At 43.4% G+C, this 144103-nt stretch overlaps 8 protein-coding genes across 12 annotated transcripts; 1 reads left to right on the top strand and 7 right to left on the bottom strand.

Moving 5' to 3' along the window:
• Positions 1-3789: 3789 nt before the first annotated feature.
• Positions 3790-7329, bottom strand: LOC124122977. Its single transcript, XM_046486199.2, has 7 exons — positions 7306-7329; positions 6693-6913; positions 6297-6348; positions 5343-5530; positions 5047-5237; positions 4704-4896; positions 3790-3917 (listed from the first exon to the last, which is right to left on the bottom strand). Exons 2-7 carry the CDS (start codon positions 6904-6906, stop codon positions 3832-3834), a joined length of 924 nt encoding a protein of 307 aa, XP_046342155.1. The 5' UTR covers positions 6907-6913; positions 7306-7329; the 3' UTR covers positions 3790-3831.
• A 19858-nt stretch (positions 7330-27187) lies between these two features.
• Positions 27188-30727, bottom strand: LOC124122988. Its single transcript, XM_046486211.2, has 7 exons — positions 30703-30727; positions 30071-30291; positions 29675-29726; positions 28733-28920; positions 28437-28627; positions 28094-28286; positions 27188-27315 (listed from the first exon to the last, which is right to left on the bottom strand). Exons 2-7 carry the CDS (start codon positions 30282-30284, stop codon positions 27230-27232), a joined length of 924 nt encoding a protein of 307 aa, XP_046342167.1. The 5' UTR covers positions 30285-30291; positions 30703-30727; the 3' UTR covers positions 27188-27229.
• A 6939-nt stretch (positions 30728-37666) lies between these two features.
• LOC124122986 lies at positions 37667-41471 on the bottom strand. Of its 2 annotated transcripts, none has more exons than XM_046486209.2 (7): positions 41370-41471; positions 40818-41038; positions 39726-39768; positions 39319-39506; positions 38773-38963; positions 38339-38531; positions 37667-37767 (listed from the first exon to the last, which is right to left on the bottom strand). In XM_046486209.2, the coding sequence occupies exons 1-7, from the start codon at positions 41414-41416 to the stop codon at positions 37700-37702; spliced, it is 951 nt and encodes a 316-aa protein (XP_046342165.1). In that variant the 5' UTR covers positions 41417-41471; the 3' UTR covers positions 37667-37699. The 2 variants fall into 2 exon arrangements, with proteins under 2 accessions (XP_046342165.1, XP_046342166.1); XM_046486210.2 differs by having other exon boundaries at positions 40818-41042; positions 41370-41469.
• A 3089-nt stretch (positions 41472-44560) lies between these two features.
• On the bottom strand, positions 44561-49128 carry LOC124122984. The gene is made up of 7 exons (XM_046486207.2): positions 49105-49128; positions 47529-47749; positions 46593-46644; positions 45852-46039; positions 45377-45567; positions 44952-45144; positions 44561-44706 (listed from the first exon to the last, which is right to left on the bottom strand). The coding sequence occupies exons 2-7, from the start codon at positions 47740-47742 to the stop codon at positions 44609-44611; spliced, it is 936 nt and encodes a 311-aa protein (XP_046342163.1). The 5' UTR covers positions 47743-47749; positions 49105-49128; the 3' UTR covers positions 44561-44608.
• A 9868-nt stretch (positions 49129-58996) lies between these two features.
• On the bottom strand, positions 58997-72192 carry LOC124122969 (metallo-beta-lactamase domain-containing protein 1-like). Of its 4 annotated transcripts, XM_046486188.2 has the most exons (7): positions 71861-72186; positions 70660-70789; positions 69833-69920; positions 68497-68595; positions 65000-65163; positions 61044-61158; positions 58997-60328 (listed from the first exon to the last, which is right to left on the bottom strand). In XM_046486188.2, the coding sequence occupies exons 3-7, from the start codon at positions 69882-69884 to the stop codon at positions 60057-60059; spliced, it is 702 nt and encodes a 233-aa protein (XP_046342144.2). In that variant the 5' UTR covers positions 69885-69920; positions 70660-70789; positions 71861-72186; the 3' UTR covers positions 58997-60056. The 4 variants fall into 4 exon arrangements, with proteins under 4 accessions (XP_046342144.2, XP_046342146.2, XP_046342145.2 ...); XM_046486190.2 differs by lacking the exons at positions 65000-65163; positions 70660-70789 and adding an exon at positions 67095-67258 and having other exon boundaries at positions 71861-72192; XM_046486189.2 differs by lacking the exon at positions 70660-70789 and having other exon boundaries at positions 71850-72186.
• A 9482-nt stretch (positions 72193-81674) lies between these two features.
• Positions 81675-93745, bottom strand: LOC124122976. The gene is made up of 12 exons (XM_048390452.1): positions 93575-93745; positions 89413-89599; positions 88560-88686; positions 87847-87986; positions 87277-87391; positions 86381-86718; positions 85921-86035; positions 84703-84825; positions 83761-83970; positions 82648-82747; positions 82257-82433; positions 81675-81733 (listed from the first exon to the last, which is right to left on the bottom strand). Exons 1-12 carry the CDS (start codon positions 93663-93665, stop codon positions 81675-81677), a joined length of 1782 nt encoding a protein of 593 aa, XP_048246409.1. The 5' UTR covers positions 93666-93745.
• A 4809-nt stretch (positions 93746-98554) lies between these two features.
• Positions 98555-118747, bottom strand: LOC124122974 (oxalate:formate antiporter-like). The gene is made up of 11 exons (XM_046486194.2): positions 118504-118747; positions 112763-112952; positions 108572-108698; positions 108123-108262; positions 104551-104671; positions 103631-103758; positions 103129-103243; positions 101909-102031; positions 100601-100810; positions 99882-99981; positions 98555-99519 (listed from the first exon to the last, which is right to left on the bottom strand). The coding sequence occupies exons 1-11, from the start codon at positions 118586-118588 to the stop codon at positions 99464-99466; spliced, it is 1395 nt and encodes a 464-aa protein (XP_046342150.1). The 5' UTR covers positions 118589-118747; the 3' UTR covers positions 98555-99463.
• An 11182-nt stretch (positions 118748-129929) lies between these two features.
• On the top strand, positions 129930-143699 carry LOC124149980. The gene is made up of 6 exons (XM_046521852.2): positions 129930-132050; positions 136818-136869; positions 140222-140320; positions 141832-141890; positions 143058-143208; positions 143427-143699. The coding sequence occupies exons 1-6, from the start codon at positions 132026-132028 to the stop codon at positions 143464-143466; spliced, it is 426 nt and encodes a 141-aa protein (XP_046377808.1). The 5' UTR covers positions 129930-132025; the 3' UTR covers positions 143467-143699.
• The last annotated feature ends 404 nt before the right edge of the window (positions 143700-144103 follow it).

Genomic DNA, 144103 nt, shown 5'->3' with positions numbered 1-144103 from the left:
CTGATAGCATACGTCAGTTCTGGGAAGAAGTGAGTGTCATGACCGAGGTGGTGTGAAAACTGCATTTAAGGTCCTAGTATGGCATAGCATTGTGGATCAGCTGACAGGCGATAAGTGATACATAACGCTGCCTGATAGTTTATACATGTGGATACACTTCATAAACAAAGACTCCCTGAGACATCTGACATCGGCCTGGTACTTCATAATAAACGTGTCCTGGTGCTGCACCTGCAGATATAGAAGTAACCAGTAGCAAGAAAGAATCATACACTACACTGTCAGACGTTTAGTGGTGCACATGCTATTTAGGTCACAGCTAGTTCACTTGACAGGACATCCTATACATGAACAAGAACAGATACTGCATATCAATGCCTTGTGTTATCATAACACGGACTCACGTAGGAGGGGAAGGTCATACAGGATTGATTGTTTCATGGTTGTGGTTATAACTTCAGAAACCGACCCTATGATATATAAAAGTTGTATCAAGTATCACAGACATCCTTATATTATCAGTTATTTCATATGCGGTATTACAAGCGGCTTCGTTCTTTGGGGTGACGCTGTGGAAATGTTATTTTTCTCACAAAAAACTGAACCATTATTCGACCACGAAACATACATCTGAGGAAAATGAGGCAAAGTATATCCAAATGATGGATTCTTGCGTTTTATGACCTGGCGCTTTTGCACTCAATATCAAATGACATTTTTTTTCTCACAGCACTCCTCGAAATAAGGATTTTTGCATTTTGTGTGTAGATGTTTCTTTACGATTATATAAAACTTCATTCACTATAAAAATCAGTCCTTAAAGCCAGCGTACGAAAACCAGACACAGAATGAGCTTCACACAAACTCGTAACCTAAACCTTGTGTTTCCAACTGCTATCTCTATTTTCGTGAGTTGATTACTTATGACCCATTTCATATCTTCTCAACGCCCTGTCACTCATATTTGTCACGGACTTACAGTATAGATGACATCGAAACAACTTAGCTTAACAGACAGTACTTTTAAAGGAAATATATAAAAAAAAAGTCCAACCAGCCATCGCATTTTATGAATAATTTTGATAACAAATCAGGTCATGTGCTGTGTTATCAGGAATGTTATCACTAAGCTTGTGATTGTCACTGCTCACCAACATGGCGGAGGTGTGTGTGAAGTTGTTGATATGCTCCAGCATCATGGTCTGGGCGCTAGGACAGACAATTCCCTCGGATGTAACAGACAGGATTAAAGCTGAAGTAGAGGCAAGGGTCGCCTCCCAAATGAAGAAATTCCGAGATGATCTTCTGAGCACAACTCTGCCTGATATCATCCACAGTCAAGTCGAAGCTTCCTTGACGCGAATACTCGCAGAGCGGTCCAAGGATGCTGCAGGTCCCACACACGTGATGTCACAGTTGCAGCATCTGAAGCAGGGCTTTCAACACATGAAACGACAGATGAAGTCACTGACCAGCCATAGGAAGACCGTCAACAAACAACGGCAACATGGTCCAGTGCGGCTTCAAGAGCAGAGTGAAGCCGAATTGTGTGTAACGGTCAATAAAACAGCTCGCCGTTTGGTAAGCTTAGCAGATAATGTGACCTCCATAAATGACCAATTTTCAGCTTTGAATCAACGATGCAATGCAGAATCTGTGGAACGACAACGACTGAAATCAACCTTCGATGGACTGCAAACGTCCATGAGGAGACATCGACAACAAATGTTCTCTCAAAACAATAAGATCAATGATATGCGAACTTATTTGAGAAGTATGAACAGAACTCACTCCCTTGACATGATCAGGACGTCACAAGCTCACAAAGAATTGAACACTAAGTTTGATGCATTGGATAACGATTGCATGTGTCTCTCTGCTTCATCGTCATCCACAGCAACAGCTGCAACAACATCATCAACTACAACGCCACTCACTACATCATCTCGCACTCTCAACTCGGATGAAAGGACGAGGATTCTAGTCGTCCATCACTTGTCGAAATCCCTGCAACGTCCACGTCAGATTAACATGCAAAGAAATGAGATGGAGGCGTATCCTTTTCTGAACATATCCTATGTATTGTCAGTAGCATACGAGCCTGTGTCACAAAGAGTGTTGTTTTCAAGGTCTAAACCAGAGGGTATTTTCTCTTCTGATCTGGACAAAGCAGGTATCACAAGACTCCGAGGTGCAATCAGAGCAAGAGGATTAACTGTGGATGCAGGTCGACAAACGCTCTTCTTTTCAACATCACGACCAATACATGCAATTGGACGGATGTCACCAAAGGGTGCAAACTTCAAGATCATAGTAACTTTGACAGCAACAGGTTTTTATTACCCTATAGGCATTGATGTAGATGACAAGCACAGAGTGATATACTTCTGTAAATACTATGAAGGTCTGTGGTCCGTCACGTATGATGGACGGAATCTACACCGCATAAAGAAGGGAAGGAATGTCAATGCTGTTACATTTGACACCACGAAGGATTTCCTGTATTTCAACATACGTGACAGGGTGATGCGGCGATCTCTCGTCACTAGCGTCACCACTGAGGTTATGCAGGTCGATCACGAGGTTGCTGGCATGGTGTATTACAACAATAGCTTGTACACGAGTAGCTATTATGGTGGAGCTATTGATGTCATACATTTAAACACTAATGAACGTGTGACTTTGAAAAAGACAAAGAATAGATCCAACGTGATATGCTTATTACCATGAATGCAGTAAAGGATTGACTGTGTATTTCTTTCGGTTCATTACAAAAGTTTGCACACCGTTTTTTTTCCGATTCATACCTCAATGAACCGAAATGAATACACAGTCAATGCTTATTATTAAATGTCAATGCTTATAATTACATTCAACAAAGAAAAAATGTTTTATCTACAATAGTTTAACCCAAAACAGTGTATATGTCAAAGCGGACAAAAATGACAAGATTGATAAACATTCCATGTGTAGGAATACATTATGTGGCGTGACATTAATCAGGTGATTGTTTAATTTATGCACATGAACTATGTTGGGATCCCCCGACATTCCGCAGTATTAAAAGAAGTGCGCCTCGGTGGGCGTTGCTTAATTTTTACATTCATTGGGAAATGAATGCAATAACACGTGACCAGTTCAGTTAATGAGAATGCAGGAATTTCCATGAACACAACGAAAGTCTATATTCACAGTTTAACAGATGCCCTGATTACACCTATACCACTGTCTGATTATATTGGGGAAGTGGGTTTGTCAAAGTAACCTCTCAAATGGTGTACATTGAATATAAATGTCCTCTCATGCATAAATTGTATGTTTAGCCATAGCTCAGAAATGTTTGATTGTACCTGATAACAATATAAATATCTGACCTATAAATCACAAATAGCTTCGTTGACTGGCATTATTCTGTATAATCCCATGACAAATACCTTCGCTGACTGGCATTATTCTGTATTATGCCATCACAAATGCGTCTGATTGTAGCTTTTGAGTATTGAGACTTCTGACAAGTTACGTATTACTTCGAATTGGAAAACACTTCATTTGGTTTAGTGAGGGCAAACCCTCTCATTAAAATCCTACTGAGACAATCTCACTGATAACACCCCAATGTGACCTTTTTTTAGTTTGGTGACGGCAAAAGTGAGTAGTACATTTGTCATGGGAAATAATCTCGGCAGGTTGAGTCTCACATTCCAGGAACATAGTAGCACCAGTATACCTACATGATACGTAATCCATGTAAACGTTGTGTAGTATCCGTATATAAGAAAAACACTTATATGAGAAAATATATTTATTTCCATACGCCTGTCGTCATACAGTTTAGTTGGACGTGAGGGTCTTGACGGCATCCTTGCCGGTGTCAATGATCTTCTGGAGGGAAGGCTTCATGTTGCTCATGGTCTGGGCTGGAACAATATTAGAACTCATTTAGCCGAATCCATGTCATGACAAGCGATCAGTGGGTTGGAAAACATGAGCAGAAATAGGTACCACAACGTGAAAGGGGAAAGTATTGTTTATGAGTTATGTTAATGTCATCAAATAGCAATTATTAATAGAGACAGTGGGATTCCATTCATAGCGGGGCGTGCTTTGAATACAATACATCATTCCCTGAGGCAAGGGAGTTAACTTAAGTCCAGTTTCTATCCTTGCTGAATTAGGCCGGAATTTCTTGGTTAGATCGTCGCGCCACCAGTGGCTATTACGAGTTATGTCCCTTCTATGTCCTCCTATTGACCAATCAGATCCCACCTCTCATATCACTTGCATTTGTTTAAAAAAAAATGGCGGCGCCCAGTCAAGCTGGTCCGATCGATAATCAAGATTTATATTGCAATGAAACGGGACTTACTTCGCGAAGTGCATGAAACCACGTGAGCACCTTGATTAAAAACAGTTTAAAAAATGGGAATATTTGTTGACGCTAAGTTGACAGTACATATGCTTTGCAAACCTTGCAGGCGACAGAAATGTGCACGCAGTTTACGAACCGGATGTTGATTTCGTGATTTTGAATGGACTATGCACAGACTCGTTAGTCCAGCTCCATAATTTCAGCCTAGTTCGGCAAGGGTGGAATCTGGATTTTTATAGTATGTCAACTCCATTGTCTCGGGAAGATGAATACAATAGTGTATCGAAGAACTTTGATTGAAAGTAATTGAAAATATAATCTGCACTCAGCCTACTCATGATGTCGCCAGCAGCAGCGGAGAGAGCCTTCAGGGCATTCTGTCCGTGTCCGAGCAGCTCGGCGGCGCTGTCCTTCAGGGCCTGGACATGTCCGGAGAGTTGTGTGCTCAGTTGGTCAAGGGTAGGCTTGACAGCTCCGAACAAAGCAGTGGCGGTGGAGGACAGGGTGGAGCCCAGGGTGGCGACGTGCTGGGAAATCAAAACAACGTCATCTTACACAGGATATCTATTGTCATATGTCCATCATATTGTCGAATCAAGTGTTTAAAGTGTGATAGTTCGTGTAGCTTTCCACATCTATCACCTTACCACTTTTTGCATTTAAGTGACAATCTGTACCTGTTTGACGGCATCAACAACTGGCTTGAAGAGGGAGGCGAACTGCTGTCCGACAGAGGACAGGGTGTCAGTGAGGGCGGATCTCTTGTGGCTAACTTTGCTGATGAGACCTTCGGCAGCCTTGATAAGGAACTGTCCTGGGTTCTTGATCAGGGTCTCCACAAGGGAGTTCTGGAAGAGGCTGTGGAGGTCTACAAGGACAATAAATAATATTGTGTCAACGTGCCACTTTGTACTGATTAGGGTCTAAATTAAAATGACGATTGCGTATCATTTTTAAAGCCATCTGTATGTACCAACAACGCTCTTGATCTCAGAGAGGATCTTGTCGAGGGGCTCCTTGAGGAAGTCCATGCTGGAGATTCTCTGTGCGATGTCGGTGAGGGAGGTCATGGCGGAGTGGTACAGGGAGCCGAGGGTCTCGGACAGCTTGGCGACCACAGACTTTCCCTCCTGGACGAACTTGGTGACTCCACTCAGGAGACTGCAGATTGATATATAGTGTTGATAAGGAAGGACGTTGGACATATGCTATAAAAATATTTATTCGGTGTTTCGGTGTGTATAGAAGACTCTGACTATCAATAAGATCAAGGGTCTTTAAAGTCGAAATTTAACTGCACACCACATACATGCTCATTACTGTGACATAGCTAAAACAGATTTCATAAATATTATACATATGTCAGCCTTTCCCTCCTGGACGAACTTGGTGACTCCACACAGGAGACTAAATGATTGATACACAATATTGATAAGGAAAGATCTGTTGTTGGTTGTTGGTTTGTTGTTTTACGCCGCCCTCAGCAATATTCCAGCTATATGACAGTGTTCTGCAAATAATCGAGTCTCGACCAGACAATCCAGTGATTAATATCATGAGCATCGATCCTCGCAAGTTGGATCGATGACATGCATCAACCAAGTCAGCGAGCCTGATCACCCGATCCCGTTAGTCGCCTCTTACGACAAGCATAATCGCCTTTTACAGCAAGCATGGGTTGCTGAAGACCTATTCTACCCCGGATCTTCACGGGTCTGATAAGGAAAGACATGGGATATATAATATAAAGACATTGTACCAATATATATGGACAATAAGATTGGCTGGTCTTAAATTCAACTGTTGCACCCCATACGTGCTCAAGGTGGACTGTGACATTAATCTTACATGCAGTGATGTGACCACAATACTGCTCAGCAGAAGGTATCCAGCTAACTATGTGGAGATAAGTAAATGAAACACTTACTCGGTATCTCTGGTGGCTGGGGCACCAATGTGAGAAAGGGATCCCAGGAGACCTGGAATCATTGAAACCTCAGCGTGAGTGATACGACAACAGAAACATACATATCAAAGTTTACGAGATTTCAAGATGTACATTTAAACAGAACACATCATTTTCGTGCAGACTGCTTTATAATATGCTCCAGGTATCCTAGTATTTTTCGACTATATGCAGTAGAGGTTGCGGAATAGCCTAGAGGGTGTGTGTTGGATCGTCACACCCATGTCAGCGTTCTATTCCCCACATGGGTACAATATGAGAAGCCAATTTCTGGCTCTAACATATGACAACAACTCATTCCCTTGCCAAAAAGAGCTTGTTCAAGTGATTGTGCTTGATGTACATATGTCTACATACTCTGGGCTCCCTTGGCCAACAGTTGTGACCCCGCAGTCTTCAGATTGTCGACGAGTGTGCCAGCAACGGACTGCAGAGGGGTCTTCAGATCCTTGAAGAGGTTGGTGAAAACATCTCCGACGCTGCTTGCAACACCCTTGAGGGTATCAACAAAGCCAGAAGCATTGGCGCCAGACAGCAGGCAGGCAATAGCGACGAAGACGAGGACCTTCATGTTGAATCTAGTTAAGGAAAGGGTAGGGTATAACATGTGACGAGACGTGATTCTGTATAACACATTTTCTCATAAACCTCAATGATCTTCGAGTGGAGACAATGCAAGTAACTAAGAATTCGACAAAATGACAAAATTGCACCCAGAAGATCTGTTAGCGCACATACATCAGTGAATTCAGACATGGCCTATTTCGTCATTATAATAGAACTGCGTTTGGGTTTGGCATCCACAGTAGGCCACTATCGGTATATCCACTGAACAAGCCATTTCACATGGGATTGTAATGCTTGTGCTTAACATACAAAATACAGGCGCACTTTCTTCAAAAACATTGGAATAAACCGACAAAAAAACCACAACTTTGCGCAATCATAAGAATGTTAAGAAGATGCTTACCTGATTGGAAAAAGTTCAGAATGGCTGACACTGGATAGGGGAGCCTCTTTTATACGCAAAAACAGGTGGGGAGAGTGCCACCTTTCCTGGTCTTAACCCTTATCTTTGACCTTTAAACTGTGGCCAGCTGTATGGGTGCCGTTACTTGTCCATCGCGCCTCTTCTTATCATATATTTCCCATGACGTAAAAGTTTGTTGGTTCAGCAATATTTCAGCTATCATATTCGAAACCACACAATCCAGCGACTGACATTCTGACTATCGATCTTCGCAACTGGGATGCAACCAAGTCAGGGAACCTGAGATCCCGATCCCGTTAGTCGCCTCTTACGACAGGCATGGTTTGCTGAAGACCAGTTCCTATTCACGAGGACAATGACGTGATGTACTCTAGTTATTTTGTACGTTCTATGCGGACGTTTCGTGATGGTTTTAATGTGGATGTCAAATGCCTACAGGCAGAACATTTCAATACATGAATGTGATTTTCTTTATGTGAATATAGAAGTTATCTTTTTATTCGTAATAGGATGCATGTGTGGTTCGTTGTGTTGCAGGGAACCTATTAAGGAACGTATTGGTGTATATTTTAAAGCTGACATTGTTGAACTTTAATAATTCCTTCTCATCTCTTCGTCTGTCAACATGACAACAATTTGAAGCACAATAGTATACCATTGACATATCAAACAAGATTCCAACAAAGTAGCCTTTCACAGGTAGAGCTTCTCATTGCGACACGCTTGTGTTTCATAGCATGCAATGTTGAATGCATATTTTAGTCGCACCAATGCTTAAACTAAATGATCTTGCTTACTTCTGTGGCCTGAGACATCCCTAGCTTCATTTGAAATACATGCGTATCAACTTGTTGCTTAGGACTATGTTATATCACCTTTGTAGCCCATGTCATGCATAAGATAACATCAAAAAAAGTATTTTTGTTGATATATTCGTACGGACTCCCATATATCTGGGTGACGCGCAAACTCAATACATTTTGTATCCAATAGGTTTTTGTACAATAATACATATGCACGATAATATTATACAAGTTTCATCAATGTTTCACTGTACATCATGCCCACACATGCTTTTTGATTACCTGTCGAAACAGAATACCACTGGTCTTAAAAGGCAAAATAGTGGTTAACACTATATGAATGATCAGTGATGAAAATCAATGATGTCACCAGGTGTTTGCAAAAAAGTCCTGTCCTAGCAACCCTCCACTCACACAACGGTGAACTGAATGATGGATATAGAAATGAATATGAATCACAAACACATGCAAAGGCAATGTGAGGTGGGTTTATAACGTCGCGTCCAAGATTATTGCACTTATATAGAGACGCGCATGCACGTGTGTGTGACTGCTTGTACTAGTCCGGACTTATGCCGATTTATAGTGCTAGCCCACTGAGATACCATGCTGCAGTTTAACATGAATACCCCACTCAGACACAGTATACTGACTCCGAGCCGACCAGTCCTTGTTTTAGCCCCTTAATGCCAAGCGCCAGACAGGGTAACAACAAGTACCATCTTTTAACGTCTTGGTATGACGTGGCCGGGGATCGAACCCAGGACCTTCCGTACTCCGGGCGAACGCTCTACCACTAGACCACGGAGGCGGTCACAAAGGCAAGGACATTGTTCGCTTGAAAATAATGGAATATATGTCAAAATAGGGAACTGCATTGTTGTAACTGATATGTTAAATTTGGAAATGTCATCCACGTGTCAATCATAAAAGATTTTGAAAGCTCCACTAAGGCTCTGACTTTTGAGCAAGAGTCGCATGATGCTCTTTGGAATCTTTGTAGAAAGAGCATCCTTGATTGTACCTCAAAACTTGTGAAACATACACGCCAAATGTTGCTGCTGCTTGAAAACTCCTCGACATTATGGAACAGTTTACTATTCCAAAGTTGAGGTCTTTCCTCTTGTCATACAGTCGTGTCCTTCTGCACGTGGATATCAGGGGTTGCTGACACAATACAACAGGGGGCGTCATACTATCTCATTTTAACAAATACAATGGAACAAAATAATGTCAGTATAACGGGACACATAAGAGAGGTTTTGATAATCACATTAAACTGTTGAAAAGTTGCAATCAAACATCACAGCCTCCAACAATATTGACAGAATCGAAACAATAACGATCCCAAATAATGCTGTAGAGTGCGTAAGTGAGTGAGTATGGTTTTACGCCGCTTTTAGCAATATTCCAGCAATTTCACGGCGGGGGACACCAGAAATGAGCTTCACACATTTACCCATATATGTCGGGAATCGCACCCGGGTCTTCTGCGTGACGTGCGAACGCTTTAACCACTAGGCTACCCGACCGCCCCTAATGCTGTAGGGCAGGAAAAGAAAAACTTCGGATATTTGTACGATAAAACAGCAGTTAGAGATCAAGACGTTTGGGCAAGAAGCAAGAAGTAGCAAGAAAAGAATGGACCAATATCCCTTTTTTGTATTTTGTATTGTTGTAAACTACCGTCTTTAGCTTGAAAGAAATGTTACACTTTATGGCTAAAATGTTCAAAGTGGTGACATTCCTTAATTGTTCAGATGATAGCTCTGTACGTATTCACTTTAAGCATTATTAAATCTACTCTCCTTGAACAGAACGATAGTAACATTAATGGATGGACAATAAGGACAGCTTTTAAACAGATAGGTGAAGTCCTTATAAAGTACCCTCACTGATCAGATTAAGAATAACAAGAAAAGTCTAAATACTAGAGATATCAACCACTGTGTGTCATGTCAATCACAGAGCAGCTGGCACGTGCTGACAATCGACATTTAGTTTAGGAGTGGCCAGATAATGATTGTAAAAATATCGAGGACTAATTGCCAAAATACAGCAGATTGTTGGTGCATGCTGGTCGTCGCCATATGACAAAATACAGCAGATTGTTAGGGCATGCTGGTCGTCGCCATATGACAAAATACTCGGATTGTTAGGGCATGCTGGTCGTCGCCATATGACAAAATACAGCAGATTGTTAGGGCATGCTTGTTGTCGCCATATGACAAAATACTCGGATTGTTAGGGCATGCTGGTCGTCGCCATATGACAAAATACAGCAGATTGTTTGGGCATGCTGGTCGTCGCCATATGACAAAATACAGCAGATTGTTAGGGCATGCTGGTCGTCGCCATATGACAAAATACTCGGATTGTTAGGGCATGCTGGTCGTCGCCATATGACAAAATACAGCAGATTGTTAGGGCATGCTTGTTGTCGCCATATGACAAAATACTCGGATTGTTAGGGCATGCTGGTCGTCGCCATATGACAAAATACAGCAGATTGTTTGGGCATGCTGGTCGTCGCCATATGACAAAATACAGCAGATTGTTTGGGCATGCTGGTCGTCGCCATATGACAAAATACAGCAGATTGTTAGGGCATGCTTTGCGGCGCCATATGACAAAATACAGCAGATTGTTAGGGCATGCTTTGCGGCGCCATATGACAAAATACTCGGATTGTTAGGGCATGCTGGTCGTCGCCATATGACAAAATACAGCAGATTGTTTGGGCATGCTGCCCGTCGCCATATGACAAAATACTCGGATTGTTAGGGCATGCTGGTCGTCGCCATATGATAAAATACAGCAGATTGTTGGGGCATGCTGGTCGTCGCCATATGACAAAATACAGCAGATTGTTAGGGCATGCTGGTCGTCGCCATATGACAAAATACAGCAGATTGTTGGGGCATGCTTGTTGTCGCCATATGACAAAATACAGCAGATTGTTTGGGCATGCTGGTCGTCGCCATATGACAAAACACAGCAGATTGTTAGGGCATGCTGGTCGTCGCCATGCGACAAAATACAGCAGATTGTTAGGGCATGCTGGTCGTCGCCATATGACAAAATACAGCAGATTGTTAGGGCATGCTGGTCGTCGCCATATGACAAAATACAGCAGATTGTTAGGGCATGCTGGTCGTCGCCATATGACAAAACACAGCAGATTGTTAGGGCATGCTGGTCGTCGCCATATGACAAAACACAGCAGATTGTTAGGGCATGCTAGTCGTCACCATATGATAAAATAATCGGATTGTTAGGGCATGCTGGTCGTCGCCATATGACAAAATACAGCAGATTGTTGGGACATGCTGGTCGTCGCCATATGACAAAATACAGCAGATTGTTAGGGCATGTTTGGCTGCGCCATATGACAAAATACAGCAGATTGTTTGGGCATGCTGGTCATCGCCATATGACAAAATACTCGGATTGTTAGGACATGCTGGTCGTCGCCATATGACAAAATACAGCAGATTGTTGGGGCATGCTGGTCGTCGCCATATGACAAAATACAGCAGATTGTTAGGGCATGCTGGTCGTCGCCATATGACAAAATACTCGGATTGTTAGGGCATGCTGGTCGTCGCCATATGACAAAATACAGCAGATTGTTAGGGCATGATGGTCGTCGCCATATGACAAAATACTCGGATTGTTAGGGCATGCTGGTCGTCGCCATATGACAAAATACAGCAGATTGTTAGGGCATGTTTGGCTGCGCCATATGATAAAATACAGCAAATTGTTAGGGCATGCTGGTCGTCGCCATATGACAAAATAATCGGACTCTTAGGGCATGCTGGTCGTCGCCATATGACAAAACACAGCAGATTGTTGGGGCATGCTGGTCGTCGCCATATGACAAAATACAGCAGATTGTTAAGGCATGCTGGTCGTCGCCATATGACAAAACACTCGGATTGTTAGGGCATGCTGGTCGTCGCCATATGACAAACTACAGCAGATTGTTAGGGCATGATGGTCGTCGCCATATGACAAAATACTCGGATTGTTAGGGCATGCTGGTCGTCGCCATATGACAAAATACTCGGATTGTTAGGGCATGCTGGTCGTCGCCATATGACAAAATACAGCAGATTGTTAGGGCATGCTGCCCGTCGCCATATGACAAAATACTCGGATTGTTAGGGCATGCTGGTCGTCGCCATATGACAAAATACAGCAGATTGTTAGGGCATGCTGGTCGTCGCCATATGACAAAATACAGCAGATTGTTTGGGCATGCTGGTCGTCGCCATATGACAAAATACAGCAGATTGTTAGGGCATGCTTTGCGGCGCCATATGACAAAATACAGCAGATTGTTAGGGCATGCTGGTCGTCGCCATATGACAAAATACTCGGATTGTTAGGGCATGCTGGTCGTCGCCATATGACAAAATACAGCAGATTGTTTGGGCATGCTGCCCGTCGCCATATGACAAAATACTCGGATTGTTATGGCATGCTGGTCGTCGCCATATGATAAAATACAGCAGATTGTTGGGGCATGCTGGTCGTCGCTATATGACAAAATACAGCAGATTGTTAGGGCATGCTGGTCATCGCCATATGACAAAATACAGCAGATTGTTGGGGCATGCTGGTCGTCGCCATATGACAAAATACAGCAGATTGTTTGGGCATGCTGGTCGTCGCCATATGACAAAACACAGCAGATTGTTAGGGCATGCTGGTCGTCGCCATGCGACAAAATACAGCATATTGTTAGGGCATGCTGGTCGTCGCCATATGACAAAATACAGCAGATTGTTAGGGCATGCTGGTCGTCGCCATATGACAAAATACTCGGATTGTTAGGGCATGCTGGTCGTCGCCATATGACAAAATAAAGCAGATTGTTAGGGCATGCTGGTCGTCGCCATATGACAAAACACAGCAGATTGTTAGGGCATGCTGGTCGTCGCCATATGACAAAATACTCGGATTGTTAGGGCATGCTGGTCGTCGCCATATGACAAAATAAAGCAGATTGTTAGGGCATGCTGGTCGTCGCCATATGACAAAACACAGCAGATTGTTAGGGCATGCTAGTCGTCGCCATATGATAAAATAATCGGATTGTTAGGGCATGCTGGTCGTCGCCATATGACAAAATACAGCAGATTGTTGGGACATGCTGGTCGTCGCCATATGATAAAATACAGCAGATTGTTAGGGCATGTTTGGCTGCGCCATATGACAAAATACAGCAGATTGTTTGGGCATGCTGGTCATCGCCATATGACAAAATACTCGGATTGTTAGGACATGCTGGTCGTCGCCATATGACAAAATACAGCAGATTGTTAGGGCATGCTGGTCGTCGCCATATGACAAAATACAGCAGATTGTTAGGGCATGCTGGTCGTCGCCATATGACAAAATACAGCAGATTGTTAGGGCATGCTGGTCGTCGCCATATGACAAAATAATCGGACTCTTAGGGCATGCTGGTCGTCGCCATATGACAAAATACAGCAGATTGTTGGGGCATGCTGGTCGTCGCCATATGACAAAATACAGCAGATTGTTAAGGCATGCTGGTCGTCGACATATGACAAAACACTCGGATTGTTAGGGCATGCTGGTCGTCGCCATATGACAAACTACAGCAGATTGTTAGGGCATGATGGTCGTCGCCATATGACAAAATACTCGGATTGTTAGGGCATGCTGGTCGTCGCCATATGACAAAACACAGCAGATTGTTAGGGCATGCTGGTCGTCGCCATGCGACAAAATACAGCATATTGTTAGGGCATGCTGGTCGTCGCCATATGACAAAATACAGCAGATTGTTAGGGCATGCTGGTCGTCGCCATATGACAAAATACTCGGATTGTTAGGGCATGCTGGTCGTCGCCATATGACAAAATAAAGCAGATTGTTAGGGCATGCTGGTCGTCGCCATATGACAAAACACAGCAGATTGTTAGGGCATGCTGGTCGTCGCCATATGACAAAATACAGCAGATTGTTAGGGCATGCTGGTCGTCGCCATATGACAAAATACTCGGATTGTTAGGGCATGCTGGTCGTCGCCATATGACAAAATAAAGCAGATTGTTAGGGCATGCTGGTCGTCGCCATATGACAAAACACAGCAGATTGTTAGGGCATGCTAGTCGTCGCCATATGATAAAATAATCGGATTGTTAGGGCATGCTGGTCGTCGCCATATGACAAAATACAGCAGATTGTTGGGACATGCTGGTCGTCGCCATATGATAAAATACAGCAGATTGTTAGGGCATGTTTGGCTGCGCCATATGACAAAATACAGCAGATTGTTTGGGCATGCTGGTCATCGCCATATGACAAAATACTCGGATTGTTAGGACATGCTGGTCGTCGCCATATGACAAAATACAGCAGATTGTTAGGGCATGCTGGTCGTCGCCATATGACAAAATACAGCAGATTGTTAGGGCATGCTGGTCGTCGCCATATGACAAAATACAGCAGATTGTTAGGGCATGCTGGTCGTCGCCATATGACAAAATAATCGGACTCTTAGGGCATGCTGGTCGTCGCCATATGACAAAATACAGCAGATTGTTGGGGCATGCTGGTCGTCGCCATATGACAAAATACAGCAGATTGTTAAGGCATGCTGGTCGTCGACATATGACAAAACACTCGGATTGTTAGGGCATGCTGGTCGTCGCCATATGACAAACTACAGCAGATTGTTAGGGCATGATGGTCGTCGCCATATGACAAAATACTCGGATTGTTAGGGCATGCTGGTCGTCGCCATATGACAAAATACTCGGATTGTTAGGGCATGCTGGTCGTCGCCATATGACAAAATACTCGGATTGTTAGGGCATGCTGGTCGTCGCCATATGACAAAATACTCGGATTGTTAGGGCATGCTGGTCGGCGCCATCCGACAAAATACAGCAGATTGTTTGGGCATGCTGATCGTCGCCATATGACAAAATACAGCAGATTGTTAGGGCATGCTTTGCGGCGCCATATGACAAAATACAGCAGATTGTTAGGGCATGTTTGGCTGCGCCATATGACAAAATACAGCAGATTGTTAGGGCATGTTTGGCTGCGCCATATGATAAAATACAGCAAATTGTTAGGGCATGCTGGTCGTCGCCATATGACAAAATAATCGGACTCTTAGGGCATGCTGGTCGTCGCCATATGACAAAATACAGCAGATTGTTGGGGCATGCTGGTCGTCGCCATATGACAAAATACAGCAGATTGTTAAGGCATGCTGGTCGTCGACATATGACAAAACACTCGGATTGTTAGGGCATGCTGGTCGTCGCCATATGACAAAATACTCGGATTGTTAGGGCATGCTGGTCGTCGCCATATGACAAAATACAGCAGATTGTTAGGGCATGCTGGTCGTCGCCATATGACAAAATACTCGGATTGTTAGGGCATGCTGGTCGTCGCCATATGACAAAATACAGCAGATTGTTAGGGCATGCTGCCCGTCGCCATATGACAAAATACTCGGATTGTTAGGGCATGCTGGTCGTCGCCATATGACAAAATAAAGCAGATTGGTAGGGCATGCTGGTCGTCGCCATATGACAAAATACAGCAGATTGTTAGGGCATGCTGGTCGTCGCCATATGACAGAATACAGCAGATTGTTAGGGCATGCTGGTCGTCGCCATATGACAAAATACTCGGATTGTTAGGGCATGCTGGTCGTCGCCATATGACAAAATACTCGGATTGTTAGGGCATGCTGGTCGTCGCCATATGACAAAATACTCGGATTGTTAGGGCATGCTGGTCGTCGCCATATGACAAAATACTCGGATTGTTAGGGCATGCTGGTCGTCGCCATATGACAAAATACTCGGATTGTTAGGGCATGCTGGTCGGCGCCATCCGACAAAATACAGCAGATTGTTTGGGCATGCTGGTCGTCGCCATATGACAAAATACAGCAGATTGTTAGGGCATGCTTTGCGGCGCCATATGACAAAATACAGCAGATTGTTAGGGCATGCTGGTCGTCGCCATATGACAAAATACTCGGATTGTTAGGGCATGCTGGTCGTCGCCATATGACAAAATACAGCAGATTGTTAGGGCATGCTGCCCGTCGCCATATGACAAAATACTCGGATTGTTAGGGCATGCTGGTCGTCGCCATATGACAAAATAAAGCAGATTGGTAGGGCATGCTGGTCGTCGCCATATGACAAAATACAGCAGATTGTTAGGGCATGCTGGTCGTCGCCATATGACAGAATACAGCAGATTGTTAGGGCATGCTGGTCGTCGCCATATGACAAAATACTCGGATTGTTTGGGCATGCTGGTCGTCGCCATATGACAAAATACAGCAGATTGTTAGGGCATGCTGGTCGTCGCCATGCGACAAAATACAGCAGATTGTTAGGGCATGCTGGTCGTCGCCATATGACAAAATACAGCAGATTGTTAGGGCATGCTGGTCGTCGCCATATGACAAAATACTCGGATTGTTAGGGCATGCTGGTCGTCGCCATATGACAAAATACAGCAGATTGTTAGGGCATGCTGCCCGTCGCCATATGACAAAATACTCGGATTGTTAGGGCATGCTGGTCGTCGCCATATGACAAAATACAGCAGATTGTTAGGGCATGCTGGCCGTCGCCATATGACAAAATACAGCAGATTGTTTGGGCATGCTGGTCGTCGCCATATGACAAAATACAGCAGATTGTTAGGGCATGCTTTGCGGCGCCACATGACAAAATACAGCAGATTGTTAGGGCATGCTGGTCGTCGCCATATGACAAAATACTCGGATTGTTAGGGCATGCTGGTCGTCGCCATATGACAAATTACAGCAGATTGTTAGGGCATGCTGCCCGTCGCCATATGACAAAATACTCGGATTGTTAGGGCATGCTGGTCGTCGCCATATGATAAAATACAGCAGATTGTTAGGGCATGCTGGTCGTCGCCATATGACAAAATACAGCAGATTGTTAGGGCATGCTGGTCGTCGCCATATGACAAAATACAGCAGATTGTTAGGGCATGCTTGTTGTCGCCATATGACAAAATACAGCAGATTGTTTGGGCATGCTGGTCGTCGCCATATGACAAAACACAGCAGATTGTTAGGGCATGCTGGTCGTCGCCATGCGACAAAATACAGCAGATTGTTAGGGCATGCTGGTCGTCGCCATATGACAAAATACAACAGATTGTTGGGACATGCTGGTCGTCGCCATATGACAAAATACAGCAGATTGTTAGGGCATGTTTGGCTGCGCCATATGACAAAATACAGCAGATTGTATGGGCATGCTGGTCATCGCCATATGACAAAATACTCGGATTGTTAGGACATGCTGGTCGTCGCCATATGACAAAATACAGCAGATTGTTGGGGCATGCTGGTCGTCGCCATATGACAAAATACAGCAGATTGTTAGGGCATGCTGGTCGTCGCCATATGACAAAATACTCGGATTGTTAGGGAATGCTGGTCGTCGCCATATGACAAAATACAGCAGATTGTTTGGGCATGATGGTCGTCGCCATATGACAAAATACTCGGATTGTTAGGGCATGCTGGTCGTCGCCATATGACAAAATACAGCAGATTGTTAGGGCATGTTTGGCTGCGCCATATGATAAAATACAGCAAATTGTTAGGGCATGCTGGTCGTCGCCACATGACAAAATAATCGGACTCTTAGGGCATGCTGGTCGTCGCCATATGACAAAATACAGCAGATTGTTGGGGCATGCTGGTCGTCGCCATATGACAAAATACAGCAGATTGTTAAGGCATGCTCGTCGTCGCCATATGACAAAACACTCGGATTGTTTGGGCATGCTGGTCGTCGCCATATGACAAACTACAGCACATTGTTAGGGCATGATGGTCGTCGCCATATGACAAAATACTCGGATTGTTAGGGAATGCTGGTCGTCGCCATATGACAAAATACTCGGATTGTTAGGGCATGCTGGTCGTCGCCATATGACAAAATACTCGGATTGTTAGGGCATGCTGGTCGTCGACATATGACAAAATACTCGGATTGTTAGGGCATGCTGGTCGGCGCCATCCGACAAAATACACGGATTGTTAGGGCATGCTGGTCGTCGCCATATGACAAAATACAGCAGATTGTTTGGGCATGCTGGTCGTCGCCATATGACAAAACACAGCAGATTGTTAGGGCATGTTTGGCTGCGCCATATGACAAAATACAGCAGATTGTTTGGGCATGCTGGTCGTCGCCATATGACAAAATACAGCAGATTGTTTGGGCATGCTGGTCGTCGCCATATGACAAAATACAGCAGATTGTTAGGGCATGCTGGTCGTCGCCATATGACAAAATACAGCAGATTGTTAGGGCATGCTGGTTGTCGCCTTATGACAAAATACAGCAGATTGTTAGGGCATGCTGGTCGTCGCCATATGACAAAACACAGCAGATTGTTAGGGCATGCTAGTCGTCGCCATATGCTAAAATAATCGGATTGTTAGGGCATGCTGGTCGTCGCCATATGACAAAATACAGCAGATTGTTGGGACATGCTGGTCGTCGCCATATGACAAAATACAGCAGATTGTTAGGGCATGTTTGGCTGCGCCATATGACAAAATACAGCAGATTTTATGGGCATGCTGGTCATCGCCATATGACAAAATACTCGGATTGTTAGGGCATGCTGGTCGTCGCCATATGACAAAATACAGCAGATTGATGGGGCATGCTGGTCGTCGCCATATGACAAAATACTCGGATTGTTAGGGCATGCTGGTCGTCGCCATATGACAAAATACAGCAGATTGTTAGGGCATGATGGTCGTCGCCATATGACAAAATACTCGGATTGTTAGGGCATGCTGGTCGTCGCCATATGACAAAATACAGCAGATTGTTAGGGCATGTTTGGCTGCGCCATATGATAAAATACAGCAAATTGTTAGGGCATGCTGGTCGTCGCCATATGACAAAATAATCGGATTGTTAGGGCATGCTGGTCGTCGCCATATGACAAAATACAGCAGATTGTTAGGGCATGCTGGTCGTCGCCATATGACAAAATACAGCAGATTGTTAGGGCATGCTGGTCGTCGCCATATGACAAAATACTCGGATTGTTAGGGCATGCTGGTCGTCGCCATATGACAAACTACAGCAGATTGTTAGGGCATGCTGGTCGTCGCCATATGACAAAATACTCGGATTGTTAGGGCATGCTGGTCGTCGCCATATGACAAAATACAGCAGATTGTTAGGGCATGTTTGGCTGCGCCATATGATAAAATACAGCAAATTGTTAGGGCATGCTGGTCGTCGCCATATGACAAAATAATCGGATTGTTAGGGCATGCTGGTCGTTGCCATATGACAAAATACAGCAGATTGTTGGGGCATGCTGGTCGTCGCCATATGACAAAATACAGCAGATTGTTGGGGCATGCTGGTCGTCGCCATATGACAAAATACTCGGATTGTTAGGGCATGCTGGTCGTCGCCATATGACAAACTACAGCAGATTGTTAGGGCATGCTGGTCGTCGCCATATGACAAAATACAGCAGATTGTTTGGGCATGCTGGTCGTCGCCATATGACAAAATACAGCAGATTGTTGGGGCATGCTGGTCGTCGCCATATGACAAAATACAGCAGATTGTTGGGGCATGCTGGTCGTCGCCATATGACAAAATACTCGGATTGTTAGGGCATGCTGGTCGTCGCCATATGACAAACTACAGCAGATTGTTAGGGCATGCTGGTCGTCGCCATATGACAAAATACAGCAGATTGTTTGGGCATGATGGTCGTCGCCATATGACAAAATACTCGGATTGTTAGGGCATGCTGGTCGTCGCCATATGACAAAATACAGCAGATTGTTAGGGCATGTTTGGCTGCGCCATATGATAAAATACAGCAAATTGTTAGGGCATGCTGGTCGTCGCCATATGACAAAATAATCGGACTCTTAGGGCATGCTGGTCGTCGCCATATGACAAAATACAGCAGATTGTTAGGGTATGCTGGTCGTCGCAATATGACAAAATACTCGGATTGTTGGGGCACGCTGGTCGTCGCCATATGTCAAAATACAGCAGATTGTTAGGGCATGCTGGTCGTCGCCATATGACAAAACACAGCAGATTGATGGGGCATGCTGGTCGTCGCCATATGACAAAATAATCGGACTCTTAGGGCATGCTGGTCGTCGCCATATGACAAAATACAGCAGATTGTTAGGGTATGCTGGTCGTCGCAATATGACAAAATACTCGGATTGTTGGGGCACGCTGGTCGTCGCCATATGTCAAAATACAGCAGATTGTTAGGGCATGCTGGTCGTCGCCATATGACAAAACACAGCAGATTGATGGGGCATGCTGGTCGTCGCCATATGACAAAATACAGCAGATTAATTTGGCATGCTTGGCGGCGCCATATGACAAAATACAGCAGATTGTTTGGGCATGCTTGTCGTCGCCATATGACAAAATACAACAGATTGTTAAGGCATGCTGGTCGTCGCCATATGATAAAATACAGCAGATTGTTTTGGCATGCTGGTCGTCGCCATATGACAAAATACAACATATTGTTGGGGCATGCTGGTCGTCGCCATATGACAAAATACAGCAGATTGTTGGGGCATACTGGTCGGAGCCATATGACAAAATACAGCAGATTGTTGGGGTATGCTGGTCGTCGCCATATGACAAAATACAGCAGATTTTTGGGGCATGCTCGTCGTCGCCATATGACAAAATACAGCAGATTGTTGGGGCATGCTGGTCGTCGCCATATGACAAAATAAAGCAGATTGTTGGGGTATGCTGGTCGTCGCCATATGACAAAATACAGCAGATTTTTGGGGCATGCTGGTCGTCGCCATATGATAAAATACAGCAGATTGTTTTGGCATGCTGGTCGTCGCCATATGACAAAATACAACATATTGTTGGGGCATGCTCGTCGTCGCCATATGACAAAATACAGCAGATTGTTGGGGCATACTGGTCGGAGCCATATGACAAAATACAGCAGATTGTTGGGGTATGCTGGTCGTCGCCATATGACAAAATACAACATATTGTTGGGGCATGCTCGTCGTCGCCATATGACAAAATACAGCAGATTGTTAGGGCATGCTGGTCGTCGCCATATGACAAAACACAGCAGATTGTTAGGGCATGCTAGTCGTCGCCATATGATAAAATAATCTGATTGTTAGGGCATGCTGGTCGTCGCCATATGACAAAATACAGCAGATTGTTGGGACATGCTGGTCGTCGCCATATGACAAAATACAGCAGATTGTTAGGGCATGTTTGGCTGCGCCATATGACAAAATACAGCAGATTGTATGGGCATGCTGGTCATCGCCATATGACAAAATACTCGGATTGTTAGGGCATGCTGGTCGTCGCCATATGACAAAATACAGCAGATTGATGGGGCATGCTGGTCGTCGCCATATGACAAAATACTCGGATTGTTTGGGCATGCTGGTCGTCGCCATATGACAAAATACAGCAGATTGTTAGGGCATGATGGTCGTCGCCATATGACAAAATACTCGGATTGTTAGGGCATGCTGGTCGTCGCCATATGACAAAATACAGCAGATTGTTAGGGCATGTTTGGCTGCGCCATATGATAAAATACAGCAAATTGTTAGGGCATGCTGGTCGTCGCCATATGACAAAATACAACAGATTGTTAGGGCATGCTGGTCGTCGCCATATGACAAAATACAGCAGATTGTTAGGGCATGCTGGTCGTCGCCATATGACAAAATAATCGGATTGTTAGGGCATGCTGGTCGTCGCCATATGACAAACTACAGCAGATTGTTAGGGCATGCTGGTCGTCGCCATATGACAAAATACTCGGATTGTTAGGGCATGCTGGTCGTCGCCATATGACAAAATACAGCAGATTGTTAGGGCATGCTGGTCGTCGCCATATGACAAAATAATCGGATTGTTAGGGCATGCTGGTCGTCGCCATATGACAAAATACAGCAGATTGTTAGGGCATGCTGGTCGTCGCCATATGACAAAATACAGCAGATTGTTAGGGCATGCTGGTCGTCGCCATATGACAAAATACTCGGATTGTTAGGGCATGCTGGTCGTCGCCATATGACAAACTACAGCAGATTGTTAGGGCATGCTGGTCGTCGCCATATGACAAAATACTCGGATTGTTAGGGCATGCTGGTCGTCGCCATATGATAAAATACAGCAGATTGTTAGGGCATGTTTGGCTGCGCCATATGATAAAATACAGCAAATTGTTAGGGCATGCTGGTCGTCGCCATATGACAAAATAATCGGATTGTTAGGGCATGCTGGTCGTTGCCATATGACAAAATACAGCAGATTGTTGGGGCATGCTGGTCGTCGCCATATGACAAAATACAGCAGATTGTTGGGGCATGCTGGTCGTCGCCATATGACAAAATACTCGGATTGTTAGGGCATGCTGGTCGTCGCCATATGACAAACTACAGCAGATTGTTAGGGCATGCTGGTCGTCGCCATATGACAAAATACAGCAGATTGTTTGGGCATGCTGGTCGTCGCCATATGACAAAATACAGCAGATTGTTGGGGCATGCTGGTCGTCGCCATATGACAAAATACAGCAGATTGTTGGGGCATGCTGGTCGTCGCCATATGACAAAATACTCGGATTGTTAGGGCATGCTGGTCGTCGCCATATGACAAACTACAGCAGATTGTTAGGGCATGCTGGTCGTCGCCATATGACAAAATACAGCAGATTGTTTGGGCATGATGGTCGTCGCCATATGACAAAATACTCGGATTGTTAGGGCATGCTGGTCGTCGCCATATGACAAAATACAGCAGATTGTTAGGGCATGTTTGGCTGCGCCATATGATAAAATACAGCAAATTGTTAGGGCATGCTGGTCGTCGCCATATGACAAAATAATCGGACTCTTAGGGCATGCTGGTCGTCGCCATATGACAAAATACAGCAGATTGTTAGGGTATGCTGGTCGTCGCAATATGACAAAATACTCGGATTGTTGGGGCACGCTGGTCGTCGCCATATGTCAAAATACAGCAGATTGTTAGGGCATGCTGGTCGTCGCCATATGACAAAACACAGCAGATTGATGGGGCATGCTGGTCGTCGCCATATGACAAAATAATCGGACTCTTAGGGCATGCTGGTCGTCGCCATATGACAAAATACAGCAGATTGTTAGGGTATGCTGGTCGTCGCAATATGACAAAATACTCGGATTGTTGGGGCACGCTGGTCGTCGCCATATGTCAAAATACAGCAGATTGTTAGGGCATGCTGGTCGTCGCCATATGACAAAACACAGCAGATTGATGGGGCATGCTGGTCGTCGCCATATGACAAAATACAGCAGATTAATTTGGCATGCTTGGCGGCGCCATATGACAAAATACAGCAGATTGTTTGGGCATGCTTGTCGTCGCCATATGACAAAATACAACAGATTGTTAAGGCATGCTGGTCGTCGCCATATGATAAAATACAGCAGATTGTTTTGGCATGCTGGTCGTCGCCATATGACAAAATACAACATATTGTTGGGGCATGCTGGTCGTCGCCATATGACAAAATACAGCAGATTGTTGGGGCATACTGGTCGGAGCCATATGACAAAATACAGCAGATTGTTGGGGTATGCTGGTCGTCGCCATATGACAAAATACATCAGATTTTTGGGGCATGCTCGTCGTCGCCATATGACAAAATACAGCAGATTGTTGGGGCATGCTGGTCGTCGCCATATGACAAAATAAAGCAGATTGTTGGGGTATGCTGGTCGTCGCCATATGACAAAATACAGCAGATTTTTGGGGCATGCTGGTCGTCGCCATATGATAAAATACAGCAGATTGTTTTGGCATGCTGGTCGTCGCCATATGACAAAATACAACATATTGTTGGGGCATGCTCGTCGTCGCCATATGACAAAATACAGCAGATTGTTGGGGCATACTGGTCGGAGCCATATGACAAAATACAGCAGATTGTTGGGGTATGCTGGTCGTCGCCATATGACAAAATACAACATATTGTTGGGGCATGCTCGTCGTCGCCATATGACAAAATACAGCAGATTGTTAGGGCATGCTGGTCGTCGCCATATGACAAAATAAAGCAGATTGTTGGGGTATGCTGGTCGTCGCCATATGACAAAATACAGCAGATTTTTGGGGCATGCTTGGCGGCGCCATTTGACAAAATACAGCAGATTGTTTGGGCATGCTTGTACCACAATGACTCACAGTGAATATTTCACCGTTGCTTGCTTCCACGATGACTCACAGTGACTATTCCACACGCTGCTTGTACCTCAATGACATACAGTGACTATTCCACAGGCTGATTGTACCACAATGACTCACAGTAATTATTCCACACAATGCTTGTACCACGATGACTCACAGTGACTATTTCACACGTTGCTTGTACCACGATGACTCACAGTAACTATTCCACACAATGCTTGTACCACGATGACTCACACTGACTATTTCACAGGCTACTTGTACCACGATGACTCACAGTGACTATTCCACACGCTGCTTGTACCACGATGACTCACAGTGACTATTTCACACGCTACTTGTACCACGATGACTCACAGTGACTATTCCACATGTTGCTTGTACCACGATGACTCACAGTGACTATTTCACACGCTACTTGTACCACGATAACTCACAGTGACTATTCCACAGGCTGCTTGTACCACGATGACTCACAGTGACTATTCCACACGTTGCTTGTACCACGATGACTCACAGTGACTATTTCACAGGCTGCTTGTACCACGATGACTCACAGTGACTATTTCACAGGCTGGTTGTACCACGATGACTCACAGTGACTATTCCACACGTTGCTTGTACCACGATGACTCACAGTGACTATTTCACACGCTACTTGTACCACGATAACTCAAAGTGACTATTCCACAGGCTGCTTGTACCACGATGACTCACAGTGACTATTCCACACGTTGCTTGTACCACGATGACTCACAGTGACTATTTCACAGGCTGCTTGTACCACGATGACGCACAGTGACTATTTCACAGGCTGCTTGTACCACGATGACTCACAGTGACTATTTCACAGGCTGGTTGTACCACGATGACTCACAGTGACTATTCCACACGTTGCTTGTACCACGATGACTCACAGTGACTATTTCACACGCTACTTGTACCACGATAACTCAAAGTGACTATTCCACAGGCTGCTTGTACCACGATGACTCACAGTGACTATTCCACACGTTGCTTGTACCACGATGACTCACAGTGACTATTTCACAGGCTGCTTGTACCACGATGACGCACAGTGACTATTTCACAGGCTGCTTGTACCACGATGACGCACAGTGACTATTTCACAGGCTGCTTGTACCACAGTGAGTCACAGTGACTATTCTACAAACTGCTCGCAATACATTGACTTTGTTCCAAGTGGATAAACACATGGCACGACAGGTTTCGTCTACCATCGTTGACACCTCTGAGATGTTTATAAGATCATCCACGACATCCCCATTAGCAGCAACGCCATCAACAACGGAGTTAATTAGATGACAGGGGGACAGAAAGTTCGACTTAATGAGAATGTGTGTGTACAGCCCAGTGTCATGCTCTACTGCTCATCACGGATCACATGACGAAATGAGTTCCGTGTGACTCCGTCCATTGTGCCCTGACATGACAAGGATGCAGTGTATCACTGTGTGGAACAAGGAAGTGGAACTGAGGCTTACTGTTTCAATTTCTTTAAGTTGTGACGGCAGAACTCTCGTCTTGATGCTTCGTGATTCGGCATCATATCGACATTCACTAGGACTCCTGTCACAAGGAACACCTTGTGCTACGAGTATTGTAATCATCATGTTTATACAGAGATCTACGATAGACGTATCGCTACGTTTTGGAGCCTATTTCATTATATGCATTGAACATTAATCAGTATTGGATACATAATATATCATTGTTACACTTACAGTATTCCGTATATAAGTGATTCATACCTCAATGAGCCGAAATGAATACACAGTCAATGCTTATTATTAAATGTCAATGGTTATAATTACATTCAACAAAGAAAAAATGTTTTATCTACAATAGTTTAATCCAAAACCGTGTATATGTCAAAGCGGACAAAAATGACAAGATTGATAAACATTCCATGTGTAGGAATACATTATGTGGCGTGACATTAATCAGGTGATTGTTTAATTTATGCACATGAACTATGTTGGGATCCCCCGACATTCCGCAGTATTAAAAGTAGTGCGCCTCGGTGGGCGTGGCTTAATTTTTACATTCATTGGGAAATGAATGCAATAACACGTGACCAATTTAATTATTCACAGTTTAACAGATGCCCTGAATACATCTAGAGCACTGTCTGACTATATTGGGGAAGTGGGTTTGTCAAAGTAACCTCTCAAATGGTGTACATTGAATATAAATGTCCTCTCATGTATGTATCAATTGTATGTTTAGCCATAGCTCAGAAATGTTTGATTGTACCTGATAACAATATAAATATCTGACCAATAAATCCCAAATAGCTTCGTTGGCAATATTCTGTATTATCCCATCAGAAATAGCTTCGTTGACTCGCATTATTCTGTATTACCCATGACAAATACCTTCGTTGACTGGCATTATTCTGTATTACCCATCACAAATGCGTCTGATTGTAGCTTTTGAGTATTGAGACTTCTGACAAGTTACGTATTACTTCGAATTAGAAAACACTTCCTTTGGTTTAGTGAGGGAAAACCCTCTCATTAAAATCCTACTGAGACAATCTCACTGATAACACCCTAATGTGACCTTTTTTTAGTTTGGTGACGGCAAAAGTTTGCCATGGGAAATAATCTCGGCAGGTTGAGTCTCACATTCCAGGAACATAGTAGCACCAGTATACCTACATGATACGTAATCCATGTAAACGTTGTGTAGTATCCGTATATAAGAATAACACTTATATGATAAAATATATTTATTTCCATACGCCTGTCGTCATACAGTTTAGTTGGACGTGAGGGTCTTGACTGCATCCTTGCCGGTGTCAATGATCTTCTGGAGGGAAGGCTTCATGTTGCTCATGGTCTGGGCTGGAACAATATTAGAACTCATTTAGCCGAATCCATGTCATGTCAAGCGATCAGTTTGTTGGAAAACATGAGCAGAAATAGGTACCACAACGTGAAAGGGGAAAATATTGTTTATGAGTTATGTTAATGTCATCAAATAGCAACTATTAATAGAGACAGTGGGATTCCATTCATAGCGGGGCGTGCTTAGAATACAACACGTCATTCCCTGAGGCAAGGGAGTTAACTTAAGTCCAGTTTCTATCCTTGCTGAATTAGGCCGGAATTTCCTGGTTAGATCGTCGCGCCACCAGTGGCTATTACAAGTTATGTCCCTTCTATGTCCTCCTATTGATCAATCAGATCCCACCTCTCATATCACTTGCATTTGTTTAAAAAAAAATGGCGGCGCCCAGTCAAGCTGGTCCGATCGATAATCAAGATTTATATTGTAATGAAACGGGTCTTACTTCGCGAAGTGCATGAAACCACGTGAGCACCTTGACAGTTAAAAAAATGGGAATATTTGTTGACGCTAAGTTGACAGTACATATGCTTTGCAAACCTTGCAGGCGACCGAAATATGCACGCAGTTTACGAACCGGATGTTGATTTCGTTTCGTGATTTTGAATGGACTATGCACAGACTCGTTAGTCCAGCTCCATAATTTCATCCTAGTTCGGCAAGGGTGGAATCTGGATTATTATAGAACTCCATTGTCTTGGGAAGATGAATACAATAGAGTATCGAAGAAAACTGATTGAAAGTAATTGAAAATATAATCTGCAGTCCGCCTACTCATGATGTCGCCAGCAGCAGCGGAGAGAGCCTTCAGGGCATTCTGTCCGTGTCCGAGCAGCTCGGCGGCGCTGTCCTTCAGGGCCTGGACATGTCCGGAGAGTTGTGTGCTCAGTTGGTCAAGGGTAGGCTTGACAGCTCCGAACAAAGCAGTGGCGGTGGAGGACAGGGTGGAGCCCAGGGTGGCGACGTGCTGGGAAATCAAAACAACGTCATCATACACAGGATATCTATTGTCATATGTCCATCATATTGTCAAGTTAAGTGTTTTAAGTGTGATAGTTCGTGTAGCTTTTTACAACTTTCACCTTACCACTTTTTGCATTTAAATGACAATATGTACCTGTTTGACGGCATCAACAACTGGTTTGAAGAGAGAGGCGAACTGCTGTCCCACAGAGGACAGGGTGTCGGTGAGGGCGGATCTCTTGTGGCTAACTTTGCTGATGAGACCTTCGGCAGCCTTGATAAGGAACTGTCCTGGGTTCTTGATCAGAGTCTCCACAAGGGAGTTCTGGAAGAGGCTGTGGAGGTCTACAAGGACAATGAATAATATTGTGTCAACGTGCCACTTTGTACTGATAAGTGTCTAAATTAAAATGACGATTGCGTATCATTTTTAAAGCCATCTGTACGTACCAACAACGCTCTTGATCTCAGAGAGGATCTTGTCGAGGGGCTCCTTGAGGAAGTCCATGCTGGAGATTCTCTGTGCGATGTCGGTGAGGGAGGTCATGGCGGAGTGGTACAGGGACCCGAGGGTCTCAGACAGCTTGGCGACCACAGACTTTCCCTCCTGGACGAACTTGGTGACTCCACTCAGGAGACTGGAGATTGATACATAGTGTTGATAAGGAAGGACGTTGGACTTATGATATAAAGATATTTATTCAGTGTTTCGGTGTATATAGAAGACTCTGACTATCAATTAGATCAAATGGTCTTTAAAGTCGAAATTTAACTGCACACCACATACGTGCTCATTACTGTGACATAGCTAAAACAGGTTTCATAAATATCAGAAATATGTCAGCCTTTCCCTCTTGGACGAACTTGGTGATTCCAAACAGTAAACCAAATGATTGATACAAAATATTGATAAGGAAAGATTTGTTGTTGGTTGTTGGTTTGTTGTTTTACGCCGCCCTCAGCACTATTCCAGCTATATGACGGTGGTCTGTAAAAAATCGAGTCTGGACCAGACAATTCAGTGATTAATATCATGAGCATCGATCAACGCAATTGGGATCGATGACATCCATCAACCAAGTCAGCGAGCCTGACCACCCGACCCGTTAGTCGCCTCTTACGACAAGTATAATCGCCTTATACAGCAAGCATGGGTTGCTGAAGACCTATTCTACCCCGGATCTTCACGGGTCTAATAAGATATGGGATATATAATATAAAGACATTGTACCAACATATATGGACAATAAGATTGGCTGGTCTTGAATTCAACTGTTGCACCCCATACGTGCTCAAGGTGGACTGTGACATTAATCTTACATGCTGTGATGTGACCACAATACTGCCCGGCAGAAGGTTAACCATGTGGAGATAAGTAAATGAAACACTTACTCGGTATCTCTGGTGGCTGGGGCACCAATGTGAGACAGGGATCCCAGGAGACCTGGAATCATTGAAACCTCAGCGTGAGTGATACGACAACAGAAACATACATATCAAATTTTACGAGATTTCAAGATGTACATTTAAACAGAACACATCATTTTCGTGCAGACTGCTTTATAATATGCTCGAGGTATGCTAGTATTTTTCGACTATATGCAGTAGAGGTTGCGGAATAGCCTAGAGGGTGTGTGTTGGATCGTCACACCCAAGACTGCGTTCTATTCCCTACATGGGTACAATATGAGAAGCCAATTTCTGGCTCTAACATATGAAAACAACTCATTCCCTCACCAAAAAGAGCCTGTTCAAGTGATTGTGCTTGATGTACATATGTCTACATACTCTGGGCTCCCTTGGCCAACAGTTGTGATCCCGCAGTCTTCAGATTGTCGACGAGTGTGCCAGCAACGGACTGCAGAGGAGTCTTAAGATCTTTGAAGAGGTTGGTGAAGACGTCACCGACGCTGCTTGCAACACCCTTGAGGGTATCAACAAAGCCAGTGGCATTGGCGCCGGACAGAAGGCAGGCAATAGCGACGAAGACGAGGACCTTCATGTTGAATCTAGTTCAGGAAAGGGTAGGGTATAACATGTGACGAGCATGATTCTGTGTAACACATTTTTTTCATACACGTTAACGATCTTCGAGTGGGGACAATGAAAGTAACTAAGAATTCGACCACGTGTTTCCGCCTTAAACAAAATGATAAAAATGAATTCAGCAGATCTGTTAGCGCACAGACATCAGTGAATTCAGGTATGGCCTATTTCTTATTATAATAGAACTGTGTTTGGGTTTGGCATCCACAGTAGGCAACATTCGGTATATCCACTGAACAAGCCATTTCACATGGGATTGTAATACTTATGTTTAACATACAGAATACAGGCGCACTTTCTTCAAAAACATTGGAATAAACCGACAAAAAAACCACAACTTTGCACAATCATAAGAATGTTAAGAAGATGCTTACCTGATTGGAAAAAGTTCAGAATGGCTGACACTGGATAGGGGAGCCTCTTTTATACGCAAAAACAGGTGGGGAGAGTGCCACCTTTCCTGGTCTTAACCCTTATCTTTGACCTTTAAACTGTGGCCAGCTGTATGGGTGCCGTTACTTGTCCATCGCGCCTCTTCTTATCATATATTTCCCATGACGTAAAAGTTTGTTTGTTCAGCAATATTCCAGCTACCATATTCGAAACCACACAATCCAGCGACTGACATCCTGAGTATCGATCTTCGCAACTGGGATGCAACCAAGTCAGCAAACCTGAGCTCCCGATCCCGTTAGTTGCATCTTACGACAGACATGGTTTGCTGAAGACCAGTTCCTATTCACGAGGACAAATACGTGATGTACTCTAGTTAGTTCGCACGTTCTATGCGGGCGTTTCGTGATGGTTTTAATGTGCATGTCAAATGCCTACAGGCAGAACATTTCAATACATGAATGTGATTTTCTTTATGTGAATATAGAAGTTATCTTTTTATTTGTAATAGGATGCATGTGTGGTTCGTTGTGTTGCAGGGAACCTATTCAGGAACGTATTGGTGTATATTTTAAAGCTGACAATGTTGAACTTTGATAATTCCTTCTCATCTCTTCGTCGTTCATCATGACAACAATTTGAAGCACAGTAGTATACCATTGACATATCAAACAAGACTTCAACAAAGTCACCTTTCATAGGTAGAGCTTCTCATTGCGACACGCTTGTTTGAACAGGATACACTCTTTCATAGCATGCACTGTTGAGTGCATATTTTAGTCGCATATATATATATATACATATATATATGACTCTCCAAGACACCCGTCACAAATACATGCAAAGGCAAGGACATTCTTCTCTTGAAGACAATGGAATATATGTCAAAATAGGGAATTGCATTGTTGTAACTGATGCGTTAAATGTGGAAATGTCAACCACGTGTCTATCATAAGAGATTTTGAAAACTCCACTAAGGCTCTGACTTTAGAGCAAGAGTCGTATGAGTCGATTGTATCTCAAAACTTGTGAAACATACACGCCAAATGTCGTTGCTGCTTGAAAACTGCTCGACATTAAGGAACAGTCTACTATTCTAAGGTTGAGATCTTTCTTCTTGTCGTACAGTCTTGTCCTACTGCACGTGGATATCAGCTGACACAATACAATAGTTCGTCATACTATCTCATTTTAACAAATACAATAGAACAAAATAGTGTCAGTATAACGGGACACATAAGAGAGGTTTTGAAAATTACATTAAACTGTTGAAAAGTTGCAATCAAACATCACAGCCTCCAACACTATTGACAGAATCGAAACTGAATTTGAGGGATTTCACCACTTACTCTATAACGATCCCAAATAATGCTGCAGGAAAAGAAAAACATCGGAGATTTGTACGATATAAACAGAGATCAAGACGTTTGGGCAAGAAGCAAGAAGTAGCAAGAAAAGAATGGACCAATATCTTTATATACTTTTTAATTTTGTACTTTTGTAAAGTACCTTCTTTAGCTTGACAGAAATGTTATACTTTATGGCTAAAATGTTCAAAGTGGTGACATTCCTTAATTGTTCAGATGATAGCTCTGTACGTATTCACTTTAAACATTAAAATCTATTAAATCTACGCTCCTTGAACTGAACGACAGTAACATAAATGGATGGACAATAAGGACAGCTTTTAAACAGATAGGTGAAGTCCTTATAAAGTACCCTCACTGATCAGATTAAGAATAACAAGTTAAAGTCTAAATACTAGAGATATCAACCACTGTGTGTCATGTCAATCACAGAGTAGCTGGCACGTGTTGACAAGGGACGTTTAGTTTAGGAGTGGCCAGATAATGATTGTAACAATGTCGAGGACTAATTGCCAAAATACAGCAGATTGTTGGGGCATGCTGGTCGACGCCATATGACAAAATACAGCAGATTGTTGGGGCATGCTGGTCGACGCAATATGACAAAATACAGCAGATTATTAGGGCATGCTGGTCGACGCAACATGAAAAAATACAGCAGATTGTTGGGGCATGTTGGTCCGCACAATATCACAAAATACAGCAGATTATTAGGGCATGCTGGTCGGTGCAATGTGAGAAAATACAGCAGATTGTTAGGGCATGAGATTCGTCGCAATATGACAAAATACAGCAGATTATTAGGGCATGCTGGTCGACGCAATATGACAAAATACAGCAGATTGTTGGGGCATGCTGATCGTCGCAATATGACAAAATACAGCAGATTGTTAGGGCATGCTGGTCGTCGCAATATGACAAAACACAGCATATAGTTGGGGCATGCTGATCGTCGCAATATCACAAAATACAGCAGATTGTTAGTGCATGATGGTCGGCGCAATATGACAAAATACAGCAGATTGTTAGGGCATGCTGGTCGACGCAATATGACAAAATACAGCAGATAGTTGGGGCATGCTGGTCGTCGCCATATGACAAAATACAGCAGATTGTTAGGGCATGCTGGTCGACGCAATATGACAAAATACAGCATATAGTTGGGGCATGCTGGTCGGCGCAATATGACAAAGTACAGCATATTGTTAGGGCATGCTGGTCGGTGCAATGTGACAAAATACAGCAGATTGTTAGGGCATGCTGGTCGACGCAATATCACAAAATACAGCAGATTGTTGGGGCATGCTGGTCGGCGCCATATGACAAAATACAGCAGATTATTAGGGCATGCTGGTCGGCGCAATATGGCAAAACACAGCAGATAGTTGGGGCATGCTGATCGTCGCCATATGACAAAATACAGCAGATTGTTAGGGCATGCTGTTCGGTGCAATGTGACAAAATACGGCAGATTGTTAGGGCATGCTGATCGTCGCAATATGACATAATACAGCAGATTGTTGGGGCATGATGGTCGGCGCCATATGACAAAATACAGCAGATTATTAGGGCACGCTGGTCGACGCAATATGACAAAATACAGCAGATAGTTGGGGCATGCTGGTCGGCGCAATATGGCAAAACACAGCAGATAGTTGGGGCATGCTGATCGTCGCCATATGACAAAATACAGCAGATTGTTAGGGCATGATTGTCGGCGCAATATGACAAAATACAGCAGATTATTAGGGCATGCTGGTCGACGCAGTATGACAAAATACAGCAGATAGTTGGAGCATGCTGGTCGGCGCAATATGGCAAAATACAGCAGATTGTTAGGGCATGCTGTTCGGTGCAATGAGACAAAATACAGCAGATTTTTGGGGCATGAGGGTCGACGCAATATCACAAAATACAGCAGATTGTTAGGGCATGCTGGTCGACGCAATATCACAAAATACAGCAGATTGTTAGGGAATGCTGGTCGACGCAATATCACAAAATACAGCAGATTGTTAGGCCATTCTGGTCGGCGCCATATGACACAATACAGCAGATTGATGGGGCATGCTGGTCGGCGCCATATGACACAATACAGCAGATTGATGGGGCATGCTGGTCGGCGCCATATGACACAATACAGCAGATTGATGGGGCATGCTGGTCGGCGCCATATGACACAATACAGCAGATTGTTAGGGCATGCTGGTCGGCGCCATATGACACAATACAGCAGATTGATGGGGCATGCTGGTCGGCGCCATATGACAAAATACAGCAGATTGTTAGGGCATGCTGGTCGTCGCAATATGACAAAATACAGCAGATTGTTAGGGCATGTTGGTCGGCGCAATATGACAAAATACAGCAGATTGTTAGGGCAAGCTGTTCGGTGCAATGTGACAAAATACAGCAGATTGTTAGGGCATGCTGGTCGTCGCCATATGACAAAATACAGCATATTGTTAGGGCATGCTGGTCGTCGCCATATGACAAAATACAGCAGATTGTTAGGGCAAGCTGGTCGTCGCCATATGACAAAATACAGCAGATTGTTAGGGCATGCTGGTCGTCGCCATATGACAAAATACAGCATATTGTTAGGGCATGCTGGTCGTCGCCATATGACAAAATACAGCATATTGTTAGGGCATGCTGGTCGTCGCAATATGACAAAATACAGCAGATTGTTAGGGCATGCTGGTCGTCGCAATATGACAAAATACAGCAGATTGTTAGGGCATACTGGTCGTCGCAATATGACAAAATACAGCAGATTGTTAGGGCATGCTGGTCGGCAATATGATAACCTGTCGCAGGTTTTTTTAAGGAGATTTTAAGATCAAAGGGAACTGCGTAGTAAGTGTAACGTTAGGCAATTCAAGAAACGCATTAAGTCATATATTAATAACACCGAGAGTGCCTCTAATTGATCTTTTGAAGGGCATTTTGATAATTCATCAAATCCAGAAGATATTCTCTCTTTGAATGAGGGGCGGTCGGGTAGCCTAGTGGTTAAAGCGTTCAGTCATGAACGAGATCAATGCTACAGGAGGTGAGGTGACGTGAGGTGAAATGGGGTTTGACGTCGCGTCCAAGATTATTGCACTTATATAGCCACGTGCATTCACACACACGTGTGTGTGTGGGGGGGGGGGGGGGGGGGGCTGTTTGTACTAGTCAGGACTAATGTCGATTTAATAGTGCTAGCCCACTGAAATACAATGTCACAGTTTAACATGAATACCTCACTCTGACTTTGGTATGACGCGGCCGGGGATATTGATCGAACCCGGACCTTCCGCTATCCGGGCGGACGCTCTACCACTAGACCACGGAGCGGTCCGATGCTGCGGGAGGTATTGAAGAATAAATACTGCACTAAAGTAAGGATATCATACCTGTTCTGGTTAAGAAACTTAGCCTCATAATTTAAACTGGATATGTTCCACCCGAACGGACAAAGAGAATAATTATATCAGTTCATTAAAAGATGGGACGTTTGTAGCTGACAACTAACCTTTAGCCTGCTGAATTGTTTTCACACTTCTTATCCCTGCCTGCTGGTTTAATTTTAGCATAAGGCGCTCTAAAGAGGGTGGGTGATTTCAAACAGTCGGTGCCTCATTAAACAAGGGCCAATTGAAGAAATATTTTGCACATTTATTCCTGATGGAAAACTACATTGTACTATATAAAAATATCACGATGTTTTCAATCATACCAAGGTTAAGACCAAAGCGACGCAAAATGTGTACATTTTCATGAACTTACCTGAATTGCGTTATTGAAGGTGGTTTGCGTTTCATGCTAGGAACCTTTTTATATCGTAACATTTGTGCAAATTGATTTCAATAATCATATCTCAGATATCTTAATTTTAATTGAGTAAAAATCCGGGGGGGGGTTTCATCGGCAAATAACAGCGCGATGGTAAATTATGAACCATGCATTTCAGTAATGTATTATCTAAACGTAAAACAGAAAAATAACTTAATATTCGAGGTCATCATGTCAGTTGCAGAAATACGAACATTCGGGTTAATCTGATGTGTCATGTTATACAATTTGCAGGAAACAATTAGTGACTTATAAATATTCACTAATCCTAATTTTAAGCGTTTTGGTTGAATTTTTACGATATACAAAAATAAAAAACCCGTGTCGTGATGCTAGCAGACGTCCTAAAATCAAACATGGCGCGCTTCGCCCGACCTCCGAATAAGTTTTTGCTATTTCAATATCAACAATGTTTGCATTGCCTTTATAAATAAGCCTTGGCGAAAGGTGGCGATCTTTTAAATCGAAGAATTCGTTCTATGCCGAGACGATGTCGTGCAGTCCTGAACGCCAGTGGTGGTCATACGAGGTACTCACTTCAGCGCCATCAAACGTCGATGTGTGATTCATAAACTGACTTCTTCCGATGTCCCATTCAACAGTGATACCTTGATATTTCCTGTGTAAAATTTCTGCGAATTCCATTTGTTACTAACTTGTTCACAGTGTATCAAAATAAAAATAAATCTGTAGTTAAAGTTATTATATGCGTTTCTTTTTTGAGAGAGTATATAAGCAATGAAATGCTTCATACATATTGTCGGTGTTGGTTTCACATTACATTTTGGATAGTTTTCCTTTCAGAATACATTCATAGATTCTAGCATGATTTTAGAACAATTTCACGAAGCATTTCTAAATTTATTCCAAAAATATAAAGAGCGCCATGATTGCGTATTGGTGATAGATTTGTAATTAGTTATTTATTTACAGCTGTTTAGAGGTTTTAAGATTTTAAGTTATACTTATATATTAAGTAGTTATTTTTTCCCACAATGATTGTGTGTATGGACACTAAATATTGGTCAATGCATCAGCACAGTGTTACTGATGAAACTTCAGTTATTATCTTTAGTTTAAAGATATTTTATTCTACAAATATTATCTTTCACCCTGAATATCAATTATGTATATAAGTAACTATCTGATGTCATCATTTAATTTTGGTACTCCATGAGTAATGGATACATTGATCAGATCCTTAACATATACATATTAAACTCATATGGACATTAATCTTGTGCATTAAGTGGTTTGTTTCCAAATTCTAAAATATATTTGTAATAGGCATATGATACAATAATTCCTTGTAACAATTCATGAAATTTGTGATTGTTTAAACACAAGACCCACGGTGGCACATAGGCTCGTGGTTAAAGCGTACGCTAGTCACGCCGAATATCCGGGTTCGATTCCCCACATGGGTGTAATATATGAAGCCCATTCGTGGTGTCCCCCGCCATGATATTGCTGGAATATTGCTACAAGCGGCGTTAACCAGCACTCACTCACTCACTCACTCACCCACTCAAGAACCGGTAACAGCTCAGCATGTTTCAGTCGAGCGTCATCATAGACGAATTGTTGTTGTTGTCCATGTAAGTGGACATTAACTAATCATAGATGATTGACCTACACAGGAAAAGCAAAAGTGATATTTCGCCACGAATAAACTGAGCACATTCAGATCCATGAGTTGAAGCAGGTGCGGGTATCCTTAAAGAAGATGAGATCAGTATTCGTCATGTATGTGTTTATTTGTCAAGATGAGTTAGTTTGACTCAAGCAAAGTCTCGAGCATCTTCAGCAGCGAGGGCTGCATGTCGGTCAAAGTCTGACCTGAAAACATAAACCATTCAAGAAGAGCGAAATCAACGAGAACAACATGGTTGTAAAGATTACGGATATCACGCACCATGCAAAAAACCCGACTGCTATGTTGTTATATAACATCCATGCCATCAATGAATTCTGTATAACGAATTAACAAATACAGCAAACTGCTTCTTCGCCAAAGGAGATATAAAGCCCGTTACGTTCTCGGCGAACTGATACTCTGTAAGTATCAGTCATAATTAGCAGTGAATCGTATAACATACACGTAACAACCCCAAGGCATCTACTGTATACCTTAAGATTAATAAACCTCAACTACCATCACTTAAAGTTTTGCACTGTTTTTTTCATGGATTATCCTTGCTAATTGTTGGTGGAAAACGTCAGATGCGCCATGAGTCAAACATCTCTGGTGATATGTCAGTAGGAACATATGAATTAGTTGGTTTGTATATATCACACATCAGGACGAGTTTCCGGCTTTTCCTCGTGGCATCACCAGAAGACCTGACGGAGATATGCGCACCATGAATAAATCATAATTATAATCATTTTTGACTGTCCGTGCACCTACCCATGATGTCACCAGTAGCAGCAGAGAGAGCCTTCAGTGCATCCTGTCCGTGTGTGAGAAGCTCGGTGGCGCTGTCCTTCAGGGCTTGGATATGTCCTCCAAGCTGTGCGCTCAGTTGGTCAAGGGTAGGCTTGACAGATGCATACAGCGCAGAGGCAGCGGCAGAAAGGTTCGCGCCCAGGTTGGCGACGTGCTGTATAATACAGTTGTGTGATTTGAATATATAAAACATATTTCATGGACATTTTCACATTGAAACGCTATCAAAGATTCATTTTGAAAAGTGAATTAATTTTATCCAATTAAACTTACATTCATATTGACGTACATATTTCTGGTGTTGAGAGATACTATGTGGCAATATCTGTATAATATAACACGAATACATAAATTGCTTGAACTCAAAGGGATTCACGATGCATTTGTGTCCTTACGTCCTTGACAGCCTTAACAACTGGCAGGAATAGGGAGGCGAACTTCTGTCCAATTGAAGCCAGGGTGTCGGTGAGGGCAGATCTCTTGTGACCAAGTTGACTGATGAGACCCTCAGCAGCCTTGATGAGGAACTGTCCCGGGTTCTTGGTGAGGGTCTCCACGAGGGAGTCCTGGAAGATGTTGTGGAGACCTGTACAAAATCATGAACAAATTATACTTAAAACGGGTAACTGATGATACGGTAACGATACATAAGTATGGTTGGAATCTGAAGCTAACAATTAAGGGTCGTCAAATCAATATGGGGATACTGGATATTTCCGAATATTTCCGAGACCCTTGTTAATATCGTAAAACAACACTGTATCCGTTGCAATAAGGAGTGTCAGCTTTGTACCACAATATGCACAGTGCAGTGTCTCCTTGAAGTACTTGGGTTAAAAAGTAGACATGCACCAATGTTTTCCACAAAGACTAGGGGTACGAGGGAGAACCACACACTGATATCTCTCTGAAAGATGCGGGTTTACAAGGCAAGCACTCACCAACGACATCGCCAATGTCTGACAGGATGGTGGACAGGTGCTCCTTGAGGAAGTCCATGCTGGTGATCTTCTGTGCGATGTTAGCAAGGGCTGTCATGGCGGAGTGATACAGGGAGCCGAGGGTCTCTGACAGCTGACCAATCACCTGCTTGCCTTCCTGGAGGAACTTGCTGACACCACTGACGACACTGTTGATGATGGGCATATTCCACAACAAAATGTTAGGGAGTGTTTTCGGTTATACCTTATAATCAAACTATTATTGTTAATAACATGTACGTTTCTCGTTATACAAGGGGTAAACGCACACCATGCTTACACGTGACACGTTTATATCAGACAGATGCACTGAGGTGAGACTTCAGTTATTGATGCATGGGATTATTGAAGCTCTGTCATATAGGTACCTGACGTCCCTTGTGCCAACTTTAGAGAGAGACCCCAAGAGACCTAAAGATGAGAATACAGCAATTAGGATATATATACAAATATACAAATACGGTTGAAATAAAAGATTGCAAAACGTTAGGACTGACCGGAGCTGTTCTACTGTTCTACAGCATCAAGGATTTGCTGTGGGACGAGGACCATCCTACATGGCCAAGGTCAGTTTACACGACAAAGGCCATTTAACAGGCCAAAGGTCATTCTGCAGGACAGGGATAATTTTTCAGTTCCCCGGCAAACTACAGGATTAGGGTCATTCTACAAAACGCTATCGTTGTTTCGATTTTCATTGAGAATTAGAATACACTTTTCAATCAAAACAGAGCAAAAGCACAGGTTCACACCTTCAAATTCGATATGGTTAATTAATGGTATCCATCTTGTATCATTCACTAGCAATTTGGAAACACTTCTAACAATTTAGCAATCCAATTTACAATTTTATTGAAAAGATATTGTCTCAGAAAATGTGTGAAAAAATTATTATGCTTCATATTGATGGAAAGAACCCGAAATTGTCTGCCACAATAATTACATTGTTGCAATATGTTCTGAAGAAATACATATTTTGGCTCATAGGTTTAATTAAAAGAATATTTATTTTAGCAGCTGTAGCTAAAAATATATCTTGTCTCGATCAATACCAAATCCAATGACATTGTTGCAAGGTGTTTCTCTTGGTTCATAGTTTTAATTTTGTTAAAAACATATCCAGTTTTGCAGCAATAACTGATAACATATCTAATCTCCAGACAAAAGCCAAGCCTCCCCCGACCCCACCCACTCTTCCCATCCTGAATATGAATATCCTTAAATGATAAGTATCTTCTGTGTTATGCGCCATAAGGATCTATTCTTAAAGATATGTACATCTATATATCTGGTGTCCACTTTGCCAAGATGGGTCCCAAGTGTCCAGTTATTATCGTGATGTTGGCCAATGATGATCGGGTAAATAATGACATCGTTGTCTAAAGGGCATGGTTCATTACTCATGCTGTCAGCTACCCGCGACATGGTAAAAAAAGCTTAAATGACACAGAAAGGCTTACTCTGAGCTCCAGTGGCCAACAGTTGTGTTCCCGCAGTCTTCAGACTGTCCACGAGTGTGCCTGCAACGGTCTGCAGTGGGTCCTTCAAATCTTGGAAGAGGTTGGTAAAGACGTCACCGATGCTGGATGCAACACCCTTGAGGGTGTCAACAAAGCCGGCAGCATTGGCCCCAGACAACAGGCAGGCAACAGCGACGAAGACGAGGACCTTCATGATGAATCTGGCTTAAAATAAGTATTTCAGTAGAGGTTTTTTTTATTTTTAAGGAAATGTCTTGTATTTCCTGTAAGGAAGATTCACAAACATACATGCTCCTGATGTACACATAATCCAAAATGTCAAGAAATGAACTAGTTTGCACAACGAGCTTTAGAAATCAGCAATAGACATGCAAACATACTCCAAACAAACTAACTTGTGAGGGACATTACAAATCATGCCACGAAACGTGACTTGAGGCACCTCTGTGAACCATTAATCCTCATCCAACAGCTTCTTGAGTACCAGGTATATCCAACACAACGATCGATCCTTATCAGAGCAAACCTTACCTGAGATCAGACTGATGAGCAGTGGACGAAAATGCAATTAACGTCATATATATGGCAAGCACATTATGTTAGTTCCCATGTCGTCATAACACACTGCACATTCAGTACAGGTTTTTTTGCAACCTGGAAAACACTCCCTGTTTCTCTTATCAGTGGTGATTGACACAAGCATGTTGCGCACGTCCAATAGAGGCTGCAAAGCTTTCAGGTCATCTTCTCCTGGAGATTGTTTGTGGAAAGTGTGACGAGCCAATGCTTTAACCACAGAATACCCATCATCCATCCTTGAATTTAAAGAATTTATGGATTAATGTCATCTTTGTTGGAAGTCGAGAATTTTCTTAGCTGACCTGAACAAAACAAAATATAGAGGAGAACCAAACACTGAGAATGCGACATGGGGGGATTCGCGTTAGAATGCTGAACATTGAGTCGTTCCGTCTGGGTAGACCACACAGCCAAGAAGAACTGTTGTTCTCTGTGCCTGTCTTAGTCTTAGCTTTATAAGAGCTGCTTGTTTTCACTGATATCGCATCAACGCAATGTTTGACACAAGCTGAACTGGACGAAGGTCACAGGCTGGTAAAACATAGCGATACCTAGACAAGGTATAAACTCGCTACCTGTGCACATTATGGTTATATATTGGAGGCTAGACCATCTATCCATACCCAAGCATTCATTACTTTTATTTTGGGAATAATGTTTGACAACTGACCAAGTCAATATATTATGTCCACTGTGTGTAGTTGCTGCATGATAGTAGAATAAGCAGGTAAAGTGGCACACACGCAGCTGGCAATATCTCAGCATGTATTTCTGATAAAATTTAAAGTGTCAAGTATGCTCTATTAAAACAGCCTCAGTTTAAACATTAGTTTTAGTCTTTGGTTAGCAAGGTTTGTTTGTTATGTGATCGGGAGGAATATAATTTGTTCTGAGGAGCTTACACTTCTACATGCATGTATGGTTTCTTATGCATGAAGATGTCTGTGTGTCAGTGGCGTGAGTAATGATAAACACAATACCAGAAAGATACATGCTATCATTCCATGGTGTTCCTATTTGGTTCCCGTAGCCAAGGCAGAAGGAATACAATGTTGACTGGAGGTGGGTATATTTTGCCGAAGGAATGCCTATTTTTGCCCAAAAAAAATTGATTCAAGCGGGAATCAGTACCGAAGGCTAATGACTGTATTTGTCTGCTGGCACAACATGGAAGAAAATTATGCAGAATTTGCAATAAAATAGTTACAAACATTTGCAAACAGCAAGACTACGAGTTAGTCGGTATTTGAATGGTGACATCACGTTCCACCCAGTGGCTTGTTATTTACATTGAAACTACGTGAGAGTTGGAAGCCTCTCTTTAAACGAGTGAGTGAGTGAGTATGGGTTTACGCCGCTTTTAGCAATATGGATTTGTAGTCGATTGTTTAAATTGTCAACTAGGATAGACACGTAAAAAGCACGTGCCTTAGAGAGAATAAAGAGCCTGGACAAACCAATGTGAACATTAAATAAAATCACACAGAAACGGAACATATATGATGATCCCCATTACTAACTGCTAATGGACTAAATTGCATAACATGTTGAACACAAGTGACTCAGTAATGATAATAATTAGCTTTATCGAGGTGGCCAAATTGAAATCTGATTAGACCATCTTGAATACAGTCATGTGTCCCTATTGATGGAAATGACCATGTGGATTTTCAGCTTTATTGGTCTGGTGGTTTCTGGATTTGATGCTTATGGTTCGAGGAATGCATATGGAGAGAATTTAGGATCGTGATTAAAGCGCAAATGTCTAATCAGGGTCAAAATGTACAATATCGTGAACGACAGCACAAATGTGTGGATCCTCACTACTTACTACACATAAGACCCGTGAAGATCCGGGGTAGAATAGGTCTTCACCAACCCAGGCTTGCCGTAAAAGGTGACTATGCTTGTCGTAAAAGGCGACTAACGGGATCGGGTGGTCAGGCTCGCTGACTTGGTTGATGCATGTCATCGGTCCCAGTTGCGTGGGTCGATGCTCATGATGTCAATCACTGGATTGTCTGGTCCAGACTCGACTATTTACAAACTGCCGTTATATAATTGGAATATTGCTGAAAGCGGCGTAAAACAACAAACAAACAAACAAATACTACACATAAACCAAATTTCACTACATTTTGAACAGAAATCGGTTTTCAAAACGTTGATTGAAACGGGTAACCACGTAAAGGCCGGATGCGTTCGCCCTTCCATGAAACTGTTACCGTTGATAATGATTAATAAACAAATGATTAATATGATGTCGGAATCGTATAAAAGACTTTCATCTAAGCAGATTATGGATTATGGAAAGGCTTTTGTTGTTTTAGATCACCTGCAACGTTGTTGTCTACTCGTTGAAATGGTTAGTTAAAAATAGTATAAATTGGAACGCAAACAGTGAGTTACATCACAGGTTTTGCTCTCAGCTTAATATCTTGTATAGTCTGAAGGTTGATACAAGTATCATAGTTACAAGGATATTAAACAGATGCACGCTGTTATGTAAATATATGCATTTCACTTAGTTGGGATCCAACGACCGTATGTACTCCTCAGACCTGTCGAAGTTATCAATGCCCAAGTTCAGACTCAGAGGTTAGTGCCACTGTGCTCCATGAACACCGACAAATACCCTTTGACAAATACCCTTTGACAAGTGCCCTTTGACAACTACCCTTTGACAAGTTCCCTTTGACAAGTGCCCTTTGACAAGTGCCCTTTGACAACTACCCTTTGACAAGTGCCCTTTGACAACTACCATTTGACAAGTTCCCTTTGACAAGTGCCCTTTGACAAGTGCCCTTTGACAAATACCCTTTGACAAGTGCCCTTTGACGTTGATGGTATTGGTGCCATCATGGCCTGGCAAATGAAAGTATACACTTTTGAAAACTGAACTGACCAACAAACTACAGTTACCAGACTTAAAACAGTCATCGAAAAACTGCAAACGTGTGGTTCAAAACACAACTATGATACCCTTCTCAGATACATCTCCATCAAATAACCGTTTCTTGTTTGTTTCATGTTTAGTCACCATCAAAACAGGTGTTTTCTTTCCTTTGCCCAGCACTATATGTTTATATTCGAATAAATGCAATTTCAGTATTTACTGATTGAAATTGACAATAAAACACGGATTTTGTTCTTTGTTGTTTAATTTGGTTTGAATTGTACAGGGGAACTATTTAGTTGGAGTTGAGGGTGTGGGCAACAGTCTGGACGGCATCCTTGCCGGTGTCGAGGATCTTCTGCAGGGAGGGCTTCATGTTGGTCAAGGTTTGTCCTACATGGAGACAAGTACACAAGTTATGCCATAGCCACACTGTAAAGACTTGCATATTTACTCTTGACTACAGGCCATGGACTTGAAATAGTTTGTACAACAGTACATTGGATTATGAATCACAACATTGTATCTGTTCAAATTTCAACATCAGGACGAATACGTTATAACTGCTATAAAAGCACTTGTCATTGCGAAAAAGGAAAAACTTGCACTGAAATACTATGACAAATAGGTAAGCCTACCCATGATGTCGCCAGCAGCAGCGGAGAGAGCCTTCAGGGCATTCTGTCCGTGTCCGAGCAGCTCGGCGGCGCTGTCCTTCAGGGCCTGGACATGTCCGGAGAGTTGTGTGCTCAGTTGGTCAAGGGTAGGCTTGACAGCTCCGAACAAAGCAGTGGCGGTGGAGGACAGGGTAGAGCCGAGGGTGGCGACGTGCTGGGAAATTTAAATTTAAAGTGCAATATTATGTTCCTGATTGAGACATTGACAGTGTGAGAAATGGTGTATTCATCGTTTGTTGCCATCATGTACGGTATGTATTTTATCATATGACCATTATATATGAAATATTGTGGTATAACTGTCATACTTCATCTGCGCAATGCTTGCTTACCTAGAAACAATCCTTGAATCTATGGTACATTCTGTGAAACAATGCATTTCCTACCTCTTTGACGGCATCAACAACTGGCTTGAAGAGGGAGGCGAACTGCTGTCCGACAGAGGACAGGGTGTCGGTGAGGGCGGATCTCTTGTGGCTAACTTTGCTGATGAGACCTTCGGCAGCCTTGATAAGGAACTGTCCTGGGTTCTTGATCAGGGTCTCCACAAGGGAGTTCTGGAAGAGGCTGTGGAGGTCTACAATGACAATAATTAATATTGTGTCAACGTGCCACATTGTACTGATAAGTTTCTAAATTAAAATGACGATTGTGTATCATTTTTTAAGCCAATCTTATAATGTATGATAGATTATTATACCGCACATGAAGACACATGGGTTAATTAACTTCATCAGATTAAATGGAACCTATGACCAAAGTACTGATCTGGTATATATGTATATATCTAGTATACTCGACGTAGGGCCAAGTATTTCGCATTTCATTAGGACGTTACAGTTTAGAGTTCCGCGTACGCACCAACAACGCTCTTGATCTCAGAGAGGATCTTGTCGAGGGGCTCCTTGAGGAAGTCCATGCTGGAGATTCTCTGTGCGATGTCGGTGAGGGAGGTCATGGCGGAGTGGTACAGGGAGCCGAGGGTCTCGGACAGCTTGGCGACCACAGACTTTCCCTCCTGGACGAACTTGGTGACTCCACTCAGGAGACTGCAGATTGATACATAGTGTTCCAGCTATATTACCACAGTTTCTAACTAATCAGATCTAGATCAGTCAATCTAGTGATTGAAGCCACAAACACCTATCAACGCAATACGGACAGAATGACAGGAAATGAACCAAGTCACCTGGCCTAACCATCCGATCCATTTGTTCGCCTATTACGACAAGCATAGGTTGCTGGGGACATATATTCTTATCCCGACGTAGCTGGATGATAGGGATGATGTTGGATATATGTAATAATGACAATGATATATATATATAGATATGTCTATGCATGGATCGCACTACATGGCTGAAAAAGGGCAGATTGAAGATTAACCCATAGATAGGCAACATGTGCAACCAGGCAGGCCAAACCACAAGCCTCAAACCCGACTATGATTGCCTGTCAGAACCATGGCTATGAGTTGAACAAAGGACATGTCCCGACATAATCTGGCACACACAGATTGAAAATGCTGCCCAACGAAGCGTCACACTCAACTCACGTTCCATCTAACTAATAAATGTTGATATGAAGTGAAGTGTAACCTACTCGGTATCTCTGGTGGCGGGGGCACCAACGTGAGACAGGGATCCCAGGAGACCTGAAATCATTGAAGTCATACAGTGGGGTGCCACACAAACGTAAGGGAGATGGCATAGCTTAGGAGATTCCGGAGTGTACATCGAAACAGAAAACATCATTTACGTCAAGGCTGCCTTATAACATGCTCCTTATGTGACCAACCATGAGGTGAGGGACCTTATGGGTGAAAAATAACATTTTGACTTCTTATTATATTTTTAAAATACAGCATCTTAGGAACAGAGGAACACAATGCAGAGGCTTCAATTCTTATCTATTAAAGAGACACTTGGCATCAAACACTTGGACTAAGTTTCTGCAAAATCCCTCAGACTTGCAATAATAACCTGTAATAATCTAGATGTAGTGACTGTTTAATCGAAAGTAGACATGTATGCTAAAATGTTTTAATATAATGATTTTATTACAATGCGTCTTCACAAGAAAAAATAAGATATTTTTGTACAATCCGCAAGGATCTAAATGGCGAGCTTTACGTAAGTTGGTTGACGTCAAACATCTTGCTATATGACGTCACAGCACAATTGTATTCTAGCCTATCCCCATAATGTCCTTTTTTTCCTAGCGGGGCACACATATTGATCAAGAGTACTCAGCGTCATTAATGAAGGCCAGCTAGATATGTAAGGTGTCAAACATGAACAGATTCCAACAAGCACCATTAGGTCTCAGTATGCAGTATGTGATGAACAGTTTAAGATCATGTTGTTTATGGGTATGTCACACTGATTGGATCCTTTGTACTCAGCCCTGTCCGATGCCTCCTCCAACACCCCCGCCCTGTGATAACGCTGGAGGTTTGATAAACTCGTCCTAAAAGACTACTCATTTCCTCGCTATAAACAACAAGTGATTGTGTTTTAAGTCAATCTCTCTACATACTCTGAGCTCCAGTGGCCAACAGTTGTGTTCCCGCAGTCTTCAGGTTGTCCACGAGTGTGCCAGCAACGGTCTGCAGTGGGGCCTTCAAATCTTTGAATAGGTTGGTGAAGACGTCACCGACGCTGCTTGCAACACCCTTGAGGGTATCGACAAAGCCAGAAGCGTTGGCTCCAGACAGCAGGCAGGCAATAGCGACGAAGACGAGGACCTTCATGTTGAATCTGTCACCGATGGTAAAAATGATTTCTTCATCACGTGTGTCAATGCTAAGCTATTCAGAATCTACATCTACATGTGGGGCGATGATATATATTCTTTGAGAGGCATTTAAACGTTGGAGTACTAAGTAAGGATAAGAAATATGAATTTTAAAACAGAGGCTCTTCATCCATATATCTTATCCTTACGATGATATATCGTTACTACTGATATCCTTACGGCCATGCTAATAGGGTCGCATGCCTTGTATAGGAGTCCCAGCAATATCCAGCTTTTTTATATAGTGTGAAGTAAGACAGTGACGCTGTTTGGACAATAACATTGCGAAATTTGCAATTCACTGCATAATTGTTAGGAATTTATTAGGAAAGATTATTATCATTTTTTTACGAAAAAGGGTGCAGAAAGATTAATGACAAAACAACCGTGACCCAACATAAAACGCTCACCACATGTATTCATCTTATTTTTATATTTATTTCCAAAACGATTAATTCTTAACCGGACCTAAAAGACAATATTTGTCACACCACGAACATGATGTTTTCATTCCTCAACATAAAAGTGTTGTGAGTTTGTCACGTGTTCCTGATGCGGCTTCATTCACTCACTCATCCCAGGTCGTTACGGTTAGATGTCAGAATGTGTTGTACATTTCTTTAAGAATAGCCTGCTATTGGAGTTTACTGCTGCAGCAGAATGAGAAAGTTTACTTTCTATCATATGCCTGATATTCTAGAAAATCTACATCATCTGTGTTGGTGGTTTGTCTGGCTCATCCTTTCCAGTAACAAAGAGAGACCTTCGAGAGTGGATATTGTCACGGGTGGAGATGAGTTCAAACATATTCCATTGGGTGTAAAAGGTAAAAGAGCGGGGAAATCTAGGAATCATAGAAAATCAGTGATTGCACGGTGTTCGCGAAAAGCAATGTTCTATTTATAACATATTGTTGTTTAGTACATTATTGTTCAGTGGTCACTGAAGACTTAAGGTGTTATTTCATCCATTGAAATGATCATATCTTTTCCCGATCAATAGTGTATTTTAGCTTAACCTTGATGATCATTTAGTCCTTTACAACAAAATAAGAACTTGCACATCATAGTCCTGCCATTACACCAGTGGACAAGAGTCATTCCGTGTATGCTTTGTGTGGGGGTTATGAAAGAACTGAAATAGGCATCTATTACAAGGAAGAATCAAAATCCTTCATGCAGGGGAAGCCTGCAAGATGAGTGAGTGAGTGAGTTTGGGTTTAACGCCGCTTTTAACATTATTCCAGTTACATCGCGGCGTGTCAGCTTAATGTGGGAGGAAAGCCCGAAGTGATGGCCTGCAAGATGAGATGACTTACCTGATTATGGGTAGCACCGTAATGGCTCCTTCACACCTTTTATAGCCATTCGGTCGGGGTTTTATCACTTTTTAACACACACTTTTGTTTGCCATTGGCTGCAATTTGAATGGGAACAAAAACACTCCCAACATGACCTATTTAAAGGTCACTGAGATTAATACGTAATCGTTCAAAGAACAACCTATGGACCCAGTTGTCACATGACGGCAGCTGTGACGTCGTCATTCAGTTCGGAGTTCCTTCAGACATAGCGTATGGCATGGCGAAATAATTGAGATAAATATTGAGTAAAGGAAACGGCGAGGTTTACAGTGCTCTTCATCTTAAAGCAATATATAAGATGACAACGAGATTGGTCATTTTCCAATGTTGGGAATCTTCGACGTGGATAAATTACCACACATATTTCCGTATGATTGTAGTTAACTTACTGTTGTAAGTACAACATTGATATTGAGCAGTCATAGAATGTTTTCGTTTCATAGAATGGTAGTACCAGTCCTCACCTATGGCTCAGATATATGGGGATGACAGTACACTGAGATAATTGAGACAATGCAGCTTTTCCTTGTAAACAGGTACTGGGAGTTGGAAGTAAAACAATCACTGAAGCTATACAGGAAGATGACCTCTAGAAGTTTACTATATGAAGTGATGTATATCATACTTGTTAAAACTAATACATATAACAGAAGATAGATACCGGGGAAAATGTTGCAGTATGCTTATCAACCTTGATAATGCGTGCAGAAGGACTTGGGCGGGCAACATAAGGCAGTTATTATTCTCACTGGGATTTGAATATGGATGGATGACTCAATCTGTAGGATGTGCAGATATATTTCTTCAAACCCTCACTCAACGTCTTGAAGATGTTTATCTTCAGACGCGGGAATCAAGATTAAAGGAAACATTAAACAAGAACTTATCCAGCAGCTTAAATCTGTGTCAGAACCGTAAAAGTATCTGCCGAAGGTCTTCATTTCAGGAGAGCTCTTACAAAGTTGAGATGCGGAAACCATAACTTACATATTGAAAAAGGAAGATGAGAACATATTCCAAGAGAAGAATTCCAAGAATTATGTACATATTGTTTTTATACATTAAACATAGGCACTGTGGAACAAATTTTTTTGTTTACCTGTCTGTTATATCACAACAACAGGGATACATATCTTCAAGGAGTTAAAGACCATCTATGTTTAAATGCCATTCTTTATATATAAGTAACAGGGAAGTTGAAGCTCGGACTGACTGAGTGAGTGAGTGAGTGAGTGAGTGAGTGAGTGATTGACATAATAGAGAACATACGGGTTCTATAGAAATGAAAGTCATAACGTAATCACTGATTTCTGTGGTCCATTCATACAATCTGTTATTTTTACTTTTTTGCCTTTTCACTGTTATTGTCTGGCGTTGACGTTTTACATTCATATACAGATTAGCCAATGTACTGGACATAATATTCTCATTTCATGTCATGTTAATATCAACAATTCGTGTCTTTTCTACATTATGATCGTATTCGCCAACGTTTGCTTCACCAGTTCAAAGTTAACTATAAATGTGGGAGAACATACAACCACAAGCTGAAATAGGCAAGAGGAACTGGGGTAGTGACAGCTTTTTCAACACTACAAATCACTCATTTTACAAATCAAATATTATATTTATCTCTTACTAAAAATCGACATTTCACTCAAGTGAAAAACACCTTATGCCGGAAATATTTTTCGTCTACCCCAAGAGTACGATCATGAAAATCATGTAAGAAAACGCATTATAAACAGAACGTTTTTCTTTTTCATGCCAATCACAGGATTATCTTATTGCTACGCCACTCAATACCATGTGCACAGGTCACCCGCGCAGATGATAAATTATTTGACAAGGAAAGACAAGCGTCATCATTCTGTGTATTTTTATAACAAGAAATAATAAGAACACCTAGTGTCATCACTATTTGATAGTAAGTCAGAAACACATTCTTATGATATAGACGTAACCGTACATGGATACAAGGACATTTGTAAAGTGAGTGAATGAGTGAGTATTGCTTTACGCCGCTTTTAGAACACAAGAGATGGGCTTCACACATTGTATCCATGTGGGGAATCGAACCCGGGTGTTCGACGTGTTGAGCGAACGATTTAACCACTGTGCTATCCCACCGTCCCAGATTTCTTAAGACATTATGGAAAGGTTTTTGTCGCTTAATTTTTATTGCAAAAGAAATACAACCGACTGTCCATCGCAGTGACGATAGCAAGTAACCAATCAAATCTCTCGTTTGTTTTTCAGACGTGAGGTCAACTAGGTATGTTCAACAAAGATAACCACACATACTAAAACACATAACCCCTCTCTCAACCTCTATCTGAAAACATTCCTCAGTCCAAGACTGACCGTGTTCTTAGAGCGATTAGAGCATGTTAGCGAAGTGACAACGGTCCTGACAGTGGCAAGCTGTTCTATATCCGTCACAGGAGCGCCTGTTCTTGGTACCAGCAGAATGTCGACCATGGGACGGCAGCGGCTGTCAATCTCATGACAGATAAAACATACTGACATAACCGTCACCTGACCACTTGTCGTTGTTTTTTGTAATTACTGTCACGTTTTCTTGTTGCAAACTCAGTGACGTGACTGTCAAGTGACATGAAGGTGACGTTGCTTTGAGGAAGAATTGTGTGTAAGTCGTATGCCTTGTCGTATTGTTACCCACGCATTAGGTAACCGTAGAGACACAACAAACTAGTTCTTATAGTCATTTAATAAATTACAATGTGTCACCTGTGCTCTTATATGAAACCTTGTAAAGGGGTGTCGTTTAAAACCAGGTGAGACTTCAAACCGTGAGAGTAGTTTATGTTGCAATCAGTTTCTGTATTGTTCGACCTTGACGTGACCTCTCAGATTGGATGCACTCAAAACTCCAATAACAGAGTGTGAACATCCAATGAGGCTAGCTCGTGCTTATCATCAAATGACGCCTCCTGTACGATGGGTTGCCAGTCAATTAAGTTTCCTTGCTTTAAGTCGAGCAATATTCAGCAGCACGGACTTTTCGCTTTTTCTACGAAGGTTTCAGAAGTTTTATAAGACTCTTGCTAGAAAGATGTTTGATCAGGGTTTGAACATTCAAAGCCTGAGTACAGCATTCAAAATGTTAAGGTAAACACGTGGAGGCTACTTCCACTTTTAACACAACAGAGACCAGAATGATTCTAACTTGTACATCATGTTTCCCGTGGTTTTTTTTATATAGATGAACAATTGACAAGCCTTTTCATGTGTTTGTGACGGTTGTCATAGTTGGGACGGTATACGCTCACCTTTTCGCGAACACCTGGTATCATCACAAATCGATAGTGATTGGTCAACACATGTTAATGATATAGTCGGAATCGTAAGATGTATTCTACGTCTAGCAGAGATGTCTTATGATTATGGGAAGGGTTTCGTCGTCTTTATTCAATGTTTGACTTGGTGTGTAAGGCTGAATCTCTCAGATTCTAGACGTGCTTGGATTCGTGTGTACGTGTAGTTCTTTGTTTGTCAGCACCATGAATTGAATAACGAGTTGAATAAGGTAGCCAGTTACGTGTTTACAAAAAATCATAAAAGAATTAAAATATGGTTTCATTTTTGTCATTTAAGACCCCTAAAATTAGTTCATTGTTTCCATTAGCCATTAATGTAAGCCTTTTATTTTTAGCATAGGCTACCTTGATAAGAGCACGAATTGACAAGCTGATTCTACCGCAGATAATTTAGCCAGGGTAAAATAGCTATAGTTGACATATTAATGCTTCAATTCCTTTGTTTGACAAATTACTAATCCCATTTAGACCTTATCACTCGCTTGTTAAATTTTGCTGAGTACAACAAAATTATTAATCTTCTTGAGTGTTCTACATTCAGAAATAACTTCACACACAATCAACGTGAATGGAAAGTTAGGTGTGACATTCTTCAAAACGCAATGACATTACGTTGTTGGACTCTGACCAGCGTGTTGACCATGTGAGGTCAGGGTGTCCTGGTCGTGCTGGCCACACTGGACAGGTCATTCGTGTAAAGACCTGTCGAGGACCAGAGATAAGGTTGGTAACACCAGTCGTTTCTCTGACCTTCTGGAACACAAAAGTTAGCTCAGAAATAATTAGAGCGAACTATTCCACTACTATGACAACGAAACCAACATGAACAAAATAGCCTACATAAAGCTACAAAACCGTTTCAATAAATAAAAATGGCTATAACATGTCTATTTTAATTATAAACATGTTTATTAACGACAGTTCAACAGTTAAATACAGGTTCTGTGTGGACCATCAAGGTCTGTATGAAAGAATCCAAACAATGATAGCTTGCTCCTCTACGAGGTCCTGTGGTCAGATATGACCAGTTCGCGACGGTGGCCTTGTTCCTGTGTTTCCGTTTATCAGCACAGGGTGTGCCAGCTGCGTCACACTATCAGTGAGGTGATCAACACTGTGGGGCCGACTGTCTTTCACTGTAATACAAGCGACACAAACCTTTCCGTAATTCATAAGTCCATTGCACCACAATTCCAACTGTATCATGAACTGTCAAATGTGTTGATACCAGGTGTTTGGGAAAGGTGAGTATATGCTGCACCGCTGGTGGCACATGTCACAAACACATGCGAAGGCATGTCCAATGCTCGCCTGAACGAATACGGGAAAAAAGCTGAACGTTAAAATATAGAACTAGTTTTGTTACTGATCAATTAAATGTTTGAAATGTCCCCCACATGTCTACCATACACCTTTGGAAACTTTACTGAAGATCATGATTCATTGGTTTGAATGAAGAATAATTCTGGATCTGCCAACTATAAGTCGTCTTCTTCTCTCTGTGATACACACCAGTTACATCGTTACCTGGGGTATTGACAATAACAGTAAACAAGATTCACGTATGATAACCTCGACATACGACAAGCAATGACAAAGTATAATATCGTATGTTCAAGAAAGGTGTATCACACACATTGTCAAGACGATAGGCAGAGCAACCTGTCTTATCTACAGAAACTCATTGCAAGGAATGTGTGTGAAATAGATGAGAATCTAGTATCGGAGTACTGGCTTGCAATACACATATTTGTCGGGACTGAAGTGCTATTGTCTAATCTAATGTCATTTCTATAGACATGAACCAACATGTTCATAAAATCTTCACTGCTATTTTGTCTTCACGCCCTATTGAATCTTTCGTCGGGTTATCGAGATCGGTTATTCTCTGGCCTTGACGTCTTATGTTCACGTGGATAAGACAGCAAGCTTTGCCAACAAAACCTGTTAGTTGTCACATATGACAGAAGGGTCGAACGGTAATGTTGCCACCCCAATAGGAGGCAACTGTCCCAGCAAATTGTATTCAAGTCATTCCATTCTGTGTTGTGTACATCAATCCAGTTACAACATACACTACAGACACTATGTCTCAGACTGACATGTTACCAATGACGTCAAGCCCAAGACCGGGGATGAGGTGAGGTGAAATCAGGTTTACACTTATGTATCGAGGTGCATGCACGTGTGTTTTTTGTTGGCTGCCTGTACTGGTCCGGGCTAGTGCCGAGTTAATAGTGCTAGCCCATTGAGATACCAGTTCAACATGAATATCCCACTTAGACACAGTGTACAGACTCCGAGCCGACCAGTCCTTGCCCTAGTCCCGTAATGCCGAGCGCCAGGCAGGATAACAACAAGTACCATCTCTTAACGTCTTTGGTATAACGCGGCCGGGGCGGACTCTCTACCAATAGACCACAGAGGCGTCCCCAAGAACGTACTAGGGTACCAGATAGAAAAGGAACCAGCCCGTTAAACTTCGCACGTGTAGGCTCTCTAGTCCTTGTTTCCATCTTGAAATCGCCTGTGCCGCGTCTTAAATATACAGATTACGTCACCTTTCTTGAACTAAATTCTTGAGCAAATTGTGTTTGGCGGGTACTATCGGTAGGGTAGGACATAATTCTTTTGGGTGGGCGTGGTTGGTGTAACTGCCTTTTGGTCAGTATTTCAGTTATTTCACAGAGTGGCAGCCTTATGTTGGAGGGAATTATTCAGGTCTCAGATTTACCTCGTTGAAGCCTAATAAGCACGAGACGTGGCGGACACACGTAAAATCCTAATCAGGACGAATATGGGATTCGAACCCTCCATAGTACGTTTCTGGCAATTGTGTGGATTGCAAGTGTAGCCACAGTATCTGTATGTGTGGGTCATACTGTTTTACATGACAAGATACCACGAGTCTTCCGTCTAGCCACACTATTCGCATGTTTGCGTACGCCCAACGCTCGCTGACTTGGTTGATGCATGTCATCGTATCCCAATTGCGTGGGTCGATGCTCATGATGTCAATTACTGGATTGTCTGGTCCAGACTCGATTATTTACAGACCACCGTCATATAGCTGGAATATTGCTGAGTGCGGCGTTAAACAACAAACAAACAAACAAAGCATACGTGGAAGTATGTGGACATAGCTTGTTGGCGATCATTAAGTCTTCACATGTCCATGATCGAACAGCATCGTTGAATAACATAACAGTTTATTCATAATTTCAATACAACATTCACAATCACAAGGCAGTTGTAGTTTTGAGCAAGCAGCGCAAACAGTGTTATCACAAGCATACACAGACAACACATCCATACACGAGACTTCTTAAGTATTAGGTAAAACCAAAGTTAAGTTGACACATGGCCATATTGCAGGTTCTTGAAATCAACGAAGTTATCACATGTAAAAACATTTTCCCATGTGGCACTGCAGTTGCCCTTCAGGTCAACAATTGATGTCAGCAGCAAGACAAGAGAGAGAGAATTGATGTCAGCAGCAAGACAAGAGAGAGGGAATTGATGTCAGCAGCAAGACAAGAGAGAGGGAATTGATGTCAGCAGCAAGACAAGAGAGAGAATTGATGTCTCAAGAGAGGGAGACACAGTGATGAGGTCATGGGTGTTCCATCCTGTATCATAAACTTCAGTAACACTGCAGTAACAGAAGGTTCTTCTGAATGTTGATCAACTCCCAAGGTAGGCAATATGAACAATGTCGAGGCCTTCCTGTGTAATGCCTGGGGTGTTCAGGGCGAATCCCCGGGACCTGATAAATACATTTCAGTTGTAATACCCAGGTTTTACAATTAAAGTTTTATAAACTTGATGAGAACACAATTGTGTTTGATGATTGGTTACAAAGTCACAATTTTTTTTAACATGAAAATTCCATGACGTGAATAGGACCTGCAACCTCAGTTTTGTAAGCTAATGTTTTCCCACTGAGCTAACGGGGCAGGTGATGAGAAGCACTTAAGTTTATCATGTCATGTCATGACTCCAGCATGTCCATGCTTGCACATGTTTTTTCTCTCACATGCTTTGAGCGAATTACTTTCATACCGAGATACACAGTATTGTTTCACTATAAGACATGCTTTCTTATTTCTTCTGGTATTGCTTGCATTTAGTAGGTTCATAAGTTGGATAAAACACGCCTCCTCAGTTTTGGTTAAAAATGTTAAACCTTGACCTCGCTCACCAAAACCTTGGAGTTGTGGTTTATACTTTAGGTAGGCCCCTGCTGGGTCTTGTTCAAATGAATCCCCGAAAATAATGATGTAGGGATATCAACATCATATTGATGACTAGTTCATATGGGTTGCACATATACTAGTAGTTAATAAGACACTATTTTTGCTGGAACATCTGACGTTGTGGTCCAGGAGAAATCATAATTGTCCGTTCGGTGTGTAAACAAACACACACACAGCAATGTTCCAGCTACATGACAGCAGCCTGCAAGTCTTCAACCAATAGGTTAGCCATGTCTTCTTCGAGTTGCAAAAGATGTACCTGATTGCAAACCTTTCATTCTTTTTCAGTTTGACATGATGAAGTGTGGTGTCATCTATACTGACAGACACGGGTGAGTCATGGGGAATCGGGTCGAACGTGTCACCAGCACCCTGTTGAAAGTCATAATGAGGGCACTAAATGGATCAAGTGGTCAGGTTCTTGGACTTGGTTGATGCTGTGCCCATGTAGACAATGTGAATTGTCCATAATGTCAAGCACTGGATTGTCTTGTCCAGACTCGATTATTTACAGGCTGCTGTCAAAAACAGAGATGTTGCCTTTTACGGCATCAAAAAGTAACAATAAATTAAAATCAGTTTGAAAGGATGGTACACAGTAATATTGCCCAGTGCTAGATATATTGGATATTAAATGTGTAGACTGCTCTCCAGTTTAACTACTTTCTGTTAAATGTCAAGTGTTATCCCTGTCCTATGCACAGGTTCAAATAAGAACCATCCCTTTATTTAAAGATGCCCATCTGTTTATATTTACATATGTATTCAGCAAAACCTTCAACTAGGATAATGTGATGCAACAGCAAGAACATTAGCTGAATATTACAGAATCACAGAATATTCACCGTTAAATAGAAAGAAGGTCCATGTTCGTTGTTAAACATCATGCAGTTAGTGCTGAACAGTTTAAATATCAAAACATCAAAACATCAACACAAACAAAATACAACTAAACTTAAAACAACATGTATTTCTTTAACAACAGAAACAATGAATATTAATGTACATCATAAATATACTGATAGAATTGAATAAGGGAACATTTAGTTTCAGACACAGTAGAATGATATGCTATCATGGGTTCCCAGCCTCTCTACCAAATACACATTGGAAACAATGCACACAAACACATCTCAACATTTGATTCTGACGTGTGGAATAAAGCTTATTTCACTATATTTTTCATTGTTCCCTTATTTGTTTCAAACAGTATATAGTAAAGAACTCATGTCAATCAGAAGAGCACCATGTGCTGAACGTTTCAAAAATTACCAGACAGGACTGTCAAAACTATTCCCTGTTGTCATGTGATCAGGCTTCAGTTCAGTGATGTAAAATAATTTATGTGAGCCAACAATGATCCACATGGAGGGTAAAAGTTATAAATGCAATATTTTTGGTTCAGCAATATAATGATAGCCACCAGAATGTCATTACAGGATTTTTATTATAACAATCAGACACTCGGTGCACACTGCAACATGTGTGTCTGTAGTGCGTACGCCAGCGTATGTATTGATAAGTATAGACATGACTGAACAACGGATAGAAAGTGTGACTGTGATGGCAGGCATGTTAACATACAGTCTGTATATCGTGTGCACAATCAGTTGGGTTGACCTACAGAGGAAAAGATAAAAGATACAGCTGTGGAAGACAATGATGGTGGAGCAAGGCATATATGTCAGTGTGCTCATCCTCAATATTTCCGATGTCTACAGTTTATATACATATTTCAATACATTTCACATTACACATCAACGAGAGTGAGTGAGTGAGTGAGTTGGGTTTAACGCCGCTTTTAACACTATTCCAGTCATATCACGGCGTGTCAGCTTAATGTGGGAGGTAAGCCCGAAGTGATGCAGGTCTCAGACGTTGACCACTTCGGTGAAACCCACGAGCACGGGTATGGTGCTGACAAACCTAGAAACATAATCAGGGCGAACCAGGATTCGAACCCACAATCATAGGTTTCTGGTGTGCCCATGGGACGCAACTCTGCACAGTGAATCACAGCGCCTTAGACGACTGGGCCACCCGTTCCCCCACGTCAACATGAGGGGATCAGACTTGTTTTGGCTCAAGATATGTGTACACACAGTTTACCCTCTCCCGAGACGTCTGTATTAGGAGACATCATCAGCACAACCTACTCTCTTGAACTCGCAGTGAGTATCGGCAATATTGCTTATGTGGCATTATGCTGTGCTCTCTCACTCTTTCTTGATTACAATGAACCACATTGAGAGTCTCTCAATGAACCACATGTGCCACAGAGAGTGTCTCTCAATGAACCACATGTGCCACAGAGAGTGTCTCTCAATGAACCACATGTGCCACAGAGAGCGTCTCTCAATGAACCACATGTGCCACAGAGTGTCTCTCAATGAACCACATGTGCCACAGAGAGTGTCTCTCAATGAACCACATATGCCACAGAGAGCATCTCTCAATGAACCACATGTGCCACAGAGCGTCTCTCAATGAACCACATGTGCCACAGAGAGTGTCTCTCAATGAACCACATGTGCCACAGAGTGTCTCTCAATGAACCACATGTGCCACAGAGAGTGTCTCTCAATGAACCACATGTGCCACAGAGAGTGTCTCTCAATGAACCACATGTGCCACAGAGAGTGTCTCTCAATGAACCACATGTGCCACAGAGAGAGTCTCTCAGGGCATGTATCCACTTTATATTCTTCTACTTTGAACAAACACAGGTTCAGGTACGAGGTACCACCCTGTTAAGCCAGATACCTTTTCTAGTGAAATCATCCTAATTAACAGATTTTGGAAATATATTTGTATATATATACACAACTGTTGCCAACAGTCATTGTTCAAAGGGCAGTGTTTCCAGACCAACAATAACTTGACAAAGATATACAGCACCCTACCGATGTAGGGCTGATACTGTTTATACAGACTTTGAAAGTACTTCTGGTACACGTACCTAGGCAGGACCAAGGTTTCAAACGAAGGACCAAGATATCAAACAATGGACGAAGGAAACATATGGACAAGTAATACAGATGGCAAGAGATGGTTCTTGAAGACTATAATGAATAATGTCTGAATTTTCAATTCTTGTAGTAAAACAGGTAATTTTCTGTTCAAAGGTTCTATAGCTTGTAACCATCTCTATAGCTATAACCAATTTCTTGATTTACATGTCAACCACATCTTTCCACCTGGACAGATTGATGTGTGAAGCTAGTGGACAATGTGTCGTGGCATAATCAGTCATCAAGTGAAGTTCATCTCACAAATAACCCTGTCTGTAAAGGATGTTGTTGCCAGGTGTTTAGTCCTCCTCCTCCTCCCACACACTGTAGTCCTGGGACACAAGGTTGCCCACAAACATGTCCGCCTCCATGTGCTCCTCACACACCATCACCACCCTCAGCTGCTTCTTGCAGTACTCCGGCACCTGGAACATTGGTCCATGGCCGGGCACGATGTAGTCGGCTCGGCGGAGCACAGCGATCCGGCTCTGTTCTTGTTGTTCTGGCTGCTCGCTGTTGTCCTGCCACAGGTGGGGCTGGTCAAGGTCCTCGAACCTCTCAAACAGATCTCCTGCCAACACACAGGGCTAGTCTATCAGCGGCTGCATTCATGTGTTTGTTTGCTCCAGCGAACTCACCAAGGAGTCAGTTGGGAGAAGTATGTTAATGAGAAATACAAACAGAAATTAAACAAACAAAAGCCATCTCTAAAGACATATTTACTTTTAATTCTTACCAACTAGAAATTGTTTTTCTTTCAACCATTATCTTTTCTTCTGATAGTTCACCACGAGTTATCAATGCTCCCACAAAATATAGCTGAGTGCTAGTATCAATCATGATTGTATTTTGACATTTTCTCAAAGTTTGACTTAGTAGATTTGTTTGTTTTGTTCGTTGTTTAACGCTGCACTCGGCAATATTCAAGCTATATGACGCAGGTCTGTAAATAATCGAGTCTGAACCAAGTAAATCCATTGATTAACATCATGAGCATCGATCAACCCAATTGGGATACGATAACATGCATCAAAGAAGCCAGAGAGCCTGACCCCCTGATCCCATTAGTCACCTCTTACAACAAGAATGGGTGGCTGAAGACCAGTTCTAACCCAGATCTTCACGGGTCTTCACTAAGTAAGCGTCATTCTTATATCTTAAGGGGAATTATGTAAATGAAAGGGACTGCAGCCAGAGTGAATCAGCAATGTACATTACCATACCACAAGTTTCAGCTTGTTTCGTGCTGTGGTCTATACGGTACACAATATCTTTCAATGACTCACCTGTCACTGCCACCGTCCCTAGAGCTGTGTTCTTCACGATGACTGACACATCAGAGCCTGTGTGGCCCGGGGTCGGGACGACCTCCACATGCTCATCTATTTCATAGGGAATCCCCTGAAACAAGCCACTCACTCTCTCAACATCAAAACTTCTTAATTCTACAAGGGTCAACAAAGTTTGATTTAAAACATGAAACAGTTTCAACATCAGGAATTGTGAAAAATAAAATGATACAGCTTCATATGCCATTGAAAAGAAAGGAGTCGTAAATTTCCATGTCATTATACTGAACTGTCTTTCATTAAATCAAGACATTGTAAGACTAAAACAAAATAATAGTCTTGGTTCTCAGGCACTGCCCGCATCATCATTAAGTTTGCCCCACGTTTTGTTTTTATTTCCATTTAAAAAAATAAACCAAACAATTCATTAATAATTTCAAGTCCATCAGTAGCCAAATACTGTATGCCAGTATTTTAATCATCAAGGAATACATTTATGTAGGGAGACATAAGGCCCTTTCCCAGTTTATACAACTGTTTATTTGGTTACACAACTGTTTGTTCGGTTACATATCAGCAAAAAAAGACACCGCCCGCCCACACTATATTTTTAAAAACCATTGCCTGAGAACCAATTCTCTTATTTTTTAAAGCCTAACGTAAAATTCTTTAAATATTTCCTCATTTAACATGCTTGATACATACACTATTCAAACAACAGCTACTGATGTTAACATGGTAGCCTTCCTTCGTTTATCATGTCAATAGGTGACAGCTTATAGGTAAACACGTTGAACCTGGACTGAATCCCCCAAACCATGCAACAAAAAACCCTTTGAAGGAAAAATAATTACTTGCCAAAATGAAACAATTCATGAACACATCAAGTCAAACATTTCCATCAACCAGTGATTAAACATATCATGCAACAAATTAACGTTCCTGGATTATCCAGTGCATACATTCTCCATTCTATCATGACCTTGGACCAATCGGCCACCATCACATCCTGTGTGAGTACACAGAGGGCTGGTGATACATTGCAATATGATTTATGTGCACATCTGCCAACCTTGATAGAATTTAGATATGATACACTGGACGATGAAGGATCTGTGGGAGGTGTACAAGTGTACAAGTGGGAGGTGAACAGGTGGGAGGTGTACAAATGTACAAGTGGGAGGTGTACAATTTGGCGGTGTACAAGTGGGAGGAGTACAAGTTGGTGGTGTACAAGTGGGAGGTGTACAAGTGGGAGGTGTACAAGTTGGCGTTGTACAAGTTGGCAGTGTACAAGTGAAAGGATTACAAGTTGGCGTTGTAAAAGTGTGCGGTTTACAAGTGGGAGGTGTACAAGTGGGAGGTGTACAAGTTGGCGGTGTACAAGTTGGCAGTGTACAAGTGAAAGGATTACAAGTTGGCGTTGTAAAAGTGTGCGGTTTACAAGTGGGAGGTGTACAAGTGGGAGGTGTACAAGGTGGTGGTGTACAAGTGGGAGGAGTACAAGTGGGAGGTGTACAAGTGGGAGGAGTACAAATTGGGGGTGTACAAATGGGAGGTGTACAAGTTGGAGGAGTACAAGTTGGCAGTGTACAAGTGGGAGGTGTACAAGTGTGCGGTTAAAAAGTGGGAGGTGTACAAGTGGGTGGTGTACAAGTGGGTGGTGTACAAGTGGGTGGTGTACAAGTTGGAGGAGTACCAGTTGGCAGTGTACAAGTGAAAGGAGTACAAGTTGGTGGTGTACAAGTGCGGGTGTACAAGTGTGCGGTTAAAAAGTGTGCGGTGTTCAAGTGGGAGGTGTACAAGTTGCGGTGTACAAGTGGGAGGTGTACAAGTTGGCGGTGTATAAGTGGGAGGTTAACAAGTGTGCGGTGTACAAGTGTGCGGTGTACAAGTGTGCGGTGTACAAGTGTGCGGTGTACAAGTGGGAGGTGTACAAGTTGGCGGTGTACAAAAGGCTGGTGTACAAGTGGGAGGTGTACAAGTGTACATGTGGGAGGTGTACAAGTGTACAAGTGGGAGTTGTACAAGGGGGAGGTGTATAAGTGGGGGGTGTACAAGTGGGAGGTGTACAAGTGTACAAGTGGGTTGTGTACAAGTGTACAAGTGGGAGGTGTATAATTGGGAGGTGTACAAGTGGGAGGTGTACAAGTGTACAAGTGGGAGGTGTACAAGTGTACAAGTGGGTTGTGTACAAGTGTACAAGGGGGAGGTGTACAAGTGGGTGGTGTACAAGTGTACAAGTGGGAGGTGTACAAGTGTACAAGTGGGAGGTGTACAAGTGGGTTGTGTACAAGTGTACAAGGGGGAGGTGTACAAGTGGGTGGTGTACAAGTGGGAGGTGTACAAGTGTACAAGTGGGTTGTGTTCAAGTGTACAAGAGGGAGGTGTACAAGTGTACAAGTGGGTTGTGTACAAGTGTACAAGTGGGAGGTGTATAATTGGGAGGTGTACAAGTGGGAGGTGTACAAGTGTACAAGTGGGAGGTGTACAAGTGTGTTGTGTACAAGTGTACAAGGGGGAGGTGTACAAGTGGGTGGTGTACAAGTGTACAAGTGGGAGGTGTACAAGTGTACAAGTGTGAGGTGTACAAGTGGGTTGTGTACAAGTGTACAAGGGGGAGGTGTACAAGTGGGTGGTGTACAAGTGTACAAGTGGGAGGTGTACAAGTGTACAAGTGGGTTGTGTTCAAGTGTACAAGAGGGAGGTGTACAAGTGTACAAGTGGGTGGTGTACAAGTGTACAAGTGGGTGGTGTACAAGTGTACAAGTGGGAGGTGTACAAGTGTACAAGTGGGTTGTGTTCAAGTGTACAAGTGGGTGGTGTACAAGTGTACAAGTGGGTGGTGTACAAGTGTACAAGTGGGTGGTGTACAAGTGTACAAGTGGGTGGTGTACAAGTGTACAAGTGGGAGGTGTACAAGTGTACAAGTGGGTTGTGTACAAGTGTACAAGTGGGTGGTGTACAAGTGTACAAGTGGGAGGTGTACAAGTGTACAAGTGGGTTGTGTTCAAGTGTACAAGTGGGTGGTGTACAAGTGTACAAGTGGGTGGTGTACAAGTGTACAAGTGGGAGGTGTACAAGTGTACAAGTAGGTGGTGTACAAGTGTACAAGTGGGTGGTGTACAAGTGTACAAGTGGGTGGTGTACAAGTGTACAAGTGGGTGGTGTACAAGTGTACAAGTGGGAGGTGTACAAGTGTACAAGTGGGTGGTGTACAAGTGTACAAGTGGGTGGTGTACAAGTGTACAAGTGGGTGGTGTACAAGTGTACAAGTGGGAGGTGTACAAGTGTACAAGTGGGTGGTGTACAAGTGTTCAAGTGGGTGGTGTACAAGTGTACAAGTGGGAGGTGTACAAGTGTACAAGTGGGTTGTGTTCAAGTGTACAAGTGGGTGGTGTACAAGTGTACAAGTGGGTGGTGTACAAGTGTACAAGTGGGTGGTGTACAAGTGTACAAGTGGGTGGTGTACAAGTGTACAAGTGGGAGGTGTACAAGTGTACAAGTGGGTTGTGTACAAGTGTACAAGTGGGAGGTGTACAAGTGTACAAGTGGGAGGTGTACAAGTGTACAAGTGGGTTGTGTTCAAGTGTACAAGTGGGTGGTGTACAAGTGTACAAGTGGGTGGTGTACAAGTGTACAAGTGGGAGGTGTACAAGTGTACAAGTAGGTGGTGTACAAGTGTACAAGTGGGTGGTGTACAAGTGTACAAGTGGGTGGTGTACAAGTGTACAAGTGGGTGGTGTACAAGTGTACAAGTGGGAGGTGTACAAGTGTACAAGTGGGTGGTGTACAAGTGTACAAGTGGGTGGTGTACAAGTGTACAAGTGGGTGGTGTACAAGTGTACAAGTGGGAGGTGTACAAGTGTACAAGTGGGTTGTGTACAAGTGTACAAGTGGGTGGTGTACAAGTGTACAAGTGGGAGGTGTACAAGTGTACAAGTGGGCAGTACCTGCTGAAAGTCATGCATGATGTACTGGTCCCCGACACACACGTCGTACGACACTATGTGTATTGCAGTGGTGAAGAGATTCAAGTTCCCCACGTGATCCGAGTGTCCGTGGGTACACACACAATATTCAATCTTGTCTGGAGTTAAACCGTTCTTATGCAAGCCTGAAACCAACATGCAGGGAGTTAGTACAGCTGAACAAATGACAAGCACTCACATCACTGGACCAACATGTAACATCACTGGGATGACAACGACATGTAACATGCAAGCAGAATTTAAAGATCTTCGCCTAAACCAGAATCTGCAACCTCAGCACAAGAGCAGTAAAGTTTGTCTGGTGATCCCTGCTGAGAAAGTCCATATATTAACAGTCAGCATGGCCTCTTGGAAAAGTAGATTGTTAATTCCAACTACACTACCCCCTTTTATGTATACTTGGGAAGACTGACGTGCACATTAGATATAAGCATGCCCTCTGTACTGGTGTCACTGTGGGAATTGTGCTGACATTTATTTCAAAATGAAATCAAACATTACCATGAATTTTAATAAATATTTATATCTTTCTTGAGGTCAGTTTTCATGTCTTTGATAACAAAAAGCAGAAAATGTTTAAAACCAGGTGTGAAGTGCTGCAACTGAATGCCATCACAGAGTTATGGAGCTGACTGATAAACACTGAAATCTACTAGTGAGTCACCGAATTGGTTTAACACCGCTTTAGCAACAGTTCTGTGATATCACAGCGTGTCAGCTTGATGTGGGCGGAAAGCCCGAAGTGATGCAGGTCTTAGATAATTACTACTTTGGTGAAACCCACAAGCATGGATGTAGTGCTGACAAACCTAGAAACATGATCGGGGCAAACCAGGATTTGAACCCACAATTATAGGTTTCTGTCCTGCTCAAGGCAAGTAACTCTGCATGAATTCTACTAAATAATGAGGCAAGAGATTATCTCAGAAGATTTTGGCAAAGAGTGTTAAAAGATAACAATTCAGCAAGTGCCCATAGTCTGAAGATTCAAATACTAACAGATAAACTCAAGGGTCCCAGGAACCTAGTCAAATACTGGCACAGGTAAATGATAAACAGCTTCAAGCTGTCTTGTCGTCTTGTGGTCAGCAATCAAAGAATTCTCACTTGAAGACTGTGGTAGGATGATTATCACCTGTCTTGTCATAAGCATGTTTTCCTAAGTTAATAGTATGTACTAAAAGGAATATTTGCAACAGTTGTTTATGATTATAAAGGTTTTGTTTCTGTGGATGAGAGCCTGTCTTGACAAGATGACACACTGTCAGACAGGTCGTATGCTGTGACAGCTCTCTGTGGATGAAAGCCTGTCTTGACAAGATGACACACTGTCGGACAGGTCGTATACTGTGACAGCTCTCTGTGGATGAGAGTCTGTCTTGACATGATGACACACTGTCAGACAGGTCGTATACTGTGACAGCTCTCTGTGGATGAGAGTCTGTCTTGACATGATGACACACTGTCAGACAGGTCGTATACTGTGACAGCTCTCTGTGGAGGAGAGCCCCGTCTTGACATGATGACACACTGTCAGACAGGTCGTATACTGTGTGCCAGTAACGAATACCAGTTGTTCTGTATGTATTTACAATATCTAATCAAAATGAGGTACATATTTTCAAGTATATCATGTCAGCTAAAAATTCATTCAACTTAATTCTCTCTGATCATGCTCTTATTCTTTTTTGCCAAATTTTTAATGACCCATTTGAGAATTATCCCACAAACACGCAAGTCCCTGGTGCAATTGTAAAGCATACCTGCTCGTGAAGAATACTCAATTGTGAATCATGTCCATTTGGGAAACATGTCTACTGATGAAGCATCCCTGCTCATGAAGCATGTCTACTGATGAAGCAAACTTCCTCATGAAGCACCTGCCCACTCCTGCATCCTGCCCCCCCCCCCCCCGAACCTCCGACTTTATATCAATCCAAATGACATACCAAAGGAGTTCACATTAAAATGAAACAGTTCACAGAAAATGTTAGTAGACAGGACAAGAAATCTTTAACAATGCTTTAGGATGCTGTTAGGTCTTGAACAAGTTTACCTCTCCAAACTTATGCAGGAGGAAACAGTCCCTGACGGACACGTCGAACGACACGATGTGGAGCGCCTGTGGGAACAGGTTGAGGTTGCCTACTTTGTCCGTGTGGCCGTTGGTACACACGACATACTCAATGTGCTCTGGCAACAAGCTGTGCTCGTGTAGCCCTGGCATAACAAACCAACGCATTAACTAGGTCAGCCAGCATTAGAAACTTACATATCTAGTCCACTAGTCTTTATAATGATAACTAAAAGCAAAACCCTTAAAAATGGCAAATTTCTACTCGTCCTTATGATAACTTAACTACCAAGCAGTTTGGCCAGGACTAGTGTCAATTTCTACCACTGGACAGGGAATTCACCAGACACGTTGTATCTTACAGTCCCTGACTACATAAATATTTATGTTTTGTTTGTGTTGTTTCATGCCGCAACCAGCAATATTCCAGCTATGACGGCGGGCTGTAAATAAACGAATCTGAACCAGACAATCCAGTGATTGATATTGTGAGAAACAATCCACACAGTTGGGTATGATGATACGCAATCAATGACTTTGACCACCTGATCCACTTGGTCGCCCGTCACAACCAGCATGGGTTGCTGGGGCCTGTTCTAACCCGGATTGGGTCGCCATGTTAGGTAATAATTCCATAATGAGAATCAAAACTGTTACATACTATGTTCATATTTTTAAATGTGAGAGGTCTGATTACCAGTATGAAAACTGTTAGTGATAGCCAGTGCTAGTCAGTTCCAAGTCTTCGTATGGGCTTCTGTTACAGCTCCAGTACATCAGGGGAGGTAACTCACTGAATCGGGGGTTGGGGGTTTGTTTTAATCATCACACCATGTGAGACTAATGTCAGGGGAAAGCTCCAAGTGATGCAGTTTTAGACAGTTAGCACTTTGGTGATACCCAATATGATGCTGATAAACAGGGAATGAAGGATTCAGTCACACACACAGAGACACACACACACAGACACAGACACACAGACACACACACACACACACAGACACACACACACACACACACAAACTCCCAAGGTCTGGAGGTACATCAGATACCACCATATGTAGCCTGCATCAAGATTCAGCTGTAAAATCCAAGTGCCAACATAGAGGGTCAGTTTTAGCTGCTGAAGCTTCTGGGTTTTGATTGCTTCCCTCACCAAGCTCACGTGTCTATGTTTCCAGCATGGTGGCGACTTTCACTTATTTCAAGGAGAAAGTTACGTTTACCTACTAATGTCTTGTCTTAAAATACTAATAGATAAGTGTAATGCTTGAGTAATTGGTTATCTCCCTTTAAGATATGGAAATTATCTCCCTTTGATATATGACACATCCATCGCCAATAACACACAGGATATCAGTAGTTTGTCATCATCTCATCTCACCTTCAACAATGAGGTCTTTATCCCAGGGATTCCCTGTATCGACGAGGATGGTGTGTTCACCCCGCAGCAGCGTGATACTGCCACAGGCCTTCTGGTGGCCTAGCAACAAAACATAGCTTGTGACAGACGCGAAACAACAACATGAAATATCTCATTATTTCAAACATTCATTATTTTAAAAAATCAGGTCTTTAATAATTTGTCATATATCAAAAGCAATAACATATTCAGTCCCTCCTCTATTCCATGGCAAAAAATATATAGTGAGTGAGTGAGTGAGTGAGTATGGTTTTACGCCGCTTTTAGCAATATTCCAGCAATATCACGGCGGGGGACATCAGAAATGGGCTTCACACATTGTGCCCATGTCGGGAATCGAACCCGAGTCTTCGGCATGACGAACTAACGCTTTAACCACTAGGCTACCCGACCGCCCCCCGAAAATATATAGAAATTTGGGGGTAAAATTTTGTAAATTCTGCAATCATATGTTGATAATTCTGCACACAATTCTGCAAACCTTTTAGCTCAGTTTTCGTGAGTTTTGTAGTTGTTCCCCTGTTTGACTTGTGGCAGGCATTTTTACGATAAACTTATTCCCGGCTAGAACAGCTAGTGTTAAGACTTGTATTCTGATTTAAGATATGAGTATTGTAAATATATTTTGAATATTGATCCACTATTTATACAGCTTCTACCAGTTGACCAGTTTATTTATTTCATGCAAATTTGTGATAGTTATTCATGTAAAATCCTAGCATCTACTATATAAAATGTTTCAGCGTCGTAAATTCTGTGTTAACATTTATATTTAATAAGCAGTTTTAAAATGTTAAATATGTTATCGATTATTTAACTACATGCACTTTGTGCATTTTTATAGTTATTTTAGTGACACGAGTGTCTCTCTGGCCGGATGTTGTATGTTTTTTAATATGAAGAAAAATATAATTTATCTGCTTATGTACAACATGTGACACTTTAATTAAATATCATTCTTCTTCTTCTTCTATAAGAGGTGGAGGATTAACAGTAACTGCAATCTCTCTTGTACGCAATTGTTGTTTCTGCAATTGTTGTTACTGTTTATCCTCCACCCACTATATATATTCTGTACCGTGTTCATCATTCAGTGTTGCTTGACAACTGTATAAGAATCTATACCAAAACATTGTCTTTACAGTAATTAAAGAAGTTGATATCCAAAAATTGAGTCTACTTTATCATCTGTCAACTTCTAAGTAATGCCGATCAAACAATAAACTTCCCAACTACCCAGAGACAACAGACTGCAGACTAACTTCAGACAAATACTAATAATAGTCCTTGAACTGACCTGGCCCATCTGTGATGCTGTAACCTTCCTTGAGAACAATCACCTCATACATCGTTAGGTGCAGTTGTCATAGCAACCAGCGGACAAACTGAAACACAGGGCAAGCACAACACCACATAAATACACACACAGTATACATTGTATACACATGATCAATGATGAGATGGATATCTTGTACATGTACGTAACTTTCAAATCAATTTAGTATTGATGTTAGGCTAAAATAGAACCATTTCTGGTATAAACTAAACAAGGAAAATGACATGATTTGTGATTCTTTGATATTTATTTAACTTTTTCCTACTTTTAGGATACATACTAGGATGGTCTGCTAGATAATTGGCTCAAACCATCCTGTGATTTTTCAACAAGTTCAGTGAGTGGTCAGCAATATCATGTCAGGGGACACCAGAAATAGGCTTCACACTAGGGCTGTGTATTGACCTCGATTCTGTATTGCTATATATTGCCAGTTTACATTTTGTATCCCAGCAACGATCAAGGGAGATAATACGGTCACATGGAGCGCAAGCTCCTTCCCAGCACGTGACACCTTGGTATACTCTCGGTATAGAGAGATCCGCAGACTGGCTATCGCTGTGAGGAGCTCCATAGTCGCGATGTGTTCACGCTAATTGATAAGATATTCAGAGGCAAGTTGTATTAGAAAGATACTATTTTCCATCTCCATATCGATTAGGAACACATAAATACACTTATTATATTTGCACCAATATATTGCTACACTTTCAAATGTAAGGCAATATGTATTGCAGAAGATTTGCACCAGAATATGCCGGTATACCGGTAACACCGCACACCCTTACTTCACACATTGTACCCATGCTGGGAATCGATCTCAGGTCTTCGGTGGGACAAGCGAACACTTCAACCTCCAGGCTACCTCACTACCCTTAACATGTTCCAGCTGGTCTCTGTTGATTGATGACAGGAAGCCTGTACAATACAGTACAGTTGTGCAATATAACTGGTATACCAACATACTGCAATACAGACGTCAGCAATAAGCGTATCACAAAACAACCCTTGCGGATTGATATTTTCCAATACACTCAGCGAAGTATTAAAATATAATCATATCAGCAATTATATCTACTATCTTAAGGTGTTTGGAGGGACAGGATTCCTTTCTAAACCATGTTTACATTGACATTGCATATTGATGACATAATAGGTAGTCTCGTTTATCCATACTACCCATCTCAAAAGCTGAAGTCTTGATTATGAAATGAAGAAGTACCATTTGAACAGTACAAATGTTATTTTGCTCTGAATACATGTTGTGATATGTATCAAAATACAGCTCTCCATATTGCGATATATTGCAATACGATTTATGTGCCAATTTACTGTAAAGAGCACTGTAGTCTCATACAGACTTCCGGGACAGCACACAATTCAGTCTGTGAGATTTATTGATGCTATTGGCAATATAAATAATAATACAATGCCAGCTAAGTTACAGACATAATTATGTTATTGATCCATCAACACCAATGTGTGTGTGTGTCACAGCATCCACTGAACTGTTAATATTATATCTGCAGCATTTTATATGTACAGGGACTTTGCAATAGACAATAGCATTTGGATATCAAAAATATGAAATCAGAAACATCCTAATTTGGATGGATCACGGAATCCCACATGGAAGACTTCCTTCCCCCCTACCCCCCTACCCCACCTCCAAAGATCTCTTTATACATACATACATGTTGCGTGTTTATTCCAACAATATACATTTTTAGGGGGGGGGGGGCTAGCGTCCGGGACGAAGTCTTACCAATCCTTGGTTCCAAATTAAAACAAGTCTTATCTACATCAAATTTTAAAACAGTAGACTTATCTCCTTGGTGGCTGACAGAGCATGTTGACATTCATTCACATTGGTCAGTCTTGATTTGAAATTTATCTGGAAATTTGACAACACAAGAAAACTGATGACACGCAGCAGATGGGCCGACGACGACACTGATGCGTACTCAAATCTCATTACCTAACACTTACATGTCTGAAGTTCTCAACAACTTTTTCTCGATTTCACTTCGCGAATCTTCGAGAGCGGTGAAAATAGAGTTACCCGCCCTTGATTTGTAGACTCCTTACAGCAACAGTGAGGCGAGGTCATACTTAGAGCAAAAGTAACATTAGGATTCGAAGTCCACGCTGGTTTATATCGTGAAAAAGGGTAGCCTAGAAACTTAGAAACATTAGAAAGTTCGGAAAAGACAAAAGTGACTCGGACAGCCGCAGGTTGATATAGACAGTGACTGTTGAGCAACGCAATGTTAAATCAGGTTATTAATACCTTCTTTGATGGGCATTTAGAAGTTGGAGTACTAAGTAAGGATAATAATTTATATAATGGATGAACAACTTCTTTATTACAATTAAGAGCGACGTTTCGGTGTAGGTTCTAATAACGGTGTTAGAACCTACACCGAAACGTCGCTCTTAATTGTAATAGCGAGTATGATTTTACGCCGCTTTTAGCAATATTCCAGCAATATCACGGCGGGGACACCAGAAATGGGCTTCACACATTGTACCAATGTCGGGAATCGAACCCGGGTCTTCGGCGTGACGAGCCAACGCTTTAACCACTAGGCTACCCGACCGCCCCTTAATTGTAATAAGACCGCCTCCGTGGTCTAATGTTAGAGCGATCCCCGGCCGCGTCATACCAAAAGACGTTAAAGATGGTACTTGTTGTTACCCTGTCTGGCGCTCGGCATTAAGGGGCTAAAACAAGGACTGGTCGGCTCGGAGTCAGTATACTGTGTCTGAGTGGGGTATTCATGTTAAACTGCGGCATGGTATCTCAGTGAGCTAGCACTTTAAATCGGCATCAGTCCGGACTAGTACAAACAGCCACACACACACATACACGTGCATGCACGTCGCTATTTAAGTGCAATAATCTTGGACGCGACGTTAAACCCCATTTCACCTCAACCTCAACTAATTAATTGTAATAAAGAAATTTTGCATCCATAAATTCTTATCCTTACTCAGGTTATTTAGAATTGAACGTCAGTTTGGATGGGTTCATTGAAGTGTGAACGATTTAAAAGCGTTGGTTAAACTGCATGTGTGAACCTCCGACCTTTATATTTTTGTTCACCTTCCTGTAACCCATTTTTAAGATTTGATTTATCCCGAATATTGTTTGTAAATTTGTTCAGAGAATGAAATTATGTTGACATATTTCTAGATTATGTTGTATATATTCAAAGAACTATTTTTCTTTGCGTAACTGAGTATGAGTGGTGAAACGTATGTGACCGAGAGCCGGCAAATACCGACAAAATAACATTGTTGTAATGTTCTTCACCGAAACCAGAGGACTTCAAATTTAAGCAAACATTGTAACGATATTATTCGGCAAGACCAGTAAACTACAACGTATGAAATTATAAGAAAGGACGTCAGTTTGGATGGGTTCATTGAAGTGTGAACGATTTAAAAGCGCTGGTTAAACTGTGTGCACCTCCGAGCTTGCGAGTTTAACAAGAGTTTACAATTTACAACCCAGTAGGCACGCAACGTTGGATCAACGTTTTAAATTGGTTGCGTTTAGGTTGTGACGTTGATCAACCAAAATGCAACGTTGTATCAACGTTAAATCTTAAACGTTGAGCTATGGTTGTGATATTCACGTCACAACAACGTTGAATTTAAGACCTACGTACAACAGTTAATTTGACGTACGCCTAATGGAAAATCGACAAATCACCCTACTTTTCCACTCCGTTTAACCTTTTTTTAACACTGCATTGAAACCCAAGCATGATCAGTTTGTCTGCAAATCTATATTTGAACAAAGTATATTAAATTATATGTATATTTTCGTTTAGTGACTATTATAGATTATATAGCGGCTCCTAATATTCTTCATACAAAAACGTCGAGTGAAAAGGATGAACTGGTTTTGTGTCGAATATTTTGGCTACTGGAAACTGTCCTGGAACATTCACACAAATACAAATACTTACCGTATTGTTTATTTAAAATGTTAATCACAAAAGAACCTCGGGGTAGAATAGGTCTTCAGCAACCCATACTTGCCGTAAAAGGCGGCTATGCTTGTCGTAAAGGGCGACTAACGGGATCGGGTGGTCAGGCTCGCTGACTTGGTGGTTGATACATCCCATCGATCCCAAATGCGGGGATCGATGCTCATGATATTAATCACTGGATTGTCTGGTCCAGACTAGATTATTTACAGACCGCCGTCATATAGCTGGAATATTGGCGAGTGCGGCGTTAAACAACAAACCAACCAACCAACAAAAGAACCTGTAAAAGAAAACACTCAGAAACATGAACGAAACTTGCAACCAATGAAAAAGTGTCTATCATATAGACAGTGACAAAAACAAGTGTATAAAAACAAATGTTGTTGAAGTTAATGAAAGACACCTCATTCCGCTAATTTGTAATAATATTCATACTATTAATATATTATCATTCAATGCCAATAAAACAATATGTCTATGAATTCACTCCTTGCTTTTATGTCATATTTTCATAAGTATGCCTGTAAGATGTCAAACATGTACCAATAAACAGGTTGGACTTCACGGAAGGTGAAGAAAAGTGCGTGCACCTCTCCCTTACATCGCTGTCACGGGCTGAAATAACCAGATAGTCTACAACGACATTATACAGAACGTCCTGGAAGAACCAACTGTTAATCTACGCCGCCTAGAAGCCATTTTAATATTTTAGAAAGAAAACCACTATATTTGTAACTGTCCTGTACTTTGACATCCTTTTATGCTAGGGTGCACGGGTGGCCCAGTCGTCTAAGGCGCCGCGATTCGCTGTGCAGAGTTGCGTCCCTTGGACACGCCAGAAACCTATGATTGTGGGTTCGAATCCGGTTCGCCCCGATTATCTTTCTAGGTTTGTCAGCACCATACCCGTGCTCGTAGGTTTCACCGAAGTGGTAAACGTCAGGGACCTGCATCACTTCGGGCTTTCCTCCTACATTAAGCTGACACGCCGTGATATGACTGGATTAAACCCAACTCACTCACTCACTCACTCATTTTATGCTAAGGATAATTATCATAGCCTGTGGCAATTAACACGTGATCAATCGACATGACAGACGACTGAATGGGTGGAACGGTAGGGCTCAGTGACTTGGTTGATTGTCATCATTTGTGCCCTGGCAGAGTGGATTGTTGCTCATGATATCAATCACTGGATTGTACACTCTGTATAATGTACAGGTCACAGTCATATTGCTGAGAGCGGCATGAAACAACAAAGAAAACAAAGAAAACACTACGATCACTCAGACCAGTACGGAAAACAACACTGATGCTAATATGTCTCAGCTTTCTTTATTTTAAGGGGATAGAATCTGAGAAGATCCGGGCTAGAATAGGTCTTCAGCAACACATGCTTGTCGTAACAGGCGACTGTGCTTGTTGTAAGAGGCGACTAACGGGATCGGGTGGTCAGGCTCGCTGACTTGGATGATGCATGTCATCGTATCCCAATTGCGTAGATCGATACTCATAATGTCAATCACTGGGTTGTCTGGTCCAGACTCGATTATTCACAGACCGCCCGTCATATAGTTGGAATATTGCTAAATGCTATATGACGGGAGACAAACAAACAAACAAAAACATCCAGCGGTCGAATTTCGCTTGCAGAGTTACGTCCTTAATTAGCGGTGCCAGTTATATATCAACTTCCCGGGGCAAGGGAGGTAACTGACTGTAAAAGTCCAGTTTCAAACTTTGCTGAGCTGGGCTGGAATTTCTGGGCTCGATCGAAGCGCCACCAGGCCTTTTGATGTCCCTCCTATTGACCAATCAGATTCCAACTCTCATAGCAATTGCATTTGCTCTAAACAAAATGGCGGCGCCCAGTGAAGACGATCTAATCGATAATCAAGATCGGTTCTTCGCAAAGTGCATCAAATCACGTTAGCACCTTGATTAAAAAAATTAAGAGATTTTGAAAATATCTGTTCACGCTGAGTTGGTAGTACACATGCTTTGCAAATCCTGCAATCAACCGAAATCTGCACGCCGGTTTAAGAACCGGATGTTGATTAAATTTCGTTACGCGATTTTGATTGGACTATACATAGACACGTTAGTCCAGTCAAAATATAACTCCATAATTCAGCCAAGTTCGGCAAGGGTGGAAACTGGACTTTTATAGTCATGCAGTTAACTCCCTTGCCCTGGGAAGATATGCCAATATCGTATGGTCGTTTCGCTTTCACTTTCGCCCTTATTGGTGACCTTGTGGTCTGCCAAAGCGCTGTATCCGTCGTTCTGAATTTTCACCTGAAGTTATAAACACCTACACGACCTGTCTGGTGACATGAAGCTGGCACGACATAGTTCACATAAGTATACTGCTGTCATTATACCACTGTTGTAAGTGAAGCTCCGGTCCGCACCAGAATACACACAGCGTGTTAAAACAATTGACATGGTTTCCGGGTTATTGTGGGATAGGCTGATAGAGGTTGCGGCCCCTTTGAATGGATCCGTGTTAAGGAAGGAAAACCCATTGTATATATATATATATAGAACAGGTTAGGCATCCTGCCAGCCTCTTCCTTCTTACGGATTTGTGATGAAACTTGGATGTGCCAATGGCACATGTCTTTGTGACGCATGCTTGGCTACAGTGGTGTAGGTCCTTCACACACACACTCTCCCATGCTAGGCTACAGTTGTTGAGGTGTAGGTCCTTCACACACACACTCTCCCATGCTAGGCTACAGTTGATGAGGTGTAGGTCCTTCACACACACACTCTCCCATGCTAGGCTACAGTTGTTGAGGTGTAGGTCCTTCACACACACACTCTCCCATGCTAGGCTACAGTTGTTGAGGTGTAGGTCCTTCACACACACACTCTCCCATGCTAGGCTACAGTTGTTGAGGTGTAGGTCCTTCACACACACACTCTCCCATGCTAGGCTACAGTGGTGTAGGTCCTTCACACACACACTCTCCCATGCTAGGCTACAGTTGATGAGGTGTAGGTCCTTCACACACACACTCTCCCATGCTAGGCTACAGTTGTTGAGGTGTAGGTCCTTCACACACACACTCTCCCATGCTAGGCTACAGTTGATGAGGTGTAGGTCCTTTACACACACACTCTCCCATGCTAGGCTACAGTTGTTGAGGTGTAGGTCCTTCACACACACACTCTCCCATGCTAGGCTACAGTTGTTGAGGTGTAGGTCCTTCACACACACACTCTCCCATGCTAGGCTACAGTGGTGTAGGTCCTTCACACACACACACTCCCATGCTAGGCTACAGTTGATGAGGTGTAGGTCCTTCACACACACACTCTCCCATGCTAGGCTACAGTGGTGTAGGTCCTTCACACACACACTCTCCCATGCTAGGCTACAGTGGTGTAGGTCCTTCACACACACACTCTCCCATGCTAGGCTACAGTTGTTGAGGTGTAGGTCCTTCACACACACACTCTCCCATGCTAGGCTACAGTGGTGTAGGTCCTTCACACACACACTCTCCCATGCTAGGCTACAGTTGATGAGGTGTAGGTCCTTCACACACACACTCTCCCATGCTAGGCTACAGTTGTTGAGGTGTAGGTCCTTCACACACACACTCTCCCATGCTAGGCTACAGTTGTTGAGGTGTAGGTCCTTCACACACACACTCTCCCATGCTAGGCTACAGTTGTTGAGGTGTAGGTCCTTCACACACACACTCTCCCATGCTAGGCTACAGTGGTGTAGGTCCTTCACACACACACTCTCCCATGCTAGGCTACAGTTGTTGAGGTGTAGGTCCTTCACACACACACTCTCCCATGCTAGGCTACAGCTGTTGAGGTGTAGGTCCTTCACACACACACTCTCCCATGCTAGGCTACAGTGGTGTAGGTCCTTCACACACACACTCTCCCATGCTAGGCTACAGTTGTTGAGGTGTAGGTCCTTCACACACACACTCTCCCATGCTAGGCTACAGTGGTGTAGGTCCTTCACACACACACTCTCCCATGCTAGGCTACAGTTGTTGAGGTGTAGGTCCTTCACACACACACTCTCCCATGCTAGGCTACAGTTGTTGAGGTGTAGGTCCTTCACACACACACTCTCCCATGCTAGGCTACAGTGGTGTAGGTCCTTCACACACACACTCTCCCATGCTAGGCTACAGTGGTGTAGGTCCTTCACACACACACTCTCCCATGCTAGGCTACAGTTGTTGAGGTGTAGGTCCTTCACACACACACTCTCCCATGCTAGGCTACAGTGGTGTAGGTCCTTCACACACACACTCTCCCATGCTAGGCTACAGTTGATGAGGTGTAGGTCCTTCACACACACACTCTCCCATGCTAGGCTACAGTTGTTGAGGTGTAGGTCCTTCACACACACACTCTCCCATGCTAGGCTACAGTTGTTGAGGTGTAGGTCCTTCACACACACACTCTCCCATGCTAGGCTACAGTTGTTGAGGTGTAGGTCCTTCACACACACACTCTCCCATGCTAGGCTACAGTGGTGTAGGTCCTTCACACACACACTCTCCCATGCTAGGCTACAGTTGTTGAGGTGTAGGTCCTTCACACACACACTCTCCCATGCTAGGCTACAGCTGTTGAGGTGTAGGTCCTTCACACACACACTCTCCCATGCTAGGCTACAGTGGTGTAGGTCCTTCACACACACACTCTCCCATGCTAGGCTACAGTTGTTGAGGTGTAGGTCCTTCACACACACACTCTCCCATGCTAGGCTACAGTGGTGTAGGTCCTTCACACACACACTCTCCCATGCTAGGCTACAGTTGTTGAGGTGTAGGTCCTTCACACACACACTCTCCCATGCTAGGCTACAGTTGTTGAGGTGTAGGTCCTTCACACACACACTCTCCCATGCTAGGCTACAGTGGTGTAGGTCCTTCACACACACACTCTCCCATGCTAGGCTACAGTGGTGTAGGTCCTTCACACACACACTCTCCCATGCTAGGCTACAGTTGTTGAGGTGTAGGTCCTTCACACACACACTCTCCCATGCTAGGCTACAGTTGTTGAGGTGTAGGTCCTTCACACACACACTCTCCCATGCTAGGCTACAGTTGTTGAGGTGTAGGTCCTTCACACACACACTCTCCCATGCTAGGCTACAGTTGTTGAGGTGTAGGTCCTTCACACACACACTCTCCCATGCTAGGCTACAGTGGTGTAGGTCCTTCACACACACACTCTCCCATGCTAGGCTACAGTTGTTGAGGTGTAGGTCCTTCACACATACACTCTCCCATGCTAGGCTACAGTGGTGTAGGTCCTTCACACACACACTCTCCCATGCTAGGCTACAGTTGTTGAGGTGTAGGTCCTTCACACACACACTCTCCCATGCTAGGCTACAGTGGTGTAGGTCCTTCACACACACACTCTCCCATGCTAGGCTACAGTTGTTGAGGTGTAGGTCCTTCACACACACACTCTCCCATGCTAGGCTACAGTTGTTGAGGTGTAGGTCCTTCACACACACACTCTCCCATGCTAGGCTACAGTTGTTGAGGTGTAGGTCCTTCACACACACACTCTCCCATGCTAGGCTACAGTTGTTGAGGTGTAGGTCCTTCACACACACACTCTCCCATGCTAGGCTACAGTTGTTGAGGTGTAGGTCCTTCACACACACTCTCCCATGCTTGGCTACAGTGGTGTAGGTCCTTCACACACACACTCTCCCATGCTAGGCTACAGTTGTTGAGGTGTAGGTCCTTCACACACACACTCTCCCATGCTAGGCTACAGTTGTTGAGGTGTAGGTCCTTCACACACACACTCTCCCATGCTAGGCTACAGTTGTTGAGGTGTAGGTCCTTCACACACACACTCTCCCATGCTAGGCTACAGTGGTGTAGGTCCTTCACACACACACTCTCCCATGCTAGGCTACAGTTGTTGAGGTGTAGGTCCTTCACACACACACTCTCCCATGCTAGGCTACAGTTGTTGAGGTGTAGGTCCTTCACACACACACTCTCCCATGCTAGGCTACAGTTGTTGAGGTGTAGGTCCTTCACACACACACTCTCCCATGCTAGGCTACAGTTGTTGAGGCGTAGGTCCTTCACACACACACTCTCCCATGCTAGGCTACAGTTGTTGAGGTGTAGGTCCTTCACACACACACTCTCCCATGCTAGGCTACAGTGGTGTAGGTCCTTCACACACACACTCTCCCATGCTAGGCTACAGTTGTTGAGGTGTAGGTCCTTCACACACACACTCTCCCATGCTAGGCTACAGTGGTGTAGGTCCTTCACACACATACTCTCCCATGCTAGGCTACAGTTGTTGAGGTGTAGGTCCTTCACACACACACTCTCCCATGCTAGGCTACAGTGGTGTAGGTCCTTCACACACACACTCTCCCATGCTAGGCTACAGTTGTTGAGGTGTAGGTCCTTCACACACACACTCTCCCATGCTAGGCTACAGTTGTTGAGGTGTAGGTCCTTCACACACACACTCTCCCATGCTAGGCTACAGTTGTTGAGGTGTAGGTCCTTCACACACACACTCTCCCATGCTAGGCTACAGTTGTTGAGGTGTAGGTCCTTCACACACACACTCTCCCATGCTAGGCTACAGTTGTTGAGGTGTAGGTCCTCCACACACACACTCTCCCATGCTAGGCTACAGTTGTTGAGGTGTAGGTCCTTCACACACACACTCTCCCATGCTAGGCTACAGTTGTTGAGGTGTAGGTCCTTCACACACACTCTCCCATGCTTGGCTACAGTGGTGTAGGTCCTTCACACACACACTCTCCCATGCTAGGCTACAGTTGTTGAGGTGTAGGTCCTTCACACACACACTCTCCCATGCTAGGCTACAGTTGTTGAGGTGTAGGTCCTTCACACACACACTCTCCCATGCTAGGCTACAGTTGTTGAGGTGTAGGTCCTCCACACACACACTCTCCCATGCTAGGCTACAGTGGTGTAGGTCCTTCACACACACACTCTCCCATGCTAGGCTACAGTTGTTGAGGTGTAGGTCCTTCACACACACACTCTCCCATGCTAGGCTACAGTTGTTGAGGTGTAGGTCCTTCACACACACACTCTCCCATGCTAGGCTACAGTTGTTGAGGTGTAGGTCCTTCACACACACACTCTCCCATGCTAGGCTACAGTTGTTGAGGTGTAGGTCCTTCACACACACACTCTCCCATGCTTGGCTACAGTGGTGTAGGTCCTTCACACACACACTCTCCCATGCTAGGCTACAGTTGTTGAGGTGTAGGTCCTTCACACACACACTCTCCCATGCTAGGCTACAGTTGTTGAGGTGTAGGTCCTTCACACACACACTCTCCCATGCTAGGCTACAGTTGTTGAGGTGTAGGTCCTTCACACACACTCTCCCATGCTAGGCTACAGTTTTTGAGGTGTAGGTCCTTCACACACACACTCTCCCATGCTAGGCTACAGTTGTTGAGGTGTAGGTCCTTCACACACACTCTCCCATGCTAGGCTACAGTTGTTAAGGTGTAGGTCCTTCACACACACTCTCCCCTCGTATTCTTGACTTTGAAGATCATTGTGAGAAGGAAACCTGCATGAACAAAGTGAGTGAGTGAGTTGGGTTTGATGCCGCTTTTGCATAAAGAAGAACAAACTATATTTATTAGCAGTTTCATTATGAGTTTCATATGAATCGCAAACACATTTCGGAAAAGGGTGCTGCAGCACTACAATGACAGTGTATTTGTATCCATGTGTTTGCTGAGTTTTTGATGTGGCGAGCTAACGTTTTATGATTTAACCGCAACGTGTCCATTCCTTCTCGGCCCTGGTGGGACAGTGGTGTTTGTCAGGATCTATCGGTGGAATCCGAGATTCATCTCGTATACGATCATCAGTTGGCCCGACCACGTGCAAAGTTGAAACGTATTCGAACTGTCTCATTGCATTTGCCACCCTTACTTAAACTGACACGATGTGATATCATGGACACATTGGTGCTCAGTTCATTCCTTCCTGACACAGGTGAGGTGAAATTGGGTTTAACGTCGCGTCCAAGATTATTGCACTTATATAGCGACGTGCATGCATTTGTGTGTGTGTCTGCTTGTACTAGAACGGACTGATGCCGATTTTATAGTGCTAGCCCACTGAGATACCATGCCGCAGTTTAACATGAATACCCCACTCAGACACAGTATACTGACTCCGAGCCGACCAGTCCTTGCTTTAACCCCTTAATGCCGAGCGCCAGACAGGGTAACAACAAGTACCATCTTTTAGCGTCTTTTGGTATGACGCGGCCGGGGATCAAACCCCGGACCTTCCGCTCTCCGGGCGGACGCTCTACCACTAGACCACGGAGGCGGTTTTCCTGACACAGGACCACCAGTAACAGGATGTCGTGGCCACGACCGTCAACTGTCCGGGGAGCGCTAGGCGGAGAGTCCGCTTCATCCCTTACCAAGCAGTACACCGAGTGGTGCTTCGTACTTGGGGACCGACCATTATATATTCTGGGGGTGGGTGGGCAGAAGAGATATTGTTCAGGTATAGCTGCAAAAGGAGACATGTTTTTTTAAATATTATTTTCGCTCTGAAAACAAACCTTGCAACAATGTCATTTTTTTTCAACCAGTATATGCATAATTGTTCAAGCATTTTCGGGGATAACTTGATATGTTGAAAAAGTCCAGGCCCGAACCACTCACCCCCCAACTATACCGTGGTCGGCCCCTTCCAATGGCATACAGGTAAATACCGTACTTACTGATGAAGGAGCACGCTGCCATCATGCTGAACATCCCAAACCAGCCAATCAGCGTCTTCAGATGAGACGCCAAGATGGCGCCCAGTGGTGCCGAAATAGCCTGCAGAGAGATGTCATTGAATCTAGGCATGCCTTGCAGTGTGTCATCAGACAGTGTAAACTGTATTCTGGGGTCACATACAGAACATACCACGTGTAGTATTGATTTAATGTAAATGTTGATGGAAAGCATAGTCATTGTTGACGTAATACTCGCGTCATTGTTGACGTAATGTTTAGTTTAGTCACAAGGGATCAATGTTGACCCTGTAACTTGCCGACAACTATTTCTGTACAAAAGACACCACGTCACCACAACCATGATACAGCTGATAAGAACAAGGTGCCATTACAATCGTGTGAGTATCTTACACATTTTACGAAACCCGTATCAGAAATCATATATTTCTCACCCTCCCATTGCTAACATTCTGTAACCCCTACGACAGGCATGCTATTGTTATAATATGTATGTAGTGTCATAGTGTCATTGTTTACATCTGCAACATAAAGATTGAACATGTATATTTAAGGAGTAAACGACCATGACTCGTTTATTTCTTATGAGATATCAGCATTATGTACAGCCTCTTTAAAAATAAACATAAAATGTACAAGCTTAAAAAATATTTATCCGTATTTTAATAATGACTCCCTCAATAGAATCCGACTTCGGAGATTTCGGACAAGTCCATTTTATGCAGGGGTGTGTATTTCCCGCATATTCTTACAATCCTCACGTCAATTACCTGTACCTTTTCTCCCAATGCGGATTGTCACATCTCTCCCGCTCTTGGATGCGATCGTTCGGTCATCGCGTTTATCTGCGTTGCCCAGCTACATCTAAAGGGACCAATTCTAAAGACACTCCCCTCTATTAAAGCTTTATAGGAGTGTATATATATATAGTAGTTTCCTAGGTTCTATTCTTTACGTACCTTTTCATATACCCATGTGCAGTGTAACTATTGCCTTTCGTTCAGTAGGGGTTTCACAGCGTTCAATTCTCTGAATTTTTCCGTCGACTGAGAAGTTGCAAATTTTATTTTTTTTAGATTCTCTTTGGGTACCTACCTGCGATGTAAACACAAAGCCGTAGTTGATGGGGTAGTGTGTCTGGCCAAATGCCGTGGTAACCGCGAGGGAGAACAGGGCGAAGTTGCCGGCCAGTGTGCCGAACATCAGACACACGTAGATGAAGTAGAGGGGCTTCCCTCCCAGGCTGGTGGCGTGGAACGTGATGAGGATGCCGGTGGTGAGGCTGCACAGACAGGCAGTGGCGGTCTGCAGTGACACAGAGATACGTCATGTCTCGAATACGGGTGATACACAGTGAACATCATGTTTAGAACACAGGTGACACACCTTCTACGTCATGTTTTGAATACAGGTGAATCACAATGTACGTCATGCTTAGAATACAGGTAAAACAGTGTACGTCATGTTTAGAACACAGGTGGTGCATATTGAACAAAATGTTTAGAATACAGGTGAAACAGTCTGCGTCATGTTTAGAATAAAATAATACACACTGTACGTCATGTTTAGAATACAGGTGATTCACAGTGTACGTCATTTGTTGAACATGGATGAAACAATGTACGTCAGGTTTAGAATGAGGGTGATACACATTGTACGTCATGGTTACAATATAGGCGATACACAGTGTATACGTCATGTTAAGAACACGGATGAAACACTGTACGTCATGTTTAGAATGCAGGTGATACTTATTGTACGTCATGGTTAGAAAACAGGTGATAGGCATGTATCACAGACACAATTTGTACGTCAAACACTTCGGTTATGGACTGTAAAGGACATTGTGACAATCAGCGAACATCATCATACCATTTTTCACAAGGAAGGTTCGCGTTATGCATAATGTGGCTGTTTGACAAACCCACGCATTCTGCCATCAGAGTCCGTGATGTGGAAACAGCAACACTTTTTAACACAACCCACGCGCGATATGTTCACTTTTGTTACACGTTTTGAAATACAAATTTCACTCACATTGTAAGAAAACCGATCTCCAATAAAACCCCAAAACAGTCTCCCTAAACAGTTGAGAAGGGCAGCAAAGGCTCCGGTGACTGCCAGGAAGATGTCGTCTTGGATGAACGTCTGGCCGTAGTCCTGCAAGAACAGAGAAGTCACGTGACACTATGTTCAACACACCTGGACGTGGCGGACATACACTGGCGTCTGAGAACTGTTCATCAACCAAGTCAGCAGCCTGACCACCCGATCCCATTAGTCGCCTCCTACAACAAGCGTAGTCGCCTTTTACCGCAAAGCATGGATTGCTGAAGACGTATTCTCTACCCAGATCATGAAACCGAATACCAAACGATAGCCACATGGAGATATTTTATTACTTGTTTGAGGTTTAAAGAAAATACTAAGTTGGTCTATTTTATTAAAAGAGGACACACTATGACCTTCACAACGTGCATGTTTCATAATGTTTATATTCATATGTTCCCCAAAGAGAAAATGCAGCTATGTTAGTCGAAAAAGGCTATGTTGGAGGTCGGGTGCGGTGACGAAGCAAAAAACGTAAATTGGTTGACTGCGCGGATCGTTGTCCATATTAATCACTGGGTTCTCTTGTTTACACTTGATTGGTTAACAGGTCGCTGTTATGTAACTGGAATATTGTTAACCTCGGTGATAAACAACAACCAAAAAACAACCTTTATAGGTGAGGTGAGGTGAAATGGGGTTTAACGTCGCGTCCAAGATTATTGCACGTGTATGTGTGTGTGTGGCTGCTTGTACTAGTCCGGACTGATGCCGATTTATAGTGCTAGCACTCTGAGATACCATGCCACAGTTTAACATGAGTACCCCACTCAGACACAGTATACTGACTCCGAGCCGACCAGTTCTTCTTTTAGCCCTTAATGCCGAGCCCCAGACAGGGTAACAACATGTACCATCTTTTAACGTCTTTTGGTATGACGCAGCAGGGGATCGAACCCCGGACCTTCCGCTCTCCGGGCGGACGCTCTACCATTAGACCACGGATGCGGTCCCCTTTTTTTATAAATGCTGAGTGACTGTGAATGGATATGTGATGCGGAGATACAGTTGACCTGTTGTGTGAGTAATGCACGCAGTCATGATCATCGGTTGACCGCAACATTATTCCTTGTATACCACAGTTATATATCCCACTAAAACACGAAAGGGATATTAATATGAAGAATTGTTGTGGGGCAGTTTAACCTTGTATAGTGTTAAGATAAACACCACTCCTTGGCCGTTAAGCAGGAAACACATCCAGATGATGTAGAAATGTCGGGTCTGCAGCACTTGGACAGGGGTCACGTCGACGGATGACCTACAACAGTAACGGCGGAGCCTGAAAGCTAATCATACACTCGTCAGTATATTGCGATGAGTGTTCAGAAGGTATATCACATAACGGAAACTATTAAGGGACCGACCTTTTGGTGTTGGTGGGCGTAATGAAGACAAGAAGAATATCTAGACGAACCGTGAGGTTTTATTTTTTTGTAAAACCCATGTAAAATGATCTGTTCATGATATCGTCGGCCCTGTATAGGACTTGGTGAAGTGATGTTGTTAGCAATGATCACTAATTAATACATTATGCCTAGGATAACCAACATCAGTTTGATCAGTACTTATTACACGTAGATGGCCATGGTGCGAGTTTACCTACATATCAACATCGTTGATGTTTTCATTCGTCTCTGTGGTTGCCATGTTATTGGCCCCAGGGACAAGACCGGTGTCATCTTTCAGTTGCGTGTTTGCAGTGTGACTGGCCCCAGAGACAAGACCGGTGTCATCATTCAGTTGCGTGTTTGCCATGTGATTGGCCCCAGAGACTAGACCGGTGTCATCATTTAGTTGCATGGTTGCCGTGTGACTGGCCCCAGAGACAAGACCGGTGTCATCATTCAGTTGCGTGGTTGCCGTGTGATTGGCCCCAGAGACAAGACTGGCACTAGCCTCAGTGACAGGGGAAACGGACTTAAGAGTGTTTTCTGTTGAAACCTGCAACATTAAAGCTGTTACTTTGCATAGTGCGTTACAGTTCGTATAATGAGTACTATAACCTTCATACAATGTAGATCTCTTGCAACTATTGGACATGATATCATCACATGATGTTTAAGGCGAGTTTATTGTCCGTGTTACGATTCTACTGAATGAATGACACCAAAGTTAAATTCGATATATTACCACTGGGTCATGTACAATAGCAATACATCGATAATTCAGTTCAATTCAGTTCATATTGATGTATTCATGGCCATTGGCCTCCATACAATGATGTCTTCAGTTCTCTTTCATAATAAATATTGATACATAGTTTATTTGCTTGTTGTTTTACGCCGCAGTCAGCAATATGCCAGCTACGTGACGGCAATCATTCAATAATCGAGTCTGGACCAGACAATCCAGTGATTGATATCATGAGCGCGCAAGTGGGATACGATAACATGCATCAACCAGGTCAGCGAGCCTGACCACTCGATCCTGTTGGTCGCCCCTTACGACAAGCATAGGTTGCTGAAGAGTTATTTTCACGGGTGAATAAACTGGCTATACCTGTGGGGGCTCGCTTATCAACAGGACACCCACCAACTGTATGGCGGCGTACAGCCCCCCAGTCAGTACAAACACCCACGGCACTCTCTCCAAGACTTCCGGCTGGGTGAAGTATCTGAAGATCAGAAGACGTTGATTATTACATAAGACAAAATGTCAACGAAAGAAATAGTTCAACTAAATAACACAAGATCTGTAACACTCTAATATACATAACGTATTTGCGATAGTATCAATAATTTAGTCACATACGAATTTTGGCCTGTGTTTGCGGAAGCAGGCAGGTCTGTCTTGTGGGACAGTCATAAGTGAGTGAGTTTGGTTTTACACCGATGTGACAAGTATTACAGTAAGTGAGAAAGTGTGTTGGATTTAAGGTTATATCAGTTACAATAATAGTTAAATCGGATCTTAATGCACGTAGGTGTGCCTTTCAGAGAAGGCTTTGTAAGGAAACTTCAATCTTGTTCTACACATAAAATATGTCGCTCGTCACTGACATAATGAAACGGCTGGCTACATTTACTCCTTCAATGTATCATCTGAACGACTTGCATATATTTTACTCACTTTTCGTCATTGACAGTCAGATCCGTGGGCAGGTTGCCGGGGTTGATGAAGGCTGTCTGGACCAGGTTAAAGATGAACCCTCCTCCCCCGAACCCCGCCACCACTAGACCCCCTGCCAGACCCTTCCGTTCTGGCAGCCACTGTCAGCACACAACAACGTGAGGTGAGTTAAAACAAGGAGATAGTTTTGCAATTTGTTTGTAAGGCATCCCTTGGCACTTCAAACAACTTCAGTTGGATTTTTAACTGTTCATTGCATTATTATTTAAGGTGAGTGGGTAGACTACTTTCTGGTCCACTTTTACTCCAAAGGATCAATATCATATCGGATATGGGATTCGAACCAGCAAATTTAAGTTAATGCTGTACTGAGCCAAAAGCAAGAGGTCATACGCACTCATGGTTCTTTGCTTGTTTGTTTAACGTCGCACTCAGCGGTATTCCAGAATTTAACGTCGGCCTGGAAATAATCGAGTCTGGAGCAGACAAACCAGTGATTATTAGCAATGATGCATGCCAATAAGGTGCAGTGACACACAATCAACCAAATCACCAATCCTGACCACACGATCCATCACGTCGTCTCGGACGACAAGCATGGACTGCTAGGGATTGTACCATGTGCTAACCAGGAACCCCAAGTGGCCACCTCAGTGCTCAGCCTACCTGATATATAACGTGTACATGCATACGGGTGGTCACATGTAGCGTACCTTCATCGCGCAGGCCATAGGCAATGAGTAGGCGACACCTACACCAAAACCGTTCACGATGCCGTACGTCATGATGACGCCGAGGAATGAATGTTGCACCGTGAAGAACGTCAACATGACACCTGCACTGAAATCAAACCAACATGTTCAACAGCATCTGACATGAAGAGCATATTTATAAAAACAGGGGCTTTTGAGGCGATAACGGTGGCAATACAGTGTAGTCCCAATGCTCATGACCAACAGACACCACACCACAGTGGTTGTTTGGTTTATAGCTTATGTCAATAATGAAATCATTATTACGGCCCACAGTTTTATTATTGGTTGATAACAATTCATCGGGTAGGTTGCCTTCCTGTGATGCAAATAAATACATTTTAACGGAAACTTACTCATTTGCTCTTAACTGTTCTTGTATTCAGGATACTAGATAATACAGTGTGCGAAGATGAACCCTTTTATTCCAGTCACCGATTACCACCGTTGTCCTTGGCATAGTACAACCAAATACCGACCACATATATCACACTCAGTATCTCAGTGGGCTAGCACTATAACATCGACCTTAGCCCGGAAGGTTCAAGCAGACACGCACATACGTGCATGCAAGTCGCAATGTAAGTGAAATAATATTGGACGCGACCTTAAGCCCCATTTCACCTCAATTCACCACTGTTCAGTGTTCTTGATGTTCTAAGCCTACGTAACTTTGACATTTTATGTAAATTCGTATACAGTGGCACAGTTAGTACGTTTGCTTTTTCAATTTGTGGAATATATCTACTCGCTAAGGTTCCACCAACAGTGACAGTCTATAAGTATGCTCACGATTCGCTCTTGGTGTGCTCACCTCATCAGCCAAGAACCCAGCAAGACTGTAGGTCGTAGTCCCAGCTGTCGGTAGATGACGCCCCCTAGGAACATAGACAGGCCGTGACCTATCAGGTTGCAGGCGTAGATCCACACGCTGTCACTGTAGGTGATGTTGTCACGTGTGCTGTGACGTAGATATGACGTCAGATATGGCGACAAGTTACCTGCATGGATACGAGACAACTTCACGTTCAAAAGTATGTGATATGGACAGTAACACGGTTTTGGTGGACATTTGAAATACACATTCTCACAGCTGCCCTTTATATGTAAACAAAAGCGACAAAATTCGGTCTGCAGCGTTGCGTCCTAGACACGCCAGAAATAAATTTTTTTCAGCTTTGTCAGCACCATTCCCGTGCTCGTGTGTTTCATCGAAGTGTTAATCGTCTGAGACCTGCATCACTTCCGACTTTCTGACGTAGTATAACTGGAATACTGTTAAAAATTAGCGTTATTCCCAACTCATTCATCAATAAAATACTGACGATACCAGGTGCCCACATATAGGTAAGCGCATCTTGCTTTACCGATGGCACCCCTCACAAACACATGCTAGGGCAAGTCAAACTCAAACTAGTTGCACGACGGGGCACAGGGTTCGTTGGTATTTTTATCTTGTCGCTGGTCCGCCAGCCCCATGGAAGTGCTCATGGCTTTCACTTAAGTGGTAAATGTCTGCAGCTTTGTGTTGACACATGAAGTATTGTTCAAAGCATGTCCCCACTCAATGACTCCTAAGGGGGGTAGCTATTTACATTAGAGATACAGTGTGTCCCAAAAATATGGGCTTCTTTTCGTTGGCCTAGAAGCGATATGGTACATGTTAAATGTTATTTAATTGGTACTGTTTATCATGCAGATAAGAGTGAAGCGTAATGGGAACTAATTGATAAAAAAAGAATATATTTGCAAATGTTGCATGGAAATACACAAATTATTAGAGAACCTACTAGGATCACCCAACATTCTAGTACGATCCAGTTTGAAGTGACAGCTGTCCGATATGTGTAACCATAAAAGAAATAATCCTTAAATATCATTCCTTGAAACGTAAAGTGTATTATTATTATTCCTTTGCACATGGTTTAAACACGGACTTGTTTAATATTGATAGTGATATATTAATCTCATCGGGAAGTTTGTGATAAACATATTCCTAATAAAGTTGCTACCATACGATCAAAGGATCCGCAGTGGATCAATAATATATTACGCTCCTTATTAGGAAAAGAATATCTTAAACTTGAAGCAGCTAGACACAATTTTTCCCCAACTGCATTTCGGAATAGGTTGAATGATATTTACATGGATATTGCCAATATTCTCAATACATCTTTGTGGACCAATCCGGCATATATTATCCTGACATGCACCTTCCAACCTTAGAATTCAAATCGGCTACGAAACATGTAGCACAAACGCAAACTCAGCTGAAAAGCATGTTCTGATGGCAAAGGTTGTCCTTAATGCAGCAATCATGCAATTGATCATGTAAACCATGCTATATAAGCACACGTGTTGTAGGGATTCGGTATGCATTGTTTCTGCTTGTCTTAGAACCTGCAACACGGAAAAACATCAAATTCCAATCATTATTTGAAGTTTTGAGATGCCTAGCCTATCTGAAAATGACCGCTTGGGAGCTATTGGAATGCTCCAGTCAGAAACATCGCAGCTTGAAGTTGCTAGGCGATTGAACGTGCACAGAAACGCCGTTTGGACGTTATAGAAGCTCCGGCAGTTCAACAAACACAGTCAGAGACCGACAAAGGAGCGGAAAACCCCTAGTTACGAGCGTCCGTCAAGATCGTTGTATTCGAACCACCCATTTGCGAAATCGGTTCCAGCCTGCAACAATCACTGCGAGAGCCATCCCTGGCCTTTGTCGAATATCGGCACAGACTGTACGTCGCCATCTTAGACGTTACGAGATTGTTGCGAGGAGACCAGCCAGACGCCAAATACTGACCAACAGTCACCGCCTCTTGCGTCTGCAGTGTTCGTGAAGACAGCGAGTTGCGTTGGACAGCAATTTAGTGGAGACAAGATCTGTTCACCGACGAGTCTCGCTTTAACCTCATCAATGATGTCCGAGTATACCGCGGTCGCGATGAACATTAAGTTGAGAACTGTGTTGGGAAGGAAGGCACATCATCTGATATGGGGAGGAATCACCGAAAGACAGAGAACTCGTTTGCAAGTGATCAATGGCAATTTGAACGGGAAGCGTTACCGTGACGGGGTAATCTAGCCAATCGTTGTGCCGTTTTGGAATCAACATGGACCTGGCATGATGTTTCTGCACGACAACGCCCGACCCCATGTAAGCCCGGATTGTTCAGCCTGCACTTTGACAGAACGTCAATGTGATGCCATGGCCTGCTCGCTCTCCAGACCTTTCCACAATTGAACACATGTGGGATGAAATAAACCCACGTTTACCACGTGCTCCGACTACAGAACAGAAACTGAGCGGAGATGTGGGATGTCATCCCACAATACTGTGTTAGACGTTTGATCCGTTGCTTTGCATCCAAGCGAGAGGGGTGCACACACGCTACTGACGTGTGAATTGACAATGCTGTTCTTGCATCTTTCTCTTGTCATAAAGCCATTTCTGTGCTAGACATATGTCATTTAAACGTGTGAACTTGTTTTACTGGTTCATTGTCTGAAAATATGAATTCTTTTAGATGCCTGTTTCTACTTTGATCAGGTTCTTATTTCATATCATGTCACAGGAACTTTTGTTGCTGGGTATATAATTTTGCTTGAAGATGAAGTTAGGGATATACCACTATCCATGGACACCACGAAGGCAACTGGCCCTGATGGTAGTGGAAATGAATTACATAAAAATACAGTTTACAGTTTGGCCCCAATCCTTACTTAACTATTGAATTTCCCTTTTAAAAGGCAATTTTCCAAAAACTATGGAAAGAAGGTCTTATCATTCCTATTTATAAGAAAAATGGCGTAAATGAATGCACAAATTACAGACTTTTTTACAGACATTTTTTCAGCAAAGGAATGCAGAAAAATTAGTATTCAAAGACGTGTATAACTACTTAAGGAATAATACTGTGCTCACTAACCTACAACCTCAATTTACCAGGGTGAGGCCACCTCAAATTACTTGACGTATTTACATGTATATGACTTTATTGCAAGGGCTTAAAATGAAGGTAAGGAAGTCAGAGCTGTATGTGACATAAGTAAAGCTTTTGATAAAGTTTGGTACAAAGGAATACTTTATAAACTACAACATTATGGTATCTGTGGAATGTTATTGAGATGGTTTGATGGTTACTATCGACATCAAAAGGAAGATATGAATGGCTATAGCTCTGTGTGGTTTATTCCTCACAGTTAGTGTGGCCAACCATCCAAGTACTGTATATGTTTCACTGTCAGTGTGGCCAACCATCTAAGTACTGTATATGTTTCACTGTCAGTGTGGCCAACCATCTAAGTACTGTATATGTTTCACTGTCAGTGTGGCCAACCATCCAAGTACTGTATATGTTTCACTGTCAGTGTGGCCAACCATCTAAGTACTGTATATGTTTCACTGTCAGTGTGGCCAACCATCTAAGTACTGTATATGTTTCACTGTCAGTGTGGCCAACCATCTAAGTACTGTATATGTTCTACTGTCAGTGTGGCCAACCATCTAAGTACTGTATATGTTTCACTGTCAGTGTGGCCAACCATCTAAGTACTGTATATGTTTCACTGTCAGTGTGGCCAACCATCCAAGTACTGTATATGTTTCACTGTCAGTGTGGCCAACCATCTAAGTACTGTATATGTTTCACTGTCAGTGTGGCCAACCATCTAAGTACTGTATATGTTTCACTGTCAGTGTGGCCAACCATCTAAGTACTGTATATGTTCTACTGTCAGTGTGGCCATATATGCAAGGCAAATACTGTTCAATACTAACAATAAGTCTTTGCAGCTGTAAAATGCATCCTTCTTTAGGAAGTGATCACGACAAGAGGTTCTTATTTTAATTACATTGCTTACTTTTTATGTGCAATGCAACTGACGACACTGAACATGTCTGTATCTTCTAAGGCTCATATTGCGCACATAGCCATGGCAAAGAGACATAAACGTGGAAAAGGACATACCAAATGTGTAGACTGTGCCGAGTGTTATATGAACCATCACACCTCCCAAAGTCACTCTACAGACACGACCAGACAGCATGATGGCATCCATGCAGTGATCCTCAGATCTAGGAGTGTCAAGGTAACAGCAGGCAGGTTAGAGTAATGCATGGATAATTGAATATAGGTGGCGTGGAACAATAATTTATTCCGCCAGGGGAGCAGTCAGGCGTGCTTGACACCTATGGGTAATCAGCTTAACAGATGTGCTCGTAGGTTTCACCACAGTGTTAAATGTGTTCTTTTTCTCTCATGAAACTGATACTGCTTGAAATAATCTTCAAACCGGCGTTACACTCTACTCACCAAACCGGCGTTACCCTCTACTCACCAAACCGGTGTTACGCTCTACTCATCAAACCGGCATTACTCTCTTCTCATCAAACCGGCATTACACTCTACTCACCAAACCGGCGTTACGCTCTACTCACCAAACCGGCGTTACACTCTACTCACCAAACCGGCATTACTCTCTACTCACCAAACCGGCGTTACTCTCCACTCACCAAACCGGCGTTACGCTCTACTCACCAAACCGGCGTTACGCTCTACTCACCGAACTGGTGTTACGCTCTACTCACCAAACCGGCGTTACACTCTACTCACCGAACCGGTGTTACACTCTACTCACCAAACCGGTGTTACTCTCTACTCACCAAACCGGCGTTACACTCTACTCACCAAACCGGTGTTACACTCCAATCACCAAATGGGCATTACGCTCTACTCACCAAACCGGCGTTACGCTCTACTCACCAAACCGGCGTTCCACTCTACTCACCGAACCGGCGTTACACTCTACTCACCAAACCGGTGTTACACTCCAATCACCAAATGGGCATTACGCTCTACTCACCAAACCGGCGTTACGCTCTACTCACCAAACCGGCGTTCCGCTCTACTCACCGAACCGGTGTTACACTCTACTCACCAAACCGGCGTTACACTCTACTCACCAAACCGGCGTTACACTCTACTCACCAAACCGGCGTTACACTCTACTCACCAAACCGGCATTACTCTCTACTCACCAAACCGGCGTTACTCTCCACTCACCAAACCGGCGTTACGCTCTACTCACCAAACCGGCGTTACGCTCTACTCACCGAACTGGTGTTACGCTCTACTCACCAAACCGGCGTTACACTCTACTCACCGAACCGGTGTTACACTCTACTCACCAAACCGGTGTTACTCTCTACTCACCAAACCGGCGTTACACTCTACTCACCAAACCGGTGTTACACTCCAATCACCAAATGGGCATTACGCTCTACTCACCAAACCGGCGTTCCGCTCTACTCACCGAACCGGTCTTACACTCTACTCACCAAACCGGTGTTACACTCTACTCACCAAACCAGCATTACACTCTACTCAACAAACAGGCATTACTCTCTACTCACCAAACCAGCATTACTCTCTACTCACCAAACCGGCGTTACACTCTACTCACCAAACTGGCATTACTCTCTACTCACCAAACCGGCATTACTCTCTACTCACCAAACCGGCATTACTCTCTACTCACCAAACTGGCGTTACGCTCTACTCACCAAACCGGAGTTACTCTCTACTCATCAAACTGGCGTTACGCTCTACTCACCAAACCGGCGTTACACTCTACTCACCAAACCGGCGTTACTCTCTACTCACCAAACCGGTGTTACGCTCTACTCACCAAACCGGCGTTAGTCTCTACTTACCAAACCGGCGTTACTCTCTACTCACCAAACCGGCGTTACTCTCTACTCACCAAACCCGCGTTACACTCTACTCACCAAACCGGTGTTACACTCTACTCACCAAACCGGCGTTACACTCTACTCACCAAACCGGCGTTACACTCTACTCACCAAACCCGCGTTACGCTCTACTCACCAAACCGGCATTACTCTCTACTCACCAAACCGGCGATACTCTCTACTCCCCAAACCGGCGTTACGCTTTACTCACCAAACCGGCGTTACTCTCTACTCATCAAACCGGCGTTACGCTCTACTCACCAAACCGGCTTTACTCTCTACTCATCAAACCGGCATTACTCTCTACTCACCAAACCGGCGTTACACTCTACTTACCTAACCGGTGTTACACTCTACTCACCGAACCGGCGTTACACTCTACTCACCAAACAGGCGTTACGCTCTTCTCACCAAACGGGCGTTACGCTTTACTCACCAAACCGGTGTTACACTCTACTCACCAAACCGGTGTTACGCTCTACTCACCAAACCGGAGTTCCCCTCTGCTCACCAAACCGGTGTAACACTCTACTCACCAAACCGGTGTTACACTCTACTCACCAAACTGGTGTTAACTCTACTCACCAAACCGGCGTTATGTTCTGCTCACCAAACCGGTGTAACACTCTACTCACCAAACCGGTGTTACTCTCTACTCACCAAACCGGTGTTACACACTACTCACCAAACCGGTGTTACTCTCTACTCACCAAACCGGTGTTACACACTACTCACAAAACGGGCGTTACACTCTACTCACCAAACTGGTGTTAACTCTACTCACCAAACTGGTGTTATGTTCTGCTCACCAAACCGGTGTTACACTCTACTCACCAAACCGGTGTTACTCTCTACTCACCAAACCGGTGTTACACTCTACTCACAAAACGGGCGTTACACTCTACTCACCAAACTGGTGTTAACTCTACTCACCAAACCGGCGTTATGTTCTGCTTACCAAACCGGTGTAACACTCTACTCACCAAACCGGTGTTACACACTACTCACAAAACGGGCGTTACACTCTACTCACCAAACCGGTGTTACACTCTACTCACAAAACGGGCGTTACACTCTACTCACCAAACTGGTGTTAACTCTACTCACCAAACCGGCGTTATGTTCTGCTTACCAAACCGGTGTAACACTCTACTCACCAAACCGGTGTTACACACTACTCACAAAACGGGCGTTACACTCTACTCACCAAACTGGTGTTACACTCTACTCACCAAACCGGTGTTACACTCTACTCACCAAACCGGTGTTACACACTACTCACAAAACCGGCGTTACGCTCTACCCACCAAGTCAACCTATGTTCAAGTTAATTATAGTACACTACATTTGACTGGCGTTACTACTTGTGTATGTGCTTATGCTGAATGAAAAAGACATGACATGTGACACAGTTGTCAAACTCTTGACTTGTCCCATACATCAGTGCAAGCTGTGGCAGTTCAGGATATGCAAGGTATATATATCATCAGCTGTAGTGATCGTAGTCTGATCGCAGGAACTTTTTTTTCTGTGTCCACATTGTCAAGAAGAAATGAGCCCCGATAAAAGTAGCAGTATATCCATACTACCCATTACTGTAAAATAAATCTTGCAAATATTAAATGAATACTGCAGAAAAATGCAGAAAGATATTGTTTATGAATATTGAACCTTTTACCGAAAGACCTATGCACCAGTTTACTATAATTATGTTGAACCATGGTGGAGTTTGAGGACAGACTTGCCAAATTCCTTGAGGGACAAAATACTCCAGAATAGGTTGTTTTACAGGTTTGTTAATAACGGAAAACGGAAAAAATGAAAATGAGTGTTATTGTGTGACTGGGATTCTTGTTCACCCCTTGATTGCCTGGTTTGTTCACTGTCTGCTGTCGCATGGCAGGAGGGATTGCTGTGTGCTGTCAGGCAATAAACACATTCTTTTCATGCAAATGGTGTGAATGGTGGTTGCTACAGTTGAGGCAGGACATGCTCACCCTTTTCGCAAATACTTCGTGCCATTACTGATTTTGAGTGACCCATTCATAAATAAAGGGGGGAAAGGTATGCCAAGTTTTTGTTTTTAAGTAATTGGAAACTGAGTGAGTGAGTTGTGTTTAACGCCGCTTTTAACAGTATTCCAGTTATATCACGGTGTGTCAGCTTAATGTGGGAGGAAAGCCCGAAGTGATGCAGGTCTCAGACGTTTACCACTTCGGTGAAACCCACGTACACGGGTCTGGTGCTGACAAACCTAGAAACATAATTGGGGCGAACCGGGATTCGAATCCACAATCATAGGTTTCCGGAGTCCCCAAGGGACACAACTCTGTACAGCGAATCGCGGCGCCTTAGACGACTTGGTCACCCGTGCCCTCCAATTGGAAATTGAAATAACTGTTGTTAAATTTGATTCTGTCTATTTAACCATCACTCATCCTTGTTTGTAAAACATAGTTAGTGGCTGGGTAATTTTGTGTAAAAATATATATTGGTTCAATGAAGCTTAGGGTAAGAAATGACTCTTCAACCACATCATCATGACCCCTAGCATGACAGACATGTTGTACATTTGTCCAGAAATAAGCGAATGTATTGATTTTCAGGGGAAAGATGTCTCCAATATCCATCAGCTCTTGTTCATTACGTGAACATCAGGGGAAGAATAGGTCTTCAGCAACCCATGCTTGTCGTAAGAGGCGACTAACGGGATCGGGTGGTCAGGCTCGCTGACTTGGTTGATGCATGTCATCCTATCCCGAATGCGTGGATCGATGCTCATGATCTCAATCAATGGATTGTCTGGTCCAGCCTCGATTATTACAGACCGCCGTCACATAGCTGGAATATTGCTGAGTGCAACAACAAATTTCCAATGCTATTTTTACTTTTACACCGTATGTTTAGTCGAGACTGGTTATTCTCTGGCATTGACGTTTCATTTTTATATTCACCGAAACGTATCGCTGAGGTATTAATCGTTGCGGTCGAACTCCAACGGGACTTGGGACTTCTACGAGGAATGTGTTGTATCATCGTAATCCGTTCTCCATTTTGATTTAAGGTGGTAATCGCATAACGGGATCGGGTGGTCAGGCTCGATTATTTACAGACTGCCGTCATATAGCTGGACTATTGCTGAGTGCAGCGTTAAACAACAAGCAAAACAAAAACAAAACAAAACAAACAAACAAAACTCACGGAATACCTGTATATCAAAACGATGGAACTCTTAGACATTTGAATGACATTTTGATATGACTATCAAATTAACTTATGTCACACGACAAACACGCTTCTCGTCTCGATGTACAATACCTTCGGCGTAGCAGGCTACAGAAGTGTGACTAATACTATAACACGTTCACGCAACGCTGATGATTTACCAAGTCTTGCAGCAGCAGCCTTGTAGAACAGTATGGTATGACAAAATACTATCGATATTTCACTTCAGTGGTAACATGTGTTGCTATAACTATTGTTATTCCTTTACAGTTACTACAGTTATGTTTTCAGACTAAGATCAATGACAAAAATATTATTAACAAAACACGTTTTTGCCTTGTCAAATATACTGTTGATCGCAATTCGTGGCCAGCGCCGAAAATATAAATTGTATCAGGTCAATTGATGAGATAATAATGTGTCTTGTTTACAGGAAAATACAAATATCTTCCACACTGGACAGGCTTTACTTTCCGCCGTCCATGTAACCGCTTGTTAGTCATTGTATAATCAGCTCTCATAAAACTCCTCTATAAAAACATGCATCAGTGTTTAACATTTTTGTTTATACATTTATGACTGTTCCTACATAAAAATGAAATAAACATGTCAATATACTGACAAGCCAAACATGTGTTTTACATGTCATGAATCATAAACGTCAAACGCCATTTCATAGTCCAGCTGGTGTACTAGACATCTCGGTTCACCACACCTGTCATTATTGTCCATCATACTACCGAGGGACCCAGTGGTACTGAAGAGATAGACATCAAGTTGAGCACGTGCGCATGACCAGAGATTGACATGTCCAAGGAATATGGTAGGATCGGGTATGGTTACAAATAAGAAGACTGTTCGAGAGCTACATCGCGGATGTTTATATCGGTCGTCCTTTACTGTTCTTGACATTGAAGGTTGTGATGAGAAGCAAACCTGTCAATTCAAATAAGAAGATAAGTAATAAAGTAAGTACATGCACGTGAAATAACAGTTGTATATAAGTTGTATAAAATATGTCAATACAATCACAACCACAGAAAATACGACATTAAGTTAACAGGGGCGTGAGACAACGCAAGTTAACAAAGGCATATACGAGTTCTATATCCGACATTCTATTCGAGTTCTTCTGCTTCAGTGATGTGAATCTTCAAATTAGAAAAAATAAGGAAGATAAATACTTTACAAATACGTTAAGGCAATGTAATGATTAAAAAGTAAGATCGAATCCTTTTGCATTCATGTAGTATACACGTGTAATTCGTAGGTAGGCCATAACCTGTCTTGATACTTACTTAGGAAGGAAAACCCGGCAATCAAGCTGAACATGCCAAACCAGCCAATCTGTGCCTTGAGCTGAGACGCCAAGATGGCCCCCAGTGGTGCTGTGATTGTCTGTAGTGAAACCAGTTTGTTTGTTCAAAGTGAGTGAGTGACATGTGTTTAACGCCGCTTTTAATAGTATTCCATTTATATCACGGCGTGTCAGCTCAATGTGGGAGGAAATCCCGAAGTCATGAGGTCTTAGACGTTTACCACTTCGGTGAAACCAACGAGCACGGAAGTGCTTCTGACAAACCTAGAAACATAATCGGGGCGAACCGGATTTGAACCCACAATCATAGGTTTCGGGCGTGCCCAAGGGACGCAACTCTGCACAGTTGGGCCATCCGTGCCCCCTGTTTGTTCACAAGAAAAGAGACATTGCACATTGCAACATCATACAGAAGAACGTTATATTACAGTAAGCGGAGCTCAATCATACTCCAGATTCATAAATATACTGATTGGATATTGCTCTCGTGATAATATAAACAATATTCCCTATGCTACACCCAAGGTTCAATACTGTTTTAAGTTTGTAATGATAATTAATTTATTTTTTTTTCGCTATAGTCAGCAATATTCCAGCTGCATTACGACAGCCTGTATATAGTGTGTACCATCGACGACTTTACAAATACTGGCTCATGCTATTCTGAACTGCCTGTATTAGTGCCATTTCCCGTCTTACCTGGGAAGTAAAAATGAGACCAAAGTTGATTGGGTAATACTTCTCCCCGAACGACCTCGCGGCAGCCACAGAAAACAGGGAGTAGTTCCCCGCTAGGGTGCCGAACAGAAGACACACGTATATGAAGTAGAGAGCCTCCCCTCCTAAGGGCGTGACGTTGAATGTGATCATCAGACAGGAGAAGGAGGTACACATACACATCATGGCTGTCTGGGGACAACATAGTGAACGCTATAAAGACACGTCTTATAACATTGATACAACATAACGTGATTATTAATTCGTATTTAATATAAACTTTCAAGACCTGATGTAGTTTTCATGTTGTGTATGATATGGTATTAACATTATTTGCAATGGCAGTCATGTACATGTGTATTAGAAACAGTTTAATTCATACCATCTTTGTTAAGAGTTACGTATCTTGCCTGTGTGTCTATATCAAAGGCAGTTATGTTTTGGAATCATTCGTGACCAACTCGTGTTATTCCGGGACAGGGGCGGTCGGGTAGCCCAGTGGTTAAAGCGTTCGCTCGTCACGCCGAAGACCCGGGTTCGATTCCCGACATGGGTACAATGTGTGAAGCCCATTTCTGGTGTCCCCCGCCGTGATATTGCTGGAATATTGCTAAAAGCGGCGTAAAACCATACTCACTCACTCACTATTCCGGGACAAACCGAATAGCGACTCGTGCCCCTCTCATGGCCATTTGTGCGAACGGGCATACCTAAAACAATTGTCAACTCGTTGCGTAATGGTTCACATACATTTCCCCATTATTACATAAATTTCATATGCAATTTAAAGCACATCTGAATATGTGGAATTGTACCCTCATCAGTATGACTGAACACATTTAACTGAGTTTGGGGTAATGTTTTAGATGCAAGACATATGTAAAATCAAAAATTATTTCTGAGGGATTCTTTGATGAACAACTTGAAATCAAACGCGCATTCTGATTGGTTTGTCGTATTTTCGCACATAATATTCATCGATAGGAGGACGAGTCTTCTTGCAGGTTACGGAAAGGGGCGATTGGTGACGCATGGTTTTGGAATATGTCCAAAAGCGATTCAGAAATGGCGGCCATTTTGAAATGCAGGATGGACCCACAAATGTTCATGGCAACACTGGCAACGTCCCTTTTCTTCGATGAAAGACTTTAATGGCTTTTTACGTCGACCCCAAAATAAAGTTTTCTTACAATAACTCATATAAAAGATGTCAAACAGCTTGACTAGCTTTTTCAAGTATAATGCACAGTGGATGTTTTGACGAAGCACATTCACCTATGCAAATCTGACCTTAAATGAAAACCGGTCTGCGATGAAACCCCAGAACATCCTTCCTGAGAAGTTAAAGGCAGATGCGAAGGCCCCAGACACTGCCAGGAACACGTCATTAGTGATGAATGTCTGCCCGTAATCCTGGAAAATAGACAGCCAGGGTCAGACATAACAGGATAAAATACTTAGGGAATAACCAACAAGCTACGCAGAACTGCTTGTTACCTGCTATTGGATCACTAACGGACCTCCATATTTCCAAGTTTCGAGAAACGTGTATTCAGGCTTGGTACGATGTACTTGTACATTCTTCATGCCTCGTGCTACTCTTGATTGAACTGCATCAGTCGAAGCAATACAACATGAGCATAAGAAAGATAGATGGGCTGATATGCAAATTTACAAGGCCTAATTAGTGTCAGCGTCTTGTGTGCGTTGCAATAATTAAGTCAAAGCCACTGGTCAGAGATGCAAGGTATGTCTTTGAACTCGACTGATTTACCCAGATAAACCAGAAATGAAAGCGAATCTATCTCATCGTGACAAAACCCTTTCCACAAAACTGTGTGAAAAAAAGGATTTCAAGTTTCCAAAAGTTAACTTTTCATTTACGTTCACCAATATTCCAGCAGCTTCACTCCTTGGTGTCAACAGTTCGCAGCTTTTGAGGTACAATCGGGCATTCTCTATAAACGACGATTTCAAATAGCGCCATGCGACTCTTGCTCAAACGTTATTTGAGATGGTCCGAGTGAAGCTTTCAAAACGTTTTATTATTGATGAACATTTCCAAATGTGACGCATCAGTAACAAAAATCGTATCCGATGCAATTCCTATTTTTACTTGTGTAATATGTTCCGGTCTTTATTCAAATGAACAATTGCCTTGCCCTTGCATGTGTTTGTAGGGTGGGATAACACATGGTATCATACTCTATTTGATATTGATTCATGAACACACGCTCACGATACAATCGGGATCGTACCCTGGACACTATAAGTATGGAACCGTGCCGTGTATTTGATAAGGGAACGACAATGTAATATTAAGTTTGAGGCCCTGGGATTTAGTTTTGTTTTGTCAGCGCTTCAAGTCATGCATATGAGAAAGAAAAAGCCAAGCAATTCATTTTGACCACACCACATTTATTCCCAGAACATTTCCAGTGAGCGATAACATTTCTCACGTGAACGGATAAAATATTTTTTCATTTGTTCTTCAAAAATCCCATGCCCACCTTATAGAGTGATGACAGGAAGACCACGCCCTGCCCGTTGAACAGGAAACACAACCACAGAGTGTAGAACGCCCGGGTCTTCAGGACCTGCAGGGGACGCAGACTCTCCACCACACTGGCAATAAACAAGGTTGAATACGTTTGTTTTGTCTGTTTGTTGTTTAAAGCCGCATTCAGCAATATTCTGTAAATAATCACGTCTGGACCAGACAATCCAGTGATCGACACCATGAGCATCGATTTACTCAATTGGGATGCGATGACATGCATCCACCAAGTTAGCGAGCCTGACCAACCGATCACGTTAGCCGCCTGTTATGGCAAGTATGGGTTGCTGAAGACCTTTTCTACCACGGAACTTCACGGGTCCAATGTTAGATTCGACCATTAAGCACATTATCTTAATAGGACAATAAAGCATGTCCGTACGTAGGAATAATATAAAGTCATATATAATGATAACCTGACACATATCTTAATAACTTAATTCAGATGTGCCTACCTTATTGTTTCTTTGGGATTCACAGGCGAGACATTTCTATCATTACTATCACTGTTGACTGTGATGTTGGTCATGACGATGTTGTTGCTGCTGTCCAGCTCAGATTCAGATACATTGTTAACAGATGTCTGCAACACGAATATGAGGAGATAGTTTATGAATGATGATAATAATACAGAAATGAACAATGGGGAAAGAATATCCGTGAATTAGTTGGGCTGAGCACGCGTCCAAAAGTATGTCAGTTATATAACGGCCTTGGTGACTGGTCACCCGTGCCCACTGAAGAATAGACCAGTAGCAAACAGTGTTACATCGTCACATGTGTCGCACTATGGGTATATACATCTGTATTGCTAGCTTCGTGAACCCAGCTGTACAAGTTGGAGGCAGGTGTAAGTTTATTTTGCCCCCTCACTGCGGAGGACACGGGATGCCGGTGGGGGCGTGTGTAACATAGTGAAGAAGACCTTGGTCCGCTTCTTCATATCGCGAAATGTCGTAAAGCCCATTTTCACACTGCTGCGTACAGCGTACAACATAACAATATTTTAACAATTGTCACTTGGCTATATTTATTGCTTCGATGTGTTCAAACAAAGGAGGGGGCGGTCGGGTAGCCTAGTGGTTAAAGCGTTTGCTCGTCACGCCGAAGACCCGGGTTTGATTCCCGACATGGGTACAATGTGATATTGCTGGAATACTGCTAAAAGCGGCGTAAATCCAAAACTCGCTCACTCACTCAAACAAAGGAAGATAAGAGTTTGCTTGAGGATGATAATGATGGTGTACGTGATGACGATAATGATTACTTGTGGTGATTGTGATGGCGATAGTGATGACAATGGTTTAATCGTGACGGTGGAATGGGGGGATATAATGCTTTGATGAGGATTGGGATGGTGTACCCCATGACTTACCGCCTGTGTCGGGGGGTCAGATAGGAGGAGGACGCCCACCAGCTGCATGGCGGCGTATATCCCCCCTGTCAGCACGAACACCCAGGGTACCCTCTGTAGCAGCTCCGGCTGACTGAAGTAGCTGCAGACATGATAAGACACGGTGAACATTGGTCTCCGCAACCAATTCTTGTCGTAAGACGCAACTACGATTGTCGCAAGAGACGACTAACGGGATGGGTGGTCAGACTTGCTCACTTGGTTGATGCGTATCATCCTATCCCAATTGCGAAGATCGATGCTCATGATATAAATCACTTGATTGTATAGTACAGACTCGATTATTTAGCTGAGATGAGCTTCAACAACAAACAAACATGATGAGACACACTAGAACGGGGTTAATGAACCTCCTGCCAAAATGAACTCATCCCAACATGTCTAAATCGATTCATCATCACGTGGTATTGTAACACAGCCTGTCAGCACAGCAGGACTTTTAGCCTTCTCGGGCAAATTACACATGATTTACACCAATATGTCACATATGTCCTCTCAATCCAAACCAGAAAACCTTAAGCTTTCACGGCATCAATCGTTTTGTCCAGTCTAAAATGTTCCATCTAATCACGCCAAATGCTCATGACCCTGTTTGCCTGGTTTCTGGGTATCGTCCATTCACACAGATTTTGAAACCTAAACGCCATCGACAATAGCCAGTGTATTGAGCTCTAATCAAGCTTTTCGCATTCGATGGTTATTTACTAGACATTTGGCCAGCCTGACACCAATCCTGCATGAGTTGCACATTCTTAAGTGAAAAAATGTCTTCCTTAGTGCATCCGCCACAACAGTTTCTTGTGCTGTATTGTTTTGTGCTGTATTGTTTTGTGCTGTATTGTAGTTTTGTGCTGTATTGTTTTGTGCTGTATTGTTTTGTGCTGTATTGTGTTGTGCTGTATTGTGTTGTGCTGTATTTAAGTTACCGACGCTACACGCCTTCTTGCACCAAGCTCTCCTTTTGGCCCTTTCAGTTTCATCAGCTAGGATAGCGGGTTATGGTCACTGATAGCGGAAAACTTGTTCCCTTCTAGGTCCATGGATAATTTGTCAAGTGCCAATACAATTGCTGAATAGTTCCTTTTCCCAGGAGTCAATGCTATTGACACATACACAATAATTCACCCCTTCTGTCCCCAACCTGTAGTTTCTGGCATCTGTTTCTACTACACATTTCTCCTAGAAATCTGGATGGACTAGGACTTGAGCAGTATTCAGTCTCTCCGGTAGTATTGTGAAGGCCGGTTCACTTTGTTCGGTCCATATGAATAGAATATTCTTCTTAGTCAGGTGATTCAGTGGTCTTGCAAAATCGGCAAAATCCTTCACACATCGGCAATTATATGATGCCAGCTCTATTAATCTTCTGACCTCAGTCGCATTCTCCGGCTGAGGAAATTGTTTATTGATATTTGTTTGGGTCTGGCCGTACCTCTGTTTTTGCAAACACACATTTTTGTGCATTCAACTTCAATCACATCAATGTGTCACTAATTCCTGGGATCGAAAAAATGTCTCCAACCGTCTTGTCATTTAATCATGTAAAATCGATACAATATCTTGTGGATGAGTTTTTCTAATCCAAACAATATTACTTGCCCAAGGACTGTTGCGTGGCCTGATGAGATCTTTGTCTAGATTTTCGTGAACAAACTGTTCAATACCCAAACAGGCTGTCATGAGGTACCCGACCTGGTCTCTGAGCCACTGGCGTAGCGTCTGCAGTGGGGATTGAATGTTCAATTACATCAGTTCGTCTATAGTTCACTATGGACTGAGAATACATTTGACCTCTTCCTAATTATATACATGTTGTATATCTGCCGATATATCTGATTTGTTAGACAACAATTGACATTTTATCAACTGTATCTGCCATTTCATGTGATATCTAGGCTGCTCTACCAGGAATGCTTGCTATCACAGCACAATCTACAACATTGTTGGAAATGTTCTTATTACAGTTCCAGCAGTAACGTAAGTTGTTATGAGGATTTGTCATGTGTAACAGTTACATCGCTTTGCCTCTCGTTTGAGAACTTAAAATATATTTCCAGATTTGATTGTTTTATGTTCAAATTTCCCACATTTGTAACACTGACCTTTGAAATTCCTGAAACAATCCCCAGCAAAGTGACCCTACCAGCAACGGGAATAACAGTTTTGGACTCTTTCCTGCTGTTGTAAGAGTTCATTATTGCCAAAACTGTTTCCGACAATGGTTGCTGAGCCAGTGTGAGTTCCTTCAAGTTAGCAACACTATCCTTCCTTTCTATCATATATATCCATTATCTTGTCCAGATACCATCCCAACAGCCTGAGAATATGTTTCCCAAAATATTTGATTTGCTCTTTTGACTACTTTATCTAAAACAGCTTCTTCCCTTACTTACGATGCTAGTTTGTTTGTGACATTCCCATTTAATGCCTTCCGAGCCTGGGCTAGTAGGACTGACGCTTGGTGCTTTGTTTCTTAATGTCACGATGTTTCTTCTGCAAATCGTAATGCGAATAGGGTCTCACCGTGTCTCTGCATTCTATTTGCTGAATCCAATCGAAATTTGTGCACAGATTGTTCCTCCCCAAACCTTCTTATCACTGTTTGACGTCATCTTTCCTTCGTGGATTTCCTCCACGAGGATCGGGTAGACTGTAAAAGACTTCCCCAGCGTAGCAAATTTCCTGTTTTCCGTTTTCTCTTTGACGATGCAAAATGCCTCTAACTGCTTCAAATGACTTCTTATTCCGCTATTATCTCCACTGTCCCATTGTTTCGTCCTGTTCTTAACCGCTGGCACCAGTGAAAGATAGTAACACAGCTCGTACCGCACGACTTGTCTATACAAGGTGAGATGAAGTGGAATGGGGTTTAGCTTCGACCTCCGTTACATCCCCACAACCTTAATAGATGTCCTAGCACCATCTTCCAAACATTCGATCACGTACCATTACTTTCCAGTTAATTAGCAACACTAGAATCTCCCCAAACGCACTAACTGTGTTTATGCAGAGTTATCACCTTTTGACCGTAAGCGCATTTCGCTGAACGTATAATTACTCCAATGCCTTCTTTCAGTTAAACATTTTTGTAATCAATGAGGACTGTATCGACACGAGTAGATAATACATTCACACCTTTTAAAAACAATATGTTTCTGTCCTAGTCTTGAGGCTATTTTATTATCCAAAACTGGCCTCCACAGAAGATATTGCTCGGGTGAGATCAATCTGCCTCCAAAGAGATATCGCTGCATTGGATTTACATCACAATACGGACCATTGTGATGTCATCGTACCATGACGTCACTATCAAATGACATCACTAATCTGTATTTTTTTAAGCCAAGACGCTGATACTTCACAAAAAGTAAAAAAGTGGGAAGAATGATGTTGGATGTCAAATAGAATCTTACGGTCGGCATGGCTCGTATTGATATATTTAATATAAACAGGCACGAAGGGGAAATTATCCATATGTTTTATATTTTGTCACATAAATGCTAACAATATCTATAGGTGGCTGTACAACTCACTGTTCTCCATTGACCTTCAAATCCGGTGACAGATTGTCTGGGTTGATGAAGGCCGTTTGGACCAGGTTAAAGATGAACGCTCCTCCCCCGAACCCCGCCACCACTAGACCACCTGCCAGACCCTTCCGTTCTGGCAGCCACTGGCAATCATACAGTTACACACTATTAGTGAGTGAGTGTTTTAACTATAACATGGAGAGTTTGATTCTTAAAGGTTTACAACAATGATGACACCCATGAGCATGGGGCAGACAAACCTAGAAACATTTAGGCCAAATTTGTCATCGAAAGATCATAGGTTTTAACACGATTTTGGGACGCAGCTCTTGTCAAAATGGCACAAGTGTCCTCCACACAATAATATTGTGTGACCATTTTGTCACAGTTAACAGGGTGATTTTTATAATCCCAAGTTCAATCTTTCAGTAATTAATAAACATCGATTTCACCTTCATGGCGCATCCCATGGGTAGTGGGTAGGCGACCCCGCACCCAAGTCCGTTCATGACGCCGTACGTAAAGATGACGCCTATGTAGGAATGCCGCACCGTAATGAACGTCAGCATGACGCCAGCACTGAAACCAAACATTGAAAGACAGAGAGAGTAGTGTAAACCTTTGTATGTCAGGTGGTACCTTAACGACAGAGAGAGAAGTGTAACGCGTTGTTTGACAGGTGGTAGCTTAACGACAGAGAGAGAAGTGTAAAGTTTTGTGTGTCAGGTGGTAGCTTAACGACAGAGAGAGAAGTGTAAACCTTTCTGTGTCAGGTGGTAGCTTCACGACAGAGAGAGAAGTGTAAAGCTTTGTGTGTCAGGTGGTACCTTAACGACAGAGAGAGAAGTGTAAAGCTTTGTGTGTCAGGTGGTAGCTTCACGACAGAGAGAGAAGTGTAAACCTTTGTGTGTCAGGTGGTACCTTAACGACAGAGAGAGAAGTGTAACGCGTTGTTTGACAGGTGGTAGCTTAACGACAGAGAGAGAAGTGTAAAGTTTTGTGTGTCAGGTGGCAGCTTAACGACAGAGAGAGAAGTGTAAACCTTTCTGTGTCAGGTGGTAGCTTCACGACAGAGAGAGAAGTGTAAAGCTTTGTGTGTCAGGTGGTAGCTTAACGACAGAGAGAGAAGTGTAAACCTTTGTGTGTCAGGAGGTAGCTTAACGACAGAGAGAGAAGTGTAACGCGTTGTTTGACAGGTGGTAGCTTAACGACAGAGAGAGAAGTGTAACGCATTGTTTGTCAGGTGGTAGCTTAACGACAGAGAGAGAAGTGTAAACCTTTGTGTGTCAGGTGTTAGCTTAACGACAGAGAGAGAAGTGTAACGCGTTGTTTGACAGGTGGTAGCTTAACGACAGAGAGAGAAGTGTAAAGCTTTGTCTGTCAGGTGGTAGCTTAACGACAGAGAGAGAAGTGTAACGCGTTGTGTGTCAGGTGGTAGCTTAACGACAGAGAGAGAAGTGTAACGCGTTGTGTGTCAGGTGGTACCTTAACGACAGAGAGAGAAGTGTAAAGCTTTGTCTGTCAGGTGGTAGCTTAATGACAGAGAGAGAAGTGTAACGCGTTGTGTGTCAGGTGGTAGCTTAACGACAGAGAGAGAAGTGTAACGCGTTGTGTGTCAGGTGGTAGCTTAACGACAGTGATAGTAGTGTAAACCTTTGTGTGTCAGGTGGTAGCTTAACGACAGAGAGAGAAGTGTAAAGCTTTGTGTGTCAGGTGGTACCTTAACGACAGAGAGAGAAGTGTAAAGCTTTGTCTGTCAGGTGGTAGCTTAACGACAGAGAGAGAAGTGTAACGCGCTGTGTGTCAGGTTGTAGCTTAACGACAGAGATAGTAGTGTAAACCTTTGTGTGTCAGGTGGTACCTTAACGACAGAGAGAGAAGTGTAACGCGTTGTGTGTCAGGTGTTAGCTTAACGACAGAGATAGTAGTGTAAACCTTTGTGTGTCAGGTGGTAGCTTGACGACAGAGAGAGAAGTGTAAAGCTTTGTGTGTCAGGTGGTAGCTTAACGACAGAGAGAGAAGTGTAAAGCTTTGTGTGTCAGGAGGTAGCTTAACGACAGAGGGAGTAGTGTAAACCTTTGTGTGTCAGGTGGTACCTTAACGACAGAGAGAGAAGTGTAACGCGTTGTGTGTCAGGTGTTAGCTTAACGACAGAGATAGTAGTGTAAACCTTTGTGTGTCAGGTGGTAGCTTAACGACAGAGAGAGAAGTGTAAAGCTTTGTGTGTCAGGTGGTAGCTTCACGACAGAGAGAGAAGTGCAAAGCTTTGTGTGTCAGGTGGTAGCTTAACGACAGAGGGAGTAGTGTAAACCTTTGTGTGTCAGGTGGTAGCTTAACGACAGAGGGAGTAGTGTAAGCCTTTGTGTGTCAGGTGGTAGCTTAACGACAGAGAGAGAAGTGTAAAGCTTTGTGTGTCAGGTGGTAGCTTAACGACAGAGAGAGAAGTGCAAAGCTTTGTGTGTCAGGTGGTAGCTCAACGACAGAGAGAGAAGTGTAAAGCTTTGTGTGTCAGGTGGTAGCTTAACGACACAGGGAGTAGTGTAAACCTTTGTCTGTCAGGTGGTAGCGTAACGACAGAGAGAGAAGTGTAAAGCTTTGTGTGTCTGGTGGTAGATTAACGACAGAGGGAGTAGTGTAAACCTTTGTGTGTCAGGTGGTAGCTTAACGACAGAGGTAGTGTAAAACTTTGTGTGTCAGGTGGTAGCTTAACGACAGAGGGAGTTGTGTAAACCTTTTTGTGTCAGGTGGTAGCTTAACGACAGAGGGAGTAGTGTAAACCTTTGTGTGTCAGGTGTTAGGTTAACGACAGAGATAGTGTAAACCTTTTGTGTGTCAGGTGTTAGCTTAACGACAGAGAGAGAAGTGTAAAGCTTTGTGTGTCAGGTGGTAGCTTAATGACAGAGGGAGTAGTGTAAACCTTTGTGTGTCAGGTGGTAGCTTAACGACAGAGATAGTGTAAACCTTTGTGTGTCAGGTGGTAGCTTAACGACAGAGAGAGAAGTGTAAAGCTGTGTGTGTCTGGTGGTAGCTTAACGACAGAGAGAGAAGTGTAAACCTTTGTGTGTCAGGTGGTAGCTTAACGACAGAGGGAGTAGTGTAAACCTTTGAGTGTCAGGTGTTAGCTTAACGACAGAGATAGTGTAAATCTTTGTGTGTCAGGTGGTAGCTTAACGACAGAGATAGTGTAAACTTTTGTGTGTCAGGTGGTAGCTTAACGACAGAGATAGTGTAAACCTTTGTGTGTCAGGTGGTAGCTTAACGACAGAGGGAGTAGTGTAAACCTTTGTGTGTCAGGTGGTAGCTTGACGACAGAGAGAGAAGTGTAAAGCTTTGTGTGTCAGGTGGTAGCTTAACGACAGAGGGAGTAGTGTAAACCTTTGTGTGTCAGGTGGTAGCTTAACGACAGAGGGAGTAGTGTAAACCTTTGTGTGTAAGGTGTTAGCTTAACGACAGAGATAGTGTAAACCTTTGTGTGTCAGGTGGTAGCTTAACGACAGAGGGAGTAGTGTAAACCGTTGTGTGTCAGGTGGTAGCTTAACGACAGAGATAGTGTAAACCTTTGTGTGTCAGGTGTTAGCTTAACGACAGAGAGAGAAGTGTAAACCTTTGTCTGTCAGGTGGTAGCTTAACGACAGAGATAGTAGTAGATAGCAATAAACATGACCGTCCGAAAACGTATGACGTCCGAAGACCTATGATCCGACGACACTTTGATAACATTGAAACATTGCGTGGCATGATGACAAGCAGTGAAACAAGTGACAGTGTGACTTGACCATTCATATGTTGATCAGATGTTTAAACAGTCTACCTCATCAACCAGGAGCCCTGTGGAGAGTGCAGTGGATGTGGATGTTTTTCAGTTGTTTAAATAGTCTACCTCATCACGTGAACCAGGAGCCCTGTGGAGAGTGCAGTGGGTGTGGATGAATTTTTGGTTTAAATAGTCTACCTCATCACGTGAACCAGGAGCCCTGTGGAGAGTGCAGTGGGTGTGGATGTATCTGTTGTTTAAATAGTCTACCTCATCACGTGAACCAGGAGCCCTGTGGAGAGTGCAGTGGGTGTGGATGTATCTGTTGTTTAAATAGTCTACCTCATCACGTGAACCAGGAACCCTGTGGAGAGCGCAGTGTGTGTGTGGATGTATCTGTTGTTTAAATAGTCTACCTCATGACCCAGGAGCCCTGTGGAGAGCGCAGTGTGTGTGTGGATGTATCTGTTGTTTAAATAGTCTACCTCATGAACCAGGAGCCCTGTGGAAAGCGCAGTGTGTGGATGTATCTGTTGTTTAAATAGTCTACCTCATGACCAAGGAGCCCTGTGGAGACTGCAGTGTGTGTGGATGTATCTGTTGTTTAAATAGTCTACCTCATCACGTGGACCAGGAGCCCTGTGGAGAGCGCAGTGTGTGTGGATGGGTCTGTTGTTTAAATAGTCTACCTCATGAACCAGGAGCCCTGTTGAGAGTGCAAGTGGGTGTGGATGTATCTGTTTTTTAAATAGCCTACCTCATGAACCAGGAGCCGTTATAAGAGTGCAGAGTGTGTGGAGGTACTGTTGTTTAAGTAGTCTACCTCATGAACCAGACGCCGTTATAAGAGTGCAGTGTGTGTGGAGGTACTGTTGTTTAAGTAGTCTACCTCATGAACCAGGATCCAAGTAGCACGGTGAGTTTTAAGCCCAGGGTCCGGCTGATGATCCCCCCAAGAAAGATGGCTGCTCCTTGCCCCATGAGGCAACATGCGTAGATCCACATACTGTCGCCATAGTCAATGTCAAGGCTGGATGTGTTGTTACGTAAGTATGACGTCAAGTACGGTGTCAAGTTACCTGTAAAATCAGAACAACGCAGTCGCCGAACGATCGCATCCAAAAGGGGGCGTTATATGACGATCGGTATTAGAAGAAAAAGGTGCAGATAATCGACGTGGGGATTATGCCAAACTTACTTACGTATGAAAATTAAGGTAACTATTTTCAAAGCTTGTACATTTTATCGACTTTCTTTTTGAGGCTGAACATGATGTTAATATATCATATAATAGATGCGCCACTCATGGCTTACTCTCCCTTCAGTATTTTATTGTACGATAAACAACGACCACGAGTCTTTTAGTCTTAAATACTAGTTTTTCAGTTGAAAAATTGAGATACAATTTAATAGCGTTTTCACTTTTAAATTTGACTTAGAATTATATCCAGATAATTTGACTCAACGTACTTTTGGAAATCGATTATTTGACCTATTGTGCTAGCTTCCATCTCAGGACTTTGTGATTTGCGTAAACTGCATTTATGCATATGTTAGTCTGTGTGTAACATGACTGAAAATAAACTTTTTCCATTTATTATATGAGGAGAGAAATGAAAACCAACAATTGTGAAAATGTGTCATATCAATAGTGAAGCTCTTCAATTCCAGTCCGGGAGAAGTTTTCTGAAGTCAACCTGAAAAACCCATTCACGACAGCTTTGTGGTCATCGTTGTCGTCATAGCGCTTACTACGAAGGTAGTCTTTCAGCTCAGGAAACAGGTGGAAATCACTTGTTGCCAGGTCTGGCGAGTATGGAGGGTGAGGAAGCTCTTCGAACCCACATTGTCGCACAGCAGCCTTCGAGAGGTCTCAGAGTGAGTGAGAATGGTTTTACGCAACTTTTAGAAATAAGCCAGCAATATCACGGTGGTGGACACCAGAAATGGGCTTCACACATTGTACCCATGTCGGGAATCGAACCCGGGTCTTTGGCGTGACGTTCGAACGCTTTAACTACTAGGCTACCCGACCGCCCCTAGAGTGGTGTGAGAAAAGGCATTGCTATGAAGTAGCAACAGTCAGCATTCCTGGCAGCTTTTCTTTGATAGAATTATCAGGCGATGAAGCAAGTCAGCATAGTAGGCACAGGTAATCGTCTTTCGTCTTTCTAAGCAGTCAACAAAGATCACACCCTTTGCATCCCAGAATACAGTGGTTATAACTTTCTTCGCTGATCTTGAAAATTTGAATTTCTTTGGTGCCATAGAAGTCGAATGGTGCCATTCCACGGACTGAGGTTGTTATTACCAGTCACTAATCTCTTTTTAAATCCTCTTCAATTAGCTTTAACTATTCTCTGGCAATGTCAGATCTTTTTTCCTTCAGCTCAGAATTTAGAAACTTTGGCACCCAGCGAGCAGATATCTTATTCATCTATAAAGGTTCATGAATAGAAGTTTTAGTGAATCCATGGCTCAGACCTGTGTCAGCAATGTTAATACGTCTATCTGACAGTATACAGTATTCTATCTTGGTTGAATCTTCACTGATGGAAGTCGGGGGACGTCCACACCTAGGGTCATCATCAAGACTTGTTCTCCCAGCCTTAAACATAGCTGCCCAAACTTGAACAGCGGAATAGCTAGGACACTTATCCCTATACACCTGTAACATGGGGTCATTATTTTCATGCGGAATACTTTCTCTGAAGTAAAAAACTTGATGACTGCCCGGTACTCGTTCTTTTCCATGTCTGTGTCCATGTGGACGCCTATCACTTCCAACTGTCTGTCACTTATATACAAATGGCCTCAACAGACCAAATACACTTGCAATGAACAACTCAAACAATGTACTACATAGAAAAGTTTACTAATAGTTTACCTTAGCTGAAAGTTAGTCAGCCTTAGAACATTTTGACCAGCCCTCGTATTGTGGGAACGAATTTCAAACATTGTTATGTTTTATTTCATCACCCAAATGACTGAAAATGATAAAAAGGAAATTTAATGTATTGTTTTTATTTCGTTGTGCTTATAATCCTCGCATGTGATGTTTTTAAGCCTCTTTGAACTTCTTCGCTTTGACGGAAAAATAAATGTAATACTATTTTGTCGTTTTGTAAATTGCCTTAGTGATAATTTTAGTCATTTTACACATTGACTATAACATATCTATACTATATTACTCGCAAGAGATGTTCCTTGCACATATGATATAGGGCAATCTAGAAATGTATGTTATGCATGATGTGGACCAGCTGGAATTGTCTGTCTTCTGAACTAAGACACGAGGTACCAAGTTACCCCTGACATTTGATATAACATACAGTGTATGTGACCGTAACGTAATTTATGCAGAGCTGCATTCAAGAGAAAACCAAAAACGATACTCTCTTGTACGATCACCTTAGGTACACAGACTTTGGTTACTAACAATTGAAAGGCCGGAACACTTCTATGATTGAGCATATTTATTATGTCTTAGCACCTACAGTATACAATCTGATGAATGTTTATGCGGCACATTTGCTTTTGTTATTCTTGTTGAGTCTATTATTGATTTACTAGATGTGACAACTTTTTCTACCATCTGGAACGATGATGGCGATACCTTTGTGTCCTTTTTACTTGGTGGCTTGCCAACAGAAAGTACTATGGCTATTGAATACAACATGTGGACAAGTATTATGCTCCTTGTATGTAAAACTGTTAACATGGGACACACAACAACAATAAACATCCTATTCTAATGAGGTGAAACTGCCTGTACATACAATATATCACCCGTTGTTTACATACACTCTTCAAAACAAGAGGCCCATAGGGCCTGTCTCGCTCACCTGGATATTTACGCAATCATGATAAGATATACATTTGCATTGTACATGTATATAAAACTGCAACTATTTCGTAATTTTAATCCTGTCAGCATTTAAAATGGGTGGATTTTAGGACTGCCGGACAGATGAACAGAAGGGGCAAGTCCTGGTAGCATATGTGCATTCCTCTCATTATACTCCAATTGTACATATGGTTATACGGTGGGGATCTTACTGTGTCCAAGTTATAAGCTCTTTAAGCCCCGCCCCTTAGTCCCCGGGGGTGGGGGTAGCATTTAGCCCCTTCATTTTTCCAGTTTGAATCCCAACCATTGGAGAATGCTTCCAACCAAATATGGTTGATAACTATCTCTTAGTTCCGGAGAAGAAGTCGTTTAAAACAAAAACGCCAAATTACCCCTATTTGGCCCCGCCCCTCAGCCCCTTTGGGCGGTCAGCTCCACCATTTGTACAGTTATGAATCCTCTCTACCAGAGAATGCTTCCAACCAAATATGGTTGATATCTACCTCTTAGTTCTAGAGAAGAAGTCGTTTAAAGCAATATAGCTAAATTACCCCTATTTGGCCCCGCCGATCAGCCCCTTCGGGATCAGCACCACCATTTGTACAATTTTGAATCCCCACCACCTAGGGATCCTTCCAACCAAACATGGTTAATATCTATCTCCTAGTTCCAGAGAAGTAGTCGTTTGGAGCAATATAGCCGAATTACCCCTATTTGGCCCTGCCCCTAAGCCCCTCTATTTTTACAATTTTGAATCCCCACCACATAGGGATGCTTCCACTCAAATATGGTTAATATCTACCTCTTAGTTCCAGAGGAGAAGTCGTTTGAAGCAATAAAGCCAAATTATCCCCCTATTTGGCCCTGCCCCTCAGCCCCTCTATTTGTATAATTGTTAAATCCTCACCACCGCAGAATGCTTCCACTCAAATATGGTTGATATCTATCTCTCAGTTCCAGAGAAGAAGTCGTTTGATGCAATATAGCCAAATTACCCCGATTTGGCTCCGCCCCTCAACCCTCAATTTGTACAATTTTTAATCCCCACCCTTGTCCAAAATTCACTTTCCAATATATGTTCGCAGAAAACGTTTATTGAATAGAATTTACTGATCAACATAAAATAGACATTTACAACACAACAATCTTTGAATTTTGCATTCAATAAACCGATTTTAAAATAATATTTGATATTGGAAATTTTAATATTTAAGTGTACATCTACCCGTTTTAAATTAAGAAAAATATGGAAACTTGACACCATTCAGAAAATAAAATCGTTGTAAAGTATAGGGTCAACAGACAAATGCTAGTAAATGATCCTGTATATTGCTGTCAGACAAGCCAAACATTATCGAACTACGTTCTGGAATAGATTTGACAAATTACAAAATATTACGCTCCTCAGTCAGATATAAATGAAACCAGACAAATCAGTTTACCATCTCTACTTAATTTACAACGATAGAAAAGGACTACATTACAGTATAATTACTAACGTTAACCTGTGTCGTGTTCCATGAGACAACATAACTTGACAATTCCTAAATTATCTCCCTTTGCGAACGAAAATTAGTGTCACTTTTCAATTTTGAAAAGAATTATGGATCTAAATAGACCCAGTATATACCGCGTAACATCCGACTTGAACACGTATTTTATATGCTGAACGCCTGCTGTTCGATCAAGGTCATTTAGAATAACGTCCGTTACTTTCGTCCTTGACTTTGTACGCAATGTGTTTACGTAAAGTTCTGCGAGCTCACGAGAGGACCATTTTTAGGGGAAATAGTGAAGTATCTTTTTGAACATTATTTCAATTCTAATAGCTATAGTGTGGTAACACTACCCTTATTGATTATAACATTTATTGGGTTTGAAAAATGTCTTTGCATAGCACACGAGTGCTATTTGTGTCCAGGTAGTTATGGCATCTTTTAAGAGCAAAACGTCAACATTTAGGAAATATGTAGGATTGTACGGAGTTTCACTCAGATAGTTGCGTCTATACAGTGTGAACTGACAATGTGATCGTGAAATCCGTGCCACTTCTCCATGCTGTTGTTATCGTCAGCGACTGGGAAACCCCCGTGACGTCACTGTGAAAAAACACCAACAATCTCCAACACAATGAGTTCTCTGTCAGACCAACGACAGGTATCGACAGGTTCACGATAGTTTCGAAAATGTATCTAATCTAAACCTTAAGATATCTTAGCCTTGAACGTAAGTTGTTAAGATTTATCTTAGCTAAGATCGTTTCGAAAATCTAGGCCCTGCTTATTACTGTCTACAAACTGAAAAGTTGGAAGAATGATGTTTTTCCACTTTTATCAACGCGTGTTGTTATATTTGGTATAAAAAGACACTTGGGTGAGATTCTCTAAATAACCTACGGGTATGTACGTGGGTAATCATGACGAGCCGGTTAGACCGGTTAGACTACACTGGTCCTTGCATAACTCCAGTGCGCAGCTGGTCTTCGCTGCTCTATTACACTTGTAATATTTGTGTTAGAAGTGGGTCAGATACCTATTTGTTTTCTACCTCAAACAATAAGCGTTTTCAGAAGCTTATCAACAGAGTAGAGTGTACATATTACTGAAAGCTGGATCTTCTACGCTAGGAGTGATGTACAGTTATATCTACACCGTTTACCCACATATCAGGACATCAGATGAATAGTAGCATATCGTGGACAAAGAATGACTGATAATACATCACCTTGTACACCATGGGACCGGTGTAATCAGTATAGAAACACGAGCTGTGCAACTCACCAAAGGAAAACACGGTGCCCAAAGTAAGGTGGACCATCAAACCTCCCCATACCACAAGGTAGGCCCTCCATTGCCCGCACGCCATGTCTCCTGCAGGTTAGAAAGATAATGGACGACGGGTAATACGTGCATAACAGGACAGGGTCTTGTCAATGGGAGCTTTGCACAGCACCCTACGACAGTGATTGTGTAGCGCCCGGTTACAACACACACTGGTGACAAAAGACTGTCAAAAGACTGTCAGAGTGTGTTGGCTGAAGGTGGCGAACATGTTCCTCATTAATACATAAGTACAGTGTGCATCGTGAACTTCAAAGGGCATCTTTATACAAGATAGGCGCTCCAATCGTCATCGCGCCCTCCATCAACCCCTCTCACGCCCTCCAACCACCTCTCACGTCTTCAAACCATCCCTCACACGTCTGAAAACCATCACTCTCACGTCTTAAAAACGTGAATCTCACGTCCTCCAACCACCCTTCTCATGCCCTCTATCCACCCCGCTCACGTCTTCAAACCATCCCTCACGCGTCTTCAAACCATCCCTTTCACGTCTTCAAACTATCACTCTCATGTCTTCCAACCATCACTCCCATGTCTTCAAACGATAAGATTCACGTCTTCAAACCATATCTCTTACGTCTTCAAACCATCAATCTCGCGGCTTCAAAAGATCACTCTTACGTCTTCAAACCATCCCTCACACGTCTTCAAACCATCCCTTCCACGTCTTCAAACTATCACTCTCATGTCTTCCAACCATCACTCTCATGTCTTCAAACGATAAGACTCACGTCTTCAAACCATATCTCTTACGTCTTCAAACCATCAATCTCGCGGCTTCAAACGATCACTCTCACGTCTTCAAACGATCACTCTCACGTCTTCAAACCACCACTCACGTCTTCACACCACCACTCTCACGTCTTCAAACCATATCTCTTCCGTCTTCAAACCATCACTCTCGCTTTTCTCAACCATCTCTCTCACGTCTTCAAACCATACTTCTCACGTCTTCAAACATTCACTCTCACGTCTTCAAACCATCACTCTCACGTCTTCAAAACATCCCTCTTTAGTTTTCAAACCATCACTCTTGCTTCTTTCAACCACCCCTCTCACGTCTTCAAACCATACCTCTCACGTCTTCAAACCATACCTTACGTCTTCAAACCACCACCCTCACGTCTTCAAACCACCACTCTCACGTCTTCAAACCATCGCTCTCACGCCTCAAACCATCCCTCTCACGTCTTCAAACATCTCTCTCAGCCGTCAAACAATCGCTTTCACGTCTTTAAAGCACCCAACTCACGTCTTCCACCATCCCTCTTATTCTAAAGTCTTCAAACCATCTCTCACACGTCTTCAAACCATCACACCCACGTCTTCAAACGATAACTCCCACGTCAACAAACCACCAACCTTATGTCGTCAAACCATACCTCTCACGTCTTCAAACCATCTCACACACGTCTTTAAACCATCCCTCTCACGTCTTCAAACCCTCCCTCTCACGTCTCCAAACCATCCCTCTCACGTCTTCAAACCATCCCTCTCACGTCTTCAAACCATGCCTCTCACATCTTCAAACCATCCCTCTCACGTCTTCAAACCATCCCTCTCACGTCTCAAACCATCCCTCTCACGTCTTCAAACCATCCCTCTCACATCTTCAAACCATCCCTCTCACGTCTTCAAACCATCCCTCTAACGTCTTCAAACCACCAGTCTCACGTCTTCAAACCATCGCTCTCACACCTCAAACCATCCCTCTCACGTCTTCAAACATCCCTCTCTTAGCCGTCAAACAATTGCTTTCACGTCTTTAAAACACCCAACTCACGTCTTCCACCATCCCTCTTATTCTCACGTCTTCAAACCATCTCTCACACGTCTTCAAACCATCAACCTCACGTCTTCAAAACGATAACTCCCACGTCATCAAACCACCAGCCTTACGTCTTCAAACCATACCTCTCACGTCTTCAAACCATCACTCTCACGTCTTCAAAACATCATTCTCACGTCTTCAGGCAATCCCTCTCACGTCTTCAAACCATCCCTCTCACGTCTTCAAACCATCCCTCTCACGTCTTCAAACCATCCCTCTCACGTCTTCAAACCATCCCTCTCACGTATTCAAACCACCAGTCTCACGTATTCAAACCATCCCTCTCACGCCTCCAACCATCCCTCTCACGTCTTCAAACATCTCTCTCAGCCGTCAAACAATCGCTTTCACGTCTTTTAAGCACCCAACTCACGTCTTCCACTATCCCTCTTATTCTCACGTCTTAAAACCATCTCTCTCACGTCTTCAAACCATCACCCTCATGTCTTCAAACGATAACTCCTACGTCATCAAACCATCTCACACACGTCTTCAAACCATACCTCTCACGTCTTCAAACCATTACTCTCACGTCTTCAAACCATCATTTTCACGTCTTCAGACAATCCCTCTCACATCTTCAAACCATCCCTCTCACGTCTTCAAACCATCCCTCTCACGTCTTCAAACCATCCCTCTCACGTCTTCAAACCATCCCTCTCACGTCTTCAAACCATCCCTCTCACGTCTTCAAACCATCCCTCTCACGTCTTTAAACCATGCCTCTCACGTCTTCAAACCATCCCTCTCACGTCTTCAAACCAACCCTCTCACGTCTTCAAACCATCCCTCTCACGTCTTCAAACCATCCCTCTCACGTCTTCAAACCACCAGTCTCACGTCTTCAAACCATCGCTCTCACACCTTAAACCATCCCTCTCACGTCTTCAAACATCTCTCTCTTAGTCGTCAAACAATCGCTTCACGTCTTTAAAGCACCCAACTCACGTCTTCCACCATCCCTCTTATTCTCACGTCTTCAAACCATCTCTCACACGTCTTCAAACCATCACCCTCACGTCTTCAAAACGATAACTCACACGTCATGAAACCACCAGCCTTACGTCTTCAAACCATCCCTCTCACGTCTTCAAACCATCCCTCTCACGTCTTCAAACCATCCCTCTCACGTCTTCAAACCATCCCTCTCACGTCTTCAAACCATCCCTATCACGTCTTCAAACCGCCAGTCTCACGTCTTCAAACCATCGCTCTCATACCTCAAACCATCCCTCTCACATCTTCAAACATCTCTCTCAGCCGTCAAACAATCGCTTTCACGTCTTTAAAGAACCCAACTCACGTCTTCCACCATCCCTCTTATTCTAAAGTCTTCAAACCATCTCTCACACGTCTTCAAACCATCACACCCACGTCTTCAAACGATAACTCCCACGTCATCCAACCACCAACCCCCGTTGTCAAACCATACCTCTCACGTCTTCAAACCATCCCTCACACGTCTTCAAACCATATCTCTTACGTCTTCTAACCATCACTCTCACGTCTTCAAATGATCAAACTCACGTCTTTAAACCATCACTCTCACATATTCAAACCATCCCTCTCACGTCTTCAAACCATCCCTCTCACGTCTTCAAACCATCCCTCTCACGTCTTCAAACCATGCTTCTCACATCTTCAAACCATCCCTCTCACGTCTTCAAACCAACCCTCTGACGTCTTCAAACCACCCTTCTCACGTCTTCAAACCATCCCTCTCACGTCTTCAAACCACCAGTCTCACGTCTTCAAACCATCGCTCTCACACCTCCAACCATCCCTCTCACGTCTTCAAACATCTCTCTCTTAGTCGTCAAACAATCGCTTCACGTCTTTAAAGCACCCAACTCACGTCTTCCACCATCCCTCTTATTCTCACGTCTTCAAACCATCTCTCACACGTCTTCAAACAATCACCCTCACGTCTTCAAAACGATAACTCCCAAAGTCATCAAACCACCAGCTTTACGTCTTCAAACCATACCTCTCACGTCTTCAAACCATCCCTCTCACGTCTTCAAACCATCCCTCTCACGTCTTCAAACCATCCCTCTCACGTCTTCAAACCATCCCTCTCACGTCTTCAAACCATCCCTCTCACGTCTTCAAACCACCAGTCTCACGTCTTCAAACCATCGCTCTCATACCTCAAACCATCCCTCTCACGTCTTCAAACATCTCTCTCAGCCGTCAAACAATCGCTTTCACGTCTTTAAAGAACCCAACTCACGTCTTCCACCATCCCTCTTATTCTAAAGTCTTCAAACCATCTCTCACACGTCTTCAAACCATCACACGCACGTCTTCAAACGATAACTCCCACGTCATCCAACCACCAACCCCCGTTGTCAAACCATACCTCTCACGTCTTCAAACCATCCCTCACACGTCTTCAAACCATATCTCTTACGTCTTCAAACCATCACTCTCACGTCTTCAAATGATCAAACTCACGTCTTTAAACCATCACTCTCACATATTCAAACCATCCCTCTCACGTCTTCAAACCATCCCTCTCACGTCTTCAAACCATCCCTCTCACGTCTTCAAACCAACCCTCTGACGTCTTCAAACCATCCTTCTCACGTCTTCAAACCATCCCTCTCACGTCTTCAAACCATCATTCTCACGTCTTCAAACCATCCCTCTCACGTCTTAAAACCATCCCTCTCACGTCTTCAAACCATCCCTCTCACGTCTTCAAACCGTCCCTCTCACGTCTTCAAACCATCCCTCTCACGTCTTTAAACCATGCCTCTCACATCTTCAAACCATTCCTCTCACGTCTTCAAACCATCCCTCTCACGTCTTCAAACCATCCCTCTCACGTCTTCAAACCATCCCTCTCACGTCTTCAAACCATCGCTCTCACACCTTAAACCATCCCTCTCACGTCTTCAAACATCTCTCTCAGCCGTCAAACAATCGCTTTCACGTCTTTAAAGCACCCAATTCACGTCTTCCACCATCCCTCTTATTCTAAAGTCTTCAAACCATCTCTCACACGTCTTCAAACCATCACACCCACGTCTTCAAACGATAACTCCCACGCCATCAAACCACCAACCTTATGTCGTCAAACCATACCTCTCACGTCTTCAAACCATCTCACACACGTCTTCAAACCATATCTCTTACGTCTTCAAACCATCACTCTCACGTCTTCAAATGATCAAACTCACGTCATTAAACCATCACTCTAACGTCTTCAAACCATCCCTCTCACGTCTTCAAACCATCCCTCTCACATCTTCAAACCATCCCTCTCACGTCTTCAAACCATGCCTCTCACATCTTCAAACCATCCCTCTCACGTCTTCAAACCATCCTTCTCACGTCTTCAAACCATCCCTCTCACGTCTTCAAACCATCCCTCTCACGTCTTCAAACCATCCCTCTCACGTCTTCAAACCATCCCTCTCACGTCTTCAAACCATCCCTCTCACATCTTCAAACCATCCCTCTCACGTCTTCAAACCATCCCTATCACGTCTTCAAACCATTCCTCTCACGTCTTTAAACCATGCCTCTCACATCTTCAAACCCTCCCTCTCACGTCTTCAAACCATCACTCTCACGTCTTCAGGCAATCCCTCTCACGTCTTCAGGCAATCCCTCTCACGTCTTCAAACCATCCCTCTCACGTCTTCAAACCATCCCTCTCACGTCTTCAAACCACCAGTCTCACGTCTTCAAACCATTCCTCTCACGCCTCCAACCATCCCTCTCACGTCTTCAAACATCTCTCTCAGCCGTCAAACAATCTCTTTCACGTCTTTTAAGCACCCAACTCACGTCTTCCACCATCCCTCTTATTCTCACGTCTTCAAACCATCTCTCTCACGTCTTCAAACCATCACCCTCTCGTCTTCAAAACGATAACTCCCACGTCATCAAACCACAAGCCTTACGTCTTCAAACCATCCCTATCACGTCTTCAAACCATCCCTCTCACGTCTTCAAACCATGCCTCTCACGTCTTCAAACCATCCCTCTCACGTCTTCAAACCATCCCTCTCACGTCTTCAAACCATCCCTCTCACGTCTTCAAACCACCAGTCTCACGTCTTCAAACCATCCCTCTCACACCTCAAACCATCCCTCTCACGTCTTCAAACGTCTCTCTCTTAGCCGTCAAACAATCGCTTTCACTTCTTTAAAGCACCCAACTCACGTCTTCCACCATCCCTCTTATTCTCACGTCTTCAAACCATCTCTCACACGTCTTCAAACCATCAACCTCACGTCTTCAAAACGATAACTCCCACGTCATCAAACCACTAGCCTTACGTCTTCAAACCATACCTCTCACGTCTTCAAACCATCACTCTCACGTGTTCAAAACATCATTCTCACGTCTTCAGGCAATCCCTCTCACGTCTTCAAACCATCCCTCTCACGTCTTCAAACCATCCCTCTCACGTCTTCAAACCATCCCTCTCACGTCTTCAAACCATCCCTCTCACATCTTCAAACCATCCCTCTCCTGTCCTCAAACCATCCCTCTCACGTATTCAAACCACCAGTCTTACGTCTTCAAGCCATCCCTCTCACGCCTCCAACCATCCCTCTCACGTCTTCAAACATCTCTCTCAGCCGTCAAACAATCGCTTTCACGTCTTTTAAGCACCCAACTCACGTCTTCCACCATCCCTCTTATTCTCACGTCTTCAAACCATCTCTCTCACGTCTTCAAACCATCACCCTCACGTCTTCAAACGATAACTCCTACGTCATCAAACCATCTCACACACGTCTTCAAACCATACCTCTCACGTCTTCAAACCATTACTCTCACCTCTTCAAACCATCATTTTCCCGTCTTCAGACAATCCCTCTCACATCTTCAAACCATCCCTCTCACGTCTTCAAACCATCCCTCTCACGTCTTCAAACCATCCCTCTCACATCTTCAAACCATCTCTCTCACGTCTTTTAACCATGCCTCTCACATCTTCAAACCATCCCTCTCACGTCTTCAAACCATCCCTCTCACGTCTTGAAACCATTACTCTCACGTCTTCAAACCATCATTTTCCCGTCTTCAGACAATCCCTCTCACATCTTCAAACCATCCCTCTCACGTCTTCAAACCATCCCTCTCACGTCTTCAAACCATCCCTCTCACATCTTCAAACCATCCCTCTCACGTCTTCAAACCATCCCTCTCACATCTTCAAACCATCCCTCTCACGTCTTCAAACCATGCCTCTCACATCTTCAAACCATCCCTCTCACGTCTTCAAACCATCCCTCTCACGTCTTCAAACCATCATTCTCACGTATTCAAACCATCCCTCTCACGTCTTCAAACCATCCCTCTCACGTCTTCAAACCATCCCTCTCACGTTTTCAAACCATCCCTCTCACGTCTTCAAACCATCCCTCTCACGTCTTCAAACCATCCCTCTCACGTCTTCAAACCATCCCTCTCACGTCTTCAAACCATCCCTCTCACGTTTTCAAACCATCCCTCTCACGTCTTCAAACCATCCCTCTCACGTCTTCAAACCATCCCTCTCACGTCTTCAAACCATCCCTCTCACGTCTTCAAACCACCAGTCTCACCTGTTCAAACTATCGCTCTCACACCTCCAACCATCCCTCTCACGTCTTCAAACATCTCTCTCTTAGCCGTCAAACAATCGCTTTCACGTCTTTAAAGCGCCGAAATCACGTCTTCCACCATCCCTCTTATTCTCACGTCTTCAAACCATCCCTCTCACGTCTTCAAACCATCCCTCTCACATCTTCAAACCATCCCTCTCACGTCTTCAAACCATGCCTCTCACATCTTCAAACCATCCCTCTCACGTCTTCAAACCATCCCTCTCACGTCTTCAAACCATCATTCTCACGTATTCAAACCATCCCTCTCACGTCTTCAAACCATCCCTCTCACGTCTTCAAACCATCCCTCTCACGTTTTCAAACCATCCCTCTCACGTCTTCAAACCATCCCTCTCACGTCTTCAAACCATCCCTCTCACGTCTTCAAACCATCCCTCTCACGTCTTCAAACCATCCCTCTCACGTTTTCAAACCATCCCTCTCACGTCTTCAAACCATCCCTCTCACGTCTTCAAACCATCCCTCTCACGTCTTCAAACCATCCCTCTCACGTCTTCAAACCACCAGTCTCACCTGTTCAAACTATCGCTCTCACACCTCCAACCATCCCTCTCACGTCTTCAAACATCTCTCTCTTAGCCGTCAAACAATCGCTTTCACGTCTTTAAAGCGCCGAAATCACGTCTTCCACCATCCCTCTTATTCTCACGTCTTCAAACCTTCCCTCTCACGTCTTCAAACCATCCCTCTCACGTCTTCAAACTATCCCTCTTACGTATTCAAACCATCCCTCACACGTCTTCAAACCATCCCTCTCACGTCTTCAAACCATGCCTCTCACGTCTTCAAACCATCACTCTCACGTCTTCAAACCATCCCTCTCACGTCTTCAAACCATCCCTCTCACGTCTTCAAACAATCCCTCTCACGTTTTCAAACCATGCCTCTTACGTCTTCAAACCATCCATCTCACGTCTTCAAACCATCCCTCTCACGTCTTCAAACCATCCCTCTCACGCCTTCAAACCACCAGTCTCACGTCTTCAAACCATCACTCTCACACCTCAAACAATCCCTCTCACGTCTTTAAACATCTCTCTCAGCCGTCAAACAATCGCTTTCATATCTTTAAAGGATCCATCTCACGTCTTCCACCATCCCTCTTATTCTCACGTCTTGAAATCATCTCTCACACGTCTTCAAACCATCACCCTCGCGTCTTCAAAACGATAACTCCCACGTCATCAAACCACCAGCCTTACGTCTTCAAACCATCCCACTCACGTCTTCAAACCATCCCTCTCACGTCTTCAAACCATCCCTCTCACGTCTTCAAACCATCCCTCTCACGTCTTCAAACCATCCCTCTCACGTCTTTAAACCATCCCTCTCACGTATTCAAACCACTAGTCTCACGTCTTCAAACCATCCCTCTCACGCCTTCAACCATCCCTCTCACGTCTTCAAACATCTCTCTCTTAGCCGTCAAACAATCGCTTTCACGTATTTAAAGCACCCAACTCACGTCTTCCACCATCCCTCTTATTCTCACGTCTTCAAACCATCTCTCTCACGTCTTCAAACCATTACTCTCACGTCTTCAATCCATCATGTTCACGTCTTCAGACAATCCCTCTCACGTCTTCAAACCATCCCTCTCACGTCTTCAAACCATCCCTCTCACGTCTTCAAACCATCCCTCTCACGTCTTGAAACCATGCCTCTCACATCTTCAAACCATCCCTCTCACGTCTTCAAACCATCATTCTCACGTCTTCAGACAATCCCTCTCACGTCTTCAAACCATCTCTCTCACGTCTTCAAACCATCCCTCTCACGTCTTCAAACCATCCCTCTCACGTCTTCAAACCATCCCTCTCACGTCTTCAAACCATCCCTCTCACGTCTTCAAACCATCCCTCTCACGTCTTCAAACCATGCCTCTCACATCTTCAAACCATCCCACTCACGTCTTCAAACCATCCCTCTCACGTCTTCAAACCATCCCTCTCACGTCTTCAAACCATCCCTCTCACGTCTTCAAACCATCCCTCTCACGTCTTCAAACCATCCCTCTCACGTCTTCAAACCATCCCTCTCACGTCTTCAAACCATCCTTCTCACGTCTTCAGACCATCCCTCTCACGTCCTTAGACCACCCCTTTCACGTCTTCAAACCATATCTCTTATGTCTTCAAACCACCATTCTCACTTCTACAAACCATCACTCTCACGTCTTCAAACCATCCTTCTCACGTCTTCAGACCATCCCTCTCACGTCCTTAGACCACCCCTTTCACGTCTTCAAACCATCACTCACACGTCTTCAAACCACCATTCTCACTTCTACAAACCATCACTCTCACGTCTTCAAACCATCACTCTCGCTTCTTTCAACCATCACTCTCACGCCTTCAAACCACCACGCTCCCGTCTACAAACCACCACTCCCTCTACCCTCCAATCCCCTTCACGTCCACCACTATCCCCCTACACATTTCAAACATACCTCCCTAAACTTCTATCCACCTTACATCCTCCACCCACCCTCACATCTCCCGTCCCTGTGACATCTTCCACCCCCCTCACATCTCGCGTCCCTGTGACATCCTCCACCCACCCTCACACCCTCCCGTCCCTGAGACATCCTCCACCCACCCTCACATCTCCCGCCCCTGTGACAATCTCTACACACCCTCACATCTCGCGTCCCTGTGACAACCTCCACCCACCCTCACACCTCCCGTCCCTGAGACATCCTCCACCCACCCTCACATCTCCCGCCCCTGTGACAATCTCTACACACCCTCACATCTCGCGTCCCTGTGACAACCTCCACCCTCACACCTCCCGTCCCTGAGACATCCTCCACCCACCCACACATCTCGCATACCTGTGACAATCTCCACCCACCCTCACATCTCTCGTCCCTGTGACAATCTCCACCCACCCTCACATCTCTCGTCCCTGAGACAATCTCCACCCACCCTCACACCTCCCGTCCCTGAGACATCCTCCACCCACCCACACATCTCGCATACCTGTGACAATCTCCACCCACCCTCACATCTCTCGTCCCTGTGACAATCTCCACCCACCCTCACACCTCCCGTCCCTGAGACATCCTCCACCCACCCACACATCTCGCATACCTGTGACAATCTCCACCCACCCTCACATCTCCCGTCCCTGTGACAATCTCCACCCACCCTCACATCTCTCGTCCCTGTGACAATCTCCACACACCCTCACATCCCCCGTCCCTGTGACAACCTCCACCCACCCTCACATCTCCCGTCCCTGTGACATCCTCCACCCACCCTCACATCTCCCGTCCCTGTGACATCCTTACCCACCCTCACATCTCCCGTCCCTGTGACATCCTCCACCCACCCTCACATCTCCCGTACCTGTGACAATCTCCACCCACCCTCACATCTCCCGTCCCTGTGACAATCTCCACACACCCTCACATCCCCCGTCCCTGTGACAACCTCCACCCCCCTCACATCTCCCGTCCCTGAGACATCCTCCACCCACCCTCACACCTCCCGTCCCTGTGACATCCTCCACCCACCCTCACATCTCCCTTCCCTGTGACATCCTCCACCCACCCTCACATCTCCCGTCCCTGTGACATCCTCCACCCACCCTCACATCTCCCGTACCTGTGACATCCTCCACCCTCACATCTCCCGTCCCTGTGACATCCTCCACCCACCCTCACATCTCCCGTCCCTGAGACATCCTCCACCCACCCTCACACCTCCCGTCCCTGTGACATCCTCCACCCACCCTCACATCTCCCGTCCCTGTGACATCCTCCACCCACCGTCACATCTCCCGTCCCTGTGACATCCTCCACCCATCCTCACATCTCCCGTCCCTGTGACATCCTCCACCCATCCTTACACCTCCCGTCCCTGTGACATCCTCCACCCACCCTCACATCTCCCGGCCCTGTGACATCCTCCACCCACCCTCACATCTCCCGCCCCTGTGACATCCTCCACCCACCCTCACATCTCCCGTCCCTGTGACATCCTCCACCCACCCTCACATCTCCCGTCCCTGTGACATCCTCCACCCACCCTCACACCTCCCGCCCCTGTGACATCCTCCACCCATCCTCACACCTCCCGTCCCTGTGACATCCTCCACCCACCCTCACATCTCCCGTCCCTGTGACATCCTCCACCCACCCTCACCTCTCCCGCCCCTGTGACATCCTCCACCCACCCTCACCTCTCGCGTACCTGTGACAATCTCCACCCACCCTCACATCTCCCGTCCCTGTGACATCCTCCACCCACCCTCACCTCTCGCGTACCTGTGACAATCTCCACACACCCTCACATCTCCCGTCCCTGTGACATCCTCCACCCTCACATCTCCCGTCCCTGTGACATCCTCCACCCACCCTCACATCTCCCGTCCCTGAGACATCCTCCACCCACCCTCACACCTCCCGTCCCTGTGACATCCTCCACCCACCCTCACATCTCCCGTCCCTGTGACATCCTCCACCCACCGTCACATCTCCCGTCCCTGTGACATCCTCCACCCACCCTCACATCTCCCGTCCCTGTGACATCCTCCACCCAGCCTCACACCTCCCGCCCCTGTGACATCCTCCACCCATCCTAACACCTCCAGTCCCTGTGACATCCTCCACCCACCCTCACATCTCCCGTCCCTGTGACATCCTCCACCCACCCTCACATCTCCCGTCCCTGTGACATCCTCCACCCACCCTCACACCTCCCGCCCCTGTGACATCCTCCACCCATCCTCACACCTCCCGTCCCTGTGACATCCTCCACCCACCCTCACATCTCCCGTCCCTGTGACATCCTCCACCCACCCTCACCTCTCCCGCCCCTGTGACATCCTCCACCCACCCTCACCTCTCGCGTACCTGTGACAATCTCCACCCACCCTCACATCTCCCGTCCCTGTGACATCCTCCACCCACCCTCACCTCTCGCGTACCTGTGACAATCTCCACACACCCTCACATCTCCCGTCCCTGTGACATCCTCCACCCACCCTCACATCTCCCGTCCCTGTGACATCCTCCACCCACCCTCACCTCTCGCGTACCTGTGACAATCTCCACACACCCTCACATCTCCCGTCCCTGTGACATCCTCCACCCACCCTCACATCTCCCGTCCCTGTGACAACCTCCACCCACCCTCACATCTCGCGTACCTGTGACAATCTTCACCCACCCTCACATCTCCCGTCCCTGTGACAACCTCCACCCACCCTCACACCTCCCGTCCCTGTGACAACCTCCACCCACCCTCACATCTCCCGTCCCTGTGACAACCTCCACCCACCCTCACATCTCCCGTCCCTGTGACAACCTCCACCCAACCTCACACCCCCCGTCCCTGTGACAACCTCCACCCTTCCTCACATCTCCCGTCCCTGTGACATCCTCCACCCACTCTCACATCTCCCGTCCCTGTGACATCCTCCACCCACCCTCACATCTCCCGCCCCTGTGACATCCTCCATCCATCCACACATCTCCCGTCCCTGTGACATCCTCCACCCACCCTCACATCTTCCGTCTCTGTGACATCCTCCACCCTTCCTCACATCTCCCGTCCCTGTGACAATCTCCACACACCCTCACATCTTCCGTCCCTGTGACATCGTCCACCCACCCTCACATCTCGCGTACCTGTGACAATCTCCACCCTTCCTCACATCTCCCGTCCCTGTGACAATCTCCACACACCCTCGCATCCCCCGTCCCTGTGACAACCTCCACCCACCCTCACATCCCCCGTCCCTGTGATACGTCATCCACCCATCCCTGTGACGTCGTCTGTCACGTTTTCCCGCCGCCCTGCTCTCGACAAAGTGGTACGTGTTCCCACATCATTCATTTCCTACCCACACAACGAGTTGACTAAGCTGTATTACACTGTTTGTTTCCGCATTCCCTACCTCCGTATCACAACATAACGGGAAACTGTGCCTCGTCCTGTGTGTCAGTCAGCTGGTGCGAACTCGCGAGACGGCTCTGGGAGAAGTACAATGAGGGAAGCCTTAATCCACCTAGGTGAGATACGCCTTTCTAAATGCTGGCTACAATACGTGGCATTATCAGTGCCCTGATTGATATTGACACACTTAAAACAGGAAGTATTTCTTATCAAATATAACCTGTTTCATGGCATAGTGTAAACCACCCGTGTTATGGAATAGTTAGAACCACTTGGTTAATAGGACAGTTTAAACCACATGTTTACTGAGATAGTTAGAACCACTTGGTTAATGGGATAGTTTATACCACCCGTGTTATGGACTTTAGTTAGAACAACCTGGTTAATGAGATATTATAGAAAATCCGTTTAATGGGGTATTATATTGAGACATGTCGCCCTCGATTATCGAGGATGCTGTTGAATCCACGGCGTGTGGTGCTTACGCGGATTTACAAACGAAGTACATACGGTTCTTAGGATACTGCGAATTTAATTTGAACCTAAACGTTCATGCGTAGATGCACATGCCATCAGGCTCTGCAACTGTGCACTTAATACACACACTGGGAGTCATGTTGTGATGTCGTGGCATGGCACATCACAGCTTCTTCCAATGATACTCATGTGAAACACCGATACTCATGTGAAACACTGATACTCATGTGAAACACTGAAACTGATGCAAAAAAATTATATCCATGTGAAACAATTAGACTCATGTGAAACACCGATACTTATGTGAAACACTGATACTCATGTGAAACACTGATACTCATGTTAAACACTGATACTCATGTGAAACACTGAAACTGATGCAAAAAATTTATACCCATGTGAAACAATTAGACTCATGTGAAACACCGATACTCATGTGAAACACTGATACTCATGTGAAACAATGATACCCATGTGAAACAATTAGACTCATGTGAAACAATGCCGTTCATTTTGTATATCAATGCTGCTTATATTGTTAAACAATGATACCCATGTGAAACAATTAGACTCATGTGAAACAATGCCGTTCATTATGTGTATCGATGCTGCTTATAATTTTAAACAATGATACCCATGTGAAACAATTAGACTCATGTGAAACAATGCAGTTCATTATGTATATCAATGCTGCTTATAACGTTAAACAATGATACCCATGTGAAACAATTAGACTCATGTGAAACAATACCTTTCATTTTGTATATCAATGCTGCTTATAATGTTAAACAATGATACCCATGTGAAACAATTAGACTCATGTGAAACAATACCTTTCATTTTGTATATCAATGCTGCTTATAATTTTAAACAATGATACCCATGTGAAACAATTAGACTCATGTGAAACAATGCCGTTCATCACGTACGACAATGCTGCTTATAACGTTAAACAATGATACCCATGTGAAACAATTAGACTCATGTGAAACAATGCCGTTCATCACGTACGACAATGCTGCTTATAACATTAAACAATGATACCCATGTGAAACAATTAGACTCATGTGAAACAATGCCGTTCATCACGTACGACAATGCTGCTTATAACGTTAAACAATGATACCCATGTGAAACAATTAGACTCATGTGAAACAATGCCGTTCATTTTGTATATCAATGCTGCTTATATTGTTAAACAATGATACCCATGTGAAACAATTAGACTCATGTGAAACAATGCCGTTCATTATGTGTATCGATGCTGCTTATAATTTTAAACAATGATACCCATGTGAAACAATTAGACTCATGTGAAACAATGCAGTTCATTATGTATATCAATGCTGCTTATAACGTTAAACAATGATACCCATGTGAAACAATTAGACTCATGTGAAACAATACCTTTCATTTTGTATATCAATGCTGCTTATAATTTTAAACAATGATACCCATGTGAAACAATTAGACTCATGTGAAACAATACCTTTCATTTTGTATATCAATGCTGCTTATAATTTTAAACAATGATACCCATGTGAAACAATTAGACTCATGTGAAACAATGCCGTTCATCACGTACGTCAATGCTGCTTATAACGTTAAACAATGATACCCATGTGAAACAATTAGACTCATGTGAAACAATGCCGTTCATCACGTACGACAATGCTGCTTATAACGTTAAACAATGATACCCATGTGAAACAATTAGACTCATGTGAAACAATGCCGTTCATCACGTACGACAATGCTGCTTATAACGTTAAACAATGATACCCATGTGAAACAATTAGACTCATGTGAAACAATACCTTTCATTTTGTATATCAATGCTGCTTATAATGTTAAACAATGATACCCATGTGAAACAATTAGACTCATGTGAAACAATACCTTTCATTTTGTATATCAATGCTGCTTATAATTTTAAACAATGATACCCATGTGAAACAATTAGACTCATGTGAAACAATGCCGTTCATCACGTACGTCAATGCTGCTTATAACGTTAAACAATGATACCCATGTGAAACAATTAGACTCATGTGAAACAATGCCGTTCATCACGTACGTCAATGCTGCTTATAACGTTAAACAATGATACCCATGTGAAACAATTAGACTCATGTGAAACAATGCCGTTCATCACGTACGACAATGCTGCTTATATTGTTAAACAATGATACCCATATGAAACAATTAGACTCATGTGAAACAATGCAGTTCATTATATGAAGACATCCTTGATTATTCTTAGGATACATACACACGGTGCACCTTGAGGTTAATCCTGACATTACATCTCAGCCCGAGCACATACTCTGAGAACGGCTGACACTTACTACTTCAGATGACAAAGCGGAAACGTGTTTCCGATTTCTGTTTCACAATGATAGAAACGGGAAGCGGGAACCACAGTGTTTCTCAGTTTCCGTTCAAGTGAAGTGTACACTAATAATGAAAGCAGTTAAAACACACTGAGGACAATATAATCTATCATCACGATATGTATCTATAAAGAAACATGGATAAAAATAAGCATGCATCACGCTAAATAAACATGTCAATAATTATGATCTACTTTAATATTGGACTATGTATGTTATATGCTAACGGAAAAAAAGTAACTGTGATTCATATAAAGTTCAATAAATAAAACTGTAATCTGAAATTAAATAGTGCATCTTTCAATACATATATTCGTAAAGACATCTCCTCGACTTTAAGTTGGCGATTCACAATTTGCACGGCCAACATTTTTTATGTCTGCATGTTTATTGGGAGCATGATAATCACACACGTGATTTTGGATGTGAACATCACACAAGGATTGTTTAGTCATAATATGCTATAAAAACACTTTAGTTTGACCTTAAATAACGATCACGCAATTTCACGGCTTGTTGAAAAGCAACGTCTACGCGCCGTGGGTATGCTGAAAAGAGGGATAGCGCGAAACGAAGTTGCGAGACATATTTTTGTTCATCGAAACACAATATAATTTCTAATGATACGGTAAGATAGTGGAAAGAGTAGGGTAAGGTGCAGGGAGCTTCTAGAATAGTTCACCATGAAGCTAATTTAAGACATTTGTCTGTGTGATTGGCCGTCTGTGTTATTATAATACCATGTACAGTACACGTGAAATGTGTTTGACTGTACAAAGTGTATTGTTACTAATAGTAAGATATAACACAGACAGGAAGGACTGTAGTCAATATTTAGTTTCAATTGAATTAATAACAGTGAAGTATATGTGTCTAATACAAATGAGATATATATTTATCAGCTTGATGTGAGTGATGCACTTCATATTGTTATCAGCGTTAATTGTGCGGTCACACTGACGAAGATGTCTCTCCATGAGTGTGCTTCACCCATTAGCATATGATCTGGAGCGTCCGGGGTCAAGAGTCATGTTCCTGGACACAGTAGTTGATTCATAAGTACACGATAGTGTAGCAGATAGCGTTAAGGTTAGCATGCAGAACGTGCTTCGTGCTGGGTGAGCGTAAACTGCGCATGCTCAAGACTTTCAGTTGGATTCTGGCGTTCGTAGGTGCAAGTAGAAAACGGATATCTCTCTCTAAGTGACAGAAATAGTGAACTAGAATAGTATAGAAAAAATAGAACAGAAAAAGTTGAGAGAGTTATCCGTTGACATTGTAAACATACGCCAATTAAACAACAACTTTATTTCAAGTTTCAAATTCATGTCATTGTATCTTATTCCATTTTCATTGCTCATTACATTATAAGGGCATTTCACGTTTAGTTGATGGCAAGGCGAGTTCATGTTTAGTTTATTAAGTTAAGTTTCCACTGTGAACCAACATATATCAACTACCTGTTAGACACCACAGCCCCCAACAATTTAGGAGGGCACGGGTGGCCCAGTCGTCTAAGGCGCCGCGATACGCTGTGCAGAGTTGCGTCCCTTCGGCACGCAAGAAACCTATGATTGTGGGTTCGAATCCCGGTTCGCCACAATTATGTTTCTAGGTTTGTCAGCACCATACCCGTGCTCGTGGGTTTCACCGAAGTGGTAAACGTCTGAAACCTGCATCACTTCGGGCTTTCCTCACACATTAAGCTGACACACCGCGATATAACTGGAATACTGTTAAAAGCGGCGTTAAACCCAACTCACTCACTCACTCACTCACCCAACAATTTAGCCCCGGAATTCCCCTTGGTAGGCAAACATGTTGTACTGGCGACTCTTTCCGCCTCCAAATCCCAATTGGGAGTGCAGTACGCTGTACTAGGGGCCTATTCCACCCGGAATACCCCGGGGGATAACGCATGTTGTATTAGGGACCTACACTGCCCCGGAATCCTTACGGAGAGACACATAAGTTGTTCTGTGGAGATATTATGTTATCTATTTCTTGTTGCAGGTCTTCACATGTTTCTGGTGCTTGGTATATACGGGGATCACGTCCACGTCCCGTAAGTGTAGTTTTGGTCTTATATCGATTCTCAGGTATGTTATGTCAATATACATATCACGGGACTTCCCGTTGAGACACACTGCTACAACTCTATGTACATGTGTCTATCAATTGAATTCCATGCACCGCAGAGAGTGTTATATCAAGTCATAATAGAGCACAGTTAGTCATAGCCCTGACCACATACAGACACTAACATACATGCATGTAGTCAAAGATATGCCGACATACGTTCACCGGAGTGAACACTCACACTCACTCTTGGTCTAGGTACACACACTAACATTCACACATACTCTAGGTACACACTCTCACATTCAAACATACTCTAGGTACACACTCTCACATTCACACATGGTCTAGGTACACACTCACATTCAAACATACTCTAGGTACACACACTCACATTCACTCTTGGTCTAGGTACACACACTAACATTCACGCATACTCTAGGTACACACTCTCACATTCACACATACTCTAGGTACACACTCTCACATTCACACATACTCTAGGTACACACTCTCACATTCACACATAGTCTAGGGCACACACTCACATTCAAACATACCCTAGGTACACACACTCACATTCACACATGGTCTAGGTACACACTCTCACATTCACACATAGTCTAGGTACACACACTCACACTCACATAGTCTAGGTACACACACTCACACTCACATAGTCTAGGTACACACACTCACATTCACACATGGTCTAGGTACACACACTCACATTCACACATAGTCTAGATACTCACACTCACATAGTCTAGGTACACACACTCATACTCACATAGTCTAGGTACACACACTCACGTTCACACATGGAATAGGTAAACACACTCACATTCACACATAGTCTAGGTACACACACTCACACTCACATAGTCTAGGTACACACACTCACATTCACACATAGTCTAGGTACACACACTCACATTCACACATAGTCTAGGTCGCACACTCACATTCACACATAGTATAGGTCGCACATTCAATATCAAAGGTCAAGTAGGGACTACTTTCACTGTTTATAAACAAACATGGCGTCTCCCTCGTCATTCGGCGATCGAGTCAGTATTAACCATCGGGAATCTGGATAAACTACAGGGATAGTTGCTATCATTATCAAAACAACAGTCTAATATACTGAAAATCAGTGTCTAACTGTGACGTACACACACTCACATTCACACATAGTCTAGGTACACACATTCACATTCACACATGGAGTAGGTACACACATTCACATTCACACATGGTGTATGTGCACAGTCTCACATTCACACATGGAGTAGGTACACTCTCTCACATTCACACATGGTTTGGGTACACACTTTCACATTTGCACATGGTGTAGGTACACACTCACATTTACACATGGTGTAGGTACATACACTCACATTCACACAAAGTCAAGGTATGCACACTCACATTCACACATGGTCTAGTAACACACACTCACATTCACACAAGGTCAAGGTACACACTCTCACATTCAATATCAAAGGTCAAGTAGGGACTACTTTCACTGTTTATAAACAAACATGGCGTCTCTCTCGTCAGCGGCGATCGAGTCAGAATTAACCATCGGGAATCTGGATAAACTACAGGGATAATTGCTATCATTATCAAAACAACAGTCTAATATACTGAAAACCAGTGTCTAACTGTGACTTACACACACTCACATTCACACATGGTCTAGGTACACACTCACATTCACACATGGTCAAGGTACACACACTCACATTCACACAAAGTCAAGGTATACACACTCACATTCACACATGGTCTAGTTACACACACTCACATTCACACATGGTCAAGGTACACACACTCACATTCACACATTGTCTAGGTGCATACACTCACATTCACACATGGTCTAGGTACACACACTCACCTTCACACATGGTGTAGGTACACACAATCACATTCACACATAGTCTAGGTACACACACTCACATTCACACATGGTGTAGGTACACACACTCACATTCACACATAGTCTAGGTACACACACTCACATTCACACATAGTGTAGGTACACACGCTCAAATTCACATATAGTCTTGGTACACAAACTCACATTCACACATGGTGTAGGTACACACACTCACATTTACACATGGTCAAGGTAAACACACTCACATTCACACATGGTCTAGGTACACACACTCACATTCACACATGGTCTAGGTACACACGCTCACATTCACACATGGTCAAGGTACACACACTCATCACGTATATAACCGAACACACAATAACAGTAAATGACCTGCATATAGTTATCGGTATGTAGACACTCTCAGATGAGACACAAACGGATGACACAATCAAAGACAGACACACGCATGTAGTACGTACACACCCAGTTGCGACGTGGCTTGTCGTAAGAGGCGACTAACGGGATCGGGTAGTCTTGGTTGATGCCTGTCATCGTATCCCAATTGTATGAATCGATGCTCATGATGTCAATCACTGGATTGTCTGTGGCGTTAAACAACAAACAAACAAACAAACAACGCAAAATGTACGGAACCATTGTGTGCAGGTCACAGTGAGGCGAGTAGTGTGTATAAACATGCTCTCAACCACCAATCTATCCTTAAATTGAACGTTTAGTCGTTGTGCCTTGGACATATCCCCACAAGCTGTTAAGCGGCGACAAAGAATAAGGTATTAGAACAATAGTCCATTTGTTTTGCGCTTTTTCCATGCCAGACATCATGCTGAAGGTGCATCACTGTTACCCCTGGCAATGGATCAGTGTACACTCTATGTTCTTTCTCATCTTCCTGAGGAGTATACAACCCAAGCTGCCTGTGAGGCGTTAGAAAGTTAACTTACCATCCCATCCTGTCGGGTACCCATTCACTGCTAGGTACCCATAGCCACGCTGACAGCTAAAGCTCCGTTCATAATGAACACACAATGACATTTAGAAAGTGGTCAAATGTGACAAATATTATATTTGGGATTACACTTTCTTCGTAAAGTACAGATTCTCGTACTCATCCCCATAGCTTTCGGCCGTGGGAGCAATGCCAATTTACCCTTGTCATTGGGTACACAAAGTACGCGATCTAGACAAGCAGTTGTCGGAGTTTAATTTTAGTGGAAGTCTCGGTGGCTGAGTGGGTCAGATCGCTGACTTTGTGCTGGCCATTAGCTGCCTCACTCTGGTAGGGTGGGTTCGAATCCCGGACGGGACTCAACCCCAAAAAGTTAAAGAATCTGTACTTTACTAATAAACTTTTATCCCAAATATAACATGTGTTACATTCATCATATTCAAGTATTTGCGTTCCAAGGAAACAGTTGCTGTGTTGTAGGAAGCCACCAGATGTACATGTACCCGCGCCGTTCCGCGATTGCCTGAAGAGGGTTTTACGTCTCAATATGACCGACATAAGTAAACTACCAGGGGAACAGTAAGTACACGCCCTGTGATCTCTCCATCACTTTTTACTTTAACCAACAGGGCGACAGCTCGACGTTATGTTGTAGCTCCAGGGGTTGGTGGTAGCTGTGTCATCATCATCATTATAATCATCCTACCTTATACGTGCATTACATGTACTCGAATATCTCATGCTGATACCGACATACAGGATGACGAAGAGGTAATGGGTGGTGATAGATGTTGTAGGCTATGACTGAAATGACTGGAAGCTGCACTCTTTGTTCAGGTGAACACGTGACGTGCCTTTGCATGTATTTATGACGGGTGTTACCGTTGGTGTAGGATACGCTCACCTTTTCCCGAATACGTGGTATCGTCGCTATTTGAGTGAGTGAGTTATGATTGTGATATAGTCGGAATCGGACAATGGACAACATGTATTTCTTATTATCATATAATGGGTAGGTTTCTCGGCAGGATAAAGCCAACGGATAAAAACGATATCCGTTGGGGTCATACGCGTATAGAGATGCAAATATCAAAGGTCATGTAGGGACAGCTTTCACTATTTATAAACAAACATCGCGTCGCCGTCGTCATTCGGCGACCGAGTCAGAATTAACCATCGGGAATCTGGATAAACTACAGGGATAATTGCTATCATTATCAAAACAACAGTCTAATATACTGAAAATCAGTGTATCACTGTGACGTAGCTACATCTGTGCTTGTAGACCTCTGCGGCTTGAAACCTTCTCCACAAATTAAAATAGTTGGATTTGGCCGATATATGTTTGAATTGATACCTTGTTTCGTTTTGTCGCTGTGTGTACATCTGACTACACTTCTTAACGTTATGACAGGACAGACCGAGTGTCAACAACGTCTGACCGTGGCCGTGACTTCTCATAGACTAGGGTTAGAGTAGCTTCCCTTTGACAAAGGGCAGTTACTCTAGCGGACAGACCGATGGATTGCCGCGAAAGGCAAATAAAAACAATTGTTGTTTGCGTACATGTTGCTTCGCCACAGTATAAGAAACAGATTTCAGTCGGAACTATATTGGCTACTGTCACTGTCCGACTGACACATCACTTACCCTGTGACGTAATAAATATTAATGCGCGCATTCCAGGAAAACTCGCAAAGTTTCGGTAATGTTTGTGAGAGAGGGGAAGCGATTTTCAAGCACAGAATTGAAGAATGACATTATATGATAAAGAGGTTATCACGCGAGTGTGTTTGGGGATGGTAAATATCCTGCATTGGGAATAAACATTGTATTCAGCGAGCCTTGGCGAGCTAAATACATAGTGTTTATTCCTAATACAGGATATTTATTATCATTTATTTCTCTATTTATTATGGGAAGAGTTTTGTAGTAATTACAGGTATTATTGCAGAGGAATCTTGTTGAATTTCAAACAAAAAGTGTAGTTTATAATTTTACCTGAGGGGAAATTTGTAACATGTGATATCGTTCATAACTATTTTATATTTGTCGTGTTTTTACGTTTTGTCATTGATATTGTGTTTCAGCAATCTTCATAAACTATATGAGTGTTTTTCAAGGGCCATTGGACCACGTACCAGTTCACGTAAGTTGAACATTTACATGTTGATTTTTAAACATCAAACATATTATTGTGTGTGTCATTATTTTGTCTCATAGATATGTATGATAATTTCATTCGTTGCCGTTTTAACTGTTTCACTCATATAGCGACGTACATACAGGTGTCCAGACTTATGTTGGTTTTATAGTGCTAGCCCACTGAAACACCATGACAATTTATCAGGGACACTCCACTCAGACACAGAATACAAACTTCAAACTGGCCAGTCCTTGTTTTATCCTCTTAAAAGCGAACGTCAGGCAGAATGACAAGTACCATCTTTTCAGGGCAAACGCTCTGTCCATTCTAACACTAATGCGAACTCCATGTATTTGATACATCGGTTCAGACAGTACTAGGCCTTACCGAGTGTCAGATTGTTTTGTACCTAGAGATATCTCGACCTCAATTCGATGTCACCCTAGACTTCTTATGGCTACAATGTTATCTTGGGGGCACAAGGGGTCGAGTAGTCTACGGGGCCTGAAATCGCTGTGTCGAGTTGCGTTCCTAGGGCGTCACAGAGACACGTCTAAAGCCTGCACCACCTCGTGTTTTTCTCCCACATCAAACTGACACGCTGTGTGATTACGAAAATACAGTTGAATGCGGGGTTAATCAAATTAACTCTGTTATCTCAAATACTTTCTAAACGATCTTATAACGAGTCACACGTTTAGACGTCAGGATTCCCTCCCTCGATGGCAAGCCGTGAAATAAATGAAGTACGGTTCACTCGGCCTGTGAAGATCCGGGTTAGAATAGGTCTTCAGCAATCACTGGACTTTCTGGTCCAGAATCGATTTTTTACAGACCGCCGTCATTTAGCTTGAACATTGCTGACTGTGGCGTTAAACAAACTAACAAACCAAACCAACCCACTCTCGCATTACAGGGCAAGGCCAATTTTTTCTATTTATATGCTGACCTTGACCACTCCAGCCTCCGCAATATAGCTGTAGTATTGCTTTATACAATGAACATGAGCAAATGATCTTCACTCGACATATGTGACCCCATCTCGGGGACACCCGGTGTCATCCGTGTGATGGGGTCATGTGTGTCGATATGAGGACTGTGTCCATCCCACTAATTCCTTAACCGTGACGGAGATACATCTCAACACGTGACCTTTCGCTTATACAACAGCTCCATCAGCACCACCAACATCACCTGGTCCCACTGCACTACCGAGGAAGACGCTGCTGATTATAATGATCTGCATGGCGGCCCTCATAGCCATGTTAATAGGAGTACTTTCCACTGTCTGCTTTTTCGCCTGCTGCAAGAAAAAGACAAGGTAAGCCAGACTGGCCCGTCTGTGGCTCAAAATGTCTAAAAACTGTTCAGTTTTTGATAATTATATTCGATATTAATAAAGACACCTGCATGTTTTTAGTTCCTGCATAAAATCAATCTAATGATACTACCGCTCCATCTCAGTACTCCTCATGAATGACAAACTGATGGCGATGTGTAATGGGTGCTGATGGAAACAGTTATGATACTTATTTCCAGACGAGGGCAGGTTGCAGAAATGGACGGCACTCAACTATAGATCTATCTGCCGACCCCACATGGTCCATGGATGAAGACATAGACAATACTCAACTGCTGTTATATCTGCTGACCCTACAACATAGAAGCAGATATGCAGCACACTGGAGGTCCAGAGTTACATTGTAACATGTAAATACCGTATTCAACGTAATAAGCGCCCCGGGCGCTCTCACAATTAGAAATAGGGGGCGCTTATTAGAATATTATTTTGAGTTGAAAACTGGTAAATTTCGTGGTTTATGCTAACAGCCTGAAGTGTTTACATACGACAGATATATTTTTCAAGAATTTAATTGCCCATTATTAAGGGTGATATAACACACGAGTGCGTATTATACACGAATAAAAAAAGTCTTGTGTACATTGATCAATCGGAAGGGGTGCTGATTGGGATTGTTTCCTAGCCAATATATTAGGAAATATCGCCGTGGGCGCTTATTGGAGCGGGGCGCTTATTACACGTCGAATACGGTAGTATCCAGTCGGACCTGCCCTTTAGGGAGATGGACATGTTTTATTCCTGTCGGTTCCCTGTTACATATGCGAGCATCGCTTATTCAAAATCATATCATATGAAGGTTTATCATATTGTAAATACACATTTTCCCTGGACTCCTGCGAAACAAAATGACGTC

The sequence above is a fragment of the Haliotis rufescens genome, unplaced genomic scaffold (assembly GCF_023055435.1).
Source record: "Haliotis rufescens isolate VD_foot unplaced genomic scaffold, xgHalRufe1.0.p SCAF_9, whole genome shotgun sequence".
NCBI classification, from domain to species: Eukaryota; Metazoa; Mollusca; class Gastropoda; order Lepetellida; family Haliotidae; genus Haliotis; species Haliotis rufescens.
This window is presented reverse-complemented; position numbering and strand designations above follow the sequence as displayed.

Coding starts and splice junctions, on each gene's coding strand:
- LOC124122977 (XM_046486199.2), bottom strand. CDS start 6,906: ATGAAGGTCCTCGTCTTCGTCGCTATTGCCTGCCTGCTGTCTGGCGCC. Junction 5,531..6,296: donor CCAGCCACCAGAGATACCGA/GTAAGTGTTTCA, acceptor ATCAATCTGCAG/TCTCCTGAGTGGAGTCACCA. Junction 3,918..4,703: donor TGCTGCTGGCGACATCATGA/GTAGGCTGAGTG, acceptor ATATTGTTCCAG/CCCAGACCATGAGCAACATG.
- LOC124122988 (XM_046486211.2), bottom strand. CDS start 30,284: ATGAAGGTCCTCGTCTTCGTCGCTATTGCCTGCCTTCTGTCCGGCGCC. Junction 29,727..30,070: donor GTTGGCCAAGGGAGCCCAGA/GTATGTAGACAT, acceptor CAATGATTCCAG/GTCTCCTGGGATCCCTGTCT. Junction 28,287..28,436: donor TTGTTGATGCCGTCAAACAG/GTACATATTGTC, acceptor TTGATTTCCCAG/CACGTCGCCACCCTGGGCTC.
- LOC124122986 (XM_046486209.2), bottom strand. CDS start 41,416: ATGACGTTAATTGCATTTTCGTCCACTGCTCATCAGTCTGATCTCAG. Junction 41,039..41,369: donor GCTCATCAGTCTGATCTCAG/GTAAGGTTTGCT, acceptor ATTTTAAGCCAG/ATTCATCATGAAGGTCCTCG. Junction 38,964..39,318: donor AGACATTGGCGATGTCGTTG/GTGAGTGCTTGC, acceptor GATTTTGTACAG/GTCTCCACAACATCTTCCAG.
- LOC124122984 (XM_046486207.2), bottom strand. CDS start 47,742: ATGAAGGTCCTCGTCTTCGTCGCTATTGCCTGCCTGCTGTCTGGAGCC. Junction 45,568..45,851: donor TGAGATCAAGAGCGTTGTTG/GTGCGTACGCGG, acceptor TTGTCATTGTAG/ACCTCCACAGCCTCTTCCAG. Junction 45,145..45,376: donor TTGTTGATGCCGTCAAAGAG/GTAGGAAATGCA, acceptor TAAATTTCCCAG/CACGTCGCCACCCTCGGCTC.
- LOC124122969 (XM_046486190.2), bottom strand. CDS start 69,884: ATGTATGAGGTGATTGTTCTCAAGGAAGGTTACAGCATCACAGATGGG. Junction 67,259..68,496: donor TAAAGACCTCATTGTTGAAG/GTGAGATGAGAT, acceptor TTGTTATGCCAG/GGCTACACGAGCACAGCTTG. Junction 60,329..61,043: donor AGGGACGGTGGCAGTGACAG/GTGAGTCATTGA, acceptor GTGTGTTGGCAG/GAGATCTGTTTGAGAGGTTC.
- LOC124122976 (XM_048390452.1), bottom strand. CDS start 93,665: ATGGATGCCATCATGCTGTCTGGTCGTGTCTGTAGAGTGACTTTGGGA. Junction 87,987..88,559: donor CTATGGCCTGCGCGATGAAG/GTACGCTACATG, acceptor GTGTGCTGACAG/TGGCTGCCAGAACGGAAGGG. Junction 87,392..87,846: donor CTGACTGTCAATGACGAAAA/GTGAGTAAAATA, acceptor TCTGATCTTCAG/ATACTTCACCCAGCCGGAAG.
- LOC124122974 (XM_046486194.2), bottom strand. CDS start 118,588: ATGGCGTGCGGGCAATGGAGGGCCTACCTTGTGGTATGGGGAGGTTTG. Junction 104,672..108,122: donor TTGAAGGTCAATGGAGAACA/GTGAGTTGTACA, acceptor TCATGTCTGCAG/CTACTTCAGTCAGCCGGAGC. Junction 99,982..100,600: donor GTCTCATTTTTACTTCCCAG/GTAAGACGGGAA, acceptor GTTTCACTACAG/ACAATCACAGCACCACTGGG.
- LOC124149980 (XM_046521852.2), top strand. CDS start 132,026: ATGAGGGAAGCCTTAATCCACCTAG. Junction 136,870..140,221: donor GGGGATCACGTCCACGTCCC/GTAAGTGTAGTT, acceptor GCTGTGTTGTAG/GAAGCCACCAGATGTACATG. Junction 143,209..143,426: donor TGCTGCAAGAAAAAGACAAG/GTAAGCCAGACT, acceptor ACTTATTTCCAG/ACGAGGGCAGGTTGCAGAAA.